Genomic DNA, 144,179 nt, shown 5'->3' on the forward strand with positions numbered 1-144,179 from the left:
TAGTAATCTAGAGCCCAAGTTTAATAATTAGGGGCAATAAATAGTTCAACTTCCACCAAAGAAAGAGTTCCATTCATATATCACCTCTTGCATTCTTTTCAAAGTATCCCAGAGGGCATCACACCCAACAAAGTACCTTCAAACTGTATTCACATGGCAATCCAGAAAATGCAGCAGTCAATTGATATGGCAGCAAACTCCCTCGAGCAGTGGGGTAATAAAGATCAGATATTCTGTTTTAGAGATGCTGGGGTGGAGACAAAGATAGTTTTGGAATTTACTCTTTTTTTAAAATCTGGAAAATGCTGATACCAGTTAAAGACATGATGAAGCTGACAGATCATTATAAAATCCCAGATGGTTCAGTCAAGCAGGTGTAAACCTGCATCCTTCCACAGCTCTACGCTCACATCATTAACCTGATTCTTATGTTATTTGAAATGGGCTGATCGTGAAATCTTTCAGTAGGAGATCCACTTATAGTAAAGGGAATGCCAATAAACACTAAGAATTTTTTAAATCCCATGTCAAATAATAACAAAATAACAGTTTTTAATGTATTTTTGAAAGACCATCTCCTTAAAAGTGAATCAAAATCCAACCATTTTAATGATCTTAGACCCCATTTTTACCATTGGTATATATGTTTTAATCCTATATATGAGTATGTGCTCATACTAATAATAGTTTGGCATTATTACTGGAGGCAAATATATTCCCTATACTAATGGAGCAAAGAAGAATGAGGGGAGATTTGATAGTTTACAAGATGATGAGAGGTATGGACAGAGTGGATCCAAATAGGTTTTTTACTCAGAGTGGGGAGATATAGATGAGGGGTCCATAGTTTTAAGCTGAAAGGGAAAAGGTTTAGGGGGAACATTAGGGGGAAATTTTTCACTCAGAGAGAGGTGGGAGTGTGGAATGAGCTGCCACCTGATGTGGTGAATGCAGGCTCGATCGTGTGTTTTTTAGAGTAAATTGGTGAGGTTCTTGGATGTGAGAGGATTGGAGGGGTATGGTATGGGAGAAGGTCAGTGAGAGTAGGAAGATGATAGTTGGCATAGCCTAGAGGGGTCGAATGGCCTGTGCTGTAGGGTTCTATAGATTCCATGGTTGTATGGTTCGAATGAAAACAATTGTTTTTAGCTTGCATAAGACAATTAGCCACTCTTTTTTAACAATATGCAAATTTCCACACTATAGATGGGTCCTATTGGAAAGCATATATTGCAAAATGTTGAAGTTCTTCCCAACATTTTAATTATACTTTGCATTAACAAATAAGTTCTTCACGAACTAAAATTCATGTCTTTATCTCTTTTGTATTCAGCTTTTACTGACAATTTGATCCTAGTATATTTCCCCTCTGAAAATATATAGGCTGATAATTCAATTCTTCTGTCACTTTAGATTACAGGAAATAAAATTCCATTTGGGCACTTGCATATTTTTCAGTTCTCTACAAGTAAAATTCTCTGCACAGGTTGGGCACCAAATGAAAAATACTGAGTGACATAATCACCAAATTTACACTGTAACAAGGTTGTTTGAAAGAGGAAAAGAAGATTTAAATGTTTCCACACGACCTCAGGGTTTATAACCATTGTGGACTTTTTGAAGTATGATCACTGTTATGGAGGAAAACAGAATTAAGTTTGAGCACAGCTCGGTCTGAAGACAATTTACGCTGACCAAATAATTGGCTTTTAGTAATCTTGCTTGAGAAGTAAATACTGACTGATATAATGAGGACAATTTCCAACTCTTTAAAGTAGATCTTCTAAAACTTCCTGTGAGGACAGCAAGTTGCGGACATAAGAGAAAGTCTAGAATTTATGCAGGGACATTCAAGGCCTCATTTTATCCCAAAGTACTTTAGATAATTGTTACACTCCTGTTCGGCTCTGAATCATGGGTCCTCTACCGGCATCACCTACGGCTCCTAGAATGCTTCCACCAGTGTTGTCTCCGCTCCATCCTCAACATTCATTGGAGCGACTTCATCCCTAACGTCGAAGTACTCGAGATGGCAGAGGCCGACAGCATCGAATCCACGCTGCTGAAGATCAAACTGCGCTGGGTAGGTCAGGTCTCCAGAATGGAGGACCATCGCCTTCCCAAGATCGTGTTATATGGCGAGCTCTCCACTGGCCACTGAGACAGAGTTGCACCAAAGAAGAGGTACAAGGACTGCCTAAAGAAATCTCTTGGTGCCTGCCACATTGACCACCGCCAGTGGGCTGATATCGCCTCAAACCGTGCATCTTGGCGCCTCACAGTTTGGCGGGCAGCAACCTCCTTGGAAGAAGACCGCAGAGCCCACCTCACTGACAAAAGACAAAGGAGGAAAAACCTAACACCCAACCCCAACCAACCAATTTTCCCTTGCAACCGCTGCAACTGTGTCTGCCTGTCCCGCGTCGGACTTGTCAGCCACAAACGAGTCTGCAGCTGACATGGACATTACCCCTCCATTAATCTTCGTCCGCGAAGCCAAGCCAAAGAAAGAAACAACCCCAGAGGACCCCAAAACCCAATAGCAATAGATATTCACCAAGATAAATGGTTAGTTAAACAAAAGTTGCTTTTAATTATCTTTAAACATGAAAATAGAATCAAACTTTAACTTATCACTATTGACTTACTTAACCTAACTTAACCCCCTTCTAAGTTCAGAAAAGTTCTTTGATTCACATCCAATCTCACTTCTCATTCCTCCAAGTTCACTGGTTGCAGGCAATTCTTAGACTGTGCACAGAATTTAACGTTTATAAAAATTCACCAGGCTTTGGTCCTTGAAAGGTAAATGGTTACCGCTCAGGAAGGTTCTTGTCGGTTTTCAGAGAAAGATTTGTTGTTCCACAACTGATGAACTTCTGTCAGTCACCTCAGTGTTTTGATGACAAAACTTGCCCCTTCAGGGTTCTCCAGATGATAACCTCTTTCTTTCAGGTCACCACAGAGTTCCTTTTTGTTTCACTTATTCCAAATGAAACATTATGCAGCTAGTCCTCTCCTCTTGCATGAATCACAAGGGCTTTGACAAGGCCGTCTTCCAAATGGCTTTCCATAAGCTTGCCAGCTTGGCCTATTCCTATCCCAGCTACTTCTGTTGGCTGTAACAGTGTGGAAGTGATCTTTGTGTGTGTGTGTGTGTGTGTGTGTGTGTGTGTGTGTCTTTCTCTCTCTCTCTCTCTCTGAGAGAAAGCCTTGCAAAACCACATGAACATCTCCAGACAGAAGGCAGCTCCGACAAGATCTTTCATCTGTGGCCTTTTGTAAACAACAATCCATTAGTGAAGTCTCCTGAGCACTCTTCAAAGCTCTTGCAAAAGCTGTGGAGCCGATACATCTAGCATGGGGCAGAGCTCCAGTATTTTAAATAAGATCTGTTTTAAAGTGTTTGTATGTAACCTACTCTAACAAATCTTTCCCAATTTATCTCCCAAAAACATATCTATATAGTCTCTCACATAATGAAATGTTGAAATCATTTTTTAAATCCAGGAATGACAGCAGCTAATTTGTATACAGAAAACCTCCATAAAGAGAAATATGACAATAAGCAGTTTATATCTTTTGGCAACATTAAGTGAAGGAAAATATAGGCTTGGACAAGTGGAAGTATCGGCCATCAGTCCCTCTCCTCCCACCAGCCATCAGTAGCCCCCCACCCTCCCCAGCAATGGGCCACTGATACAAACCGGATGGGGATGTGGTTGCTGCCACGACGTGCTGCTCCGGTTCGCGGTGACAGCTCAATGCGGGAGTGTGGGAGCAATGGCTGTCTTCTTTACCCATAATCCCCCATGCCGCTATAACTGCTCTGCGGCGTTCACAGCAATGGCATATCATGGCCCCCACACTCCCTCCGATCATGTCAGTGACCTCTCTTTCCCACCCCCCCCCCAATCATGGACTCTCTCCCACCAATCGTGGCCCCCCTCACTCTTCCTCCAATTGTGGCATCCCTCCCACCAATTGTGGCCCCTCCCCCACTCTCCCCGATCACGGCAGTGACCTTTCTCTCCCCGAACATAGCCTCTCTCCCACTGATCTCCCAATCATGGCAGCGACCTCTCTCTCCCCAATTGCGGCTCCCCCACACTCTTCCCCCCCCCATTGCGACAGTGACCTCTCTCCCCCGATCACCGACCCCCCCCCCCTCGCAGCAGCGGCACTTCAGCCAGGGGCTGACATCCCCAGAGTAACTGGGTTGGCCATTTCCCTATTCAAACCGCTGGAGCCGTGAGTTTTACTGGATTCCCTGACTACCTCCAAGAAAAGTCAGGGACCTGGTTGGGTTCTGACCAGTGTGACCCAGTTTGACCCTTTCAAATCGCCATGTACCTGGTTCGCTAACCATGAATATTGTCTGGTTAACCATATTTTGCATGGCGGTTTAAAAAGGCCTGGTGTATTGATGAGTGTCATTCTACGTGATCTAACATCTGGAACTGGACTTGAATCCTTAGCCTTCTAACCAAGAAGAGGTGTTACCTTTGAGCCAACATTGATATATTCCTGATTTGATTGCTGATTTTATCTTAGTTCATGATTCTTTCAGCTTTTTGAGGAAATTTTGTTAACTGCTAATGCCAGACAAGCAATGGGTTCTGTGATCAATGTACTCACCTAATGTTGTTGAGAACACTGAGACTTGGTTGGCCTCATAAAATAATGATTTCAAGCTGTTGCAACGAACACTGACTGACAACTACAGGGACAGGGTATTGAGTAGGTGCATTCTGTGGTGGATGGGATCTTGATCTTGAAGGAGTCTTCAGTGGGACGAAGTAAATCACAAAAATCTGTAGACACTGTGGTTGAAGTAAAAACACAAAGTGCTGGAGAAGCTCAGCTGGTCAAACAGGGCCTTTATGCAGCGAAGGTGAAGATACAGAACCGGCGTTTCGGGCTTGAACAGTAGGTGGACATTTATTGAAAAAGAGCAACAATTATTTGTTTGGAAAATGTGTTTCTTTACATTTTAATTTTTTAACATTTATACATACAACATGGTACCAGGATCTTTCAGCCCACGAGCCTATGCAGCCCAGTTACACCCGATTAACCTATGACCCTGGTGCGTTTTGAAGTGTGGGAGAAAATCGGAGTACTTGGAGAAAACCCGCAGAAAGAAGGTACAAACTCCTTACAGACAGCGCCAGATTCAAACCTGGGTCACTAGTGCTGTAGCAATGTTGCACTATCTGCTACACTAACCGTGCTGCCCCTCTGTCAAAGTCACCCTTACCCCACGCAGACCCATCCTACCACTCAGCTGTCAATAGATGTGAGGGAACACAAGCTCACAAATTTAAATGCTTTGGGCAACATCTGAGCTTTTTTAGATGGGTTTACTGATTGACTATTTTAAAACCAACTCAAAAATTGCAGCATGGGAGCATTGGCTGAGAAATTTGCAGTCAGTTAATATATATGCCCAAAAGTAAAATCCTTTATAAGATGCAAATCCAATCTTGAACACAAATGTAAACGTGTGGCGGCTCACCACAAGGCAGGTGAAACGGCCCTGCTTGTAAGCCACGTGGTGGGGCAGCCAGCCAAAATGGCGCCGTCAGGGGTTTCCATTCCTTCCAGCACAGGGCTCAGAAACCCGCGCTGGGGGACCACATGACGCCCAGGTGACGTCAGCGCCCTCCAGCACGGTTCTCAGCCAGGTCCGGGCTGGGAGTATAAGTGCAACCCAGCAGCCTGCAATAGATTAGTCTGTTCACTGAGCTCAACCCGTCTGGTTGTGTGTGTTATTGCAGGAGCAGGGTAGCCGCCGCTACACATGCATAATTCAGCAGAATGAAAGGCATTATCCCCAAACAATGACATCATTATCGCTTATGCATTGTTGTAAAGGCCTGCTAATTATTTAAATTATAAGGGAAAGTTTAAATTATGTAATTTATTATTTAATTAATTATGTAAACTATAAGGGAGATGAGCTCATTGACTTCATCCACTTTGCTGCCAACTTATACCCTGACCTCAAATTCACTTGGTCCATCTCTAGCAACACTCTCCCTTTCTCCAGTGAGAAACACTGATGAGAACTCTCGGGGTAGATTGAAGGGTCTGCATTTATTCGAGATTTGACAAGAAATCACAAAAATAGGTTATATCTTAAAAAATAGGAAATTTTGAAATTAAGCACCCCAAAATCCATAAAATACACTCAAAGGTGTTCAGGAAGCAAAATCTCTCTTGTCCAGTGTTGTTTTTTTGTCTGAATTGAGGAACTAATGAAATGATGAAAGGTCCTTGGTCTGAAAGATCAGCTCTACTTCTCTCTGCAGAAGTTCTACTGAGGAATTGTACTATTTACTGTTGAATTTCAAATTTCAGGAATGCCCAGTACTTTGGTTTGGTAGGTGGGAATCAAATGGAAATTCAAATGAATGGCGTTGCTAATTGTGAGCTTTCCCTTGATGCAAACCTTAATCTATTTAAATATGAGCATTCACAAAGCATAATTCAGAGGACTGATATTGTATTGAGCGAATACCTAAGGCCCAGTCAAAACTTTCCTTCTGTCTTTATGAGAGCTCATATGCATGGGTGTAGTGTGGATTGTGCAGGTCATGTGTCCTCTCCCTCTGGAAGCTGACGGGAGTGTGGATTGAGGAGGGTCATGTGACTTCTCCAGCTGGAGCCGAGACAGAAGTCACCTTTCTCTCTCTGTCTCTCACTGGCGGGATGCAGTCCTCCTTCAGAGGGGATGACACCAAGATGACTGCCTATAAAATTTTTGTGTAGTGATTCAGCAGAAATTTATTCTTTATATAGTAATATCCCTGTTGTTAATTATAACAACAAAAACATTTTTTGTGAGTCCACCTTACATGTCTCAACATACCCACAAGGCTAAAACTCGATGGTAATTTACATACCCACAAGGCTAAAACTCGATGGTAATTTCCCTGTTGTTATATAACAACAAAAACAATTTTTGTGAGCCCATCTTACATGTATCAACATACCTACAAGACTAAAACTCGATGTTAATTTACATTTTGAAATTTCTAATGCACTCCGGTTAGAGCAGTCATGATTACCCAACTACAATTATGCTTCAAGTCACGTGGTTTCATCTGCACACACTACAAGCACACATTGTTTTCGTTCCTGCTGGTGGTTTTATAGTCGCTGCTTTTGCCAAATTTTCTGGTGTTTTAGGTACAATATTGTACTAATTAGTATTTGTGAACCTGTATCAATGACATTTTTTGAGAATGAAGTAGTAATTAAAGGAAAAGGAGAAAAACCAATAAAGGCTTCCGCTCAATTACTAATAATGTAATTCAACGTAGAAAGATTTTACAAAACAATGTTGCTGTTAGTATTCATACATTACATTTAAGCAATTGACAACTATGTTTAATCACATATTACCACACTGGGTAATGCTCTCCCTCCCCTTTCTCCTTGTTGCTGCATGGAGACCATCACTCACCTCCAAGCCACAGGCACTCAGGAGGTCTGAATGAAATGGCCCATCCTGAGCCCTGGTCAATGCTGGAGACCAGGTCTATACTTGCTAGCTGTAATTAATTTACTGTTTGTTCGTGTGCTGTGCCTGCTCGAGATAGAGAGAGTTGGTGTGTACCACGTGTTTAACCCTCACGTTCCCATTTGGGAGTTGAGAATATATAGCAGTGATTTATTTGCACCCAATGTGTAGCTATTTTAATTATTTGTGTATTACTGCTGATCTCCAAGCTGCGAGCTACGGGCAGCTCTGGAGGGCTGACTGCAATGGGCCTGTTCTGGATTCTGAGCAGCAGCGACACAGGAGATCAGGTTCATATGTTTATACTTGTTTAATTATGCTACATACTGTGGCTGTAAGTGGTGGGTGCTGAAGAAGCTGTACCCTCCTTCTTTAGTATGCCGTGCCATAGACCCTCATTTTTCAGGATATCATGCCTTTGGGTGGTGAATGCTGAAGAAGTTAAAGCCTTGTTTCTCAGTATCCCATGCCTGTGAGTGTGTGCCCTTTTGGGGATTCCCCTCTGTGTAAATAAAACCACTTTTTGTTCATAACACGTGTCCAGCCTTGATTCTCTTTCAACCCGTCAAACCTATTCTTGAACACAACAATGGACAAATGTACTTTGCTTTCAGAATATAAATTTTGTCTTGACCTCTCTAAGTCTAGGATTGTACATTGTACCATTAACCATTTATACCACCTTTGCCATAAATGTAACCTGGCAAGGATTAGTTCCCCTTCTGTTGTTTCAGGGGCTTCCCACCAATCTTGGCCCCTTGAAGCCCAGTAGCAGAAGGATCCCAGACTGTGGTCCTTCCCACAGAGCCCCTTCATTGACTACGCATTCTGGATTCTATCAAGCTTCTTGACGTTGCTGCACTCACTCAGGCAACTGGAAGATATTTCCTCACATTCCAGACAGTGAGTCAGGAAATGAGTCATTTGCAGTAGGATACCTTTCATATAATGCAAATGATCCAACAGCAAAATGTATCTGTGGCTCCTCCATTTGGATTTCCGGTCAGTGATGACCCATGGTATGTGGGTAGTAGGTAATGGTAATGCCACTGATTGTCAAGGATAGGTTGCTTGACTCACTCTTGTTGGAAATTGTCATTATCTGGAATATTTGTAGAACAAATGTTTCTTCCCACTTGTCAGCAGATATCCGCAAGCTGTCTAAGATTTGCTGCACGGGGAAATGAATTGTTTCAAGTGACTTGGAGTCAGCATCCCCATTTCCTACCCTATGGGGAAGATAGATTATTAATAAAGCCGTTGAGACCAGGACACCAGCTGTGATGCCTTGGGCATGCAATAGTTGATCTCCAAAAATTGCAACCATCTCTCTATGTGCAAGGTATGGCCCCAACCTGAATGAAAGAATAGACAATTGAGATGGAAACGTAAAATATAAAGAAATTTTGAACAATAAAGAAATATTTAACAACTTTATTGATGAAGGCCCCAGACCTGAAACATTGACTGACCATTTCTACCCATGGATATTAAGTTCCTCTCACAATTCTTCAAGTTCAAATTCAAATGTATTGTCAGGCTATATGCTTCTTTTTCCTGTGGGCCAGGCAGAATTCCTATTGATGCTAAATTAGTACGTTCAAATTTATTATCATTTGATTGTACAACCCAACTCAATAACACTTTAAGCTCATGGAAATGGTACATTTATTGATAGTGCAAAGTGAACTCAAGAAAAAGACACATGTACAAGGAGAGAAATGTAACCAAAGAAAAAAATGTAAACAAAATGACTGCAAATACAGAAACAAAAAATCAGTAATAAATAATGTGGAAAGTAAGAGTCCTTAAATGAATCTCTGATTGAATCTGTTTAGGAGTCTGATGGTGGAGGGGTGGCAACTGATCCTGAACCTGGAGGTACAGGTTTTATGGCATCTATGCCTCTTTCCTGATAGCAGTAGTGAGCACAGAGCGTGTCCTAGGTGATTGCTGCTCTCTCCACATAGATTTTCTCAAAGGCAGGGAAAGGTTTGCCTGTAATGAACTGGGCTGTGTCCGTTACCTTTCGCAGAACTTTCTGCTCAGAGGTATTGATATCCTTATGCCAGGCCATGATGCAGCCGGTCAGCACACGTTCCACTCCACATCTCTGGAAGTTTGCCAAGGTTTCTGATGTCATAGTCATCCGCCGCAAACTTCTGAGGAGTCAGAGCCACTGAGGTGCTTTCTTCAAGATGACATTAGTATGTTGGGACCTGGAAAGATCCTCTGAGATCGTGACTCCCAGGAATGTAAATTTGCTCACCCTCCCCATCTCTGAACCTCCAGTGGTGAATTGGATCGAACATCTCTGGTTTTCTGTTACTAGAGTCGACGATCAGCTCCTTGGTTTGGTGACACTGAGTGAGAAGTTAGTACACTGTTCAGCCAAGTTGTCGGTCTCCGTCCTGTATGCTGACTCGTTGCTCCTTTTTATGCAGCCCACTATGGTGGTATCATCAACACATTCGAAAATGGTACCGTTGTCATAATGAGCCACATGATCACAAATGTAAAGTGAGTGGAGAAGGGGCTAAAAGTGTACAGCCTGTGGTGCTCTAATCCTGATGAAGATCATGGTGGAGATGTTCTTGCTAACCCACACTAATTGGAGTCGAAAGGTAAGGAAATTCAGGATCCAATTCCATGGTTAGCATTGAGGCCCAGGCCTTGGAGTTTGCTGATCAGTTTTGAAGGGATGATAAATACAGAACTGTAGTTGATAAAGAGCATCCTGATGTCTGCACCTTTACTGTCATTCTCTTGATATTCAGTTTGTTCCAGAAAAAAGGAGTATCATTAGGATGTTCTGTGCCTGTGTAGAAATTGGTATCATTTTCAGCCCCTGGATCCAGTAGAAGAAGACACTGAGATAAAGCTACACAGGGGATATGTACTTGTTTTTTATAGGGTCAGAAAGGATAAATTTTCAAAAAATAAAACATTTAAGGAGTGTTTCTTTTAAGTTGGGCCAATATGGCGTGTTGCGCTTCGATGCACACAGTGGCCTTGTGTAACTTTGTTTTGGGCAAGATCTTCACATTTGCCTAGATGATTTCCCACCTTAATAGGGAATGAAACATGTAAGTCTGCAGATGCTGTGATTAGAGTAAAATCACACACAAATGCTGGAGGAACTCAACTGGTCTCACATCAGGCATAACGGGTAACATGGATCTCCCAGTGGTCACCCATTTCAATACCCCATCCCATTCCCTTATTGACATGTCTGTCCATGGTCTCATGCAATGCCGGACTGAGACCACCTGCACTTTGGAGGAACAACACCTCCTCTTCTGTCTAACACCGACTTCTCCAGTTCTGTTAAAATCAGCATCCTCCCCTATCTTCAACCTCCTGTCTCCTTTCCTCTAGTCTCTCTGTTTCTCTCTCTTTTCTCTTCCCTTTTCTCTCTGTCTCCTTTCACTGGGCCAAAATCAATAACCTTTCCTTTTATCATGCCAAATTAACACCTCTTGTCTGTTGGTCTGGACTCCTCCCCTGGCCATTCTTCCCCTTTCTATCCCTCATCTTTACTCAGATGCCCTTCTTTTTGCTTATACTTTGTAGAAGGGCTCAGGCCTGAAAGGATGATCATAGTGCTTTACCTCCTATGGATGCTGCGAGACCGGCTGAGTTCTGAATAGGAGGGGAGGTGGATCTGCTGGCCATATGAGGAAAGTCATGGGAATAGGCATCTCACCTCTCATTTATGATTGCACATGATGGCAGTGGGCCAAGAGGCGTATCAGAGCAGTCTCATAGAATACAGAAGTATCAGGTCCATCAGTAAAGATTCCATGTTATCTGTGTCTCAGATAAGAATTATTGTTTTATATTCAACTAAGCAAGTGCACAAAAAAAATGGCAGTGCTGCCAGAACTGTTGTAAGAGCAGCCCTGATGCTGGTGTGGACCTAGGACAGCAGGGAGTGGAGACACAGCCCTGATCTGCAGGGTCCTATTGCCTGGCTGTAACGCTGACAGCCCTGCACAGGCTCTAAACAGCCCGTTGGAAGAGATGATGGTATTTTTATTAACATCCTGCAACCACAGCTGTCTGTGCCCGAGATGGCGATATCTGTGCTGGGCAGTGAACCACAAGGGTTTGCAGACTGCAGGGGAGCAGAGGACTGATGCAGGGGAAGCAGAAACGGGGAGAACACCCACCAATGAAAAGGAGAAGCCTGGGAGACTATCCTCCAGAAAGGTGAACACAGCAGAGTATCAGCAAGGGGGTCAGCGGCTGAGGGACCCAAACAAGCTGCGGGCTGTTGGCAACTTGCGGTCAAAGGCGCCATCAGCAAGCTGCTGGGGACTGACTCATGGAACCAGGTACTGGAGCCGGGATTTGAGAGGGTACAGATGGCAAGAAGGGCTCCTCAAGGGCCTCAGGGGCTGAAAGCTTCCTGATGGTATTGGAGGTTTGGTTCTGAACCTCGTCTTGCCAAAGGATTGAACAAGAATCTATGAGACTGCAGGAGCGTTGGAGGCAATGCCATGGACACTCAGCATCTCTGAAGAAACCCCCTTTTGCTTCTCATTCTCCTATTGCTCGGGGCACCAGACAATGCTAATGGCATCTCTTTGTTTGCCCTTACAGCAATATTTATATCGTGTATATTGTATTTTTATGTTATAACATGATAGTCAAAAATCTTCAAAGTTCCTGCTGCTTCTCTTGTCAAGGCTCACAGTGTGACCGCGATGTCAAGTGTGCATTACCTTATCACTGACATGATTGCAGCATTTGCTGATCTCTGGGCATTTTCCAGGGCTCATACCACAAAATCCAGTTGCTCACTTTCACATTCAATGCTTTGGTTATTTGAAGAAGTTTATTGAGTTTTACCAGTGATTTTACAGTTGCATTCAGTCACAAGGCTCATAGAAAACAAAATCTACGCTATTGAAATAGAGAATAAAATTTCTATCAGGCTACTGAAACCTGAAAAAGAGATTTGCAGTCAAGGAATGTTTTAGAAAGGTGCAGTTTTTTTTTAATTTGGAGATGTAATAGTCCCTTCCAGTCCATGAGTATGCGCTACCCAAATACATCCAATTAAACTTCCAACTCTGGAACATGGGCGAAAACCGGAGAGCATAGGGAAAACCCATTCAGACACGGGGAAAATATACAAACTCCTTAGACAGCACTGAATTCGAACTTGAGTCGCTGGCGCTGGAATAATGTTGCACTAAACCACTATGCCGTGCCTTTCTAAAGAAAGATACAGTGAGCTTTTTGAAGGATGTTACAGGTTTTTGCTTCCTTAACTTGATGCAGACAGTATTCATTTATTCTCAGGTTGGTCCTCGGATATTATTTAAGTTACCGTATCTTATTTGAAGGAATAAGAAGACAGTCATGCAGGACAGGGGTTTGGATGGTTGTGAATTCTTTGTCCTGCCTACTCTGGTCTTGGATCTTCACTGTTTTGGAGAACCTTTTACTGATTCGGTTGGTGAATCTGCAAGCAAACTTTAGTGACATTGCCTGTCTTAACATAAAGCAACCCAATCAGAACTTGGTTTGGGATGAAAGAAGAAAAGGTTCTTGTAAAGGTTAGAAGCTCTGTGACCTGTTTCCCCCACTTCCGTAGCACTTAAACCCTGACAAAAACCAGGCATTTTTCATTGCTGACACTTTATAGGCTGATGAAACAATATCAAACCTGATTCAGTGACAGTTTAGCTTTGTTGGTTTTGCGAAAACTTAAATTAACTTAACTATATTTTTTACCTATTATTTTATCTGATGCAATCATTTCCTTATTACCTTCCTGGAAAAAAAAATTATAGTCTTCTGTGAGTGGCTCCAGTGTTGAATATAATGATCAACTGTTGCAAGAATTACCAAATTATAAAAACATTATTCATCACAGACTGGCAACCACAATTATAAGATTACTGAGTGTAACAAAATTCCCGTCCATCATTAAATATATTTCAGTTGGTAGTAAACTACACCTTAATATGCTGGTTAATATTCCTTACCTTGCGAGGAACCGTCTGGGCTCACCCTATGAATGTTCAGTCAAGACAAATTTTGACCTGCAGAAATTATGATTTTATTGTTTAATAAATTAGTCTCCTGTGCCATCATATCTCACATCAAAAGAAAAGTGAAAATGAAACAGGCCACGTTTACACTTAGTTTAGACACGAGTTTCAAGTTAACTGACCTTCCTGTTCTTTTTCCATAAGGGCTATTTGAAAGCTAGTAAAGAAAATGGTGGCAATAGCCTCTGAATGTTCATTCTAAGGGAGCTAGTGATCTCATTTTGGTTTATTAAAAATAATGATCAGCTTTTATCTTTAATAATTCTTCATATGTCAATAATAATTTAGTATTTGGGCTAATCCTGATTGACCTAGTTCATACTGTTGCAGTGAATTAATGGGAAAGTAACCAGAACATATATCATACACCGTCATGAAACCAACTGGAAAAGGTGCAATTCAAGGTGTAATAAGCTTCAATGATGTACAAGGAAAGGATGCTTCAAAATCCATACTTCTGGATGTGATATTTGAAAGAAGGAAACCTCTGCCCAGGACAATGGGCATCAAACTTTCAAGGGTCAATTATCAGGCATGCTTGACGTGAAATTGTAAAGTTTAAAAGTTCAAAGGGATCATAGCAGACTTTGCAAGGAGGTAAAACAGCAGATATCAGTTATATGGGCAGATATGGAAACATTTGTAACATGAGGATTGTTGCTCTACTGAAATCAAAATACAGGTCATGTTCTAATAACGCCATTCACTGAAGAATAAAACTCAACCTGACTGTTTTATACATTTTGGAAATGAAATATATCCAGACTGACAAATAAGGGAAAACTGTGGTGTCAATTATCGTTGAAGACTTCTATGCCACAAGATGAGCAAGAATTGGTGTGAGAAAGTGGATGAGGGGGTGAGAGGGGAATTAAATTTGAACACTAGTCCAAAGATGATCATATTTCTATGTCATTCCATGATTTTTGAAGGAATGAAATCAGCGACGGCCAGATTTTGGGATGATTGAAGTTCAAGCTGACCTTTCAAGCAAGCTTTGACCTGGTAATATTAAACACAACAAACTGACAGGGTCACATGGTTTCCATCCCAGAGACTTCACAGAAATTTTCAAATAGATTGTGAATGCTCTAACTCGGGGGTGGCCAAACTTTTTTGGTTGTGGGCCACATACAGAAAAATATAAGGAGTCACAGGACAAACAATATTAAGCCTGACAGTTTTCAACTTTATTGTTGGCTTCTGCACAGAATCTACGGCAGTCAAACTGGGCAGCTGGACCCTATCGGGGCGAGAGCTGAGACCACTCTCCGCTGGTCCCCATCAGCGTCAGTGCTGCCATTTTCTTCTTCTAACGGGCCGCTTAAAAATGTGCGACAGGCTGCAGTTGGCCCAGGGACTGTAGTTTGGCCACCCTTGCTCTAACTGTAATCTTTCAAAGTTCTTCTCTATTCAGGAACAATTCCTTTACATTAAAAAATTACCCACATCGTCACATCTTGTATTTAAGAAAGGTGGAAAACAGGAACCAGGGAACTGCACCATAAGATCTGCATTAATGATAGAGTAACTGAAATGTTTTGGTTAATCTGATGAGTCTGGATGAGCCTCAGCAAACCTCTACATATGTGTAGTGGAAATTGTGCTGACTGGTATATCACATGGGGCCCTGCAAAATGTAGTAGACACTGGCCAGTGCATCATAGGCAAAACTCTCCCCACTATAGAGAGCAGCAATATGGAACATTGCCATTAGAGACCAGCAGGAATCATCAAGGATCCAGAGCACCAAGGACATGCTCTATTCTTGCTGCTACCTTCAGGAAGGAGGTAGAAGTGCCGCAATTTAGTAGTTATATTTCTGTATTTGCACAGTCAGTTTGTTTACATTTCTTTCTCTTGTCTTTCATTTATTTTTTCTTGCGTACAGTTAACGATAATTAAAGTTCTGCCTGGACATAGGAAAAAGAATCATAGGGTTGTAGGCAAGGTCATGTATGTATTCTGACGGTAAATCTGAACTTTAGTGAAGATTTTTGATGAGGCTACTATGAACAAATATTCATTGAAACACGAGACGCAGGAATAGGCTTTTTGTACCTCCTATACCACCTGGTAAGGTCACAGTTGATCTTTCACCTCAGCTCTCACCTCCTATCCCTTGGCTCCTATAATATCTACAAGCTACTGAATTCTATCTTGAACAGTAAAAACACACCGAAATGCTAGAGGAACCCAGCTGGTCTTCACAGCGTCGATAAGACTCAACTTTCATAGCCTTCTCAGATAAAGAATAACAAGACTCACTGTCCTCTGAGTAAAGGAATTCCTTCTCAACCCTTTCCTGAATGATTGATCCTTTATTCTGACCTTGTGAGGCCTTGCAGTCGATAGAGCAGCCAGAGGAAAGATTATCTTTCCATCTGCCCCATAAATTCCAAGAATTTTCATATGTTTCAATGTTTTTTTTAAACTTTAAATCTTCACTGCTCTACATCTTTCACTAGAATATTGCTTAGCGAGAAGTCAATGTCATAGATAGTTCTATGTCATAGATCAAATCTACTTGCAATAAAAAACATACTTTCCTACTTGGAGTGAAACACAAAAGTCTGCAGACGCTGTGAATGTAGTAAATAGAAATGCTGGAGGAGCTCAGCAGATCTCACAGGGTGCAAAAGAGATAAAGACATAGAACTGACTTTTCTGGCCTGAGCTCTTCTTCGAGGTTGGAGTAAAAAGCAGACAGGCAGGCACCTAAATTAAAAGCAAGGGCAGGGGGAGAAGTACAGACAAGAGGTATTCAATGGATATGGAGAGGAGGCCAGGAGAGAGGAAAGGTGAGAATTGATAGGTGGGAGTGGCTCTGTGAATGCAGAGTTGGGGTAAAGGAGAGAGGGAAAGGGAGAAGAGAATGACAGAGATACAGGGAAAGATGGAGGGGGAAGGGTTAACAGAAATAGGAGCGCATCAACGTTACTTAATTCTACTTCAAAATACAAATATTATGGGTGCATGGAAAAAGTACAATTCAAAGATTAATGTTTTCTGTGCTAAAATTAGGTAGTGTTGGCAGAATGAACACAACGCTATGAAATTTAAGAATACCTGTACCCATGTTAGGTGGAGAAAATTATTTTGTCTGGATGTATTTTAGCCACAGAGAACCCTAGGTCAGGCAACTCTTATGGTTAGCATATGGCTTGCTTATTAAAAAAAGAAGTCTTCAACATCCTAAAAATAAACAAATATCCTCAACACTGTTTAAGATTGTCAACTATGCAATGTTTATTTGAAAGCTCTACCTTACAACATAGTTAAATGGCATGAAGTCAGATGTCCAATATTAATTAAGAATGAAACTAAACTGAATAAAATGATCCAGGACACAAAATACATGAAAAAAATCTATTTAAAATAAAGTGGTGGGTATAAGATTCTCAACCCAAAAGTGGCAAGAGAATCAGGAAATCTCCTATTTAACTAACAATCTTCTGTTTCCTCCACTTTATCATTTTATTTTGGTATATATGTTACAGGAAGTCAAGAGGTGATTACAAATACAAGTTTTGTTACATACCTGCTGTACTAGTGTAGAGTGAGTTATACAGAAGGACAAAGCTAACATGATGCAGAGTGACCGGATAATGATCTTACAGCACAAATCCACAGTATAGTATTATCCCACATTGTTTTGTTGGCAAGAAACCATCAATTGTCCTGTTTTAGGAACACTGAGCCCCACTGCATTTGATATTTGGCTTTACATTCCTGTTTTGCATTCCCACTTCCCACTAACATTGCACTACTCTTTTGAAGGACTTGGCTTAATATGTTGGCCTATGGCACCAAAAGAGGTGGTGTTACTACATCAACACCTTGGACTACATGCTGAAATGATCACAGGCTGGTGTGCTGGCACCAAATTAAATGATAGACTTAGCAGTAATATGTGCCCCATATTGTAGCGCAGTCAGGAGTCTGTTACTAATGAAGACGTGGACTGGTGCCACACTGCAGACGGATGGATGTCATTTTGATGTACCATGGTACCATGATAGAATGGCATTAAAAGGCAGCATTTATAGAGAATCTTTCACAGCCTGTACCACAAACAGCTAAGAGTTAGTTTTTGAGGTGTTGGAATTGTATTGCAACTAGTGCGTTAATCAATTTACACCAGCATCAAATGACAAAATAGGAACCAGTTCATTGGTTTTGATGCTATAGACAGGTCACCAGCTTTAGCTTCTCATTCTTCAGTTATGTACTTATTTGTTTTAATCCGCGTGAAGTGGGTTAACTTCAACTCCGCCTGCTGCAGTGGAATGTTAAACTGGACTTACTGTGAAGTTGATCATCAACCTTTGAGTTAGAGACCCACTGAGCTATTGCCATAACTTGGATGGAATTGGCTAACCCTTGAATCTAGATAGATAACAGCCTTTGTGCTGGACGACCAATATTGCACGAAAGGACACAAAACCGAGAACAAATGGAGCAACTTTCAGTTCTGAAACTCGCAAGACCAGAATCTAACTCGGTCACGATCCCAGCACTTTATCCAAAGTGGCAGGAACTGGAAGAAATCGGGGGTCCCAACTTGAGGAGTCGCCAGTGGTTAATCAGTCTGTGTTGCTCGATCATGAGTTCAGCCACACACACACACAAAAGCACCAGCAGGGAAGAATGGGTGACATTAAACTCTTGGAAATTGCTAGGAAATATTTAACATCATTCACAGATCATCAATAAAAGTAGCGAGGCAGATATTCGGTATGCACTAAAAATGATTTTAATTCCGTTTTTATTCAATTCTCAAAAAGAAAAATAAATACAATATTGCTTATTTTTTTTAAAAATAATCTGTATCTCTCGGACCCACAATCAACGTTGATTAATGCTGGTAACCCATTTCCTTTGAAAGTTTACAATAGAAATTTTTTTTGCTGTACAGCTATCCCTTGAATATCTTTTGCAGGGTTGTGCCACCAGGGTAACCTGCTTGAATTGGTTTGGAATTGACTAAACTAGTCGGAAAGAAGATACTGCAGCTTTAGTCCACAATCACCATACAATTCTAAAGTGTAAATAACTCTGTACCATTACATGTACCCAATTCAAGTGTGGAACAGAATCAAATGTTCTCCAAAACACTCACACGCTGAGTCACTGTTGAAATGACGCCACTGAAATATTTTCAGCTTTGGACGATTCAAGCAAGCTGTTGAAAACATTTCCTGCCCGCAACAATCTGGAAGATAGAGTTCGTGTGTTACAAAAAGGGGTAAAAGAGCGAGTATAAAATGCGAAAGAGAGTCCAGCCGCAAATGTCTGACAAAGCGGGCACCGACTCGGGGCCAAAACGGCAGTTCAGCTGAGGTCCAAATAATACTTCCTTCCAAACTACAATCTCAGCAGCGATGCTTCCACGGTCTCAGAGGAGGCCTGCACACCAATCAGGAGTAAGAACGAGCTGCTCGTGTTGGGGAAGAAGCCCCCCAGAGACATTTGACATAAGGAACCTCCTGACCTCAGAATCAATCTCATAGTCACACGGGCCTGCTTCATGTGGTTCGACTGAGCGAACCGTTCAACTTGGCATCGTTTTCCACTACGTGTGTGTGTGAGAGAGAGAGAGAGAGAGACCCCCACCCCCCCCACCCACCCACCCACACACACACAGAGAGCTCGCTGCTTGTTTCACCCCCGACAGTTTCATCTAAACGATCTACGGGCTCGGGTTACAGAAAGAGTTGTAAACACCAATCCTTTATCTACAGAGAGTCCTGTGCACGATGTCAGCAGTTGCCCGATGCACTGAGCAAGGCGTGCTCCGGGAGCTGTTTGAACAAGTTCCTCAGGGTCGACAGCTCCCGGCTCAGCTGTTCCACTCTCTTCTGCAGCCGCTCGTTCTCGGCGCTCAGCTCCAGCACCTTGTGCTGCGTCTCCACGTTCCTCAGCTTGGCCTTGTCCCTGCTCTTCCTCACCGCGATGTTGTTCCTCTCCCTCCGCATCCGATACTCGTCGCTCTGCTTGTCCACCGTCTTCTTGCTCTTGCTTCTGCCTCCGCCACCCGCCGCCCCGCGGTGGGACTCGGCCGAGTTGGGAGTGGCGGGCGGCGTGGAGGACAGAGACGAGGTGGTGGACAAGTTACTGTTGCTCCCGACGCCCACGCACTGGTACTGCAGCAGCGACCTGGCGTAGGACGAGGAGGCGGCCGCGGCCCCGTCCTCCTCCCTGGACTCTTGCTTCACGCCGCCTTTGGCATCCAAACTCGGCTCGAACACCGGCTCCAGCCGCGTCTCCAGGAACTGCGGGGTGCAGCTCAGGATGCTGCCCTGGTGCCGGCCGCCGCCAGTCGAGCTGCGCATCAGGGACAAATAAGCGTTGTAGTCGGGCAGCGACTTCTTCTTGTACTCGTCGGACAGCATGATATCCGTCAAAAGGTCTCCGTGGAGCTCAAAGTTGCCCCCTGCTGCCGAGGCTGTGGCCGGGTCGATGTAAGGGCTGAAGTCGATCGCACTCTCGTTGTCTCCGATGCCCAGATCGGTCATGGAACGGTCCCGGTGCAACTTGTTCAGGGAACAGTCCGACTCGTAGAAGTTCGCCACTTCCATCAAATTAGTATAAGTCTGGCCTGTTTGGAAACATGGCGAGTCGCAACGCGCGTCCCAACCGGCCAGACTTTGCATGAAAGCCGTGGTTGCAAAAGCTGAAAGAAGGGGTTTCCAACCCTTCGCTAAAAAATAATAATATTTCAGGCTGAACAACAGGTGACAAAATTCGAGCCTTTCTCCCTTTCGGGCAGCTGAGACACCGTCCCGGACGCTCGCCTGTCACCTATGCGTCCTGAGGTTTTTAATCGGTTCGCAATGCTCGCCTCGCCACATCGGCTATTTATATCGCTGTGCTCCTGCCATTGACGTCAACGGGCGCCCTCCCTTCACCTCCAGCCCTTTTTTTATACTCACTTATCGGCCAGATTCAAGGAGACGTGACTCTGCCCTTTACATGTATCATTGTTCCTGATATCGGCTGAGCACTTTCCTTTAAAATGGGAGAAGAGGGGGTCCAATTGATCAACTCATTCAATCTCCTCAATCACTTGCTGTTTTGCGTGGAAATAAAACGATCAGATCAGATTCTTGGACTGGCATTTTCAACGTGTCATTACAGATTGGGCTTCACTCATGTGCCAATTTCGAGTGTAAACCTGCAGGGCGCCTCTTCCCATCGCCCTGCAGGTTCACAGGGGCAGAATTCACTCAAGGCTGAAACTCTTTTACTACGCGAGGACATATTTGACAGAGTGAAAGGTCTCCAAGGGAAACATAAACTGACAACTCGCCAAAAAAGGCGACCGATGGTTTGGTCCAAAGGATGGTCTTCGGGACCATCTTGAAGACCTAGCCGAGGGCGTCCGATGAAGGAAGTGGGCTAGTTTCCCAAGCGCCACACAGAGCCCTGAGAGAGATGGTTGGACAGGGGGAGAGAGAGAAAGAGAGGTCACGAGATAGCGAAGAGCAAAGTTTCCAAGACATGGACCAGGATGAGACATTTGAAATCAGTTGAAGTCAGTGGATGAGCAAGACCAGAGTGTGGGATGAGGTCAGACTGATGAAGGATTGGATTGCATTGGAAATGAAGATCGTGAACATAAAGACACGAGCAGCAAGTGATCTGGCGCTGGAGGAGAGACGAGATGTGCGCATCCACGCAAGGAAAGAGCTCATTCTCAGAACACAGGGAATGGAGAGTCCAGATAGGTTGAGCCCGTTTTATACAGGGGCCAGGGGGAGAACGGAATGACAGGCTCAGGGAGTGGAGTTGGGAGCAAGAATCGAAGGCAGTGACTTCATCTTCTCAAGATTAAAACAGAACATTTCTGAGTAGCATACTAGCTGTGAAGCAAGTCAGAAATGGCGGTAAGATGGAATTGTCGAGATGAGGTGTTCGGATTGGAGCAACTAACACAAAGGTGATGATGTTCCTCTTTTGGAAGAAATTCGACCATTGAGGGGCCAAAGCTCATGTACGTGCAATCTCAATTGGGCTCTGAAGAGAAGCGGGAGGGAGGTCTTATAAAAGGTGAACTGAGGAAGACCACGAGAGACCTGGAAGAGAATAGTTAGGTCCGCAACCAAGGATGGAGAGCAACGGAAGGATAGTTTCAGTCTTGAACGAGAGGCGTATGGATGAAGATGGAAGGAAGAGGAGTGACCAAGTTTTGGCTGCTCCAACGTGACGCCTGGTCGATTGTGAACACGCAACTGTCGTTTCTTGTCATCCGAGAGCTGCTCCGTTTATGTGATTAAATCTCTCGTCCCCTTGTGTGTTAAAGGGGAAAAAAGTATTTTAAAATATCTATTGAATTTGCCCCTCAGGCGGTTGCTCGTATCTGCTTTCCACAAACGCTTTCACTTACCATGTTTTGCGGCTCTTGAAAGCCTCAATTCACTTGGAAAGCTTTGAAATGAGAAACCGTGTTGTGCAGGAAACGCTTGAGTTCCGTCCCCCTGGTTGGATGGACCTTCCTTTACAGACTCTTTTAGGAACAGGAATGTTTTTTTTAATAATTGTTTCAGGATTTATGGTCGTACGATTTCTTGTGGCCATGCAAATTCATAGGGATTGGAGTTGGGAACAAGAATTGAAGGCAATGGGTTTCCTCGTCCATGCCCTTTAAAAGTGGCCCTGTCCTTTGCAGGGTTTGCAATGGTTTGCAGAGGCTCCATCCAATATTTACCTTTTTGACGGCAACATCATGAGCGAGAAAGTGGCTGGAAAATAACCAAGACAAATTAAGAGGAAGTAAGTGAATTTAAATACTTTTTTTTGGATTAGGATGCTATTTTTCAGTCCGTTTGACGACAAGAAGTAGACATTTGTATTCTCTAAACTTTGAATGACTGGATCATACACTTGGCCGTCTCTAAATGAACGTGTCTGTGAATCGATTCCTCATCCTCACGGAAGGAACCCTGATTTAACACATGCCTCTTCCGATGGGAACAGCTTGTGCGCTTTGTGCCTTGACGTGGGCGGGTGTGCAACAGGTCTGCGCTTGTATTTGGCCTTGGGATCTTGAAGTGAGAAGAGGATGCGCTTTTTAACCTTTCTGAACTGTTTGCACGAGATCAACCAGATTGGCACCCGAATAAAACCTGGATTAAAAGGCGACTTTATCCTTTCGGATTAAGAGGAGGGATTTCTACAAGTGACCCTTAACATGACTCACAACTCTCTGCCTTAACATGTTCCACTGGGTCGGGCGATGAGCGTCTCTGTAACGCTCAAAGGAGGTCAACACACGAATACACCCTGACACGGACACACTGACACCTAGCGCTGATCGTCAGACACTGGAAAATTCCAGGGACGCCGAGACGCGCAATGAATTTGAAGTATTTCAACTATTCTATTGGGGAACGAAGTGGTCACTTTGAACGCAAACCAGTTGCTTTAAGTGGCTTCGTTCCAGAAAGTGATGTTTCGGAAAAGACTTCCACAGATCGTGTGCCACTATCCCATTAAGATGGGAGGGTAGAAAAACATGCGGTTAAGTCAGAAACTGTACATCTGGCTTTGTGAACACCAGACTCACGGACTCAGGAGAAAACGAAGAACCTCTGAGCACCAGTCTCATTATCACAGTCCAATCACTCAAATCCCAGTGTGATTTGAAGCAACAAACATTGCCAAGGGTGAAAGTTGGATTTGGGAATACTGCCGTATTCTCTTTGTAAAAGTAGCTGTCGGGTAGAAAACGGATATAACGTTGGGGAAAAAAAGTAGCTATGACAAGGTGTCACAATATTTTGAATATAAAACTGTACGCCTTTAAAAAATCTAAATACTGGATTAGGAAATAGAAACAGAAGAGACCATTGCGCCCCTCGCATCTGTTCCTTCATTCAATGGCATTTTTTGTTGATTTACCTCAGTGGCAGTACCACTTTCTCCATAAAACCCAATCCTCTGGATTCCCCTAATACTTAAAATAAAATTGTCCTCTTTCTTAACTCAGCATCCAAACTTCTCTGGTCAATGGATGTTCAATTGAAACAAAAGTGCGATCATTTACCTTGGATGCTCTACTCAGTCAAAGCCAATGTATCTTTCCCAAGAAGGAATGCACAGAACTGGACACTTCTCTGGGTTTTACTACCACAACGTAGCATCCAGAGACTCTAGACTTCATATATAAAGGTCCATAATCATTATTTCCTGCACCTCTCCATGTCCCAGTTTTAGAGACTTTTCCAACCACCCAGCTTTTCACCACTTAGCCAGTGTTCTGCTCCATCGACTTTAGTTCCAAAATGAATCACTTCATTGTTTTTTTTAACGTGGAAATTCATTTGCCATTGCTTTTCATTTTGCCCAATGTATCTTCTTTCAAATTCATTGCTCCAATCAACACGACATGTTCCGGGCTCTTTCTGTATTAATGGGTATATTTTATGTCAATATTTTTATACTATTTACATTAAATGGGAGTGCTGCTTCAATAGGGCTCAAAGAATTATTGAGGATCCCTACGATCCATCACACAGAATCTTTGGCCTACTGCCATCAGACAATAAACGTAACTGAATGGTTAGGTCGCTGTAATAGGTGTGCAAAAAATTATACATTTTAAAAAGTTGATTTTTTGATACAATAATAAACTATGTCAAGAAAAACAGGTATCATTTTTAATAGAGAGATCATAATTTTCAAATTGCAAATACTTTAGTACTGAACATTGTAAATAAATACTGAGGGGATGCTCTTTCTTTCAAACACTCTAAAAGAGATCTACATCCACATATGGCTGACAAACTGCCTGAGCTCACCTGTCTTGTAGCATGCTCTTTCTTCTGCTGGAGAAGGCTTCTAGCTGATGGGAGAAGACAAACATAGAAAAGGAACTGTAATCACAACTAGCCACCTTTGCCCTGAGAGCTGGTGAAGTCCCACCCCATCTATCCTCTATCAAAATATTCCAATTTGAATGGTAAATCCATCAAAATGGTGTACAAAACAATTCAATGTATTTAACTTTTAATTGTTCCGTGAAGAGCCTTTTTTTACATTAATTTCACTTACTTGCTAGATGTAAACCAAAAAAAAACAGGAAATTTACACAGTGCATGATCAGAAGGTAGATTTTCTACCACTCCCATCCCACTTTAAGTATTCCCTGTGCCATCAGTGCTCTGTGATTAGAAAGGGATTGCTCAAGGTGGGATGTGGGTGGAAAGAAAAAGTTTGAAAACCACTGTTTTAATTGTACCTAATTGACTCGTTATGTGCAAGGTTTCAGAACTCCAAAGGAAATGGGCCAATGACCATTTTTCCTCGAGCCAAATATTTCAGTAACAATTGGGTCGAGAGAAGTGATTCTCAACCTTCCCTTCCCACTCATATCCCACCTTACTATTCACAGAGCACCAATGGCACAGGGATTGCTTAAGGTGGGATGTGAGTGGGAAGGAAAAGGTTGAGAACTACTGGTCTAGACCAAATGCTTGGAAATGAGAGGAGGTTTGCACAATCCTGATGGACTCCATAAGGAGTGGAATAAAGTAAAGCTTTTCCCTGGTAGATCAGGCGATTGTGCTCTTTTCACTTGAGATGTTAATTGTTTGAAGTCACAGTTGGCTTTCTCTGTACTTTCATTAAAACTTACATACCTACAGCATTTGAAATATTATCAGTATTTTTTGTTACAAATGTGTTATTAGTCCAGCTGGCTTCTTTGGATGCTCCTGGTTAGCTCACTTCATTAATCTACCCAGCAAACATCTATCAGCATCCAGAGTCACACTGATCTGGGTGAAGGCTTGGAAGGGCATATTTTAAATAGTATAACCTAGCAGAATGCTATGGAAACTGTTTTTGAAGTGAACTAAATGGGTCTATTTGCATTGTGCATTATATTACTGAAAATATTGCTAAATTTCAGTAGTTAGTTAGTCGGGGTTGTATAGAAAGTTAGTTCATGGACGAGATATAAAGGATTAATTAAAACAGAGGTGGTCAGATGGGGAAAATAGTTGAAAGTTTAGTAGGGTCCATTCTCGTTCTTGGTATATATGTGTTGGATTTGTGCTCAAAATATGGGATGCAGCTCTAGACAATTTGGAAATATTAAGGAATACTCATCTGTGATGTTGATTGTGAACAATATTTTTATGAAAAAATAGGTATCAAATCACTTAGTGAATTTGAGCAGACAATTCTAGGGTTCCTTTAAGGTTTTAATACTTCATAGGAATTGATTGTACAATCTTTAAGCAGTGGAAAATGACTTGGCTCCTTTATTAAAATTCACAAATGGTAATATCTAAATCAAATTTAGAATTAGTACAAGTTTTAATTACTACTTCGTTGAAAGTTTAAAATCTTAGATTACTAAAAGTTAAGTATGTAATAAAGACTAAAAAAAAGGAATTAATGTAAAAGGCTGAGTAATTTGTGGTGACTTTGTCTCTAGAGGGAAATGAAGAAGTGACACAAATTGGTGATCTTGCTCATTGTTGTTGCTATGCCATGTTCTGTGCCAATACACTGACTGTCATGACAGCTGAGGTTCTAACTTTTTAAGAGTGTACCTTTCATTAAGAATCTGTGAATTACATGGTACAACAACTCACAGGTCAAGCAAAAAGAGAAGGAAGGCAATCACCAACCTACTTCTGTCCATTCTGTTTACTGATTTCAAGGGATCCAAAAGTGTAGAGATGAATCCAACCTGCAGAGCATATTTATACATCAGCAAACAAGTTTATTCACCTGTGGTTTCCAAAATCTTTCTACCAGTGGAATTTTACTCATTTCACATCTGGTCAGTTGTAGATTGGTCAAGACAAGGCAGATTGATCTTACCAATAAGTCTCCTCTCCATGTAAGCCTGAAAGGTCAAGTCAAGGCAAATTTATTGTCATCTGATTGCACAGTACAACCTGATGAAACAGCGTTCTCTGGTCATTGGTGTAAAACACGCAGACACACAGCCAGACATAACACATAGACAGATAAACAATACATATGCGGGACATATGTATTCATATTGTTTCATGATTATGAGAGTCTTGGATGATAAGTGTGAGCAGCTCAGCATTCATCGTTCAGCATCCTCACTGCCGTTGGAAGAAATTATTCCTTATCCTAGTGGAGCTGGCTCTGATACTCCTGTTTTTCTTTCTTGATGGGAGATGCTGTGTGCAGGGTGGAAAGGGTCCTCAGTGATTTTGCGCACCTTCTTCGGACGACAATCATGGTCGATCACGTCGATGGTGGGGGGGGGGGGGGGGGAGGAGGACTCCAGTGATCCTCTCTGCTACTCTTATGGTCCTGTGGATTGACCTCCGATCTATTTCTCCGCAGCAACCGGCCAGGTCACTCTCGATAGAGCTCCTGTAGAAGGTTGACATCATGGTGCCTGGTAGTCTTGCCTGCATCAGAAAGGGAATTGTGCATGTCAATCTACTTAATTGGTGATGCTTTCCAGGTGCTGCTTGGAAGATATCTGAATTGTTCCACTAACAAAGATTAATTGTATATTATATCATAAAATAATGAATGAAGTGTCATTTAAAATCTCAACAAGGAACTTCTAAATCAGACTAATTAATCCAATTTTCATCCATTTTGAATGGAATCCTGAGCTCTGGAACCTATTTTGAGCTCATGGAAAGATAGAGGAAATACATGGAAGAGGTCTGAGACTAGAAATGTTCAGCCAGCTTCTTCCTAATTCTGTGATCTTCTTCTACATGTCACAGGACCACAAGTTTTCTGACCCGTGTTGCTCTGGCTGTAACAGGAGAATATGTGTTCCATGGTATCACATTCCTTTCCATTTTGACTTTGCGGGCCCACATTTGGTCTGAGGTGGTTAATGCCTCTCATCATTTCTCACACAAACTCCCAAAAGTGCTGGCACTTGGCCAGAAGACTAACTTATTTCTTGCCTCAGCTGCTTCATAACATTTTGGAAAAAATGTTAAGCAAGGCAGAGTTCAGGAGCTCTCAACATTTTTTGCTCTAGGCCCCACTTAAAATTTTCAAAAAAACATACAACCCACCATTAGTGGAAAAAAATTATACATTCAAAAGAAGTTTTAATTAAATCATTTACTGCAAGAGTATTTCAATGCAATTAAGGTCGGGAATACACTGTTACACATATTTCACATTCAACTACTACGTCAATATGTCAACCATCTCAAATATACATTCAACTCTTGTCATCACTTAAGTGGGAACCTTTCTCCTGATTCTGGCTGCAGATTCTTTTCATTTGAGGGTCTAATTTTGTTAGTTTCAACCTTATATCTCCATGTTTTGTAATTTCCAGACAGTTTCTCTTAGCTTATAGCAAATCACCAACAGCACTGATGCCATATTCTACTAAATAAAATGATGGAAAATGTATCAATAGCTTCCTTGCTAAAATAGTAGAGTTTGGGTCTTTCTATTCAATCTCGTTAGACGGCCACATTATGGTTCCTTTTACTTTGAACAGAGTTTTCACAGATTCATCATGTTGCAACTCAGATAACCCCTCTTAGTGTTGCACTGGAACTTCAGATAAGTCCACCAGCAATGGCTGAGTTAACCAAAAGGTTGTCTTTAAATCACAAAATCTATAATTGAAATCGGTAACCAACATTTTCAAATGGTCAACAATGCTGTTGTAGCAGCATTTGTTACCTCACACTTATTCAACCAATAGAATTGACTGAAATTTCTTGCAGAATTATTCCTTTGGCATAATTCTAGAAGTGTCATGAATCCAAATATCATTGTTTTTGCATCAACGAGGGTCATATTTGCTACTTGGAGTTGCTTGTTCAATATACTTAGCTTCTCAAAAATGTCCATCAAGTAACTCACCTAAGCTTTGCCCTCTGTTGTCAGCAAGAGCTTAGTTTCAGGTTTGTCCTTCAAAAACTTGCTGAGGTTCCATAAACCTTTTGAAGCTGTTTCCCTTTGACAACCATCTTACTGAATGTTGAAGCAATAATCTCACATGTTCTGCATTTTTATCAACATAAGTGTGTTTATAAATATAATGTTTCCTTTTGTTATTTCATTTTCATCTAAATAATTTTTGAGCTTGCTGTAGATATCAACTGCAGTAGTGGTTGTTTCTAATGACTGACAACACATCTCTTCTTGAAACTCTTCTTGATCAATATATCTCACGTATGCCAATAACGGAGACTCACTGTCCCATAGGGTAGATTCATCCAGTTGTATTGAGAACTTTCATGATTTCAACTTCTCAATAAGCTGTTTTTCAACATCTTGACCCAGGATCTGAATTACAGGTAAGATGTATGGAAGGTGTATGGAACCTTTGGTTTTCAAGAGATATTGAGACCCTTGTTAAGAAGAAGAAGAACGGGACCATTAGAGGGCGCACAAAATCAGTGAACCGGTGCGGACTTGAAAGGCCAACATGACCTGTTTCCGCTCCGTAAATGGTTATATGGTTATATGTCATCTAATCTGTTGCAGACAGTACTGTTACTCAATGGCATTGCTCGGACATCTTTGTCATCCTTTTGCAGAACTGTTTTGAGAAACAATGATATTGCGGGTTTAATCAGTTCCTCCCCAATCCAATGTTTTGCTTTCTGCAGAGAAATTTCATGGCTAGCTTCAATGTTATGATTCAGGGCTGTAGTTTGAGCAGCGAATAATGAAGTGATTTTTGATCTGTTTCCAAACTTCTCTTTCAGTGATTTAAAATATTCCAAATTCGAATTGACATGGTTAGGATGTTTTATCCTCAAATGAGCTTCAAGATGGCCTGCTTTCATTTGTCAAAGTCTGCTGAGATAATAGGCAAAAAGGAGCATGTTCATCAAGTACAGCAGATATAAACCCAAACTTCAAGAATTCCACTGAATATTGATGAACCTATTGCTTGCTTGGTCTGCTCATTTTGAACATAAAACAGCATGAGCTCCCTGAAACATATTAATACAACAGTGCGAACTCCCTGAATCAGATTAATCAATATTTCATTATGTCTTAGAATTGAAAAATGTCATAAAAGTAATGATTGAATCAAAAGAAGAATACTGACACTAAAAAAACATGAAAAAAAAAACACTAGCGCATTTTCTGTCATTTTGTTTTCCCCACAGAGAGTGCATCAAAACTGCACTCGCCTCGTGCTTTACTTTCTGGAGCCTCTATTCTTTTCCGATATTGTTGTCCCCTTCAGGTTGCTGCCGGGGTGGACCCCCCTGTCCTCCGCCTCCCCATCAATATGCTCGTGCACAAAGATGCATACAGATTCAGGTCTCACTCACTACTGAACTGCAAAACTAAAGGGGTATTATTGAGATAATTTGGAATCTTCGTCGCCAATGAGATCATTTGGAATGGATGATAAGAAGACCAGTCAGAAAAAGTATAATTATAATGTTAACCAAAGAAACAATAGTTAAAATAAGAGAAACCATGGAAAAACATCAGAAGAGCAAAAACACGCTATGAAAATAAAAAGAGCAAAGTAATTTTAATTGGAAGTTACCACAATTGTGTTGGACTGACAATGTTGTCAAGTCACATCTCTCACAAGGTAACGAGTTTATTTTTTAAAATCAATTTTTAAATTATTTCCCAAAATATTCCTACGCCCCACTAAAATATTCTTAAGGCCCACGCCCCACCAAAATATTCCCAGGCCTCACCTTGAGAATGTATGGTTTAAAACAAATATATTTTATCCAATTTTATTAAAGGTGTAATTGCGATACCAAAATTTAGCACAAAGACACACGTGATCAATAAATAATTCACAACTGTAGTCGAGAAGAAGATGGTTTTTGGGTTTTGTTCAATTGTTTATTTTCTGCCCTGTGATTTCATTCTGAGGAATTGTTATCATGTCAGAGAGTGAGTGAAAACTTCATCTGGCTACCAACTGCGCCATCTGGTGGCGAAGGTTTGTATTGGAAATGCAATGATTGAGAAACTCAAAAGTTTCAGGCTTGAGCTCTTCAACAAGATACGACATAACCAACATTTTGGGCTTGAGCCCTTCATCAGGGGTATGAGTAACAAGTAAAGTAAAGTACACTGTTTGACCTGCTGAGTTTCTCCCGCATTGTATTTTCACTTCAATCACGGTGTCTACAGACTTTCATGTTTCACAGCAATGTACAAGATTACAAATCTTGCAAGCAGTTCTGGTCACCTCAATATAGGAAGGATGTGGAAGCTACGGAAAGGGTGCAGAGGAGAGTTACCAGGATGTTGCCTGGAATGGGAAACAAGTCTTATGAGGCAAGGTTAGCAGAGCTGGGACTTTGCTCTTTGGAGTGAAGAGGATGAGACGAGACTTGATAGAGGTCTACAAGATGATGAGGTGTAGATAGGGTGGTCAGCCATCATCTGTTTCTTAGGGCAGGATCAGCAAATATCAGAGGACATAAGTACAAAGTTAAGGGAGGGAAGTTTAGAGGAGACATCAGGGGTAAGTTTATTTTACATAGGGTTGTGAAAACCTGGAGTGCCTTGCTGGGGATTGTGGTGGAGACTGAAGCATTGGGGGCATTTAAGAGGCTCACAGACAGACACATGGATGAAAGAAAAATACAGGGTTATGGGATAGGGAGAGCTAAGTACTTTTTTTAAGGAAGGAATATAAACAGGTCAGCACCTCATCGAAAGCCAAAGGGCCTGTACTGTGCTGTATTGTTCTATGTTCTAAGAGTTTGATGGAACAGGCAGGTAGGTTGTTTAGGAGGTCCCATATAGCTTCCACCAATTTTGCTTGGACTCTGTATGTTTTCATTGAACAGACTCATGCTATTACACCTTCCTTTGCTTCCTTTAACTTTGTTTTGTACTTTGAGTCAATGATGGAATTTCCAATCCAAGAACAGCTGTTACTTACATTAATAGCTCATGATTCACTGGCATGGTCATCTTTGTAGTCTCTTGCTTCAACAATGATATGTCCAATAGACACTCTTGGCCAGATTTCGGGTGTGACTATGAGGTCTTGTTCTTGTTTCACTGACAAAACAGAATATTTGTTGTGATCCATTTTGTCAGGAGGAGGACTCCATCCAAATTCACTTTCCCGATTCCTTCCTTGGCAATGTTCCCTTTCCAGAGATCTGTATCCTGGCTAACGTGGTAATGAAAGAGGATCAGTTGGTCTCATAAGTTGCTGAAGGTTGAAGTAGTCCTCTTCCCAGGTCTCACCCATAGTTTCTAGGGTTGAGGCATTGGCACTAATGACAAAGTATTATGCTTCGTATTGGATTAAGCAGAAAGGTCATGGGACTTTTGTCCATCTCACAGGAAGAATTTCTGACATGTCATATCAGCCTATCCTTGACAGCAAAACCTATTCCAAGAATATGGATTCCTCCTCTTCAGGAGGGTTCCACCATCTGACCTCACCTCTTTCTGCCTGTCATATCACAATCAGGTGGTGACAACATCAAATCAGTTGTCTCTCCAGGCTGTTTTAGTGGTAGAATATTCAGGGTTGGGAGAGGTTAGGGAAATCCATGAACATCTGGACATTCCAGAGCCTGAGCTTCACTTTGGGGAGAGGATGATGAATTCTTTACCAGGTATCTGCTTGTCTTCCTCCCCTGATTTCTGTTGGTGAACCACGGCTACAGCTAACCATGATTCCCTCCAAAAGCTGCAGGCAATGCAAATTCCTGTGTGCAGTCCCATAAAATATTGAAGGTAGATTGTTGAATCCCAAGGAATATGTTACTGGGCAATGGAGCAGATTTATCCTCACCCCAGATTATCAACTCATGCATCTGATGTTACGACATAGCACCATCTAATGGCCAAAATCGGTAAAATTTGACATTTTCTTCAATGAACAAAGGTTTTTCTTCCTGAACACTTTTGGGTGTATTTTATGGATTTTGAGCTGATGAGCATGAAAAACACCTTAGAATTTTCTATCATGTATCATTTTTTTAGATGTAGCCTATTTTTGTGATTTGCTGTCATCTTTTGTCTACTAGTCTTTTCTTTGGCTTGGCTTCGCGGACGAAGATTTATGGAGGGGGTAAATGTTTTCCCACAAAGCAAACTGTTTTGGTCAGTACAAGCATGCCTAGACAAGCACTCAGTGTATGTGCTATGTAAATGTTGTCTGATGCCAGGGCATGCTTGAAAGGCATTTAAAGATGGTTTTGAGAATTTTCTTGGCAACTACAGAATATCAAACCACATCCAGTCATTGACAACATGCTTCAAGCATACAATACCATGAAGTGTAACACGCCATTGAGAATTCATTTTCTCCATTCACACTTGGGCGTCTTCCCTGCTGATCTTGATGTGGTCAGTGACGAACATGGTGAAAGGTTTCACCAGGACATTGCGACCATGGTAAAGCAGTATCAGGGTAACTAGAATTCATGAATGTTGGCCCACTGTTGTTGGACACTGACATGAGAGGCATCAGATGCTGAGTACAAACAAAAATCAGCAGCGAAACATTTTAGGTCAGTTGAACAAACGCAACGTGTCAGCGTCAATATGTGATTAAACGTGATAAACTCAATAAAGTTCATTTAATGTTTCTTCCTACGTGATACAGCAAATCTGAAATTATTTTTTGTGTTCATCTTGAAGTTGTTTATCATAATCCCCAATTATTTTTCAGGAAGCAAACCTTTTGATAATAATAATTGTTGTCCAGTATAATCATAAAAACAGGTAATTTTTGGACAATATTTAAAATAAATCTAAGTATGGTTGACATCAAGCAACACTGAATACTGTTGAATAGATTCTCAATTTCTGTTATGTTTTTGCTTCCTATTTTGCTTAAATGTTCAGAAATTCTAAATATTACGAGAATATTGAAATACCCTGAGCTTAAGATTAAAGGTCTGCATTTTACAGTGACAAGGGGAGAATAAGTGCTTCTTAAATCAAATATACACATGATGATGTTTGTCACCATTTGTTCTGTTTATATGAACAAATTCTGGGAATACTGATAAGATTTAAGTAATATTATAATCTTAGTACATTGATGCCCAGAAATGGAACCCATTACGATTACATTTTTATGTGTAAAATACGCATAAAAATTGTGTTGTGCATGTTATAACACAAAGATAAACATTTCTGATTGAAATCTCACCTTTTGGAAACTAATTACAAACTATCCAAGAGCAGGAATAATTTTGACAGCTTTGTTCCTGCATGTGATGATGTTATCATCGACCATGATCCTCATTTCCTTAATAACTGAATTTGGTACAAAAAAACTGGATATCTTTTACTTAAACTAGAGCCAGGAAACTAGCTGAATTTCAAAAGACCCTAGAGCACAATGCAACGTAAATCTTCAGCATCTTACATGAAATAAAGTGTCCCCAGTTCTGCCAATGAGTGGCTCCACCAGTTTTTCTCTCCATTCGGATCCAGTGGCTCACATTCATGGATGCAGTCAGTGTGCTAAGGTAACGTGGAGCGCGTCTTGACACATTGAAGGCATGTTTCTACTCCTGACATGCTTTCCTTCATGGCAGTCTTTAGTGCAGTTAATATGATTGAATATTAGCTCAGTAAACAGTGTCTGCTTAGTGAACCATTTAAGAGTGAAATCCAATTTCTGAACACAAGATCTTCAAAACAAGTGTGTATATTCTATTCTACTATATCAGCATGCCATGAACAACTGCTTGCATATTGCATGCAGATGATGATGTTATCATCTTCTAATTCTAATTAGAATTACCTACTATATTTGTTTGTAAATGCATCACTTGTCCCTTATTAGAGACGTACAACATTAAGCTAAAATTATAGATTTCTGTTTTTGCCAGTTACTCCTGGTGCTATGAACCATGGAAGGTCAAACCTAATGGCGGATTAACTATTAGGCTGAGTAGGCTGAAGCCTGGGGGCCCGGAGGGTGACGGGGCCCGAGCCGCCTGAGATACTTCAGTTCTTTTGTATATATTATTTTCATTACAAATACTATTTTGTGATCTAAATTAGGGTTCAAACATATAAACATTTTGAAGTAAACAAGTAATGCTTTTAGGGACTTACTTTGTACTGCAGACTGCAGCCACGACTCCCCACGAGATTGTGTTTACCATCTCCTTGATGCCATTATTACGTCACACGTCACATGACTTGGCATGAACAATAGAAAAGTGAGTCTGAGGTCTGCTTCCTGTCCTGCAGCTCTGAGCCACCACTGCTACAGCTGCAGCAGCCGAGCATTACTTCGAACCCCAAAACGCACCTGATGTCGCAACCACGGTGTGGTCTCGGCACTCAAGGGTCACAAGCGCTCTGTCACTGGAGGGACTGCATGTGTGCCAAGGGCATGCTGATGGCCAAAAGGCCATCATCCCAGCATCGAGGGCAGTTCGATACCCTACAAAATCTTTGGAGCTGACGACCAGAAGCAAAAGGAAGGTAAGTCAGCAAATGCTATAATCATTTGAAGGATATTCACCTGCTAACACAGTTTGTGGGAAAGCTGCTTTCTTATCTGATTGTTTAGGTTCTTTTTTTTTGAATATTTTATTTATAAATTTTTAAACCACAATAATAATTGCATTACATTTAATTCTAAATTATTTCTAAAGAAATTATACATGTGGTATATATCATCCCACCCTTCCATCTCCCCTACTCCTAAAGAAAAAGAAAGAAAAACTGGAAAATGCCAAGAAAATAAAACATTTGTACAATAAAGTCTATTGGAGGTTACCAAGAAGTGAGGTCGTCAGAGAGACAAACCAAAATTTTGTAAATATGGGCTCCATATTTTCCAGGAAACCTGATATTTATCTGACAGATTATAAGTAATTACCACTACAACGTTCTCCGTGGCCTAAATCTACTTCTGACTTCCATGATGTTGTACATTTCCTACATTCTTGTTCATGATTTCTCAGCATGTTTGGTTTGAATTTGTTTATTAGACTATTTCCAACACCATTCACAACAGACAATTACTATACAAAGGTTACAGACAGGAAATCACTAATCCAATTTGGATTTTGCAGTTACAACTTTTTAATTTTTCTATTGTTGGTTTAACATTTCCAACCTTAACTCTGAAATCAACTCATCAACCAGCATTCTATGCTACTGGTGTCGTTCCACTATCAGTTTAATAATCGTGATACTGGGGTTATTGCCACGTGCATTTTAAGAATGGCTTTTAGCAGGTTTGACTCCTGGAATGAAAGATGGCAGCAAGGTGGTATCTTCAATTCACATGCAAATTTTCATCAAATGTCTAAATCAAAATGATCACCTGGGAAACAGTATGTTCAACCATTTTACACCTTACTAACAGAATATGTATGAACATTTTATCGCATTCTATTTATAATCTGCATGTTTGAGTTATAGTTATCAATGCCTCACAATCATTCCAACAATTACAGGCATATTATCTAAATGTGCAATCAGTGAATCAGACCCAAAAGCTAATAAATGGAACAATTTTATGTTCCAATTCAACGTAGGGTGGTGGCCTACCACCCTATATGGGGCAGGGGGGAAAGGTCGGTGGGGGGGGGGGGGGGGGGCCTTACTAAAGCTCAGCCTAGGGCCCAGTGGTAGTTAATCAGAACAGGAGGATAGCACAGACAAATGAGTGTAGGGAACAGGGTTTAAACTTCTTGGATCATGGCCACATTTTCTGGGGAAGGGGTGACTTGTACACCTTATGTTGAACTTTCTTGGTGTCAAACCGTGAAGGGGTAATAGTTTTAAATATCACTCATATCACTGATGATTTTAAGTTACATCATGTTTTCTGTCACATGAGGAATCTCGCTTTTCTTCTCTAAGATTGCATTGATCTTTCAAAGCATTCTTTCTCACTTCTTTAGTTCTGCAATTCTAAACATGTTTGTCTCAAAAATTTCTTCCAACAATATTACATTAGGTTCACAGCTTCTGATAATTTTCCACAGCACTGTTCTGTACTAGTCATCTGATTCACCAGCTGCTTGCCTTTTCCTGCTGAACTTTTGCAGGACTGTCTCTGTAGTTCGAGATGGTTTATAAGTCATTATTGCAAGTACTGTTCATAGAAATCTTCGGGAGACACCAGAAGCTGCAGAACATTTGATTTCACGATAAACAACTATTAGATATACTAAGATTTTATGGTACCACCAAGCTTGGTATACATGATTGAATTACATATTTGTATACAAATATGCCCATATTGCTTTCCCTTTGAAAGATTTTTCACATATTTATAGATTCAAGTTTAACTGGCTTTCTCCAACACTTTGCCCTTTTTTCAATCATGTTTGACTCCCCAGAATTGATGTTATTTCATGACTCATGGTGTATGTGACATTCTAACTCAAACTACTGTACTCGTGTGGCTTTTTCAGAGGTTTATTTTTCATTTCTGGAATATATTGGTCTTTACCAATGTTTTCAATATGTTATGGTGTGTTTCTTGCTGTAATGGCTTCAGGGTTTTCCTTCAATTCAAACAAAAGATTGCTTAACACTCACCAATATTAATTTTGCATGTCATACTTGTTCTTTAATCTCTACATAGTCACTCTCACATTTACTGCTTCTCTTTGCATCTTCCCAAGAGTCAAATGGCAATGCTTCTTACAGTCCAACAGAAATCTTGATTCTGTCATTTTTCACCTATCCCTGTATTCCACATGTTCTAAAATTAATATTATTTCGCCTTAACCTACAATATAATCCCTTTGTGATAAAGTGGAAACAGCACTGTTAAAAGTAAACACCTCTGCTCAGTCAATCTCTGGTTGGCCTTATGTAGCACATCATGCAGTTAGCTTCCACTACTGGCAGTTTTAGCCACTGGCTATTTTAATGAACAATGATCAAGTATCTTCAGTATTTTGCCAAATATTATATTGGGCCAGCTCATTTTCTGTCAAAGATACTTGGTTGAATTTACCACTGAAGATATTTCTACCTATGATTGAACTCATTGCGATGAGTGATCAGTTCTCTGTCACATCATCTGACCAAGCTTTTGCCATATGGAAAGATAAAGGAATAATAACCTTTCTTGATATGTTTGAAGGAAATTGTTTAATGTCATTTGATCAATTAGCTGAAAAGTTCCATTTGCACATTTGGAAACATTTAAAACACATCTTCTTAGATATTTTCAAATTAAGCGTTTTCTAACTCTTTTCTGCCAAATTTTCTATTTGCCTTTTCAACTAATTTCATTGATACTCTTCTTCAATTAAATCCTTCCTGAAAAGGATAGATCACTAATATAACGACTTATTTAATTTACAACCTATATCCAAGAATAAAATTAAAGGTGCTTGGGGACTGGAATTTGAGCAGCTAATTTCTGGTGATTTATGGGAAAGAATTTTTCCATTTGTCAATACTTCTTCAATTTGTGCCCATCACTCTTTGATTCGGTTCAAGGTAGTGCACAGGGCACATATGTCTAAGGACAGATTGGCCCATATTTTTCATAATATAGGTCCTATTTGCGATAGGTGTAAATCTGAAGAGGCCACTTTGATTCGCATGTTTTGGTCCTGTACAAAGTTAGATCATTTGTGGCAAGGTTGTGGCGGCCTGCAATTGCGGAGATCGGGCTGGCACATCATGCGGCAGTAGAAGTGGACAGAGGTCACTAAAGCGACTCCCAGGACAACTAACCAGTGCGGGTAGAAGCTGGGGCAGCATCAGACCAACAGCCCTAAAATGGCATTGGTCAAGCTGCCCAGCTAACTCAGCAGAAACAGGCTGGGGAAGAAGGGCATTCGTATGCATGGATGTTCCCACCCGCTATTGTTATTCACACGGCTGACTCAGTCAATCAGCAAAAATGGCGGAAACTTGAACAGTATAAAAGCAGCCTTTCCAGCCATAATAAAGAAGTGAGCTTAAGCTGCCACATTGTGTGTGTGTGTGTGTGTGTGTGTGTGTGTGTGTGTTTCTTTGTTGTGGTCAGCTACAAGGTGTTTTTGAAACTTTAGCTAAAGTGTTGGAACTAGATTTACAGCAAAACTTACTCAGCTATTTTTGGGATCACAGTATTGGGATCAGGCTTTCCACATGCTTCAGCCCAAAGGATAGTAACCTTTTCAATGTTGACAGCAAGGAGAGCTCGATTACTCAAATAGAAAGATTCCAATCTGCCTACTTTACTTCAGTGGCTTTCCTCCATTGTGTCTTTAGCTTAGATTTAGAAAAAAATTAAAAGTCGGACATTTAATACTACTTTTAAATTGGAAAAAAACCTGGCAACTATTTATTCAATATTTTCATATGACACAAACTAATAAACAAAATTGAACCACTTCCAGTTTGGTTTTCTCCAAGTGTGTTGTGTTTAATCAGGAAGAATCGCTTTTCTACTTCTTTTGAAATTACTCTAAGAGTGGATTTGATCAGTTGTTTTTGGGGGTTTTTTTTGGGGGGGGGGTTAATCTTTTTTTTCATCAGAGTTAGATTTTTTTTATTTTATTTGTTACGAATCCAGAGGACCCCAAAACCCAGCAGCAATAGAAATTCACCAAGATAAACGGTTAATTAAATAAAAGTCATTTTTAATTTTCTTTAAACATAAAAACAGGATCAAACTTTAACTTATTACTATTAACTTAACCCCCTTCTAATTCTAAGTGCATATATATGTAATGTGTATAAGTTCAGAAAAGTTTTTTGATTCACAGACCAATCTCACTTCTCACTCCTCCAAGTTCACCAGTATCAGGCAATTCTTATATTGTGCTTATACCAAGTTTTGGTGCTTAAAGGTAATTGGTTACCACTCAGGAAGGTTCTTGTCAGTTTTCAGAGAGAGATTTGTTGCTTGTTGGACACACACAAACTGATTTCCTCCAATCAGCCACTTCAGTGTCTTGCTGAAGAAACTTGCCCCATCAGGGTTTTCCCAAATGATAACCTCTTCTTCTGCAGGTCACCACAGAAGAAATTTGTTTCCCTTATTTCAGGTGAAACACTCTAGCCAGCTATTTCCTCTTGTATAGACCACAAGGGTTTTCAACAGGCTGAACTCAGAACTCACAACCTGTCTTCAAGATGGGGTTTCAACAAGCTGCCGATTTGCAATGACTGCAGAAACTAGTTCTCTCACTCTCTCTTAGAGAAAGCCTGTTTGGCCTTCTCTCTCTCTCTCTAAAACTTCTGAGACCGTTCAGCTGTTGCTTTCAAAACAATAATCCATTTACACCTGCTTTTGAAATTCTTTAGCAAAGCAGTCTCCTTGTTTTCTTTGGCTTGGCTTCGCGGACGAAGATTTATGGAGGGGGTAAAAAGTCCACGTCAGCTGCAGGCTCGTTTGTGGCTGACAAGTCCGATGCGGGACAGGCCTTGTTTTATTGTCTTTGCAAAGGCTCTCAGTGCCTGCATGACTCACTTTTAGCAAAGCTCTTGCATTTTGTGAAGTATTTGTGTTTGTTTGTGACCTACACTACTCCCACAATCTATCTCCTTCTAAAACATATCTATATACAATATAAAATATGATATAATCTGTCACATATGTATTATCTTTATTTCCTTATTCAATGTAACTGTCAATATATGGAAATGTTGAATTAATTTGAAAGTACTTGATTGATTGTTGTATTCAAGAAAAATGTATATTATTCTTTCACATTTTCTGTATATTATTTCATGTTTTTTTTTCTTTTTTGTGGAAAATTAATAAAGGATAGAAAAGAAAAAAGTGTGCCAGAGAAGATCACTGGGTTCTTCCTCCCTGCTCCCCCCCCCCCCCCCCCACTCATTGATGTATCTACTGGGATAATTGTCTGAAGAGGATGAGCAAAATCATTGAGAACCCCTTGCACCCTACACACAGCATCTTTCAGCTGCTCCTATCAAGGAAGAGATACAGGAGAATCAGAGCCAATACCACCAGGCTGAGGAACAGCTTCTTCCCATGAGCAGTGAGAATGCTGAACGACCAAAGGAACTGCTCACAGTAACCAACCAAGACACTCATATGTACAAAACAATATTTATTTGTATAGATGAAATAATTGTCCTGCATACTTGTCTATATGTGTGTTATGCTTAGTTGTATGTCTGCGTGTTTTTCACCGAGGACGAGAGAATGCTGTTTCATCAGGTTGTACTTGTACTGTACAATCAGGTGACAATAAACTTGACTATAAAAAGCATTGTTAACTGGATTGTACCAACTTTATGTTGAGTTCCATCACCATGTCTAGCTTCATCACCAAAGTATAGTTTGTTAATTATCAACATTTGGATCATGAATTTCAAGACCCTTGGCAATGCTGGAATATCTCCCAATATAATTAATGACTGAATTTCATTTTTTGAGTCATGTTTAAAAACATATCACACTAGAAAGTTCATGTGAGTTAGCTTACACTATCATTAACCGAAAAATATGTCCACATTTAGCTCATTCCCTGATGAAGGGCTCAAGCCCGAAGCATTGTTTATGTATCTTTAGCTTTGCTATATAAGTATCCTGTTTGACCTGCTGAATTCCTCCAGCATTGTGTTTTTAACATATTTCAATTCATCTTTACAAATCATAAATATGATTGCAATTTTCTATATTGAAAATTGAATATTAACAAAAGAAAGAAATTCACTTTGATGGGCATACCTTCTTTTTTTCCTTGCTTAACATTAGGATCCCTCCAGTGGTTCCATGAACAAGATGTCATCTGACATAATCACCTAACCAATCTGACCAAAGCCATAGTAATGGCTCAGTGATATCACATATTCAGCACTGCTAACCTGTCCAGCTCATGACTAATACACAAACGTTCTGAAAAAAATTCAGCAGGCCATGCAGCATCTATAGGAAGTACAAAGACCCCAGGCTCGAAACGTTGGTCATCCTTTACTTCATCTGGATCCTGCATAGCCTGCTGAGCTTTTACAGCTCATTTATGTATTGCACTCAACTCTCCCATCTGCAGATTTTCTTGTTTAACTCAGCTCATGACCAAAGAACTCTTAGCAATATATGACAGCTTCCAGCTGTGTAAGCGTCTTCTCATCTTCAACAGGTTCAAGACTATACAATCTATCAGATCTACACTCACTTTTCTCTTTTGACATTCAACAGCATTTAATACGTGCAATAATTTTGCATTGTCTAGTCTTTTGGATCATGTTAGAACCACAAAGTCAACCCTGACTGAGCTCAATCTGGGCATACAGTCATGGAGAGAAACTCAACGTGTGAAGTAGCAAGCCAACAGACCTATTGCCCCAATTGTCATTCTGTGCAAGCTTGAGGCCTGAGTCAAATGAGACCTAATAAGAATGGAAATGGTGACGATAATTTTGGCTGCTTAACCACAGTATAATTTTGTGCTATTAAAGGATTTGCCAGTAAAGCTGATGACCTGCTTCTATTTACTGGGTGGTTTACAGAGCTTCCTCAAGTTAAGCAACTGCTTAAAAAATATTAAGGATACAAAAAGTTGATTTCATCAATTTATTTGTCCACTGCCCACAAAAAAATTCAGGTCAATATCATTGTCAATGGGAACCTGATGAAGGTAGAAACATCCTCAAATGTGTTTTTTGCTTGCTGTAAAGGTGAACTTAAAATATGACTCCGATCACTGTTAGATCCAGTCTCATTTTATTTGGAGCTGGCAGCTTTTGGATTATTTAACATCTTCAAAATGTTACTATGAACCTTTCAAATGAGAAAGTGATATTCGGTTACTTAGAAAATAGACTGGCTTCCTTGATTTTTTAATTGACCTGCCCTCTGACAGCTTGTTTCAGATACAGACCACCCTCTCAGACCCCTCTTCAATTTCTCCCATCTCACCTTAAATCTAGACCCTCTATGTCTAGAATCAACTATGCTAGACAAAAAAAACTGTGAGCTTTTATTCTATCCATGGCCCTTATGATTTTATAAATGCTTCTAAGATCACTCCTAGGGAATAACACCCAACTTCTCCCCATACTTCAATACCTTTACTCCCTGCAATTTCTTGATAAATCTCCTCTGCCCCCCCCACCAACATCCAATTTATTTATTGTTCTTCCTGTAATTGGCTGACCAGAACTGCACAATGCATTCTAGGTGTGGTCTTACAATGCCTTATATATCTGAATCATGATGTTCCAATTTTTGTACTCATTACTCCACCCAAAGAAGGCAAGCATGCAATACACATCCTTCATCACCATGTCTACCTGAGTTTCCACTTTCAAGGATCTCTGCATCTATAGCCCAAGATCTTACCACTCAACAACCTTCTCCAAGGCCCTGCCATTCACCATGCAAGCCCTACCCCAATTTGACCAACCAAAATTAAATCTATAACCCATTTAATTTACTTAATGCACTCTGAACAGAAGAATCCCATTTTGAGAATGAAAGGTCTTTATTTTTAAATTGCAACCAATGTTTCTTTGCCTTATGTGCAATTGAATTTTGCAGTGGCAGGTCTTAACAAGACATTAATTGTCCTGTTGCACACATTCCATTTACTGCTGTGAATGTTCTATGTATAACTCTAAGACTTATAACATTGATAAGTATTTTGGCTTGTGCTCTACCTCTTCTCACATAAGCAGACACAATTGTAGAAATTGCATAATCCTTGCTCCACTAAAAACTACAAACACTAATTCCATGCAGATTTTCTTGATATTGAGAGTTTTCCTATGATGTATTAGACTGTGTCTGCTATCTTTTGCAGGGCTTTCTGCTCAGAGGTATTGGTACCCCCATACCATGCCACGATGGAGCTGGTCACCGCACTTTCCACTACACATCTGTAGAAGTTCGTCAAGATTTTTGAGGTCTCAATCAGATATTAAATAAAATAACAGAAAACAATATACCAAAGAATCCAGAGATCTTTCTCCTAAGTAACATAAAAAACAAAGAATTTGGAATTGATTTGGAGGATGCACAAAAAAGATTTGTTAAGATAGCTCTAGCCGTAGCAAAAAAATGTATTATGTCAACCTGGAAATTGGAAGATAATCTGAAAATACAACAATGGTATATAGAAATGAATAAATGTATTCCATTAGAAAAAATTACATATAGTTTAAGAAATAATATTGAAATATTCGAACAAATATGGGAGCCTTACATTAAATACAATAGCGAAAACCTACCGGGGACAATCATTACCTAAGTTGATGGAAGGAGAAGGAAAGAAAAGAATGGACTCAGTAGAATTTCTGGTGTATTTTTGTTGAATGACAACATTGTCTGACTGGCTTAATGTAACCTAGATTGTATACCTTAAATGGATGGGAGGGGGGGGTGGGGGGGGGTGGGGGGGGGTGGGTTGGGAGGGGGGGGGTGGGTTGGGAGGAGGGGGGGGAAGAAAATGTCACTGTATATGTGTGAAAAGGAAAAAGTGTGTATCATGGCTAATGTGATTTATGGTGTGAAAAATAAAAAAATTAAAAAAAAAGATTTTTGAGGTCTGATAAAGTAAAGGGGCTGACACACTGATATTCATGTCTATTACAAGCTTCTGTTTTAGTAAAATGGGATTATCACTGTAAAGGATAGTATAGACAGGAGGGAATGAATGGTCAGAGTTGACATTTAACACAAGCAATATTACCACACAAGTCACAGCCCAGCAACAATTCGATACATTGAGGTAAACTGAGGGATGGTTTGTCTGTTTCAAGATTCCATACATTTGAAAGACATTGTGATTTTGCAAGGGGGGAACCATTATGTGAATGACTGAGCCTATTTGGTGGACTGACCTGTGCCAGGAGGGTCTTTAGGGAAGCAAAATGCTTCATTTTGATTGTGACTTACAGTGAAGGTCCCATGAAGAGACCACTTCATATTGAGTGTGACTAATAGTGAAGGTCACTTGAAGAAACTGGTGCCAGGGTCTTGGAAGCTTTGTGGAGGCCGCCCAGTTCAGTCTTGCCTACAAAAGAACCAGTTCGTGTGGATGGACATTTCTTTAAAGGCAATATAAGAAGAACACGCGAGTCCGTAGCAGCCACAATTCCCGTCTTCCCAGCAGTTCAACATTAATTCTGGGCATAAAATTTCAAAGGCCTACACTTCCACACTGAATTTGAAAGACTGAGCTTTGAAGTACTTTCTAGATTTTGGCCTGGACTGTAATGGTTTGGGCATAAAACACAAACACACACACACAGAGATAGATTTAGTGTTAAGAATAGTTTAAGAGTTAAGTCTATAGTTTAAGAGTATGAAATAAAATGAGTGGTTTAAAATTAAACACTCGGGTTCATTATCTACTGCTGCTCGTTACACATGGTTCATAACAGCACCAGGAAAGGTCCTCTGAGAGAGTGCCTCGCAGGAATTTAAATTTGCTCACCCTCTGCACCTCCAGTGATCACTAAATGGTACACCTCTGGCTTTGCTTCATAAAGTCCACAATTAGTTCCTTGGCTTTGGAGACATTAATTGGGAGGTTGTTGTTAGTACATCATTTAGCCAGGTTTTCAATCTCCCACCTGTATGTGACTCATTGCCCCTTTTTTTACAACCCACTACCGTGGTATTACCAGCCAATTTGTAGATGGTGTTATTGTCGAACCAAGCCACACGATCAAAGGTGTAAAACAAGTAGAACAAGCTGCTAAGAACGTAGCCCTCCGGTGCTGACAAAGATGGTAGAGGAGCTATTCTTACCAATTCTTACTGATTGTGGTCTGGAGAAAATCCAAGATCCAATCACTGAGGCCTTATTTGGTTTTTTTTTCATAAAATGCTGTAATTCTAATGGAGAATGTTTCTCATTGAAATGAATTCGAATTTAGGTTCTTTCAAATGACTCCAACACATATGCACTGAAGCTAAACAGGAACTATTGCGGATTGCTTTAAAGACAGTGAGCAGCTGTTGGAGAGTAAGAGTCCTTCATGAGAGCAGCTGTTTATGAAAGACAGTAGAGAATTAATTAGTTGGAATTGTAACTGTGCAAATCCAATTAAAGTTTAAAAATAAATTATATTTAATCCCTCTGAAAGGTAGAAAAAGCAAAGAACAGACAAGGAAGAGGGTAAAGAATAGAATATGGAAAAGAGTGTAAAGCTGGAGAACAGAATTGTGTTGAAGAAGAGTCGAAGATAAAGGGAAACCAATGGGGAAATAAGAAATAAAGGATCACAGACTTAGGCTGAAGAATTCATCATTCAGAATAGATATCAAGAAAGAAATTCTCAAAGCAACACGAATCATTAGAAAACTTCAGCCCTGAAGCTGTGGACGTTCAATGGGCATACTCCTTCGCCAATCAGACGCGGTTTGTATGCTCATGAACCGTCAACTTACATATTATACAAGGGTCTGTGTGGAGAATCAAAAGTAGTAGGCTTTATATTTTTGGTGAGAGTTCGAGCCAGCCAGGTTGAAGGCACACCACTAACATGATAAATATAATCTGATTTTAGACAAAATATTTTATACGCTGTATTTTGATATGCTGTCCAGATAGATGGATAGAGGTTAAATTTAATTTTTTTTTAAATTATAATCATACTGCACTATAACAGGCCCATCTGGCCCTTAAGCCCATGCCACCCAATTACGCCCAATTAACCTACAATCCTCATATGTTTTGAAGGGTGGGAAAAAAACAAGGGCGCCCAGAGGAAACCCATGCAGAAATAGGGAGAATGTACAAACTCCTTACGGACAGTGCCTGATATAAACCCTTATTCGTTAACATTGCAAAAGCACCAGAGAAAGTGAGGAGAATTGGAGATGTTGATTGAAGCCCTGTAACCTACACCCTGACCCATAATCTCTTGGACCTTCACCACCATAAAAGTAGGTCTGGATTAATTCGAATGCATCCAAAGGAAACAAAAATTCTTTGAATAGAATTCATGTTTTTGAAAACAAACAACATATCATACTGAATGCTTCCAAGTGTACTGTATATATAATTTCTAAAATTACCTGCAGCAATAAATGCCAAGAATGTGAGTCAAGGTGACAATGTACCAGTATTTTTAAATTCCCTCCATTAACATTCCTGTGCCTCCTATATCCTCAGATATCCTGGGGTAAATGTTACATTCAAAATGCGATGCATGCAAAAACAGACTACCAAAATGGAGGTAATTACAGTATCTTGTGAACAAGCAGACAGCTTGCAGATCTCTCCCACTACCTGGTCACTCTGCTCTCACTCACATTGGTCTAAAACAAACATTCTCAATGGGGGCCTTTCAGCCTCCCCTGGGGACCACAGAACTTTTAAGGGGGCCACAGACTGAAATCATAAAATAGTTTTAATGCTTTTTTATGCAGTCGGTAGGAGTAAAGTACGGAAGAAACCACCTAAATTTGATGGTTTCACAGGGAAGGGGGCCTGTAAACGTTGAGTTCTCAGGGGGGCCATGACCAAAGCAAGTTTAAGATTGGCTGGTCTAAAATACTGTCTATGGTTTCTTGATTATCCTGCTTTTAAAGTTTTCCCTGTCACTTTAACCCCTTAGGGATTAGATCAGATAAGCAAACACTTATTTTTAAGTTTGTTGGCTCAGAAATGTGACTGTGTATAGAATGCTATTCAAACATTATGTTAAAAAAAATGATCAAGATTTCAAACATGGCTCTGTATAATTCTTTGGTCATGCACAGATGTAGCCAGGCAATGTACAAATGTCTTAACAATGTTCAAGAGTTGCAGAATGCTATTAAATTACACACAAATGATTGGGTCACCACACACAAAGCAGTCTTTCATAAGAGGTAGATTCTTGTTTTACTGGTTTTCTCAATTATTGCTCCCACCAACATTTCAATAACTACTAACATTGCTTGGATCTCTAGAGTCACCAGAAACCTTCTGATCACCTAATTTTCTGAATCATCTTCAACTAAACCTAACTTCCAATGATCAACCCCACGTGCCCTTTATCTGATGGCCTCAAAGAAGTCACCGATAAACAATCTATATTCCACAAAGTGAATGTAGACCGTAGCATATCATCTATAAGCAAGTGATAGACTGATCAAAAACCCAAATACCATGATTAATGGCTTCCTCTGAGGCATTTTCTCCAGAGAACGTCTGACAGAGGGTGAGTGCATAAACATTGATTAATGATTTTAATGATCATGGGATCTAGCTTGACTTAGTGTGACATCTTTGGAGCAGATGGGACCAAATTAACAATGGCTCCATTCTGGACCTCTGAGTTATTATTACTGTTTATAGTCGTTAAACCCAAAAAACCTCTCAAAAAGTGGGGGACTTACTCTTGAGACCTTAAATTCAGCTTAAAGTCCAATCCGCGCTGATCCGGCGTATGTCGACCCTTGAAAAACCGATTCGGCGTATAAATCGACCCTTGAAAAACCAAAAGAAAACGACTGTGACAGATTTTCATTGAGATTTTTATTGAAACAACAAAATAATTTGCACCCTTCAAAATCGCTATCATTGTCTGAAAACAACATTTAAAACCCTTCAAAATCACTCAGTATCACTGCCTTAAGCAAAGACGGCAGCAAGCACATCCATATTCTCACTGCTTAAACAATCATCATATGGGTCCCAGTCTGTAACTGATAAGGCGGTTTCAGTTTCGTTGACAGTGTCCCACAGTAGGGCCATCAATTGCGCAAGAGACAATGTACTTTTTAAATGAGTTTATCACAGTCTCTACTTTAACTTTGTCCCACGCCTTGAGCACGAAGTTGCACAGCACATCAAGTGATGCACCACACGTTGCCCCACCTTTTGTAAATGCCTTTTCTGCACTTGACATTCATGGATTCCATTCCTCGTGCACATGGTCTTTAAATGGCTTGTTCATTCATGAGGTTGCAATATAGACATCAAACCACCCGGGATAACTGCCATGTAAGTATTATGCAGTGCTAATCTACTTTTAGTGTTCTCAGTTAAGTGGCTACGAAACATATCTCAGACCAACAAACTCTGTTCTTTGTGTAAACTGCCCGGTTGCCTGTTCCACACATCCATCCATCCTTTTTCCTGAAAATGTACAAAAATACCTGCAAGGAATTTCATTTCATTTTAATTTTGCATTTGAGGATCACCATGGGTCTTAACTTTCTCCCGTCGGCCATGCACAATAACACCACGGTAAAGCTGGTCCTTTCATGGCCTGTACTTCTGGTGTGCACAGTTTACACCTTTCCATTCCACTGATTGCCTATCGTGTCGAAATTCATGGGGGTTTCATCCATGTTTCCAATATTTGCCAATGCAAACTGGTGTTTCTGCTGGTTACATATAATAACTGGAGAAAACTTACAACTTTATGATCAAGATCTATTGGTAGCTTCTGTGCAATTTTTATTTTTTGGCATAATACCAGATTTTTCCTGTTCATGAAATGATTCCACCAGCCTACTGTAACCTCAAAATCATTACTGAGGTCTGGGTGCAACTTGGCCCACTGCAGTACAAATGTTCTTACTTTATTTCGGGTGACTATGAATCCTGCCTCTGTTCATGTACCCATTCTGCAACGTGATTTTCCAACTCTGGCCAATGAGTGATTCCTTTTCTCAAAGAAGATTCTTTTTGGTATTTTTTTAAAGTCTCTACTTTCTTCCTCCAACCCCTAACCAACTTCTCATCCACATCAAATTTTCTTGTAGCAGACCAGTTGTTGGTTTTCTTGGGCACTTCTGTCACTTTCAACTTAAAGCTCGCTTCATATTTTCGTCGCGTGCTGTGTTGTGTCGACGGACCCTCCACGTTAGCAATCACCTCTAACCAATGCCCAGCAGATCAATCTGCGTGATCTATGGGGGTCAACGTATACGCCAGTCAACAGCCCATCTCAGGCGACACGAGCTTTGGGGTCGACTTATATTCCGGTCAAGCAGCCAGAAAATTGGGGTCAACATATACACTGGATATACCATAAAACCCTTAAAATGAGGCTGAAAAGGGGGGTTGACATACACCGGTCGTCATATGCTGAAATATACAGTATTTACATATTTACAACAGTATTCTTTAGTTTGAAAGTTTGGAGGTCCTTTCACCAAAACGTACAAAACCCTTAAAAGGCTTGATAGGCTAGATGCAGGTAGGATGCTCCCTCAGACAGGGGTCATAATAATAAAGCATAATCAGAATTCTTTGGCTTGGCTTCGCGAACGAAGATTTATGGAGGGGGTAAAAGTCCACGTCAGCTGCAGGCTCGTTTGTGGCTGACAAGTCCGATGCGGGACAGGCAGACACGGTTGCAGCGGCTGCAGGGGAAAATTGGTTGGTTGGGGTTGGGTGTTTGGTTTTTCCTCCTTTGCCTTTTGTCAGTGAGGTAGGCTCTGCGGTCTTCTTTAAAGGAGGTTGCTGCCCGCCAAACTGTGAGGCGCCAAGATGCACGGTTTGAGGCGATATCAGCCCACTGGAAAACATTTAGGACTGGGATGAGGGGAAATTTCTCACCAGATGATGAGCCTTTAATTTTTTTTATCCTGGAGGTTGGCAGAAATTCAGCCATTATGTTCATTTAAACCAGGAATCAATAGATTTATGAGTATAAATTATGAGGATGTGATAGAAAGAATTAACAAGTTCTGCAGAATTAGTAAGTCCTGGGGGTTGAGATGTGTGAATAAGGACAAAGGCAGATTCATGAATAAGGACAATGACATGATGGGACCCAGACAGGATACCCCATGGTCTTTCAAGTTCACAGAAACAGCATGTAGGCAGACAGAATTACCAAATGCCAAACCAATCCAGGAGGCAGAAGAATGTTAAAGAGGGGAGGGTACCTCTACACTGAAATGAACTGTATAAAAGTTGGGTGAGCCCCAGTATGTGTGTGTATTCCCAGGGTAAGGGGAAGCACCCAACTTTGCATTGTTGTATAATAAATGTTCTTTGTTCTCAATTTTTGTCTGAGTGAAATCTGTGAAGGTACTTCTGTTTCTCACAAAGATGTGGATGAAAGGCTGAGCAGGTCACAAAAGCGGCGCTCGGTTTTCTTCCCTTATACTGTGAAAACTTTAAAATTAGTAATGTTGATTGCATGGGGCCTGCTGCTTCATAATCTTGTGGCTACTAATGACAACCTGATTACAAAATGCTGAAGTTTGAAAACAAACATTAAATTACCAGGTTCCAGAGTCTTTTCAATTGATAGAAAAAAAACCTGCTGGAGGAACTCAAGCAGCATCAGTAAGATTTAAAGAATAGTCGATGTTTTAAGTCAGAACTCCTTATCAAGACCGATGAAGGGTTCTGGTCCAAAATGATGACCACTCTTTTTTCTCCCACTGATACTGATGTCTCTGTCGTGGAGAGAGTGGAGATCACCAAGTTCCTTGGAGTCCACTTAACACACAACCTATCATGGACACACAGCATCTCCTCACTTGATAGGAAGGCACAACAGCAACTGCACTTCCTGAGATAATTGAAGTCGGCAAGGCTACCGGCCACCACCATATCAACCTTCTACAGGATGTCTTGCCGGCTGCATCACAGTGAGGTACAGTTTCTTCAGAGAACTGGATCGGAGGTCAATCCACAGGACCATTAGAGTGACAGAGAGGATCTGGTGTCTCCCTCCCCCCACATCTAGCAGTATCATTGTTTGAAGAGGACAAAATTGTTGAGGACCCATATCACCCCACACATATCTTCCAGGTACATCCACTGGGAAAGAGACACAGGAGTATCAGAGACTGCACTGCTAGGCTGAGAAACACCATCTTCCCAAGGGCAGTGAGAATGCTGAACGAAGGAAGGAATTGCTCACACTAACCAGCCGAGACTGTTAGGTAAGAATCCAGCCATCCTACACTACTAACCTGCTCAACCCTCCCAGAAATAGTCTCATGTTGTGCCAGGTCTGGTAGGGATTGGGAAGAAACAGATAGCAATAGTAAAACTGTGACTGTACCCATTGCCCCCAAGGATAGGGTGTAGGAAGAGAGAATATAAATGTTCACCATTTAAATAATAAATACAAAGTTAAATTTGAGGGGTGTGTGCGGCTGCATTCTTTATCCAAAAAGTAAACATTCAGTCTGAATCTGCCATCTTCTCTGCAAAATACACTATAAATAAAAGGGCACATGCATGTTTTACATTTCCTCAGGAAATGTGATGATCACAGAGTGAGGCAGGTCTTAAGTCTGTTCCAAATTCTTCAGCAGTCTACAAGGCCTAAGTAATGATTGGATGTCTACAGAAAAGATGAGGTGGTCGAGTTCAGGGAACTGGAAGTTGTTGAAGTGATGGCGGGCAAGTGAAGCATCCCAGATGTAGGTGGGGAGGGACTGGACAGAGGGAACAAAATGGAGTTGAGGTAGCCAGATACAAATTTGGTGGGGCAGGAGCATGCAGAAACCATGGGTATGCCGGGATAATTGGGTTTGTTGATCTTGGGTAGGGGGTAGGAGGTAAAACTAGGCTGTGCAGGGCTGGGAAACAATGAGGTTGGATGCTGTGTGAGGGAAATGACCGGAAGTGATGAGTTTAGAGACAGTGCATGAGACAGCAGTTTGATGAAGGAGGACATCTCGGGTGATATGGCATGGATGAGAAACTGTTGGAGGGTTAAGTAAGAGGAGTGGGACCTTTGTTTAACTAATCTCACCTCACTATTTTTGTCCCACTAAAATCAGCTGACATAAACTTTATGTCATTCAGTCTCATATAAATATCACATTCACAATGGTCCTCCTTTCTCTGCTGTTAGCAGAGGCTTTAAGTCAGTGGTTTTCAAACTGCCCCCTAAACTCACATTCCACCTTAAGCAATCCCTATGTCATAAGTGCTCTGTGATTAGTAAGGAATTGCTTAAGGTGGGATGTGAGTGGAAAGGTTGAGAACCACTGCTCTAACCCAATTGTTACTAAAATATTTTGCTTGAGAAAAATGGTCATTGCCCCATTTCCTTTGGAGTTATGAAACTGTGCACATAACGAGTTAATGAGGTACAATTAAAACAGTGGTTTTCAAACTTTTTCTTTCCACTCACATGCCACCTTAAGTAATCCCTTACAGAGCACCTATGGCATAGAATCCTAAAATCTTGTATTGCAAATGTACATGATAGTTTCTTGAACAAATTCAAAACTCATCCTGCTGCTTAGCTCTCACCCTAAATTATCTATTGCTTCAAATGTTATTCATTTTATCTTTAAAATGTTCAATGGTCTCTGCTCAGTCCATTTCTGTTGGTAAAATCTTCATGCTCTACAACTATACAGGAGACATTTCTCACAATCTTTCTCCTCATTTCAATTAATTTTATTAAAATTAATATTTGTCTCTGATTCTCCATCCAGAAATAGTTATTCCATGGTTGTTAACCTTTGGGATTCTCTCAATCTGAGTCCAATGGATGTTCAGAAGTTCTGTTCATTGAAAATGGAAATGGGTCATTTGTGCAGAAAAACGGAGCTGAGCTAGACAATCAACTATGACCTTAATGAATATCTTAGATACCACAATTCTGAGTCTACTTCTTAGGTTCTTATGTTCTAAAATTGAATATGTCCACACTTCTGGGAATGGGGAGAATGTGATTCAGATCTTGGGATGGGGATATCCCATAAATAATAAATCTGCCCTGTCTCACTATCATAACACTGGACAACATTTTTTCAAAAGGTTTGCTTTCTGAAAAGAAATTAGGGATTATAATAGACAACTTCAAGTTGAACACAAAGTTAATTTCAGGTTTGCTGTATCATGCAGGAAGTTGGAGAAACATTAAATTAACTTTGATTGAATTTAGCAGGTTAAATCACATAATGATGCTGAAATATTGCATTAGTTCAACTGACCTAAAAATATTTTGCCACTGATTTTCATTTGTAGTTAGCATCTGATGCCTCGTGTCAATGTTCAACAAAAGTTGGCCGGCTTTGATGGATTCCATTTGGCCTGATACTACTTTTTCATGGTTGCAATGTCCTGGTGAAACCTTTCACCATGTTTATTACTGACTGTATCAGGATCAGCGGGGAAGATGGTCCAAGTGTCAATATAGAAACTGAATTTTCAATGACCTGCTGCGCTTCATGGTTTTCTGTCCTTGAAAGTGGATTAAAAGTTTTTATAATTATATAAAGGCAAAAGGGTGGGTAAAGTGAAGGGTAGTTTCCAGTTCTGGATTAAAGAATTGCAGGACCTGTAGCAAAATTTTAAAGGGGCCCTAAATTGTGCCGGCTGACACATGCACGTTCCTAAATTGTGCCGGCTGACACATGCGCGACCCTAAATTGTGCCGGCTGGCACATGCGTGTTCTTAAATTGTGCCAGCTGGCACATGTGCGTTCCTAAATTGTGCCGGCTGGCACATGTGCGGTGAAGGCGGAAGTGTGTACATTGAAATTACACTTACACTGAAATTGCGCCCCGTCCCTCCCTCCACGTTAAAACTTACTTACACATTCTGTTAAAACAAAACTTACTTAAGGCGGTGGCGGCAGGTGGCACCATGCTGGATCAATGGCCAGCTTGGTCACCCATAATCCCCTACACAGCTGGAACCACTCTGGTTTCCCTGGCACTGACACTGGCATAGCAGTTCCAGTTGCATGGGGGAATCATGGGTAACCAAGACATCTATTGCTCCACCATTGAGCTGTCACCGCGAGCTGACGGAGATAGTCTGTTAATAACCCCAATTAAATTTAAGGTTAGCTATTTTAGCCAAATGATCACCTTTAATCGGGATTATTAACACAGACTTTCAGTGTGGTTTCTCATAGCCACTGGCACTGTACAAATTACCACACACTCATAAACTGTCCACCAACCACACCACTCACTACTTGCGGGCTCTCCACACTTAAAGTCATCCCTCCATCGCTATTCACCAACCTCACACCCAACTGAAAACCCGTTGCCACTAAAAGCAAACAGTACAGTGGTGGGAACAGGGCCTTCATCTGGGTAGAGGAACAGCACTTACTTAAAGAAGGGATTATTGACGCCAGTGACAGCCCTTGGAAAGCACAGGTAGTAATTTAGAAAGGATGCAGAGTTGGGTGGAAAAATGGCAGATGGAGTGAAGAACCATCAATTACTTGAAAGACTATTGTGGAGAAACCAATAGACTTTTATTCATGAGAACTTACCATATCCTTATTGTTCAGTGTCCAGCACTGCAGGAATCTAAGTGGAGGGGCCACAGGTACAACTGGCCAATAGGTGTGCTTGGCCAGATCATTTTAATTTAATTTAATTTAGACACAGCACGGTAACAGTCCCTTTCAGCCCATGAGCCTGTGCCATCCAATTACACCCAACTGACCTACAACCCCTGGTAGGTTTTGAAGAGTGGGAGGAAACCAGGGCCCCTGGGAAAACCCACACAGACATGGAGAGAATGTACAAACTCCTTACAGACAGCTTGGGATTTGAAGCCTTGAGCGGTAACAGATTGCACTAACCAGTACGCTGTGCTGCCCTGGTTTATCTCTGTGTTGCCTTTTTTAATTGTGTCATGATAATCAGTCACTTCTCTGACTTCCACTTAATCATAGATTTTTGATTTCTCCCAAACTGTTGCTTTGTTCTTCTGTATCAGTTGCTCATCTGTGGCATTTGGAGATGGCCAAAATGGAATATTAGCTCAATAGAATTTACAAAAACAAAGCACTAGATATTTTAAATCTTAAATATAAAATGAAAATATGAAAATATTGTGTCTGTCAACCAACAGAGCAACAGAGTAAACATTTTGAGTTGATTGTTAGAAAGTAAAAGATCAAACATGGTTTTAAGATTGAACTAATGGTACACAAGCTGCATTAAAGATATGAGGTTAAATGGCGAAAAGTAAGAAGCTGCGAAATAAAATGGGTGGCAATAGACCAAATAAAGAATTAGACAGGTTATTTTCACTTTCATATTTCAACAAATGTTGCCTGGGCAGTTAACAAAACTCAAACTTAATCAGAATAAAGGAGGAATGTTGTTGAATTCAATCTGTCCTTAAACATTTTCTTTGATTTTCTGCTATTGGCTCTGCATTTGGAACGAATGAAAATGTTGCTGTGAATAAATAATATTGTTGAACTCTCAGAGGACAGAGAACAGAGCTCTGCAGATGTCTGTGAAAAGAGGAATGCAGTGCTACTATTAATAATAGAGCCTAATGTATGATAGAGCACTACCGAGCTTATCAGTGACAGGAATTGTGTACAGTCTCAGACAATGGCTTTGAAGGGTCATTTTTAATCCATTCACTTCAGAGATTTTTAAAAGACACACATATGTGCAACCAAGGACCACAATGGAATGGTGTGTGATAATGACACCACAAGATACAATTTTTAGATATATTTGTACACAGAAAAAGGAGAATTCATCTGAATACAGGACTGATGCAGGATCTTGACCCTCAATCTCAACAATTCCTTTTCCAGCAGAGATGCTGTTCAATCTGTTGAGTTTTTCCAGTAGTTTACTTTTTGAAAACAATATGATTCCTTCTCCATAATAAACATGCTGATTGTGAATATTGGCTTGCAGTGATATCAAAATTAAAATGTCAGGACTTTTCATTGAGGCAGAGCAACCTAGTTTTAGGAATCTCTTCAGATATAGGGAAAATAGACTATGGGTTGTCAATGCAGGGAGGTGGGGTCCATTAACCATGATAGTCATAGGTATCAATTGGACTAAGTCACTTGAGTTGTGGGACTCTGTCCTTCAAACAATTACAGCATTGGGCAATGAAATCTCAGAGTCATTAAATGTACGGCCTCACTCAATTAAACCATTGGTCAGAATGGCTTGGGTGGCCCCAAGTTGTCTAGATTTTACAGATGACACTATAAAAGGCTCACAGCTGCATGGAGCACGGAAAAGTGGCAACTCTTGGTCCACTTTGGCAAGGCATATGAAGATGGCAGCTCAATGCATTTTACAGTAATAAAATTATTTAATCATCAAGAGTGAAGCATCTTTGAGACTATTGCTGGAAACAGATTGGCTAAATAAAATCAGAATGTTATACTATTTGGAGCTAATTTAAAATCTACAGATCCCACACGTGGTTTCCTCATGTTTGAAAATATTACTGTTGGCTCAGTACACTTGAGTTAAATGCAGCAAGGGAATCTGATAGGGAAGGTGGAAATAATGGTTTTGTCACCTGAAAAAGAGCATTCCAAAAGAGCTGAAATAAAAGTTGTGATGGAAAGTAAAGAGTGGGCAAAAAAGCAGGAAAATAGGGAGCTTAAGACCGATTTAAATTAGAAGTTGTTATTACTGTCTTTATTACATTTAGTAACATAGGTACAGGATTGGGAAAATGATTAAAAGATCAAGCATGATTTTACTGAATAGCAGAACAGGTACAAGGGGATGGATGACCCATTCCTACACATAGTCTTACGAGAAGGTGGAAGACAATGATACCAGGACACACTGATGCAATTCAAATCACATTTTAAAGTCACATGTCCTGGAAGCTAAGAGCAAAGTGCTTGGTAACTAAGGAAGGTAGATTTCAGTTAATCAGAATGAGAAATTATTGACATGAACAAGATACGAAATTCAGTGTTAATTCTACAAGAATTAGAGAAATGTTGAGAAATCTTGTTTTAACACAAAGGGATTTTGAATCATGTGCCTGAAAGGAGGTTAAAAAGAAGCTATCATTGGCTTTTGGATGCAAACCTAAAGAGCCATACCAAAAAGGGGGAAAAAGCAGAAGCGGGAAATATTGTTAATTTTGGTTCATAAGGACAAGGTGGGCCAAATGCCCGACTATTCTGTCAAACTCTGATTTTAGAAGCAACCATTTTAGGAGGAACAGGAAATTGGAGTTTATTGAAAATTATTGAGGCTGTTACATTAGTTGCATTCAAAAACGTTATCTATTTGGAAAAGAAGCAACCTGTCGAATCATGGGATGATGTTTGGGAAGTGGGATTTGTGAATGAATCTTAAGCTGATTGTAATCATTCCATGGTTAACGAATTCTGCAAAAAAGGTTTTGGAGTGACCAAACAAAATGTTTTTATTTAATTATGCAGATACAATAGTTAATAGAGATAAAACATTTCTATTTTGCAGAAATAATGTACCAAATCTGAAATGAAGTTTGATCACTACAAAATCCCTCTGGGAATTCAGAACTAGTCTCTATCCCCATGGTGTGGTTAGAACAAGGGGCACACTACCATAGAGAGAAACTGATCGCAGATTGGGAGATGGCTTCACTGAGCACTTCCTCTCCATCTGCAACTACAGCGACCCCCCCCCCCCACACCCCAGTAGCCAACCATTTCAATTCTGAGTCACTCTCCCACACTCACATGTCTATCCATGGCCTTATGTACTATCCCACCCAGACCACATGCAAATTGGAGGAACACCATCTTATTTTCCGTCTGGGCACTCTCCAGCCAGATGGCATGAACAGTAGGCACTTTCAAACTGCAGAGTAAAATGGGGTTAACTGGACAATTTGTGCCCCAGTGAAGTGGCAATTTGAAAGGGTCCAAGTGGGTCCCTGACCTACCTCAGAGGTGGTCATTGACTTTTCTGCTTTCTACTAAACTTGCCTCCCCCACCCCTCCTTCCCCCTCCATCCAGCCACCCCTCCTTCCCCCTCCACCCAGCCACCCCTCCTTCCCCCTCCACCCAGCCACCCCTCCTTCCCCCTCCACCCAGCCACCCCTCCTACCCCCTCCACCCAGCCACCCCTCCTTCCCCCTCCACCCAGCCACCCCTCCTTCCCCCTCCACCCAGCCACCCCTCCTTCCCCCTCCACCCAGCCACCCCTCCTACCCCCTCCACCCAGCCACCCCTCCTTCCCCCTCCACCCAGCCACCCCTCCTTCCCCCTCCACCCAGCCACCCCTCCTTCCCCCTCCACCCAGCCACCCCTCCTTCCCCCTCCACCCAGCCACCCCTCCTTCCCCCTCCACCCAGCCACCCCTCCTTCCCCCTCCACCCAGCCACCCCTCCTTCCCCCTCCACCCAGCCACCCCTCCTTCCCCCTCCACCCAGCCACCCCTCCTACCCCCTCCACCCAGCCACCCCTCCTACCCCCTCCACCCAGCCACCCCTCCTTCCCCCTCCACCCAGCCACCCCTCCTTCCCCCTCCACCCAGCCACCCCTCCTTCCCCCTCCACCCAGCCACCCCTCCTACCCCCTCCACCCAGCCACCCCTCCTACCCCCTCCACCCAGCCACCCCTCCTTCCCCCTCCACCCAGCCACCCCTCCTTCCCCCTCCACCCAGCCACCCCTCCTTCCCCCTCCACCCAGCCACCCCTCCTTCCCCCTCCACCCAGCCACCCCTCCTTCCCCCTCCACCCAGCCACCCCTCCTTCCCCCTCCACCCAGCCACCCCTCCTTCCCCCTCCACCCAGCCACCCCTCCTTCCCCCTCCACCCAGCCACCCCTCCTACCCCCTCCACCCAGCCACCCCTCCTTCCCCCTCCACCCAGCCACCCCTCCTACCCCCTCCACCCAGCCATCCCTCTCCCCCTGATTGCTGCTGACCCCTCTATCATCTCCTGCCTTGGCCACTCTTTTGTTCAGACGCCCGCCGACACCCTGTCAAACTTTGAGGCAGGGCTCAAGCCCCAAAGGTTGGTTCTGTTCCTTTACCTTGGCTACAGAAAGGACACGGTTTGACCTGCTGAGCGTCTCCAGCCCCGGGTGTGAACACGGGTGTGAACACGGGTGTGAACACGCGGGTGTGAACACGGGTGTGAACACGGTGTGTGTCTCCCTATCCCTTCCACCGCCACACACAGAGGTTGGTTTGAAAAGTAATGAGCTGAGATTTAAGGGTGAGGATCTCCGAGGCTTTGGGGGCGATGTTTCGAGGGTCTTCGGGAACATGCGATCAGTTCAGGTGTGAACGGCTCCGCATGAGCATCGGATCCTCCCGGATCCTAACTTTGATTGGCCATAAGGATGAAAGGGACCTGTCGATTGGCTGCAAGATCCACTGGTTTCTGATTGGTTAGGAAGAGCAGCGCTGTCCTCTCATTGGGCAGCAGCTCCGTGCGTGGAAGCGGCGATGCTGATTGGCTCTCGCTCCCCGGGGCTGCGACGGAGGCTGAAGATGGCGAGTGCGGGCTGCGCTGGAGCGGCCGTGGCGACCGAGGGGCTGACTCGCGAAGACAGCGGGCAGGAGGACGGCGAGCTCGCTCTGCTCCGCTGGGGCCCTCAACACCCGGGAGCCAAGGAGCTGGCGCAGTTATACTCGCCCAGTGAGTGAGTGAGTGAGTGGGTGGGCGGCAGGAAATGGGGCGGCTCCCCCCCCCCCCTCACCCCCCTCCCTCCAGCCGGCCGGAGCCGCCACTTGGGCCGGTGCTGGCACATTGAGGGCGGGGCGGCCCAGGCCAGGGGGGGGGTGTAAGGCCGTGTGATGTGGAGCCCCCCAGGCAGCCGGGTGAGGGAATGAGATGGCTGCACAATGAAAGCTTTACCACTCCACCCCCCCCCCACTCCACCCCCCCCACTCCACCCCCCCCCACTCCACCCCCCCCCACTCCACCCCCCCCCACTCCACCCCCCCCACTCCACCCCCCCACTCCACCCCCCCACTCCACCCCCCCCATTCCACCCCCCCCATTCCACCCCCCCCTCACTCCACCCCCCCCTCACTCCACCCCCCCCACTCCACCCCCCCCACTCCACCCCCCCCCACTCCACCCCCCCACTCCACCCCCCCCACTCCACCCCCCCCCACTCCACCCCCCCCACTCCACCCCCCCCACTCCACCCCCCCCCCACTCCACCCCCCCCCCACTCCACCCACTCCACCCCCCCCACTCCACCCCCCCACTCCACCCCCCCACTCCACCCCCCCCCCACTCCACCCCCCCCTCACTCCACCCCCCCCACTCCACCCCCCCCCACTCCACCCCACTTCAACAAGAGCAGCAGAGGGATGCAGGGCCGTGGAGGGAACGGTTCGTTTAGGGGAGAGGTGCTGGCCATCATGACCAGGTTGGGCAGGCAGGGTGTAAGACAGAGCTTAATACTGACCTTTTAAAGAACAGGAAAGGTTAAACACAACTGATGCAGAAAAGGTAAAAGGAACGGGATGGAAAGAAGGGAAAATTAAATGACAAAGGACTGATATCCTTCCAGAAGGAGCAGAGAATGATCCTGAATTAGGAATAAATTGTAACAGCAGAACATTGAGTCAGACATTTGCACTTTACTTAAAAGAAAAAGTGCAGAATACTTCCACCAAGCTTGTATCAGAACGGAAATTACATTTAGGTACCGAGATGAGGAATTAGAATGTGAAATGACTGATATTTTGGAACTGTTTCTGAATACCTTGAGCACACTGCTCTACCATAGGAAACCAGTTATGAGCTGTGAATGTAGTATATATCAATGCAGAGCAGGAAATCTGGTTTGAATCCAGTAATAAATCAATTGTGGCCTATCTGTGAGGACTAATGTTGCCACCCATCACTGAGATGAGGGGCTTGGGGCTACACATGGTGAAAGCAGCCATTGCTTGGAATGAGCACTATTTTCTGGGTTGACTGATTGCTGTGATCCTATGCTCTCTTGTTATAAGCAGGGGTGGCCAACCTTTTTATTTTACAATTTAAATTTAGACCTGCAGCACAGTAACAGGTGATTTTGACCTATGTGTCCTCAGTGCCCAATTAACCTACACTCCTGGTACGAACATTTGGCCTGAAATGCCCTGTTACCGTGCAAAAGGTCTAAATTGAAGATTAAAAATTAAAAGGTTGGCCACCCCTGCCCTAGAGAAATCTCTTGACTGGGGAGAACTGTGAGCACAGAAGGTGAAAGAGACCTTAGTATATGGGCATGTTGTAAATTTATGGTGCAAGCAGTTCTCCCAACACTAGTACAGATCTGAGCACCAAACCATTTGCTCTCTGCCTCACAATCATTTTCTCCTCATGACACTTGGAAGTGATTTGATGACTGGGGAAGTAGAGGAGCATGCAGGGATTCATGCAAGGTTCCTTAGCAGGGCACTAAGCAATGTCAAATTTGTATCTCTTTTTAAATGGATGGAGTATTGAATATGTTTGGATAGGAAGGCTAAGAATGTTCTCACTCATCAGTACCACTATATTTCTTTGGACATTTTTTGAGGCCTCTTATAAAGAAGGTAAATAGCACTAGACAACAGAATATTTCAAAAGGTTTGTTTCCAGAAAGTTGTGGATTGTGATGGACAGCTTCAAGCTGAACACACAGATTTGAAATTGGAGAAACATTAAATGAACTTTTATTGGATTTTATCCTGTTTAATTGCATAATGATGCTGACACACTGCGTTAGTTCAACTGACCTAAAAAGGTTTTTCCACTGATTTTAATTTGTACTCAGCATCTGATTCTTCACGTGCCAGTGCCCAACAATAGTCGGCCAGCATTGATGGATTCCAGTTGTCCTGATTCTGCTTTCCTACAATGTCCTGGTGAAACCTTTTGCCATAGTCATCACTGACTGCACCAAGATCAATCAGCCTGAAGGAGGTCAAAGTGCAAATGCAGAAAATGAATTTTCAATCGCACTACTTTGTCTTAAATGATGACAGGAAATCACAAAAAAGGGTTATATCTAAAATCGGGATGTGATAGGAAAGTTTTAAGATGATCAACTGCCCAAAAATCCATAAAATACACCTAAAAGTATTCAGAAAGCAAATTCTTCATTGCCCAGTGCTATCATTTTTATTGAAGTAGTGATGGCACTTTTATTTCATGATACAGTACAATTAAAAGGTGTCAGATGAGTCACTTGATCAACATGAAACCAATTTTGCAAATGTGTAGATTCATACTGACGGTCTGGCTCACTTGATTGTATTTTTGCAGATGAGCAGACTTTTTTTGGATCGTTTGAATCAATTTCTTGGATTCAATACATTTAATAAGAAATGGTTTTGATAATGAGATTTTGATTATGTTTGGGAATAGTGATCCATTTTGATTTTAACATTTGTGCATTATGAAATGACAATTACAGTTGTAAAGCTTATGAAATGAGGTTGGCATCATCTGTTGTGTAAATTTTCATGATTTTGGGAGGTGGCATGAAGTGACCATTGATCCACTGTTGGGGCTATAATATAACTTCAGCCAAATCTCCTTCTCGCCGATGTGTTGACAAAATTATTTTTTAAACATCCAAGTTCATACTGGTACAGTTAATTTTAGTTAAAAACCATTTTTTAAATTTGTTCACCGCCTTTGAATCAACATAACCTCTAGGTTCAAAGGATGAGGTTACCACATGAAAATGTCTGAATAGATAAGTGGTCTTCTCTGCCCTAGTTGAATAGATAAAATTCAACTTCTGAATACTGAGGTTTTCATTCCTTTAATGCCATGTATGTAATGCACAGTTTGTTTGTCCATGAAGACAAACCAAGAAACACCACTCGTCTGGTGCCCCTATCAAGAAGAGAAATGGAAGTAAGAGTCCCTTCATAAACATTACCTCTAACGCTACTACCTCCACATGGTGAACCTGAGCTCCAACATCCAAGTTACTCTCATGGCCCCTGGTTCTGAATCAAAGCTGTTAATGCCAGAGGTCCTTTGAAAAGCATTGACACCCTCATGAATCCCAGTCCCTGATGCATGGTGCCCGTGAGTCATTTCTCAGCAGCCCACAGCTTGTTGAGTCATTCGGCTGGCAAGTGGCTCGCTGGTCGACTGCTGTGGTCTCTTACGTTTTTTCCCTAGGCTTCTTGGTAGAGTTCCATGAACAGCTGTGATCCTACATGAAGAGAATCAGTTTTGAATAGCCAATAAATTGTGCAGCAATGTTATTGATTTTTGAATTTCAACTGAGCAAAAAGAAAACTGCTGGAGGAACTTAATTGGTTAGATGGCACATTGGTGGAGGGTAGTGATTACTCCACCTGTTGCTGACTCCGAGCTCCTCCAGCAATTTGCTTTTGTTTTGCTGCAGCTTCTACACGCTCTTGTCTCCTGGAATGTCATTTGTTTGGTAATGACTATCAACCTAATTCTCGTGAATTTTAATCATTTCATCCATTTTTTTCGATGTGAATTGTGACAGCTTTATTGTTAAAGGAAACATACCAAGACTGGGCTGAATGATGAATTTTGAAAACTGAGCAGATTGCAAAACACAAGAGCTTGCATTCATTTTAAAATGTGTGGTGACTTCAGGGACTATTTTCTATTTTAACAGAAAGATGTAACCAACTTCCACAGCAATGAAAATAATGTGCTTAATAATGTAGATTTTGGAATTTCTTGGCCAGATCACTGAGATTTATCCTACGCTTCATTAGTATTCCTTCAGAAACGTATTGTGAATTGTAAATGATTCACAACCATCTATAAACTCTAAAGGTTTGCTAGTTTTTGAATAGTAACATTTGTCAATGGTCATGCCAGAAACTGAAAACCTCACCCTTAAACATCCCCATTTTGCTTCTGCATAATTCTTAGAATATTTTAAAGGAGCAAATTTGGTGTAGCGGTTGGTGCAACACCTTTACAGCACCAGCGATTGGATCCAGACCAGGGTTAGAATCCTACGCTGTCAGTAAGGAGTTTGTACATTCTCCCCGTGTCTGCGTGGGTTTTCTCCAGGGGCTCCAGTTTCCTCCCACCTTTCAAAACATACCGGGTGGGGGGTTGGTTTAGGTTAATGGGGTGTAAATTGGGCAGCAAGGACTCGTGGGCTAAAATGGCCTGTTATCGTATTGTATATTTAAATTTAAACTTTTTGATTGTCATTTATTTGACTTTGTTTTGATTTATCTAACGATACAATAATCAAGCTGAGTTGCTTGTTTTTGTATAGATGCAGTGGAAAGGTTAAATACCAGGCCAACAAAATCACAGTGGATGATTGTTTCAGATTGTGTATTAATACTAATGGAATACTTGTTACATGAAAAGTAATCGATCCTTCAAAATTATAGAAAGGTCAAAATTGAATATCCCTTTTAAGAAAATAAAATAAATGTAATTAAAACTCGGAAGGGTATTTTGCATATTTCTTTCCCCATTTTGAGATTGCAACTCATTTCTTAGGATCATTTTAAGATTTTCAGTATTCTATATGGGTACTTCCTGTATGCTAGATCCAGAATTGTGGAATTACTGTAAATATTTTCTTGTCTCCAGAGGCACCAGCAATCTAAATTTGCTCTACCTCAGTGAAAACCTTTAACATAGTAAAACAATTTGTAAAGCTTTCAAGCACACAATACTGCAGCTAATAGAGCTACTGCTCCTTTGTGCCAGAGTCTTGGGTTTTAAACCTGTCCATGTTTGCCTCATTGCTATGGTTCAACATTGTAAAATGCTGATTAGGTTCTACTTGGAATTTGTGTTCAATTCTGGTTGCCACACTATAGAAAGGATGCAATTGCTTTGGAGTGCAGAGGATATTTATAGTGTTACTTGGATCGGTGGGCTTCAGTTAAGGGAGAGATTGGATAGGTTTGTTTTCTCTGGATTGAAAGGGCTGAGAAGTATCAAAGATGGAGAGGCAGAGAAGACTGAGGAATCTCGGAAGAGGGTATTTGATGTGAGCGATTTTTAAAAAAAAAGGATTTGAGTAATGAATGATGGTTGTGGGCTTGAGCCAAAGGGCCTATTTATATGCTGTATCTTGAGATAATCTTTTAACCATTATTCACACATATTGGGCAATTGTGTCAAGAGCTTGCAGTTGAGGAAGCTTTAAATTTAAAGAACTGTTCCCTTATTTTTTTTTTTATTATGGTTGTGATCTGGAGGTCAGAACAAGTCATAATTAAGTAAATGCACAATATGCTGAAGAAACTCAGCAGGTCACACAGTGTCCTTTATGTAGCAAAGGTAAAGATACAGAACTGATCTTTCGGGCTTGAGCCCTTTATCAGGTATGAAAGAGTGTCAGTGGGTGTCTGAACAAAAGGAAGGGGGGGGGTGGCAAAGGTAGGAGATGATAGGTGGAGGAGGGATGGCAAGGTAGGTGGAGGGGGAGAACTGGAAAAATTGGGGAGGGGGGGAAAGAAGGTGAGCTGGTTAGCAGAAAGCAGAGGTCGATGTTAATGCCATCTGGCTGGAGGGTGCTCAGATGGAAAATAAGATGGTGTTTCTCCAATCTGGGTGGTCAGATAAGGCCGTGGACAGATGCGAGCATGGGTGTGTGACTCAGAATTGAAATGGTTGGCTACTGGGAGGTGTTTGTTGATGGGGAGGGAGTGGTGGTGCTAAGTGAAGCAATCTGTGATAGTTCTCCACATCCAACACTTACTACAGGATCCTGCCACCAGATACATTTTCCTTCTCCTGCCCTCTCTGCCTTCTGTAGGGTCCGTTCCCTCTGTGATTCCCTTCTGCACTCACCTGTGGCCACAGTCTGGGGCCCCAAGCAGGCCTTTCAGATGAAGGAACATCTCACTTGTACATCCATAAGACTGATTTGCTGCATCTGGTGCCCCCTTTTTGGCTTTCTTTATATCGGAGAGACTGATCGCAGATCACTTCACTGAGCACTTCCACTCCCTCCACCACAACAAAGACCTCCCAGTAGCCAACCATTTCAATTCTGAGTCACACTCTCATGCTTACGTCGGTCCATGGCCTTGTTTACTGTCCCACCCTGATCACCCGCAGATTAGAGGAACAATACCTTATTTTCTATCTGGGCACCCTCCAGCCAGATGGCATTAACATCGACTTACTGCTTTCTGCTAACCAGCTTGCCTTTTTCTTTCCCCTCCCATTTCCAGTTTTCCCCTCCCTTCCCTTTTCACCCACCTAACCCTCCCTCCCTCTCCCTGATTGCTGCTGTCCCCTTCCTTTCTTCACCACCTATCTTCTCCCGCTCCCCCTTTTTTATCTAAACGTTTTGTTTAGATGCCCACAAACACACTTTCATACCTCGATGAAGGGCTCAAGCCAGAAATGTCAGTTATACATAAAGGGCACCTTCTGAGCTTCTCCAGAATTTTGTGTTTCTACTTCAGCCACAGATTTTTGTGATTTACCACTAGTCATACTTAACAGTGACTTGTGCAAGGTTCAGTACATGTTTAGCACTTTTTAAAACCTTTGTGCTGAACTGAATTGTGATGCTTTTGTGGTATTTTTCTCATAAATTCTTTCTCCCAATTAAACAGTTTATATATAACATGGGTTCCTTACCCCTTCCTCTGCGCATCATTTCACATCCCAAGTGTCATATATCCAATATTTCCTTGTATGATGTCTTCACCATTAATGTTGCTTGGGATTTTTTTTTCAATTTTATTAATGCCCAAATGCCTAGTGATCACTCAATCTTTAAAAAGAAACATTTTTACACCAATACAGAATATCAAGGTTTTTTCAATTTGTCACTTGTGCTTTCAGAATGCCGTACGTTATGCAATTTAATTTGTTTTTGGAAATCTAATGCTTTTTCATTGTGACTAAATGAACTGTGAAGGAAGTTGTGTTACAAACATGCAGATGGCAATGAACACATTTTCAATGTAGAAGTTTTATTACTGATTTGCAATTTATTTTGGAAACTAAATGTTCATTGAGTTATCTTTTTTGTGAACCATCACCACGAAACTAAGGCAAAAAAAATTAAAGGTCAAACCTTAATAACATGTGTAAACCATATAACAATTACAATCCGTACCGATTTAAGCGATCTCCTCTAGTCCCACTTAACTGCACCCTGCCCATAATCCTCCAATCTCCTCACATCCATCCACTTATCTAATTTTTTCTTAAATGACAAAATTGACCTTGCTGTAAACACCTCTTCCGGAAGCTCATTCCACTCAGCCACCACTCTCTGAGTGAAGAAGCTCCCTCTCATGTTACTTTTAAACTTTTGCCACCTAACCCTTAACATGACCCCTTGCTCCAATCTCGCCTACCCTCAAGGGGAAGAGCCTATTCACATCTACTATCTATCCCTCTCATAATTTTAAACACCTCTATCAAATCCCCTCCTCAACCTTCTGTGCTCCAATGAATAAAGACCCAGTCTAGTCAATTTTTCTTTGTATTCTACATACTGCAATCCAGGCAACATTTTAGTAAATCTTCTCTGCTCCCTCTACCTTATTGATATCCTTCCTATAATTTGGAGACCAGAACTACACACATTATTCCAAATTTGGCGTCACCAATGCCTTGAATAGTCTCAACATCACTTCCCAACTCTTTTATTCTATGCTTTGAATTATAAAGGCCAGAATACCAAAAGCCTTCTTCACCACCCTATCCACATGAGATTCCACTTTCAAAGAATGATGAACCATTGTTCCAAGATATCTCTGTTCCTCTGCATTCCTCAGTGCCCCCACCCCCCTCACTGTATACGTCCTGTTTTGGTTATTCTTCCCAAAATGAAGCCCTTCACATTTATCTACATTAATCTCCATCTGCCACCTTTCAGCCCACTCTTCTAAGCCGTCCAAATCCTTCTGCAGTGTCTGAAAGCCAACTTCACTATCCACAACTCCCACTATTTTTGTATTGTCTGCATATTTACTAACCTAATTTACCACACCATCATCCAAATCATTAATGTAAATGACAAACAACAAGAGACCCAACACCGATCCCTGAAGCACACCGCTCTTCACTGGCCTCCATCCTGACAAACAGTTGTCCACCATGACTCTCTGGCATCTACCTTCTATCCACCTTTGAACCCATCTGACTCAACATTAATATCTAGCATCTGGACCTTCCTTACCAACCTTCCATGTGGAACCTTATCAAAAGACTTAACTGAAATCCATATAGAGTACATCTACTGCTCTACCCTCATCAACCTTCCTAGTCATCTCCTCGAAAAATTCAACAAAATTTGTCAAACATGGCCTTCCCCGCACAAATTCATGTTGGGTGTCCCTGATCAGTCCCTGCGTCTCTAGATACTTGTACATATTATCTCTAAGAATACTTTCCATTAGTTTACTGACCACCGACGTCAAACTTACTGGGCTCGTCAAACTTACTGGCCTATAATTGCTGGGCCTACACCTGGAGCCCTTTTTAAACAGAGGAACCATGTTTGCAGCATGCCCACCCCCCACCCCTCTAGTGACTTTTGAAAAATCACTGTCAGAGCGTCCGCTATTTGCTCCCTGACTTCCCTTAAGGTCCTGAGGAAAATCCCATCAAGACCTGGAGATTTAGCCACCTTTATATGCCTCAAAAGTTCCAACACCACCTCTTTCCTAATCCCTACATTTTCCATAATCAACCCTTTTGCTTCTCTTATCCTACACGATTCCATATCCTTTTCCCTTGTGAATACCAAAGAGAAGAACTCATTCAATATCTTCCCCCATCTCATTCGGCTCCACACACAGTTGTCCGCTCTGATTCTCTAAGGGACCAATTTTATCCTTCACTCTCCTTTTGCTATTAACATATTTGTAAAAACCTTTCAGATTTACTTTCACCCTATTCTCTATAGCCACCTCGCACATTCTTTTCGCTTTCCTAATTTCTTTCTTAAGCTTTGAGCAATCCATGTATTTTCCAAGCATCTCATGTCTGCAGATTTGATTATTTTGTATTCTACAGTTTCAAAAAAAATTCAAGTATCTTGGTAGCAGGACTTGGGGTACACATGAAATGGTGTTTAAGGGTTTTTTTGTATTTACATTTGTGGCTAGCATTAAAGTTTTGTCTAAATACAATGGATGACAATTTTTTATCCCAAAAGGCCTGCTTCCTGGAAAAAAAGGATTATGATACACAACTTCAAACTGAACACAAAGATAATTTCAGATTTCCTGTATTAAGCAGGAAGTTGGAGAAACATCAAATTAATAGGATAATGATGTCGACGCAATGTTTTGTTGTTGATTTTCATTTGTACTCAGCATCTAATGCTTCTCGTATCAGTGTCTGACAATAGTCAGCCGGCATTGATGGATTCCAGTTGCCTGGATAATGTTTTTGCATGGTGGCAATGTCCTGGTGAAACCTTTCACCATGTTCATCATTGTCTGCAGCAGGAAGAAGTTCCAAGTGAGAATGCAGAAAATTAATTTTCACCAATTTGTTTTACTTCATGGTTTTTTATGCTTGAAGCATGTTGTCAATCAGCTGGCTGTAGTTTGATGCTCTGTAATTGGCAAGAAAATTCTCACCATTCTGCCCTGGTCTAAGATAGTATTTGCATAACATCTGCACTGAGTGTTAAAGGCCAAACCTTAATAACATGACACTTTTGTGTCTGCAGATTTGCTTATTTTGTTTTAAATCATTTAAAATATACAAAACATGGTTGAACGGACCAAAACCACTTGCTTTGTGGGCAGTGTGATAGTGGACAAAATATGACAGGAAATCACAAAATGAGTTCTATCTTTAAAAAGAAAGTAAGTGATAGGAAAAAATGTAAGGTGAATATCCTGATCAGCAGCCCAAAATCCATCCAAAAGTGTTCCGGAAGCAAAATGTTCCTTGTCCAGTGATATTCGAGAGCCCTTGTGCTCTGAATATGTTTCTGTTGTTGTAATCTGGCAACATTTTGGGCACATAGAGATAGTGCAAATCTGTGAAAGCCACTAAAGCATGTCTGAGGTCTTGAGTTTCTTTGCAGCTTTCCCAAAATTTCCTGGAGCCTACTGAGATGTCAATGTTGGACAGAAATTTGACAGTGCTGTCTGATTCTGTGTGAGCAACATGCTAGACAACTGTTTCTTTACAACATTTGTAGCTTAAACCAATGACAAGTTCTATTATTTTAAAAACAATTTTTCCATCCATGTTCTGTATGTAAATGCGAAGAACTTACCATTATCATATTTCCTTCTGTGGCAATAGATCACATTTTCAAACTAATTGGAGAGTGGTCATGGTAAAAGTTAAATTTGGGAGTATGGGTTCAGTTCTAACGTAGTGTTAAGATTTCATTTGAAACATTTAAAAAATCATTAATACTGTACTTTGCTAATGTTTGCAAACTAATAATGTCCACTTTTTTCCATTTCCACAGTGAAACGATTTCAGGAATGGTTGTGTGTTATTTTAAACATTGCTCTCATGAATTGCAACTTTTATCATCTGATCATAAACTTTGATTGGGACCATGTTCATCTGATTCTTGTTGGAATTAGTAAGTAAAAGTTTAACAAGCATGGTTCACTATTATTCTTCCAGTTAGACCTGAAACTAAATTTCCCATCGGGATAAAAGATGACTATGTGTGTCCCACTCGGCGGGTCCCACTCCCCTCCGCGCACTCATTCTGTAGCTGCACCCACCCCACCCCCACCCACAACTTGAGCTAACTGAAGAGCATTATCTGTGCCTTGGGCCAGTGTAAAATAAAACTAACAGGAGAATCTTTACATTTTTGTACACAATTGTTTATTCACCTTGATTTGCTTGTTATTGGATGCCTCAGTAAATATGTGAAGAGGTTGGTGTCAAAGGAATTGGATTTGTTTCTGTCTCTACTGACTGCAGTTGTTATCCATTCTTTGCAGACATATTATTTTATCTTATCCTGAATGTGAAAACTTTGCTGTAAAGTGCTATTCCTAAGGAATACATGATATGCAAGGTGTCTGGCATATTTGCTTTGGTTTGCCAATCTATACCAGGAGCTAATTTTCTTTTTAAAAATGTCTGGAATATATGCCTATAATAGAAACCATAGAAAACTACAGCACAGTAAACTAACCATTCAGCTCTTCTAGCCTATGCCGAAACATCATTCCTCTAGTCCCACTGACATGCACCCATTCCATAACCCTCCAGTCCACTCCCATCCATGTATTTATCCAGTTTATTCTTAAAACTTAAGAGTGAGCCTGTATTTTACTACGTTAGATGGCAGCTCGTTCCACACTCCCACCCTCTAATGTTCACCCTAAAGCCATGTTCTCTTCTATTTATCGCTCCCAATTTAAGTGGAAAGAGCTTACTCACATTTACTTGTCTTATTCCCTCATAATTTTGTAATGGCCACGGAATATTATTTAATTTAGACATACAGCATGGTACCAGGCCCATGAGTCTGTCCCACCCAATTGACCAACAACCCCGCTACGTTTTGAAGGGTGGGAGGAAACTGGAGCCCCTAGAGAAAACCCTTGCAGACATGGAGAGAACAAACTCCTAACAGACAGCGTGAGATTTGAATCCTGGTCACTGGCACTGTAACAGCATTGTACACTAACTGTGCCGTTCATTTATTTAAAGAACATTCTTAAGATTCTGTTTGTAAATGTGTTGTACCATGTATTTGTACATATTTATGATATGCTAGTGTATTTTAATAACCAAGTCATTGAAGAGATTTGTGCCGTTCATTTAGTTAAAGAACATTCTTAAGATTCTGTTTGTAAATGTGTTGTACCATGTATTTGTACATATTTATAATATGCTAGTGTATTTTAATAACCAAGTCATTGAAGAGATTTGTTCTAATTGCAACTTTTTAAAAACTAGTTGCAGGGATGGTTACTGCCGACTTTGCTTCAGGATTGGTCCACTGGGGAGCAGACACTTGGGGTTCAGTTGATTTTCCTATACTTGGCAAGGTACATAATGTGATACCTTTCTCAATTTTCTCATTCATGAAAATTCTAGCATGCAAATCAAAGGATTGATTTAATAATGCATGTACATGTTTTGTTCCCTTTATGGATTTGTATTTTGATTGGGGTGAAAAGTGTAATGGATAGAGCAAGTTTTGAATTTAAAGTTATCTTTCAGAATTTTAGTGGCCTATGTGGGTATACTTACATTTGCTGCCAGACATGCATTGTAATAATTTTAATGTGGGGAAATGTATATTCTTAAATATTTTAATTTTTGGAGGGGGGGGTGAGAGTTGTCTTATTTTTTGTTCTGATTTATTTTTCCTCGAACTCGAACGTGCCCGTATATCTCTCTCTCTCTATCTATATATATATATATATATATATATATATCGTTATATATATTCAGGAGTGGCTTTATTCAATTATTAATAATGGCATGGTCAATCCTTTGACTGCTGGGCTACCTTGAACCTTTCATCCACTTCTAAGAATTCTATTTGATGGGTTACATTTATTTCCATTGTTGGCATTTATTTCTAGCTAGGGCAAATGAATTAATAGATGGAGCAAAAATTAGAGGTATCAGTAGATCAAAATACTGAGCTCCTGTTGCTGAATCATAACTGTGGAAACTGAATGGCAAGTAGAAAATATTATACAAGCTCTTAACTCTTTTCAACATTGGATAAGCTGAAATTTAATTTTACTTTCCATTTAACTACGATGAGCAAGGTTGTTCTGCTAAAAGTCCATTGATGTAGAACGTTGACTCTTTCTCTCCATAACTAATGACTAGGCCTTCTGAATTGGCTAAGAACAGATGCTGTATTCAGTTCCTGGCTGAAACGATGTTCTCTCATTCTTACATTATCCCTTCTGAAATTGAAACCTTTTTAAATGTTTTTTCTTACCTCCAATTGGAGTGGCATCCAAGTCAATTTTTATCACTTATTTTAAACTTCCATGGCAGTCACCTTGTTTTGGTCTCTGCTCTTACTAACTTTCCTTGCACATTAACTTTGCCTTTCGATCTCAAATTCTACACTTTCAATATGTGACCTAAACTCTTTTTATCCCAATCTGTGCCCAAATATCCTCCAAACCTGCGCCCTTGTACATTGCGCCCTTGTACATTGCGCCCTTGTACATTGCGCCCTTGTACATTGCGCCCTTGTACATTGCGCCCTTGTACATTGCGCCCTTGTACATTGCGCCCTTGTACATTGCGCCCTTGTACATTGCGCCCTTGTACATTGCGCCCTTGTACATTGCGCCCTTGTACATTGCGCCCTTGTACATTGCGCCCTTGTACATTGCGCCCTTGTACATTGCGCCCTTGTACATTGCGCCCTTGTACATTGCGCCCTTGTACATTGCGCCCTTGTACATTGCGCCCTTGTACATTGCGCCCTTGTACATTGCGCCCTTGTACATTGCGCCCTTGTACATTGCGCCCTTGTACATTGCGCCCTTGTACATTGCGCCCTTGTACATTGCGCCCTTGTACATTGCGCCCTTGTACATTGCGCCCTTGTACATTGCGCCCTTGTACATTGCGCCCTTGTACATTGCGCCCTTGTACATTGCGCCCTTGTACATTGCGCCCTTGTACATTGCGCCCTTGTACATTGCGCCCTTGTACATTGCGCCCTTGTACATTGCGCCCTTGTACATTGCGCCCTTGTACATTGCGCCCTTGTACATTGCGCCCTTGTACATTGCGCCCTTGTACATTGCGCCCTTGTACATTGCGCCCTTGTACATTGCGCCCTTGTACATTGCGCCCTTGTACATTGCGCCCTTGTACATTGCGCCCTTGTACATTGCGCCCTTGTACATTGCGCCCTTGTACATTGCGCCCTTGTACATTGCGCCCTTGTACATTGCGCCCTTGTACATTGCGCCCTTGTACATTGCGCCCTTGTACATTGCGCCCTTGTACATTGCGCCCTTGTACATTGCGCCCTTGTACATTGCGCCCTTGTACATTGCGCCCTTGTACATTGCGCCCTTGTACATTGCGCCCTTGTACATTGCGCCCTTGTACATTGCGCCCTTGTACATTGCGCCCTTGTACATTGCGCCCTTGTACATTGCGCCCTTGTACATTGCGCCCTTGTACATTGCGCCCTTGTACATTGCGCCCTTGTACATTGCGCCCTTGTACATTGCGCCCTTGTACATTGCGCCCTTGTACATTGCGCCCTTGTACATTGCGCCCTTGTACATTGCGCCCTTGTACATTGCGCCCTTGTACATTGCGCCCTTGTACATTGCGCCCTTGTACATTGCGCCCTTGTACATTGCGCCCTTGTACATTGCGCCCTTGTACATTGCGCCCTTGTACATTGCGCCCTTGTACATTGCGCCCTTGTACATTGCGCCCTTGTACATTGCGCCCTTGTACATTGCGCCCTTGTACATTGCGCCCTTGTACATTGCGCCCTTGTACATTGCGCCCTTGTACATTGCGCCCTTGTACATTGCGCCCTTGTACATTGCGCCCTTGTACATTGCGCCCTTGTACATTGCGCCCTTGTACATTGCGCCCTTGTACATTGCGCCCTTGTACATTGCGCCCTTGTACATTGCGCCCTTGTACATTGCGCCCTTGTACATTGCGCCCTTGTACATTGCGCCCTTGTACATTGCGCCCTTGTACATTGCGCCCTTGTACATTGCGCCCTTGTACATTGCGCCCTTGTACATTGCGCCCTTGTACATTGCGCCCTTGTACATTGCGCCCTTGTACATTGCGCCCTTGTACATTGCGCCCTTGTACATTGCGCCCTTGTACATTGCGCCCTTGTACATTGCGCCCTTGTACATTGCGCCCGTTTGATATTCAGGTCTGGCTCGCTGCTGTCTCATGTACAGTTTGGACATAAGGACCTCCCAAATACTGTCTGTGTCCAAAGTTGCATTCAATGACTATATTTCTAACTTTTTTTCTTGGCTTTTTAATAGATAAGTAATATAACTTGACACCCTTTTAATGTTGATCTCTCTGCAGGGAAGAATAATGCAGTTTGTGGCAATGCAGGTCTTCTTGAAGAACAATTTAAAAAAAAAAAAAAATTCTGCACCTTTTAAATGCAGCAATAGTCTGAGATTACAGTAAGAAAAAAGTGGGAGAAAAAGAATGGTTGACGTTTCCGATTGGAACCCTTCATCTGCAGTCTTTCGTGTGTTCCTGAAATTGTGGTGCAGCTTACTCTATTAAAAGTAAATTAAGACCTTGGTAGTATTCCTGTCTAAGATGTGGACCGATCTGACCTTTTGTATGCATCTTTAATGATGTGACGAGCATTTTAAAACAAATGTAGGTCTGTCTTGGGTTCCAAAAGGATTTGCGTGATGCTCATTGCTTTGTCTGTAATAATGTTTCTTTCTGTTTAAGGCCTTCATTAGACCATTTAGAGAGCATCATATTGATCCCACTGCTATAACAAGACATGATTTCATAGAAACAAATGGTGATAATTGCATGCTTACTGTGATTCCTCTGGCTGACATGGCGTACAAGTTTCTTACTCTGCCCCCAGGTATGTTGTTCTGATGCTCTGACTTTGTAGTTTGAGGAAATTGATGAGTAGAGTTGGGATGATGCTATTAATATTGAATGGAAACCCAAGGATGGTAGACGTGTGGACCAACAATGGCAGATTAGTTGCTCATTTGACTCAGATGTATTTTTGATAGTTAACTTATTGATTTGGATGATGAGTAAGAAACTAGTGTAGGAGGAGTTTGGATTGTGAATGAAACATGAGCTTATTCCAACCTTTTAACAGAATTGAGTAGCTAAATAGCCTTGACCTATTCTCTTGTTTTTTGGCAAAGGCAAACACTTTTAAAACTGGGCCAACATGATACCCGTGAAGTAATATATTTTTTGAAAAAAAGTTTATTTTTCAGCAAATCTACAGGAAGTTTTAGTTAAAGCAATTGTGATTCATTGCAAATGAAATTTTTGCTCTCGAGTGAAATTTTAAGATCATGATGAATGTTCAGATTTTGAACATATAGGAAAAAAAAATTGAGAGGGAGTAAGGAGATGTGGAACATCAGAGCCCTTGTACATTAATGTGGTTTTGTATTCTGTTGGTCAGATAAGAGAATAAATGGCCTTGTATTATCAACCAAATCTAATCTGTTACTATTAAATCAGCTTCTAAGTGGGGGGGGGGGGGGATGTACCTGCTCATCCTGGGGCAACACTTTTTTAATGGTGTGAACAAGGTTTGGAATATACCGAGATTTGAACATGACTGCTATGCTACAGCAAGTGAAAATTGTGATCATGGAAAGTTTAGGATATTCTATTAGGTAAGATTCTATTAAGCATTAGTTTTTTTTTTAAAGTACCATGGATATGCTTTTGAGGGTTCCCTTTTTACTCCTTTTGCACTGAGCAGAAAGCACTCCCTATAGGTTTTTTGATATTTCAAGTTGAAATAAGTCTACAATTTTTACAACGAGTAAAGATTCATAACATGGAATTTTAAAGTTTATTGGAATATCTTTTGGGAGAATGAACAAAAATGTAAACACATTTTGAAAAGCTGATGATTAAATGGGTGTCGTCTACAACGATTAGAGAATGATTAGTGTTTTTCTATCAGTTGTATTTTGTCCATACAAGAAATTTTGAGGCTAGTAGTCAAATTTCCACTGTGGTATCATGTTTTATTAACTGGAATGCCTTCATATTTCTGAGCAGTGGAAGGTTTACTATATTTGTGAACTAATATCATGAAAATAATTCAAATTAAATAATTATAGGTCATGGCTCTCTTTAGTTGGTTTAATATTAGGGTTCTATTGGAAATTTTTTCCAACCAATCTTGATGGTTGAGAAGATTAATCGTAATACACACCCTTTGGGGGTCCTCCTTAGTTTGACTCTGAACAGAACAACTTTGTTTTAAGATGTTATCTTTTTGAATGTGCAATAAAATCCCTAGTGTCTGGTACCTACAGGGATTGTGGATGCTGGATATGTGAATTTTCCGGTTGACTGAGAGACACTCTTGCAATGCCTAATACACCTACATCAAGAATACAGTTTAAAAGAGAAAAGGGTGCAAAATGTAAAGTAATTTGAAAAAAATCTATTGTAGACTTTAATTATGTGAAGTTCGCTAACAAAATTTAAATTCTAACCCCAGTCACTGGTGCTGTAACAGCAACACCCCCTCCCCAAATTTTACAGATAAAGCCTTACTAATATATTTAATACTAACAATGATAAAGACGATTGGTAGACAGGGATGGGGAGTCATCCAGTGGCGAGCAGAATCGGCTGGCATTTCAACCTGCGCACTGCCATTTTATTCAAACACAGCTTTATTGAAACTATTCAACCAGCTGCTCTGGGCAGGGCAAAACCGGGTGCTACACTGGCTGAATGTTTGGGGAAACGTCTTCATCAATGGCATTTACTATTTTAGCATTTAATATTATAATTTAAAGTTCTTACTCGTTATTTATTTATTTGTTGGTTTGTTTGTTTTCTCAGGGTTTTTTTTTTGCCAGTTGCTTGAATTCCAGATATTGGGGATTTTGCTGTCTTTCAAAAAGAATGCCTGACAATGCCACCCAGTAGGTAGCAAAATAAGTTTGTAGACTTGAGTGAGACTGGTATGTGGGTTGTGGAGCAGAGTCTAAAAGAATTTGTACATGAGGATAATTTTGATTTTAGGGCGATTTGCTAAAAGCTTTGCAGTGGATTTGTAGGACCATGTGTGGAATGAAAGTAAACTGATTTCCTAGATGCACTGTATTTTGATAGCCTTTAAGGAAGTTGTTAAGCAAAACCTTGCTAATTGATTCTTTAGAGAATGCAGTTACTCCAGCATTAAAGGGAGGAAATGTATAAAAGTAGTGGCTACGATAATGAAATTCAGTTTATGTTTGGATTATCAAGTAGGTCATAGTTGACAATGGAGCTTCATGGAATAGGAAACCAATGATGCACAATAGGGGAAAGGTTAATTAAAATGGTTAAAGTCGCATTTGTTAAAGATTGAAAGCTTTATCTGAATAATGCCATTATACAGCATAGTAAAAAATGGTAGGAATAATGGTGGCTATCGATGAGGACTGCATAGAGGTCGAGAATAAAAATGTGTGTGGCATGATGCCAATTACTATATGTATTGAAGATATTATGATGACAAGGTGTGAATAGTAGTGGAAATTTAAAAAAAAAACTGCATTAGGTTGTACCCATCATGGCAGACAAGTCAGCATTTTTAAGACCATTCATCTTTCTGTGAAGAATTTCTAAGGAAAGGCATGTTTATTCTTTCCATATCTTTAATCAGAAGCTTTTAATTTTGACTAGCTTGCTTAAGTGCTGCATTGTGTAATAGTGCTATGGATGGATATGAATGGGATGTCAGGTTGGTGAATAACTCTCATTAAATGCTCCCTGTGTTGTATTTGCAGTTTGTCATTGTTGCTAGACTTCTACCTCATCTTAGCATCCTTCGACTATTCTAAATGATAACTAAACTTCACCTGACATATTCAGTCAAAAAGCTGATTTTTTTTTAAACCAAGATATCTTGATTCCAATTTTATCATTCTATTTCTGAAATCTTCAAATTCTGAACAAGATAAAAATCCTCTGTGTGCCTCAAACACATAATTCTGCAAAGGTTTTGAAAGTGGTTAAAAAGTCAAGAACAAACAGATTAGTGTTCATTTACTAGAATTTGTAGTTAACTCGAAATCATTTGTGTAAGGTACAATGTGGCTTGTAGGGGAAGGATATCTGTCAAATATGGAATATTGGTATTGCTTGCATCAATGTTGTTGTCTTGATTCTTCTGCTCAAATGATTCTAATTGAAATGTATTTACTTTTTGCAGAGGTCATCAATGGGATTTATCCTTGGGAGTGCTATATCTTTTCTCTAGGATTATTTGTGACACTGACAAACCAGATACACAAATGGTCTCATACGTATTATGGACTTCCTTCATGGGTTTGCTTTTTGCAGGATTGGCATATCATTCTACCACGAAAACACCATCGTATTCATCATGTATCTCCGCATGAAACCTATTTCTGTATTACCACGGGTTAGTATTTGCAGTTGGAGAGTTGAGCATAAACTTGGAAAACTGTATTTGTTATTTTAATGTTATTAATACATTTGTGACCAGTTTTCATTTAATTCTTTAGCCTAACAATCTGACTTTAATAAGGAAAATAAATTCTAGTCAAATTGCAGACTACTCTTTTAATATAGGATTTAATGAATCCAGGTCATGAGCTTTTTTTTAAAAGAAAAAACAATGACCACTGGCTTAGTCGTACCTTCCAAGCTCTACGGCTCTATGTAAATGTTTGAAAACAAATCGAAATGATCTGAAATTTGGTGCTCTCCTTGCTGCCATTTTTCTCCATTCAGATGAATTGAGTCATTGGTTTCAGCTAAGACTACAAGTCATCAGATAGATTTTTGAGGTCTAACTGTTGGTGAGCAGAAGTAAGCTAGCATTCTTTAATTAACTCCACGAAGTTTTCAATGTCAGCTTGCGCTCAATAACAGCGAGGGCCTTGCTTCAATTGGGATGTTACATTTGCACTAGTTTTGAATACATTAATTGCAAAGGGAAAGGGTACAGTAACTTCTCTCCAAAACTGCCACTATTTCTTCAAAGAAGTCTGTTAACAGTGTACTGCCATGGGGGGGGGGGGGGGGGGGGAGAATGTAGTTCATTTATTTCTGCAGTATTTCCACTCTCAACCAAATGTTTTGAAATGTGGAGATTTATTTTTAAGCCTTGTGTGGGGATATTGGTTTTTGTATAATCCTTTACAGACACTGCTGGCAAGGTCAGCCTTTTGAGAAGGTGGAGCTTTGCAACCACCTTGAATTATTACAGATGTAATGATCTTTATTCCTGTTATAACCATATAACCATTTACGGTGCGGAAACAGGCCATGTTGGCCTTTCGAGTCCGCACCGGTTCGCTGATTTTGTGCGCCCTCTTCAGGCGTTGGTCCCGGTAGATCTTCATTCAATAACGATGGATGAATTCAATGCAGATGGAATACACATTTTTAAAAAAAAATTACATTGTCTTCCTGATGCAGCTATCTATTGCTATCTCCAGTAGTAGCCAGGATATAATTTGTTATCTTTGCTGAATCTAGTGTTTTCAATCAGTTTCTCATACTGCAAATTGAATTGACTGAAGATCACATCTGTGGGGCCCTTATGAAAGTGCCTGTGAAATGAGGCTGTACAAAGTTTTTGTATGTGGCCAGGTTCCAGTAATGCAAATTGTAATTTGAAAAGTGATTTTTTTTTTTCTAATTTAAATTTAACTGCATTTTTTTAAAAATTCAAGCGTAGTAATATTTCTTATCTTTTTAAGGGTGGCTGAACCAGCCCCTGGAGAAGATAGGATTCTGGAAGACTCTAGAGGATATTATCCAGCGATTAACTGGAAATAGACCAAGGGCAGATGATCTCAAGTGGACTCAAAAAACAAAGTAACCTATGCCAATGCTTTGACTGAACTTTTTGCCAACTAATTGCACCAGCCAAATCCACAAATGCATTCTTAAGATGCACAACGCTCCAAAAAGAGAGTTTGTTTTATGAGCATATTTGAAGGAACGTCAATGTATTTTGATAGCAGTCCCTCAATGTAAACATATTGTGGTTCAAATTGACATTCACATGAGTGTGCTATACACTTTAATTCAAAACAAAGTCATTAGAAGTTATGCTTGGGACTCTGTCGTAGTTGTGGAAATAATGGGAGCTTGGGGGTTAATAAATGCAGGCATTAAGAATGGACATGCTCAAACTTGGTGTCCATTGGGTGCTTGCTTGTTTTGTAAACTGAAATACTGACAAAGCCTTAAATTTTTGTTTGCCAGATATTTAACTATTATTTTGAATGTATATTATATAAATGTCAGAACTGAATATTATTAAAAAAAATGACCATGCAAGAGCTTTGATATAGTTATGAACAATTGAACTGAAATTTAATTGTGGCTGTTTAAAGCAAGAATGTTAACTCTGTTTCAAAGAATGGCTCAATATTGATGGTTCTTGAGTCTCCCATTGACTAATTGGTATTTTCTAAGCACTTAAAACAAAAATGGAAATCTTAAGGTTCTGCACCATAACTTTTCAGAGCCTTTGTGTATCTAAAAATGCATTGCACTTCCTACATCAGGAATTGAAATTCTGCTTTCCAAGGACCATTTGTTGAAATGGCTTGCTATATTTGCCAAATAACAAATTTGAGCCATTTGTAAACATCGCTTGTGAATCCAATATGTAGAATTCAATATTATCAACATTTTATTGGGAATTCTTTATTGAATACTAGTGCAGCCAATTTAAATGAAGTCAGAAGCTAAATATTTGACTTGAACTCAACATCATTAGAAATGTTGCCATTGTCTTAGTAAAAGATCATTACTTCTTGGTTTGGTGGTATTGTACAGTTCAATTAACTTGTTTTAACTAATTTTGAGAAACTTCTTGCCACTCTATCTTCAATGTATCCCAGCTTTGTGTATGTCATAATTTCAGCTGCTATTCTAAATGACAGTACATTACTTGTATTTTTCCCTTGTCTTGTCCCATCCATGGTTTTCTCAAATGTCACTTTACAATTTTTTTCTGCCTCTGGTTTGCTTTATCTGCCTTTAATGGATGCACTGGGTATAAAAGAGATCGCAGCTGCTGTTTAACTGCTTTCATTTTTGCAAAGCAATCTAATTTTTCAGTGTTCTGGGTCTCTTTAATGTATCAAAGATATTTTGCCAATTCTCCCAGGTTGAGTAAAATTTGTATAACTGTTCAATTTCTCGCCCTCCAAATCTGGTCACTGATTGTGGTTATTGTTTTTAAATTTACATTCCCTGTGGGGTCAATGTTGCTTTTTTTTCATACTGGTAACTACGATTTATTACAGTGTGTAAGTTGAAATTGCCTAAGACATGAATTCCTAAATTTTCAATTTTATGCTTTGTAATGTGGTTAAATGAGTTGAGTCGGTCTGAATTTGTTACGAAGCGTTTTTAAAGTGATGCAAAAGGATGAGACATTCTTAGGCAAATTAGTAAGGGTCAATGGCTGGCTATTTTCAATTGGTTTGAGAATAAACTTCAAGATGAACAAGTTCTAAAATGTATGATTGCGAGTCCAATAGACCAGTCACGTAACTTTGGTCAAAGGGGTAAAGCCTTGTTAAATCTGGTTTTGAGTTTCATTTAAGATTTGTACTTTCCTAATCCTGATAGGATTCACTGAATGTCACAACTCTTGTTTTTTGCAATATCTTTTAAAATGGGGAGATTTGAGGTGGCTTTATCAAACAAAATATTCCTGAAAGGTTGCACATAGAGGATGATCGGGATTTGGGGTAGCAATCTTGAACAAAAGTAAACCAATTAGCACAGAAGTGAGAAATTTTATCACTCGAGTTTGAAATTCTTTACTCCAGTCTGAGACTTGGTCATTGCATTCAATACTGAAGTTGACAGATTTCTGGATTTTGGTGGAATTTGGGGATAGGGGTTGGTACAGAAAAATAGCATTATGGTAGAAAGACAAAGCAGGGTGGAATATTTTCTGTTCTTCCACTAGCTTCCCCCACACAAAAAAACTTGTTTGAACCATATTGTGAAATTCTTTGTAGCTCAATCCATTTTGCTTGTTATTATTTTCTACGTATTCTATATGTGATCGAGCTCTTGAACAATGGTACAAAAAGTATTATAATTTTTATAACTTGCCCACATTTAATTGTAAAAATAAACCTTGAGATTAAAGTAACAATGTGTCCAGCAATTTTTGATACTGTGAACTCCTTCAGAATATAGAAAAATATATAATTATGCATCCAGATAAAACTGTACCATATGATTTGACCTTTTTTTAATAAACCCCTCTATATGATTTTCTTTTAGTGAAACCAGAACATGACCAATTTATGGTTCAAATCCAAAACAGTGCAGATACTTCAAATTTGAAAAACAATGCTGGAACTACAGAGGGCAGACAGCAGCTGTGGTGAGGAAAAAGTTGAATTAATGGTGATCAAGACTAGGGGAAAAGATGCAGAAAATGTATAGAAAGGGTGGGAGGAGGGGGAAAAATAAATACTACAACCCCAGAAACTGAGAATTTCCTATTTAACTCAAAAGGACAGGTTATTTTACAGATCTGTTGGGCAAAGTGTGCTGACGGTTGCATCATGGCCTGGTGTGGGGGGACCAATTCCTTTTTGAGCAGAAAGCCCTGCAAAAGGTAGTGGACACAGTGCAGTGCATCACACAAAACTCTCACCATCAAGAAAATCTACATAGAATGCTCCTGTCAGAGATCAACAGCAATCAACGATTCACTCAACACAGGACATGCTCTGTTCTCGCTACTGCCATCAGAAAAGGAGTTAAATTGCCACAAGACTCATAGCACTAGCTTCAGAAACAGATGCTTCCCCTCCACCATCAGACTCCAACAGCAGACTGAATTAGAGACTCCTTTAAGGACTCTGTGCATTATTAATTACTATATATTTATTATATTACTGCATTGCACGGTCAATTTGTTTATATTTATCTTTTGTATACGTATCTTGAATAAAGATGTAGAAATTTTGCCTGGCCCGCAGGAAAAAGTATCTCAGGGTTGTATGTGATGTCATGCATATACTCTGACAATAAGTTTGAAACTTTGAAAGATGATGATAAAAATGATTGGGAAAAATGAAAATGATGCTTGGAAGACTTTTGTAGAACATGAATGAAATTTTAAAGCAGAGGAGCAAAATGGTATAAATATGTATACCAGATATATTGGAGTTTTAGGAAGTCAACAATGAATTCAAGTCAGAAGATGAGTTGCTGCTCCACAGATTAAATTGTTGGGAAAATTCTAGAAGACCAAAGTTATAGTGGGTGGGATGAAGAATCTGAGTGATGGGCAATTGGAAATTCAGAATCATTGTATAATGCCCTTGAGGTCAGGGTGCTATACACTCAATTGAAAGAAGTGCAAGTTATTGTGTGTCCAAAAGGGGTGTGGGAAAATAAGGCATGCAGGCTAATTTTGCATCATCAGTAAATAGCTGTGTTGGTAGGAAGGTCCCATGGGGGGTGGGGAAGGATGGGGGGTTGGTTTTGTTGATATCAAACAATCAGGAAGGGAAAAGACCCCTTAGTCATGATGGGAAGGGGATGGAAAATGTGTTTGCTTGTAGCATGGCGTTGGTGTTAGAAATTATGAAAAATCCATTGCATATGGCAGAGTAAGAGGGAGTGGACTGAAAACAAGTGGGAAATAGAACAGGTGCAATTAAAAGCTCTACTGCTTCCAGTAGAGGGGAGAATGTGATTTCGGAAAAGAAGATGCTGTAAGCCAGGGGTGTCCAACTCAAATTCACGGAGGGCCAAAATTAAAAACTTGGACCAAGTCGAGGGCCGAACTAAATATTTATTGAAATTTTTCAACAACATCTGCAGGTTTTCTCTTCTTTCAACATATGTAATGTTAAACTTTTTCTTATTAAAATAAATGTTTCATAATAGTTTTGGATAAACTCTTTCCAGAAGCATTAACAAATGAGAAATAAAATATTCAATCAATAATATTTCTCTATAGAGGATTTGTCAAATGTTGCTAGTGTGCTGTCGAATAGTAAAATCTGAGGGCTATTGAGATGTGGGAGAATAACATGATTCCTGAAACAATCCAATGGGTGACTGATTGTGGGCATGAACTCTAGCAGGGTTATTTGCCATGCCCTTTTTCCATTGGTACAGAAATCCTTTGATTTACACACTTTTCAAGTTTTATGCCTAATGAGCTTGTATCCAGGTGCAGGACCATTTTTAACCAGGAATATATTTATCACTGTGACATGAAACTATTGGAAGATCGATTTATCCTGAGATTAAAGTTCATAATCCTTACTCAGGCCTGTGTGCGGGAGGGCGGGGTTTGCGGGCGATCGGGTTGGACGACAGTACAGGGGCGTCAGCTCTCGCTGCAGGGCGACATCTCGGCGGATCAGCGGCCCCGTCACCGTGAGTCGCGGGTCGGCCTGCGGCAGGGAGGGGGAGTGGGCAACGGTTCTGGTGAGGTCAAGCCCGAGGCCTCCAGTTCCGGGCGCTGGGAAGCGGCCTTAGTTTCCCCTGACACCGGCCAGGCCCCAAAACCAGAGTCCACAGTGAGACCCTGCAACGTAAACAGAGGAGGTGGGGGCGATTAGCAGGCTGACGCCAATGCATTCTGGGATTTGTTGTATTACTGTGCATGCGCTATACTGGCGCGGCGGCCAGCAGGCCACCTCTAATACATTTTTGAAATGTACTTGCGGGCCAAATATAATTATATCGCGGGCCAAAGTTTGACATGTGTGCTGTAAGCAGTGTGCCCAAAGGACAAAATGGTTCAAGTTGTATATCATACAAACTTGATAATTTATCACTTTTTCTTCATTGGATCTATATCCTGAACCACACTCCCCTACAGTTCAGCAGGATTACCTTCTCCAGAAAATCTACAATGGTTCAAGGTGTCTCATCATTATCTTCTCAAGGGCAATTATGGATGTGCAATAAATGTAGGCCTTGCCTGTAATGATCACATCTTGAAAAATTCTACCTCTTTTCCCCTTTATAGAAGCCAAGTTTCATTTCATCTTTTTTTCCAGTGACGCATGTTAATCTTTTGCTGTTTAACCCCTCTTCAATTTTAGAATACAGGTACTCTTTGTTATATTTTGTAGGAATGTTCAATAATAATTTCTTCAGCTGAGCAATTATTAAAAAAACATACAAATATAGGAGTGATAAGAGTCTTGGAGAAGTGTGAAATAAACAGTTAATTTGTCTGCTTGGTGAGCAATGTTATAAACTGAGCCCTTAAGCTGACATTTATGTTTACTGTGGCTGAAAAAGCAGTTGTTAAAAATTGGTATTTCCATTGCTTTTCTTTATAACCACTCACTTAACATTGAAGACAATTGTTTCTCTGGATTCTGAGGTAACTAATGAGGTCACTGTGAAATTGGAAACTTGTCCATCAATGGTGCAGGAGGTGCCTGGCAGGATTTGTGGGTAATTTGTGTGGTGATGGGCTCCTTTCACTCTATTCAGGGCTTGTTTGTGCTTTTAATGTGCGGTTTTGACGCGTCATGAGCCAAGGATCCATGTGTTCAGATAGGTCCTTGATTCTTTTTCCCCTGCCTGCCTGGCAATCACCGTCCTAGACAGGGTTCCGAACAGTGTCTGTTTTGAGAGTCTGGTATCTGAATTGTGAGTGACATAAGACAGCCCAACAGTGTATGATAAAAGAAACTAGGGTGTCAATTAAAGCTGAACTGGCTAATAAGGGGCATTAGCACTGGTTTGCTCATCTTTCCAGAGAATGTGGAAAAACAGATAGTATAGTGCTGCCAACTGTTGGTATTTAGACTTCAGAAGCATATGAAGGGGAACCATCACCACTGAGGTTTGTGACTGATCTGAGGTCTTGATTTTCAAAGATAATTTTCCTTAATCAACTGAAGGCTATACTGACACATTTTGGACGAGGTATATTTCATCATCCGTGTTTCCCTTTGGCAAGACGTGCCTCCTGAGGTATGGGAAGCAATCCACATTTTCCCAGGTCTTGCCATGAAGCTACAGCAGCAGTGCTGTGGACCCGTGGAGAGCAAGGAGCAGAGACCGAGCTGCCCTGCGAGATCCAACTGACCCATCTGACAACCATTGGTTCCATCCAGGCTATAAAAGTCCTTTTAAAGAAGCTGATGGTGGTGGTGCCCATCTTCGTCAGCTGCCATGAGGGGTTACAGACTCCAGGGAAGCAGAGGACTGGCGCAGAGCCCCAGAATATGGGGAGACGATCCCCTACTTAAGAAGGAGCAGAGAAGCCCCATTGGGACAGTGACCACAGCAGTCAACCAGGCTTTGAAGCTGAAGAACACACAGGCTGTGGGTGAATCGAGGTGAGGAACCCACGCAGGATGCTGGCGACTGCAGTCAGGAGTCTCACATCAAGTTGCGGACCACTGGCGAGTGGCCGAAGGGGTGCAAAGTATCGGAGCCAAGATGTGAAAGGGAGCCGAGGTTTGGGTGCTGGAGCTCACGTTGCCAATGGTTTGGACGAGTCTGTGGCTGCAGAGGCGGATGCATAGATACTCCACCGGGCCATTTCGGCTGATGGCGAATCTTTGCCTTGCAGTCGTCTGAAGAACATTCCTTGTAAGATTACATTTCCTGCATGACAATTAAAAAAAAATCTTGAATAAGAAAAGAGGCAGCTTGGACGAGGACTTCCTGACGTCGAGTGTCAGATTCAAGATTCCTCGTGGAGAACATGACACGGAGTCGCCTTCTGTCTTAAGGCAAAGAATCGACATTAATATGCAGAGAAACCCTGTCCAACATTGATACATCTCAAACTGGCACCCAGCGAGGACGGGCGGTGCCGGGCCGGGCTCCTTGGGTGGGGGGGGAGAGACCGCGCCTTGGGTGGGGGGGGAGAGAGACCGCGCCTTGGGTGGGGGGGGAGAGAGACCGCGCCTTGGGTGGGGGGGAGAGAGACCGCGCCTTGGGTGGGGGGGAGAGAGACCGCGCCTTGGGTGGGGGGGAGAGAGACCGCGCCTTGGGTGGGGGGGAGAGAGACCGCGCCTTGGGTGGGGGGGGAGAGAGACCGCGCCTTGGGTGGGGGGGGAGAGACCGCGCCTTTGGCTTTGGCCCCGGGCCCCGCCCCTCCCGGGCCCCGCCCCTCCCGGGCCCCGCCCCTCCCGGGCCCCGCCCCTCCCGGGCCCCGCCCCTCCCGGGCCCCGCCCCTCCCGGGCCCCGCCCCTCCCGGGCCCCGCCCCTCCCGGGCCCCGCCCCCCCCGGCCCCCCCGGCCCCTCCCGGCGCCCCCGGCCCCTCCCGGCGCCCCCGGCCCCTCCCGGCGCGCCCCCCCCCCGGCCCCCCTCCCGGCGCCCCCCCCGGCCCCCCTCTCGGCGCCCCCCCCGGCCCCCCTCCCGCCGCCCCCCCCGGCCCCTCCCGCCGCCCCCCCCGGCCCCTCCCGCCGCCCCCCCCGGCCCCTCCCGCCGCCCCCCCCGGCCCCTCCCGCCGCCCCCCCCGGCCCCTCCCGCCGCCGCCCCCTTTGCGACTCGGCCAGTTCACGGGGCAGAAAGAAGCTGCAACCTTCTGCTTGCAGAACGACCCCTCCCCGCCGCTTCCGGCCCGGCAGAGCGCGCCTGACTCGGCGGCCAGTCGCGTGCACGCGCCGCGCGCCGCCGCCGCCCGTCCCCGCGGTTCGTGACGTCACGGCCCGCGGAGGTCAGCAGCGACCGGTAGCGGCACAAGATGGCGACCACCGGGTGCAAGAGTGAGTTGGGGGTAGAGGTTGCGGGCGCTTCCCCCCCCCCCGCTCCGAGCGGACTCGACCCCCCACCCCCCGCCCCGACTGAGAGCCGCTGGCTGTTGGGGAAGGGCCGAGGAGCCTGCGTCGACGGGGAGTCCAGCCGGGCGCCCCTTCCCCCGAGCAGATCGGAGGCCGCGATCTGCCCGGCGCGGCCCTCCGGGGCGGGAGGGGGGGAGAGCGGGTTGGGGGGGGGGCGGGTTGGGGGGGGGGGCGGGTGGGGGGGGAGTGGGTTGGGGGGGGCGGGGGGGGGAAGCTATATATTATTGTCCGGCGGCGGATTTCTTTCACTTTGCAGTCCGGCTGTTCGCTGGTCGCCTGCGTTCTCTCCACAAAGGCCGCCCGGCCGCCGCCTCCCCTCCCCTCCCCAGGCCAGACTCAGCCTCCCCTCCCCTCCCCAGGCCAGACTCAGCCTCCCCTCCCCTCCCCAGGCCAGACTCAGCCTCCCCTCCCCTCCCCAGGCCAGACTCAGCCTCCCCTCCCCAGGCCTGACTCGGCCTCCCCTCCCCTCCCCAGGCCTGACTCGGCCTCCCCTCCCCTCCCCAGGCCTGACTCGGTCTCCCCTCCCCTCCCCAGGCCTGACTCTGCCTCCCCTCCCCTCCCCAGGCCTGACTCGGCCTCCCCTCCCCTCCCCAGGCCTGACTCGGCCTCCCCTCCCCTCCCCAGGCCTGACTCGGCCTCCCCTCCCCTCCCCAGGTCTGACTCGGCCTCCCCTCCCCTCACCAGGCCTGACTCGGCCTCCCCTCCCCTCCCCAGGCCTGACTCGGCCTCCCCTCCCCTCCCCAGGCCTGACTCGGCCTCCCCTCCCCTCCCCAGGCCTGACTCGGCCTCCCCTCCCCTCCCCAGGCCTGACTCGGCCTCCCCTCCCCTCCCCAGGCCTGACTCGGCCTCCCCTCCCCTCCCCAGGCCTGACTCGGCCTCCCCTCCCCTCCCCAGGCCTGACGGCCTCCCCTCCCCTCCCCAGGCCTGACTCGGCCTCCCCTCCCCTCCCCAGGCCTGACTCGGCCTCCCCTCCCCTCCCCAGGCCTGACTCGGCCTCCCCTCCCCTCCCCAGGCCTGACTCGGCCTCCCCTCCCCTCCCCAGGCCTGACTCGGCCTCCCCTCCCCTCCCCAGGCCTGACTCGGCCTCCCCTCCCCTCCACAGGCCTGACTCGGCCTCCCCTGGCCTGGCCTCCCCTCCCCTGGCCTGGCCTCCCCTCCCCAGGCCTGGCCTCCCCTCCCCTGGCCTGGCCTCCCCTCCCCTGGCCTGGCCTGGCCTCCCCTCCCCTGGCCTGGCCTGGCCTCCCCTCCCCTGGCCTGGCCTCCCCTCCCCTGGCCTGGCCTCCCCTCCCCTGGCCTGGCCTGGCCTCCCCTCCCCTGGCCTGGCCTGGCCTCCCCTCCCCTGACCTGGCCTGGCCTCCCCTCCCCTGGCCTGGCCTCCCCTCCCCTGGCCTGGCCTCCCCTCCCCTGGCCTGGCCTCCCCTCCCCTGGCCTGGCCTCCCCTCCGCTGGCCTGGCCTCCCCTCCGCTGGCCTGGCCTCCCCTCCGCTGGCCTGGCCTCCCCTCCGCTGGCCTGGCCTCCCCTCCGCTGGCCTGGCCTCCCCTCCCCTGGCCTGGCCTCCCCTCCCCTGGCCTGGCCTCCCCTCCCCTGGCCTGGCCTCCCCTCCCCTGGCCTGGCCTCCCCTCCCCTGGCCTGGCCTCCCCTCCCCTGGCCTGGCCTCCCCTCCCCTGGCCTGGCCTCCCCTCCCCTGGCCTGGCCTCCCCTCCCCTGGCCTGGCCTCCCCTCCCCTGGCCTGGCCTCCCCTCCCCTGGCCTGGCCTCCCCTCCCCTGGCCTGGCCTCCCCTCCCCTGGCCTGGCCTCCCCTGGCCTGGCCTCCCCTCCCCTGGCCTGGCCTCCCCTCCCCTGGCCTCCCCTCCCCTGGCCTGGCCTGGCCTCCCCTCCCCTCCCCTGGGTGAGGCCCTGGCCCCGGCCGCCTTTTCTTCGCCCATTTCTGGGGTTCACACTTTTGCTTGGATGTACTCGACGCAGACCTGCTTCCTCCGCCGCCCTGTTCTCGTCTCGCCCTCCCCGCTCCTTCAAAACATCTGCTTCAAGAGTTCAGATGATATTGAGACGTGAGCGGTTTCCCCTCAGCCGCGTTTCTTAAATGGTAATAAGGGTCTTTCTTCTTTTCTGCAAAATTAAAGTTTTGCAGTTTGCAAGTTACTCATTTAGATTTTGGATATTTAACATTGACTTTTTAATTGTCAGTATTTAATAGATGCTGACAAATTGTGAGTTTTATAAGTTTCAATTTTCACCCGTGGAAGTGATTTGCTTTAGAATTCAGGCTTTTGGGATCCTACACCTGACTTTTGGTCCTTTTATTTATTCTGAGAGCTTTGTTGGCTTGGAATTGAAGTCGAAGAAGAATGATTTGGTTAATTTGGAATATGGGGATACAGAAATGAGAGTACAGTTCATGCAGTTTGAAATACTGGCGCTGCTGATGTACATTGCAGAATCCTTAAAAATATTAAAGAACCTAAACTTAGACCTAATTTTTTAAACATTGGAGATGTGATTTATATGCCTGTGGAGTTGCCAATTGAACGCCCGTTCAAGAAAAAAAAAAAGTTTATCTTAATTCTAAGCGATTTCTGTACAAAGTTCAGGCCTCTTAATTCAATGTGATTACACTTTGTGAGTAAATGCTTCTGCTGATAAGTGTAGGGGTGATGTTTACAAATAAAAATTCTGGGACATGAATGTGAAACTCGTGGATAATTTGGCCAGAGAATGTAAAATGGTTTCCTCCCATGTCTAATAGAGAAAAAAAATGATGGAGCAACTCAGCAGGTCAGACAGCAATCGCAAACATTCAAATGGTAAGTAAGTGCTTTGGGTCTTAACCTTGTATCACAGCTTAAGGTGAAATTACATGTATAAAGTTGGAAAGAAGCTAGTGGAGGGGCCCAGAGGTAAGGGTAAAGGACAGATTGCATGGGACATGAAGGGATCAGTAAAGGACCAATGCATAATGGTAGGGGTGAAAGAAAAGTTCAGGTGTTGGTAAAGAGATAAAAACATAAAAATATGACAAATCATTGTTTATGGCTCAACAACAGGAAGAATAGGTGTCGTTCCTCAAGTTTATGTTTAGCATCACCCCAATAATAAATGATACCAAGGACAGACTTCACTGTCGGAATGGTTGGGGAGTTCAAATAGTTGGTTAGAGGAATCTCAAATTTAGACCCACAAACACTGGACCCAAAATTTTGACTGACCATTTGTACCCATGAATGCGACCTGACCTGCTGAATTTCTCCAACAATTCTTTGTCTACCCAAGATTTCACTGCCTACAGGTTTTGATTCTTGTATGAGATGTTTGCTTTAGTCCATGAGAAATGGTTATCCAACAAGGAGTCTAAATAACTTCGGAAATTCGTTTAGCCACATACATAGCTCTTGATCGGGATGTGAATAGCAAAACGTCAAGCAGGTCTAGCTTTTAAAGTGGAAGCAACAACAGAAAATGGGAAAGGAAGTTAAAGCACTGGAATTCTAAATTTAATTCAGGAGTGAGTCCTGAAGCAGAAGTAATGTTCAACTTCTATAAACAATGGTCTAGGTTGTGAGTAGAGCATTTTTATCAAATTTTAAGTTTTGGAGTTCTTTAGGAAGGTTGTCTAGGATTTGTGGACATTTTGAAGTTTTGTAAGGTACATATGTGGGAAGCAAAACTATGAAGGAGAGGTGTTCTTAATTACCACAAGAGGAGCAGCTCCCATAGCCATTTCGTTTTCTGCCTAATTTTTCAGAGAGTGCTTTTGTTTTTGGGTCACTTTCCTCTCACAGTAACTTTCTATCAAAACCAGCTAAGGAGAAAGATTTTGGTTATTCTCTGTAGAAGTCTCTTCACACTAGAGATTTTGATTTTTTTCACATCACTTGCAATTTAAAAAAAAAAATTATTTAGTGTGGTGTTTCTCAGTTAGAATATTTAAGTACATGTATTTGGAAATTTCTAAGAACTGTGTACTGAAACTGAACAGGTGTGCTGTTCTCTATGTGGGAAATTGATCGTTCCCACTCCGAAGTAGTGTTATGCTATTTTGTCTAAGGGGATGTAAATGGTGCCAATTCATTGCATCTTCTGCTTTATTGCATCATTTGAAAATGTGAAGTGGGCTGACCAGATTAAATTTACTCTTTTTAATTTCTCGAAGTTTGGTTACATATCTCAGTATTTGCATTGTTAATAATGCTGTCTGTTTAAAAATCCAGACTTTTCAGCTTCAACCTTTCCTATTTCTGCTCTCATGCATGCATTCTTTTGGAATGTTTTGTGGTCTTAGGGATTTTTTACTGCATTATCTTTGGAATGCTTTGTATTCATAGTAATAACGTGTATCGAGGTGCTTTTGTTAATACTATTGTCGGTTATGTACTTTGTCTGCATGTAGTTCAGTCACTTTGTTCATATCCTGTATATCTGGGATCCGGGTGATTCTTTATGCTGGTGCACTCCAGTGGCCACGTTGTTATTTTGCAAAAGATATAGTTAATAAACTAGGTTTGAAGTTAATCCACTTGCTTTCATTTATCTAAACACGCAGGTGAAAAAGAACCTGAAGGGACTCAGCAGATTAGGCAGTATCCATGGTCAGTCAGTGTTTTGGATCAGGGCTATTTTACCTAATTTTGTAGGCTATTAGTTATCTTTTAAAAAAATTACTTGAAATATGTTTGGCTTTAATTATTTTACTAAGATTTTTGAATTTAATGTGAATTATATTGGACAAATGCTGTTTAAAGAGGTAATTTTGGGGCTGTTGGGAAGCAAAAGTTGAGTAAACTAGAAATAGATTTGGATTATTTTCAAAAATCTATCCTGATGTTAAATTTCAGATACAATATTACATACAGGATGCAACAGGAACATTGTAAATATGCAAATGTATTTGTGGTGGGGTGTTTTGAAGATAAACTCTAATGGGAGAAATGAAACAGCAGAAGATGGAAGTTTGTGTTTGATTTTCAGTGTGATAAAGGTAATGGTGGATGACAAAATCACTCGGAGCTAAACTCAATAGTTCCTATATATCGAAAAGGAAAATAATGGGTATTTTTTAAAGACAATGCAGACAGCTGTTTTAAGGTACTCATTGTTTTAGTGTTACCAGCACCAGCCTCACCAGCAGAATTGAGAGACACATAAACAGGTGAGTTGTTTAACACAAAATTTATAAATAAATTAACAATAATAGAATTACCTCAATAAAACTTAACCCCTGAACATAAGACTTTATGGCAACTCTACATTAACAATAGATATTTAGAAGGTGTTTGTGGGCAGGGAAAAAACCCAGGCCGTTACAGTCCAAGCTCAAAGTGCTCAAAAAGAAAGCTCCCAAAACAACCTCAAGTCCGTCACGACGAGTCCGTCAAAAGTGAACAGCTCGCAGATTCTGGTCTCCAAGCTTGGGATTCTGAGTTTGGTTGCATGCTGGTCTTTTAGTTGAGCTTGGAGACAGATGGCCATGATCACTGTAGACTTGCGACCCTCCTGAGTTTCAAATGTGGCAATGACCACCTTTGATTTCTTCATATGTCAATCTTCACCCAGTGACCTCCTCGTCACTGCACGAGGTTCATGTCTCCGAAGCCCACTTTAGGGTTAACAAGTGACCTTCTGTCATTTGTCTTCCCCTCTAAACACCCTGTCTTAGGTCATCAAGTGACTCTTGACACACGAAGTCCTTCTCTTGGAAGGGGACTGGGGAAGTCCACGCACACGCACACACACACACATCAGAGTGGTGCAAACTGCTGTCAGGACAATAGTGCTGGCACCCACGGACAACGTAGCTCAGTCTTTCTCCCACTGAAACTACTGGGTGAGCACACTGACAGTTTGTTTGCCCGCCAACCAACCAACTGACAAACTTGTTCAAAAACTTGCTCTTCAACTTCAGATCCCCCTTTTGGTGGAGAGATGTTGACAGCAGCGGCTGCGCTCTCCGTGAGCCCATCGGTTTCCAGCGCATGTCTCTCATGCTTCTAACATGCTGTCAGCTTCACAGCAGTGCACGATCCTTTCTTTCCCCAGTAGATTCAGTCCTGTCCCAAATAAAATTGTCCAGGGTCCATAACATTAGCTAATTAATTGAATTTAGCTGTGGGGGTCCTGAATTGGGATTCTGCCATTGGCAAAGAAAATATTCAATGTTTTGAGAGAGTATACTTTATTTGCATTATAGTTTATTTTGCAAATCTAAGTTGCATCATAGCTTAATTTTTTATGGCTACCTGAGGTGAGTTCAGTTCTATAGTTCCTTTATCTGGAAAGCTTGATAACTGTTAAATATTTCACCACAAATGCTGAATCCTACGTTAGTATTTAGAACCATAGAGGACTACAGACAGAAAACAGGCTGTTCGGCCCTTTTAGTCAGTGCCAACAACTAGTTTGTTAGTCCAACTGACCTGTTCCCACTCCATAACCCTCCAGACTTCTCCCATCCATGTATCCAATCTATTTTTAAAACTCAAGATTGAGCCTGCATTCACCACACTTCCACCACTCTCGGAGTAAAGAACAATTGGCCATATTATCATCCAGATCATTGATAGAGACAACAAACAATCATGGTCCCAACGCAGATCCCTGAGGCACACCACTAGTCACAGGCCTCCAGTGTAAGAAGCAACCATCAACTACCACTTTTTTCCCCCACATAGCCAATTTTGAATCCAGTTTACAACCTCTTCGAGGATATTTAGTGTCTTAACCTTTTGAATTAGCCTCCCATGTGGGACCTTGTCAAAGGTTTTACTAAAGTCCATGTATGCCTTTCCTTCATCTATCTTCTTGGTAACCTCCTCGGAAAACTATAAGATTTGTTAAACTGTGCACAAAGTCATGCTGGCTATTCTTAATCAGCCCATGGCTATCTATCTATTTATTTATTTATATATATATTTATCTATTTTTATATATATATATATATATATTTTTTTATATATATATATATATATATATATATATTCACTAGCCTATAGTTACCTGGTTTACTTTTGGAGCCTTTTTTAAACAATACCCTCCAATCCTCTGGCACCTCACCCTTTGCTATATCTGCAATTTTTGCACTAGTCTCCCTCAAGGTCTGAGGGAATATCATCTGGCCCTGTATTTGATTACACTACAAGTAGATTGTTAGAGTACTGCATTTTCACTCCTTGCATTTTAAATGTTGGTTGCTCTTTATAAATCAGACTTAGCATTGTAGTAATGCATCATTTACTGAATAAGGCTATTGGTTTATGGAGACACAAGTGCATATTGCAGATTCATGCTTTGCACTATTGAGGGCTGTGGTTTTGGAGGGACTGAGCTATTTATTGCCTGCCTGCTCACTCATCTCAGTTTGTGTTTATCCTGTAACAAGTATTAGAGAGATGTTCAGTCATTGACATTGTTGCTTGTTTGTTGGACAGGTTAATAAAAAATCAATTGACAACTACTTTTCAGTTCTTCTTCTATGGGAATGAAGTACTTTGAGTATCCTGAGGTTATGAAAGATTCTGGATAAATTTACTTCCTTTCTATAATCTTCTGATGTATTGCTCATATACCTGAAACCAGGTATATGCGAGGATGATGAAAAGCTGGAGGGACTTTGTATTTCACCAAGAAGTATGAATCAAGATGAAATGATGAATGAAGCTTTAGAATATTCGAAGCAATGAATCATGTTCAGGTGCTCTAGCCTTAAGGTCGTGGTATTTCTGGCTGAACTTTGCATAAGCATGTTTTTCCACCTTTTTAACCATTGGAAAGCACTGGCCTTAGATGATGACTAATTACAAATTTCAGGATGAGCTGAAAAGTAATTTTTGAATTTCCCAGCATTAGTCCAATGACAAATGTTGAGAGTGGTTTAGTATTGCAAAGTGTTGTTCCACTTTCAAACAAATGTAACTCCAATTTGAGCACCAACTGTTACGAGCCCAGAGGACCCCAAAACCCAGCAGCAATAGCTATTCACCAAGACAAATGGTTACGTAAACAAATGTTGCTTTTAATTATCTTTAAACATGAAAACAAAATCACACTTTAACTTATCACTATTGACTTAACTAATCTAACTTAGCCCCCTTCTAATTCGAAGGGCACGTGTGTGTAAGTTTAGAAAAGTTCTTTGATTCACAGTCCAATCTCACTTCTCATTCCTCCAATTTCACTGGTTGCAGGCAATTATACTGTGCACAGAATTTACATTTATAAAGTTCACCAGGCTTTGTGCTTGAAAGGGACTTCAAAGGGACTACTGGGTGACAGTTAAGTAAAATGCTTTATCCTTTTCCAATTTGCTAAGTTTTGAGAGCACTAAGGTTGTAGTCATCTGAGCTTGTCTTTCAGCGCCCTAAGAATCAAATAAAGGCTTAAAAAACTTGAGCTTTAGGTCCACTTAGATAATGGGCTGGTGGTTCTATTTTGCAACTTGATTGGGAAATGCATGTTAACCAAGGCCCTGAATCATTTGTTCAGTGTTACCCTGAACTTGCTGTGTGGACTTCGCATAGTAATTCAGTTTTACCTCCTGAAGTAAGATTTTCGTGCTGTTTTGCTGGGTCATGTCTTCATTCAGAAGGGAAGTTCTCAGTAATACTAATGATGCCCTAAGGATTAATGCTTGTTATTCTTGAACCAGCTTAACATTTCAAGGTCTTGAAAGGCTAACACATTTCATGTTTGCATTATTGTATTTTGACAACTGTCTTTTTGCAATGATACCAATAGTAAATGTGTAACACTGCATATTTGAGGATGGTATTGATACCTTTCTAGTGAAGTGTCTGTGAAGGATTTGAAATAAATCCTAGTGCTGATAAATAGTTTATGATAAATAGTTAAATAGAAAAACTAAAACTTTAAATACCTTGGAGCACCAAGTAGGAGAAAGGAATATTTGTCAAACTTTTGGTTATTTTAATATTAGAAATGTTGACATTTATAGCATTGCATCAGCTAATAAATATCAATGATTCAAGGGTGGGGATACAGTACATCACTTGCGTTAAACTGTGTTCCAGCATAGTCTTTGTACCATTAGTTTTCCAGCTTGTGGCCTGTAGCCTTCTATGTCTAGTGTTCATCTGGACACTTAAATGCTTTTAGGTTCTTGGGTTTCACCACTGGGTGAAAAAGATACACCTTGGGTCCCCTCTAAACCTCTTTCCCCTTGCCGTAAATATTTCATCAGATTTATTGTAAGAGTACATTCATGACATCACATACGGCGCTGAGCTTTTTCCTGCAGGTGAGGCAGAATAACCACTTATTGGTAGTGCAAAAAAAAACTGGACTGGATGTACACGTAAACAAATAAAGAAATGTAAACAAACTGAAATACAGAGAAAAAAAATCAAAGTGCAGAAGTCCAAGTCCTTTAAATGAGTCCCTGATTGAGTTTGTTGTTGAGGAGTTTGGTGGTAGTGTAGCAGCTGTTCCTGAACCTGGTGATACGAGTCTTGTGGCACCTACACCTCTTCCCTAATGGTAGCAGCAAGAACAGAGCATGTGCTGGGTGATGTGGATCTTTGATGATTGCCGCTGTTCTCTGATGGCGGCATTTCCTGTAAATGTTCTTATTGGTGGGGAGGGTTTTTTCTGTGATGTCAAGAGCTGTGTCCACTACCTTTTGCAGGGATTTTTGCTCATGGGTATTGGTGTCCCCATGCCAAACTGTAATGCATTCAAGTCAGCACACTTTCTACCACATCCGTAAAAATCATACCAAACTTCTGAGGAAGGAGAGGTGCTGACACGCTTTCTTCACAACGCCATTAGTATGTTGGGTCCAGGAAAGATCCTCCAATATAGTGACTCCCAAGAACTTAATTTTCTCCACCTCTGATCCCCCAATGATCTGCTTTGGTTTTCGTGACATTCAGTGTGCAGTTGCTGGTGTGCCATTCAACCAAGTTTTCAGATCTCTTTTTCTCACTGCCCCCACCGCACAAGCTGACTCACGACCCCTTCTTATACAACCCACTATCATGGTAATTGCCAGCGAATTTTTAGATGGTTGTTGTCATACTGAACCACACAGTCAGGTGCATAGTGAGTAGAACAGGGAGCTAAGAACAGGCCTTGGTGCTCTGGTACCGAAGAAGATTATGGAGGAGATCATCTGTTTATTCCAGAATCTTCTAACTGATTTCTTTCACTCCAATATTGAACACTGATAACTTTTTTAAAAACCACCTTGGACCATAGGGATATAGGCACGCTAATGATCTAGAGGTGAGGAAATCCAGGATCCAATTATAAAGTGGGATTCCCAGTCTTGGAGTTTGTTAATCATTTTTGAGGGGATGATGTTGTTAAATTCTGAACTGTAGTCGATAAAGAGCATTCTGATAGTGTCCATGTGTTCCGTGGCTTTGTGTCGAGCTAGTGAGATGGCATCTGCTGTAGATATGTCGTTAAGGTAGGTGAATTGGAATGGATCCATGTCGCCACTCAGTCAGGAACTGATCTGCTTCAATGCCAACTTTCAAAACACTTCATCACCGATGTGAGTGCCACTGGTCATTTAGGCAGGTTACCACGTTACTTGTACAATTGAGGTTGGTTTGAAATAGGTGGATACCAAAACCTGCAGGAGTGAGATGTTGAAGATATCTGTGACTACATTGGTCCGGATGCTTTCCTTGGATTCACTTTACTCCAAACGAGAGTGAAAATTACTGTGAGTACTTTTGTTCAGATTCTGTGTACCTCCATCAGAGGGGAAATAAAATACAGTGACCTCCTGTGACTGCAGGATATATTCTTCAGAGAATATAGTGAATAGGGATCTAAATTGTATATATGTAAATTCAACATGGATTGAGTAATGTTGCCACAAGCCTTGCTGCTAGGGGATTTTCCTTATCTTCTCCACTGGTATTTTAATTGAAAATAGCTTAAAAATATGGAAATGGGAAAGAGTGACCCTACTTGTCCATTGATTTTTTTTTCCCCCCTCCAGGTTTGTTTTTGAGCAACAATTACAGTTTGGCACACAATTTTTGTTTTGCAAACCTGGAATCTTGTGTAACATCCAGGTTAATTCACATACTCATCTGTGAAACTGGAAGAGCAAAAGATGTGAGCACATTCATTGACATTTGCTGCACATGAATTGATAATAACAAAAGATTGTCACCTAGGCCGAGAACCTTACCAGAAATTGTGGTCAAAAACTGCTTGAAGAATTGAGTGCAACCCTTTCCGATTGTAGTGGGCTCGAGCATCTTTCGGGGTGGGGTGGTGGGGGGTGGTGATGATGGGAATGTGTGCCATCGATGGCACCAGTGCATATTGGATACACCCCCGTTCTGCAAATCTGTCCATCGTCCGAAGACGTGTGCCACTCGGTGATTGGACATAACGTTTGGCTAGGGCTGCCCTCATTGCTCTGGTAACCTGGCATACCAGCACATGCACAGTGGAGACATCCACTCCAAAAATACAACTGATGGATCGATATTTGCTTAAGGTGGAATACCTCCACAAAACAACAGCAAGTCTAAACCGAGGTCCCAGAGGCTGTTGCCAGTTTGTTGCCTTAGGCCTCAGGTGGGGCTCAATGAGCCTCAATACAGAGTCAAAATTGTCCTGAGACGTAGGGAAATGAGTCCACCACTCCTCTTCATCAAAATTGTTGAGGACATTAGATCAGAGCACAGATCCGTGTGGTCTCTCTCTCTCATAAATGTTTCCATCTATGGTGTCTATATGCCTCAAACTGCTCCATGTTTCTCTTTAAATTCTTCAACCCATTTCTGATCACACGAGCACATTGTTCACATGGATGCAACATCGCATGCATCAAAAGGCCACAATCGATGTAGAGAAGATTTGACTGCGTCTAAAGACTGGACAAAATGTACAGGACTAGCATTAGATAGTGCTGTTTGTTTGCCATTTTTAATGTCACCGCTCAGCGAGCATGTTATACATCACACTATGCGCCGACGTTGATGTGCTTAGTACCCTACCTCTTTTGCTCTGGTAAGTGGGCCTGCTATGTGAACAGACACAGTGACCGACCGGGCTTTTCTTCTGGTTTATGTGAGCAGCCATTTGGGCTTCCAGAGGGGTTTTTTTTTGTGTGAAAGTGCCTTCTAGATTGAGTTCTGCTTGATATAAAACAAAAATTTAAATGGACTACAGTTAATTCAAACATGGCCTGAAGACACAATATTTTCCATGTTTGACTTGATGTATGTGTTGCTGTAGTCCATTTAAATTTTTGTTTCATATCAAGCAGAACTCAATCTAGAAGGCACTTTCACACAAAAAAAAACCCCTCTGGAAGCCCAAATGGCTGCTCACATAAAGCAGAAGAAAAGCCCGGTCGGTCACTGTGTCTGTTCACGGAAACAACCCAAAAATGCATGATTGCGACTTGGTGGGTAACTTGAAGAGCCCAGTCTAATAACTGGTGCATTTTCTAAGTGGTGTATACTGCAGCCATTGATGGTGCAAGGATCAATTGCTTGATACTAGTAAACAAGCAGGCTGCTCATTCCTAAAGGATGTTGAGCAGATTTAGTGTTGTCAGAACTATGTACATTAGACAAGAGTATCTTATTATACTCCAAATGTTTCTTCCAGATAGTGGAGAAATTGTCCTGTGGATCCAGTTCTTGATTAGTTCACTTTTTGATGATTGAGGCAATATATTCGTAGTATAGGATGACAAGAGTTGTCCTCAAATTTCAATAAATGCAAGTTTGGAGATAATTCAGAAAGTTGAGTGCAAATTCAGACGGTGGAAATTTATGTCTTCACCCAAAATTAATACTTTGGTAATTTATTGAAATCAGCATGATGCTGAACCAAGCCATGAAAGACCTCAACAATGAAGACGCTGTTTACATCCGGTACCGCACGGATGGCAGTCTCTTCAATCTGAGGTGCCTGCAAGCTCACACCAAGACACAAGAGCAACTTGTCCGTGAACTACTCTTTGCAGACGATGCCGCTTTAGTTGCCCATTCAGAGCCAGCTCTTCAGCGCTTGACGTCCTGTTTTGCGGAAACTGCCAAAATGTTTGGCCTGGAAGTCAGCCTGAAGAAAACTGAGGTCCTCCATCAGCCAGCTCCCCACCATAACTACCAGCCCCCCCACATCTCCATCGGGCACACAAAACTCAAAACGGTCAACCAGTTTACCTATCTCGGCTGCACCATTTCATCAGATGCAAGGATCGACAATGAGATAGACAACAGACTTGCCAAGGCAAATAGCACCTTTGGAAGACTACACAAAAGAGTCTGGAAAAACAACCAACTGAAAAACCTCACAATACAGAGCCGTTGTCATACCCACACTCCTGTTCGGCTCTGAATCATGGGTTCTGCATCACCTACGGCTCCTAGAACGCTTCCACCAGCGTTGTCTCCGCTCCATCCTCAACATCCATTCGAGCGCTTTCATCCCTAACGTCGAAGTACTCGAGATGGCAGAGGTCGACAGCATCGAGTCCACGCTGCTGAAGATCCAGCTGCGCTGGGTGGGTCACGTCTCCAGAATGGAGGACCATCACCTTCCCAAGATCGTGTTATATGGTGAGGTCTCCACTGGCCACCGTGACAGAGGTGCACCAAAGAAAAGGTACAAGGACTGCCTAAAGAAATCTCTTGGTGCCTGCCACATTGACCATCGCCAGTGGGCTGATCTTGCCTCAAACCGTGCATCTTGGCGCCTCACAGTTTGGCGGGCAGCAACCTCCTTTGAAGAAGACCGCAGAGCCCACCTCACTGACAAAAGGCAAAGGAGGAAAAACCCAACACCCAACCCCAACCAACCAATTTTCCGCTGCAACCGTGTCTGCCTGTCCCGCATCGGACTTGTCAGCCACAAACGAGCCTGCAGCTGACGTGGACATTTACCCCCTCCTTAAATCTTCGTCCGCGAAGCCAAGCCAAAGAGAAAAAGAGATGTATACTATGAGAAACATGGGATCATTTAAATTAATTTTTGTGTTGTGTTACTGGCAAAGTCAATATTTATTATCCATTTCAGATTGTCCTTGAGTGTGGTAATGAGCTACCTTGAACTGCTGCATTTCCTCAGGGAAATGGAATGCAAGATGTTGAGCTCTGGACCAATCTTTTGGCCTGTTTTGCTCATGGGACAATCGAGCAAACAGGTCCTTGATTGCTGGGAACTCTAAGGCTAGTGCAGGCAAATGCCAGATTGAGTGTTATCTAACCTAGTCACATTTTCCTTTTAGGGCTTATTTTGGACGCATCAACCTCATTACTACACTTTTCCGAACTTGTGATTGGAATTAGATACAGGAATTGTGTGGCTAGTAGGTATTAATACTGTACAAATAAGAACCAGTCTTATGATAAATCCTGTTTAAATGCAAGCGAGAAGTCAGTTTTGAAATTAAAAGGATGGTGTAATCATTTAATGGCAAATTAAACTCGCCAGTCGCTGTGGTTGAGACTAAGTGCATTACTCAATGCTGATGTGCTTTTTTAAAACACCCTCTCTCCCGATGGCTTTCGTGATGCTTGGCTCGGAAATGATGTCATCCCTGACGATTGGAAGCGAGCCCAGTACTTCCAAGGCTTTCTGTTCTTGCTGACTCAAACCTCCATGAGCTGGTTTGTTGTATAACGTGGCTCAACCCGCTATAGGAAACTGCTCCCCCGCCCCCCCCCCCCAAAGAACTGGTGTTAGGAGGTATTGATCCCATTACTTATATACCCCCGTCTGCCTTTTTAGGTGGGTCACCAGTTGCTGCAAGTCTATATGTACTGGCTTGAGATGGTTAATCAGTGATCATCTCTTGCCTGCCTCTAATGTCCAATACATGTATACTCTTGTCATCCTATACTATGAATATATTGCCTCAATCGTCAAAAAGTGAACTAATCAAGAACTGGATCCAGAGGACAATTTCTCACTATCTGCAAGAAACATTTGGAGTATAATAAGATACTCTTTACTTGTCTAATGTACATAGTTCTGACAACACTAAATCTGTCATAATGAATCACTTTTGAACAGGCCCTTGAATGGGTGCTGGAGGGGTACGATGCATCCCTCATTGTTTGGATACTTATTCACAGTCCTTGAGGTCCTTTGGGATATACAAAGTGGTTGAGCCATGCCTTGAGGTAGGAACAGGTGCCAATGTGCCACTATTCGCAGCCGTGTTCCGTTGGTGAATCCTCTTCTGTCCTCTTACTGCTGGCATGAACTCCCCTGCAACAGTGAGCAGAAGATGTGGCCATATCCTCTTTTGGTGTCGTATCAATGCCCAGCATCACCCAAGGCAACTTATCTATCCAATCAGGACCGTTGAGACGCACCATGAGGACTGACTTCAAATGGCAGTGGAATCTCTCCACAAGGTTGTTGGATTGTGGATGGTACGCCGTGGTGTGGTGCAACTGCTTGCGGAGTAGCTGGGCTAGTCCCATCCATAATGTTGATGTGAATTGTGCCCCCATCTGAGGTCATGTCCACTGGCATCCTGAAACAAGCCACCCACTTCGCAATAAGCACTCTAGCGCATGATATGGTGGACATGTCTGAGAGTGGGTCAGCTTCCGGCCACTTGGTGAACCTGTCATCCATTGTCAGAAAGAACCTGGCACCTCGCGGTGGTGGCAGTGGTCCCACGACATCTATATGTACGTGGTCAAAACACTTGCTTGCTAGGGGAAAAGATTGGAGTGATACTTTTACATGCCACTGTGGTTTTGAGGTCTGACAATGTACACAAGTTCTGGTCCAATCTGTTTCCTTAGGCTGTGCCATACAAATTTTCCCGCTACTAGCTGCATGGTGGCTCAAATGGAAGGATGCGCCAGGCCGTGAATTGCATCAAATATTTGGCGTCTCCAAGTATAATTGGTCAAGGATGCCCTGCAGACATGTTGCATAGGATTGTAGCTGCTGAAGGTCCAAATCTCAGATCCTCCAGCTTAAGACTGGATCCTGCAGTGCAGTTGGCCGCTATGTTGTGTCCTCCTGTGGTGCTGCCACGAGAGCTGCGTCGTCTATACCCGGAGACCATGCTTGAACTGAATGGACTAATGTGCAGGATAGCGCATCCACTATGTGATTGTTTTTTTTCCTGCAACGTGCCAAATGGATGTGGTATATTCTGAAATAAAAGATGCCTCTGTTGCCTTGGCGACCATTGGTCTGAAACTTAGTTTTGGTTGTTAAAGTTCTCATTCCTCAGAATCTTGGACCATACGTGTGAATAATTTTGACCCAGATGCTTGAACATTCGGAGGCATTTTGTCAGTTTACGTGCTCCCGTTGTAAATGTAATTCATTGGAACCATTTGTCGAACATAATGCATTTCAGTAAATTGTCATTGTGTCTTGTGTATTTGAAATGAATCACCTTTTCTCTGTGTTTCTGTATACAAAAATGTTGATATCCTGGGTTCGCTGGGAGACTTTCAGTGGAATCTCTGAGAATGCCTTCTTGTAATGACGAAAGACCTTCTGCATCCACCAACTTCAATTTCTTGTGGTTTAGTCACAGTCACAACAGGTAGATTTACCTCATTGTGGCTCTGCTATTGTATTATTGTCTGGAAGATGTATCTTTCAAGAGGTTCTTTTCCTGATGTAGTGCATTACTGTTGGTACCTCTAAGAAAGGAAGGCTGAGGGACCATACACCCGTTTCATTGGCGGCAGAGATCCACCATCTTTGCTGCTTTCCTTACCACTGCATTAGTTCCATCTTCTAATCAATAAAATTCTGTCCAGTTATTGAACATCCAGCCTTGTGGAACTTGATCATGAAACATTCATAAAGGAAGACCAACATAGTTTCTGAAAAGCTTAAAGACAAATAAGATTTGTAGTACTATTGGATATGCCACAGGTTGTTCAGAGTATGGAGCAGACTAGCATTGATCATTACCCCCTGAAGTTTTTCAGCGTATTTTTGGTAAATCACGACAGGCCATATTACCTGGATATCTACCATGGCAATAGAAACAATAACTAAATGTACAAGGTGCTTGAAACTTTGCATTCATTTTATGGTAAATTCACACTTTATACTAGTTTGAAATGCTAAAATTGAATTGCTATGAATAACTTTATCAAAGTGTATGTTGCTTATTGTAGGTTCAGGCCAAAATTACAAATACAGGAGATAAACTATGTTGAATGTTAATATTTTGCAGGCCAGTAGTGAGTTTTGGATTTTTGCTTTTCCATAAATTCATTGCATTGCATTATATTATGCATTTTTAAATTTTTACTCTTTGGCTAGAAACGCTTGAATGGAATTCAATGCAATATTCTGGTAATGTATAGTAGTCACGTCTTTCTGACTTTTGGCCTTTTTAAATGGCATAAGTAATTAGAGGCTGAGTGGCAAATTCCAAGACTTTCCTGCTTAAGTCAGGTTGGAGGATATATTGGGCAAACAAATCTTGTGACAATTTTTAGTGAGATTTGAAAATACAGGTACACGATCCTTTATCCGGACACCTAAAATCCGGAAAGCTCCAAAATCCGGCAAGTGGGAACCAGCGGTTGGGGGAGGCGGATGAGGGACCACGGTCAGGGGAGGCGGCCGGGCGGTTGGGGGAGGTGGCTGACGGTCCGGTGGTCAGGAGAGGCGTCTGGGTGGCCGAGGGACCGCGGTCGGCGGAGGCGTCTGGGTGGCCGAGGGACCGCGGTCGGCGGAGGCGTCCGGGCGGCCGAGGGACTGGCGGTCAGGGGAGACAGCAGTTGGGGGAGACTGCCGGGCGACTGGAAGCGAGTGGGGTTGGATAGGCAGCACAATTCGGGTGGGCTTTCCGAAATCTTGAAAAATCCAAAATTCAGAACACGCTATCCCCCAAGGGTTCCAGATAAAGGATCGTGTACCTGTACCTGTATAGATAATCAATTTTTTAAAAATCTTCAGAGATGGTGCATACAAAAAACTTTGGTATTTCTTTACTTGGTGTGGGAGCTGAATCAAAGGTGTGGTTGAAGGTAATATCACATTGTAATGCCATACATCACAATATTTCTGTAGTCCCACAGACTTGCCATTATCAGTTATTCTTTTATACTGATATTTATATGTTGTATAAAAAGGAGCACTTCAAGATTTTCCCAGACATCAACCTTATAGAATGCTAAGCAAAACTTGAGTAATTTCACAAAATATCTCAAACTGTAGAATTGTCAATAGGTAATTAAATGCATGAAGATGTCTTCTATATTTTTGGTGTATGGAGTCAGAGTTCCTTAGTTTAACTGAAAAGCAAACATCTGTTGAATTGAATAAAAAGCAGAGAAATATTCAAAGCAGGTTTTAGTAATTGGGAGGTCCAGCTTTTTGTGGTATCCTTTTGGCCATTATGTATTGACCACTAATCCTGTAAATTTCTCCGGTTTTTTTTTGGTCAAACCTTTTCTAAATTTATTGTAATTTCATTACATAGAAATTAACAATATAAGTTTAATTTTAAAACTAATGAAAGCAAAAAAAAAATTGTATAAGTCTGCAATAAAAGCAATGCTGAAAATACTTGGCAGATTAGAGGATATGTGGAAGGCAAAGCCATTAATGTTTTAAGTTTGTTTCTCCTTCCACCTGACGTTTTTGTGTAGTTTAAACTGTACTGTCAGTTGCAGCTGTAACAGTTCCACGTAATTTTCGCCTTCTGGAAGAACTAGAAGATGGTCAGAAGGGAGCAAGTGATGGGACAGTAAGTTGGGGACTTGAAGATGATGAAGATATGACACTTACAAGGTGGACAGGAATGATTGTTGGACCTACCAGAGTAAGTATGATTTTAAAAAGCTTTGATTGCAGTGATCATTATCTGGAGATATTTGATCATCCAGAATTTGCATGATTTTGCGTCTAATGTTTTGATCATTAAGAAAATGAAAAATCTGAGTCCAGGAAAGACACACAAAATTCTTTTGGGTTCTGTAAGAAAACTGAAGTCCTCAATTTCTCGATTCATTTAGACTAACTCACATCGTTCAATTGTATTATTTGCATTTGTTCCAACTTTGTTGAAGTTCTTGCCTCATAAATTTATCAAGTTGCAAATTCAAATCAAGTTGATTTGGCATTTTCATAATTGAAAAGCATGTCCAACTGTGTTATGAAAAGTTACCTTTTTATAATCCATGCGATAAATTGTAACATTTTGGTAGCATTTTTTAATCAACTTTTCTTGAGGCTTGGTCATAGTTTTTATATAGAGTTATAGCTTGCAGGATGGAAACAAGCCCTTCCACTCAGCTACCTCCTGCTGACTTAAATTGTCTCTAGCAGCTCCTCCATTTACTGTATTTCACCCATATGCATATAAAAGGTTGCTATGCTTCTACCTGTCTCAATGTCTTTTCAACATTGAGGCACCACCACATCCTCTGGCAGCTCCTTCCACATGTGCAACCCCCACTCTGTGGTAAATGGCATCTCTTTTTAATCTCCTCTCACCTTTCAAGTATGTTCTTTAGTTTTCGATTCAGCCTGGAAAAAGGCTGACTACTCGTGCTATTTGTCAAATCGGAGTTTTACAATTTTGTGAATGTAAATGTTGTGAAAAGGATTTCAGTAGCAATTGCATGGTCAAATTTTTGTATTTCCTACTTGTAAATCAAAGTTTATGCCTATTGACTCCATTCTAGTTCTCCATTCAATCCCATTACCCATTCAGTTTACTGTAACATTTTTTCCTAATCCACCATGACTTGCTTATCTCCACCTACACAGGATGCCAAATGTTGGAGACCTATTGCAGAGTCTTGGTTTTTTTTTGACTATTCCTCTATCTCCAGACGAGCTATCCTGTTTTTCAGCAGGTTTTTTTTGTTGCTACTAATACATTTGTCTCTGATTTATTCCAGAACCATGTGAAGTCGTATATTTTTTCTTTTTACAGACAATTTATGAACAACGAATATACAGCCTTAAAATAGACTGTGGGCCTAGATATCCAGAAGTAGCTCCGCATGTTAGATTTGTAACAAAAATAAATATGAATGGAGTAAATAGTTCCAATGGAACGGTGAGTCCGTTGCTCTTCGAGCATTTTTGACTGTTATGATGTTGTTGTCACGATAATACAGGTTCCACACCTGCTTATCAAAGATGAGTTTGGCACCAAACATGACCCAACACAACCCTTGCTCAACGCCTGCGTATCCCGTTGCGTTCCGCGTCGCTAATTAGAGGTGACATTATTTGATGAGTACCCTTCCGTTAAGCATGACCCTCACTCAACTCAAGTTGGAATATCCCATGTCGATCCGCTACTTTATAAGCATCTCAAAATCGTCGTATACTCACGCCCGTCCAGCATTGCTGCGCTTTCAGTCAGCCTGGCAGCGCCTCAGTGTCCATTATTGCTACCCATAATCCCCCACACGGCTGAAACCGCTGTACAACGCCAGTGCAGGGGAACTGAGAAGGAGGCGGTTCCCCTGGTGCTGGTACGGCAGTTGGGGGGGTGGGGGGGAGGAGAAATGGCAGCACGACCCGGGTGGGGGTGAGGAGAGATGGCAACGCGACTCGGGCGGGGATGGGTGGAGGGAAAGTCAGCAGCACAACTCGGGCAGACGGGCTTAAAGGGACCAAAATCAAAATGATTCCAAAACCAGGAAGATTCTGAACAACAGCAGGTGTTCAGTCAAAGCAATTCTGTATAAAAGGTTAGGCACCTGTAAGTGAAAATCCTTGGTTGTAAATTTTCAATAGGAATGATTTAATCGTTTGATTTGACATCTTTACTCAATTAAGAGTGAGAAATTAAACTTCCCAAAAGTTCAGTTTTTTGAATATTTTATTTAAAAGGTTTTCCATACATGTAATTCCTAAATTATTATACAATACAATAGATGTTTGTATTACATGATGGTTATAACCCCTCCCCTTCCCTTCCTCTCTCCATCCTTCACCCCCCTCCCCCTCATAAAGAATAATATGTGTAAAGAATTATATAGGAATAAAAAGTAAGAAAAAAAAAAGTATAGTATCTAGAACTGCCTGGAGTATCGCTTTCCAACACAATGGAATTCAGCAGATTTTATTGGTCATTTTCATTTTAATAAAGAGGGTTAACACAGGTCTCAAGAGGCTGGAAGAACATTTCTACATATTTATACCTAAGGTTTGCATATGTGGGCTCCAAATTTGCAAAAATAAAGTATATATTTTTCAAATTATTTGTAGTTTTCTCTAAAGGAATACAGCTTAGATTTTCTGCATTTCACCTTCCCATGCCAAGATGCGAGTCGGATTTCCAATTCACTGCAGTACATTTCCTTGCTAATGCTATTTTAACAAATTTAACTTGATATATGGAAGTTCAGTTAGTAAACAAAAGCAAATTATTTAAAATGCTAAGCTTCTGGATCGGTCATTGCAGAGCCCAGATGGAACAAGAGTTTTGTTTTATTTCTGATATAATGCTGATTATTGATCAATTTAGAACATATCCTTCTTTTATCTATTAATTGAAAATTATACTGAGATCTATGAGAAAGAGATAAACTGTCAAATACCATATTTATTATATATTTAATGTGTAATATGTATATGACATGACCTGTTATTATTGGATGACTTTGTCAGATTTGTATATTAAACTCCATAAAAATATTTTAAAAATAATAAAAGTATCCTTTGACATCTGGCCCACCAAAAAAAATTTTTTAAAGTAATTTATCTTCATCCCTTCCAATTGATCTTTGGAGGAGAGAGTTGCTTTCTTGAATGGCTTGGCTAAAATTTGCAATTTGACACAATTATAAACTGGTCACCAAGAAAAAGATGTGGAAAACATTGAGACAAACTGGGAGTAAATGGCTTTTAACAAGTTGTCAGTGCAGTTACATTTTAATAATAGCCAATCTTTTATTTGTGCCCAATTTACTCTCTTCCGTGAATTGAATGGATTCACAATATAGCAGAATTGCAGCATCTTAAGAAGTGATGCTGGATTCCATTTCTAATGCAACTTGTTTAAAAGGACTAGCATGAATCAATTTAATTTAGGTTATTCCACAAGATGGAGCATTTGTTAATTATGGAGCACTAGTTTGAAGGTTCCATGCTCCAGCCTACAGCAAGGATGGAGCACGAGCTTGAAGGTTCCATGCTCCAGCCTACAGCAAGGATGGAGCACGAGCTTGAAGGTTCCATGCTCCAGCCTACAGCAAGGATGTGGAATATTTTAATATTGTGCTCACAATTCTACGCTTGAATCTGCCTTTTGTTTAAGGCAGTATTTAATGTGACATTCACTGACAGCATATTTATCTTTTGTCTCCGAGTCCCTTGGAGACGAGCAGCAAAAGTAAATGTTGAAGTTAAAACTTGAGTATTAAATTTAAGTTGAATTTGCACATTGTATATTGTCACATTTTGACTTGTCATTGGGAAGTGTTTGTTGTCTCATGCTTGCTATGTGTAGGATCACATCATTTGTAATACGTGAATTTAATGAAGAGTGACTTTGCACAATTTCCCTCTTGTATTTAAATGTAAAGTGAAAGTTGTTTGTTGTTCCTTCTCTTAATCTTGCTCTTGCATCTTTTCCAGGTGGATCCAAAAAGCATATCAGTTCTAGCTAAATGGCAGAATACGTATAGTATCAGAATTCTTCTGACGGAGCTGCGACGTCAAATGATGTGTAAAGAAAATGGGAAACTTGCTCAGCCCCCAGAAGGACAATGTTACAGCAATTAGCCTGAAATCGTTCCTCCCTCAATTCAAGCTTACTTCATTTTCCACCGTACCGTAGTACTTTCCTTTCCTAGGCGCATCTTGTAGATCTCAAAGTACTGGAAAAAGAATAATTCCCATTAAAGCAATTAATCTTAATACTGTAAATGTACGCCAATACTAATTGTTTTTGTTGGACAAAAATTGTATGATAACACAAATAATCTTGCGCGTAACCACTGTCTACACAGTAGAATTTTTGTTGTCAGGAATTATCTATTGAAATTAGTACTATTGAGACCAGTGTGGCACATTTAGCTAAAGCTGTGAATATGCACATCACAAAGACACTTGCTGCAGGTTTGCCCTTTTAAATTATTGTCCCTTTGCAATAGTATTAAAGCTCAGGGCTATTTATTAGAGTCCAAACACAAAGGTTGGAATGATCAGTACAGTATTGTTTTCTGGTCTCCATCTGCCAATGGGATTTATCTTACTTTCAGAGCCAACTTTTCCTTTGTGCTGTCTCTAGTAAATGCTGAACACAGCTGATGTATTTTGGACCACTAACCTTAGTTTGCTGTATTGTGGATGCAAGCTACATGTATAACTATTTGGTGCGTCCAAAATTTTTTTGACCATTGTACAAAGCCACATTTTAAAGCAGCGGATATCACCACAACTCTTTAACAGCCATTGTTTCCGTTAAAAGCATATTTTGTTGAAAAATGTTTAAGATATTAGATGTATGGATATAACTGTCTCAGAAATTAAAGAATTTAACATAATGGTATTCTATTGATAGCCTTTTATTGTGTCATCCTAATTATGAAATATTGAATTGTGCATTGTGGGTAATACATGGATTATATTTAAACTAAATTGTAAATGCAGTAATTTTGAAGCAGTACAAAGGTGCATAAAATGAACGACAAACATCTTAAGTTTGTCATTAAGCATTTTCATGTACTTTTTCTTTCATGGACAATACTAGTGTCTTGTACTGCACTAAGACAATTGTAATAGAAATAAGGCATTGAAAATATATATTTGGATATGTTTGGGCTATTTGTATCTTTTTGAAGTTTTTCTGCAATAGCTGCAGAATTTGAATTGTTTTTAATTCCTGATGAACATCAGTTCAGTAACGGAGCAACTAATTGGTTCTGGGGCTTCAGCTTGTAAGATAGAACACATTGTACAATGTGACTTGATTTATATAAAAGCACAATTTGGTTCTCTGAGCTTGAATCCACAAACTGAATTGTTTTTGCTTATGTTAATTCATAATCGAGAGTAGGCCGAGAAAATGTTGCAGAAATTCATCTAATCCACCTGCAATTTGTCCATTTATTATTTGAGATATTCTGAAGAAACCTTTTTGGTTCATTATACTATCTGCATCTGCTTGCCACCCTCATCTCCACAACCAATTTGGTGTAGATCTAAACTTTCCAGATCAAATTGCAAGGTTATTCTGGTGGTTGACATGTACTGTATGACCAACTTAGTGTGCAGAAATTTCTCATTTTTTGTTCTTACAGAAGCTATAGCTTTTAAATCTTCCCATATTCCAAATGGAGTTTTTTTTTAAAAAAGCTATATTGATAACATCTTTTTCAATCGTGGATAAGAATTTGGAGCTACTGTTGACCATCTAGCCCTTTGATCCCCATTTGTAATTTAGTGAATACTGAATTAGTCCCCTAAGATAGCTTTTTGTATCTAAAATCTCTTAATCTCACTTTATATACATTAATTTCCTTTTGGGATAATGAATCCCAACCTTCTGAATGAAAATATTCTTCTGAACCTTAGTCCGATATAGGCAAGTGCTTATTTCTAGTATCATTTTTTTTGTGTCCCCAGTCAATAAATCAGCTTCTCAGCATTTACTTTGTCAAGCCTTAAAATCATAAAGTTGGCTGATATTAGGTGAGGGAAAAAGCTAATTTTGTGTGTATTTTTAAAGAGCTTTCACATTGGGAATTTCTCCCTATAGCCCTTCTATTCACTGGGATGCGGTTTTCTGCCCAGTAAGTTAGTAAATAAAGAAATCTGAAGGTGAAACAGAATTTTTAATGTGTACTCCAACTACTGAATTGTTATACCTTCCAAAAGTCTGAAGAAGTGGATTGATATGTTATCCTACAAGGCAGACTTAAGTTTTGGACCAGCAAGTGTTTTATTTACATGGGGCAAAAGAATGAGCAATAAATAAAGTGACAGGTGAAAAACAGACTTGCCTGTCTTTAATATTAAATGCAACTATTGTTTAAACATTAAGATAAAATGTGAACTTGTCAGTAACCTAGAGAATATTTCTCAGCTGTACTTTCTTCTTGGCTCATCATTTTAATATTCATTTGACTATAAGATTGGAAGTAATTGTATTGAATAACTCCAGGTGAAAAGGGTTCCCACTTTAAAAAAAACTGATCTTTGAAAAATATAAATGAAAGATATAGCTGCAGTTTTCATTATGACACACTCTAATAATCACTGCATAATATTTGCATTAAAAATGGCAAAAGATATTTGTATACATTGTCCCTGGTTGATTATGCAATTAAATGTTTTGTACCACTGTGTGGGCTACAGCAACCAGCACCTTTTTGGAGTCCTTTCCAAGAAACATAACTAGTAATGCAAAATGCAATTTAAATTTCAGTGAATTTTTTTTTAATTATGTGATGTGGTTCGGTGTATTTTATGCCAGGACTGGTAAACAGAATGTTCTATTATGTAACATACAATGTTCAGCAGAAATTCCACTCTTGTTTTACTGAAACTCTGTTACTCCTTTGAAATATCCAGGTCTGATTTTTGAATCTAGGCCATTTATCCCTGTTGTATATCTTGCCAAGCAGTTTGTCTTGGCTGATTTGTGACTTAACCCTCAACATTGAAGAACAGAAATTATTAATGGTTTGAAGTTTTCCATCTATTTGATATACTTCTGGATTTCTAGTCCAGTAACCTTGAAACCACACACAATAAATGAGAAAGTATAGTTTGAGATTATTTTCGTTTCTGTATAACATGCTCCATTCTGACAATTGGCCCTGGTCTTTGAATCTCTCCTCTTGATGGTCCTGCACCATCAACATGTGTTTACACTGTCATATTGCTACTGACAAGTCTTTGATTGATATTTGAAGTTTAGAAGGAAATTATTTTGCTTCCTCTTCCTTTTTCATTGATTACTGAAAAACATTAAAAGAATAAAATTTGAGTATGAAGAAAATTGCAAATAAAATATCAAATCAATGTACACAAAAAATGGAAATTCAAAAATCCAAGAAAACTAATGAGCAGTTTTCTACAACTAGAGTAATACATATGAAGGCGAAGGAGTGAAATTAGAGTAAATGAAAAGTAAATGTGGATTTCAAAAGACTTCATTTCCTCCTGTAACAGCATATCAAAGTTGCTTGGTACTTCGAGGAGGCAGAGATCAAAATTCATGGATTTGATTATATTTCTGTCATTTGGGTGAGGACAACATTAAACTAAACACTACCTAGCCTTCATGTAATTGATTGTTCTTTACACAGTTCTAATTGCTCTTTGACTATTGCACATGCTTAATCAAAGTGTGACAAAGGAATTTGCAAAGTTCAGGCAGGATGGCAAATTTTAACTTGGTGAAATGTGACATGATTTCGGTGGGAAGTGAACGCTGTGTTGTTTAAAATATCAACTTGGTAAGATGGAGATCATGCAGTTTTAAAGATGGACTTGAGGGCAAAATAAAAATCTCACTGGGGCTACTGGTTAATGGCTACAAAAGTCAAATAATTATCACCCGAGGTTCAGAATAATTTTCAGATTGTGATTCAATTTTTCTGTATTAAGTTTTCAAATGCTCTTTTGCATGAAAAAATACATAATCACATGTCTTGCACATTGTATATCCAATGCAGTGGCAAGAAATGCTAATGGTAGTTATTCCTTTTCCTTTGAACACTTGTGCTAGGTAAATAACAATGCTGTGGCTAATTCCAAGTTTTTTGTATAACTTTTAAATAGCAATGCTTCTTTGCATACTGATATCTATATAATTGAATGCCTTGCATGTAGTATGTGGAATGTATCACACTTCAAACTGTCAAACCATATTGAGTACATGTGATACTTCTGATAACTTGCAAAATTAAGTGACGCTCATTAACAAATAAATATGATTTGAAGGTGTGGTTCAAATTTTAGTTGACGGTAGTTATTTTAAAATTTGCATTATATAACATTGCATTATATTTCATGCCTTACTTGGTGTAAGGTACAGAGGCATCTCCATTTATATTAAGTACTTTAGCAGAAACAACTTTCCTTCTTGGGGGTCTCTTCAAGGCTTTCAAATGACCAGTAAGGTCATTGCACCTTCCAGGTCTGATTTGCTTTTTCAAGCTGATTCTTGGGGATGACTGGCATTACCTCTGTATTTTTCCATTGGTGTGCACTAAAGTCTGCCACGTTCTTATTTCATCGTGAGCAATTTCCTATTGAGGTGGTTTGAATACTTGAGACAAGTAGCATGAGTCAAGCACTGATTTGGCACTCGAGTATACTTAAAATTTAAGCAAGTTAATTGCTTGATGAATGAAGTGTACAAAAGCATCTATTAAAATATAACATTTCAAGTTGCCATGCGGTCTTGGGCTTAAACAGAATAATTGAAAGGCGGAAATTTTGTGTGCTGAAAGCTTTCACAATGAATTTGAAAGAATGGGTGATATAATTTGATTGATTTGCACAAAATTAATGGAAATGCCCAGCCCAAATGTGTAAATGAATTCTGCCTTTTATTCTGTCTCAACAAGGAAAAGTTGACAGCATTTCTTTACTAATTTCTGGCACCATATTTGGTGAAGCTGTTTAATTTTGGCATACCATGATATAGTATAGAAAGGCAGAAACTTCGGTTTCCAAAAGGGAATGAGGAACCAATGCAAGGAGTGGGCAAAGCCTTTGATAGCTGATAGATTTTACAAACCTGTAGAAATGTTGCCGTTGGCACAATTCGAATCACCTGGGTTGTATTAAGAAAGAGTTTTATTCTGTGGAAGTGGTGTGAGAGATCAGAAGCAGAATATTGCACATTGCATGCAATGTTCCAGCAGCGATGTTATTTGAAGGATCTCGTGAATTGGAGTGCATAATGAAACTTAACCTCCAATCCAAATTATAGAGGATACATCACTGCTCTGCAGAAATATTTTGATATATTACAAATCACAAATACTGAGCTGCTATCCTATTGTGTACTCACTAAATTAGTGGGTCAATGGTATTGCTCTGTGAACCATCATAGAATAGACTCAATGTGCCAATTGGTTCTCTTGATTAAGGAAGAGAGCAAATGATGGCGAGGAATACACATATGTGCTGGAAGGAGAAAGGTGGTTGATTGTAAAATTTAGCCAGTGTGATGGGTTAAGATTTTTGTTAGCTCATTAAATGTGATGAATTGTTTTACACTGTTTGTCTGCCTGCATGGTAAGTTTTGATTCTGAGTTGGAATATTCAAGGCTTAGGTTGCAGTCTCGATATTTGAGAGTAAAAATCTGACATTATGTTAATGCAAGAGTGTTGTGTGATTACAGAAGCTGGCTTTCAGGTGAGACCTTAATCCAAAGCCTCATCTGTACTCTTGCGTGGATGTAAGCAATTGTCATCTTGGGGTTATCCTGAGTGATTTGGCTAATATTTGCCTTGAGGAATATTTTTAAAGCATTATGTACAGCTGTTGATTGTATTTCTCAAATTACCAAGTGACTGCCTTCAAAAAACACTTATTTGCCAATAGTAATATGGAATATTTTGTGAAAGGAACTTTAATGCAAATTTTTAATGAAATGTATTGCTACAGTTGACTCACCCTTATAACACTCTAACACCATATGTCGACCTATTACTTGTGATACAATCTTCCAAAGATGGTCCAATTTTGTTTTCCTACTAACAAAACTAAATCAAATTGATTTCTAGGTGCTTGCCTTTGGCCCTGAATTTATTATTGGATGGATTATAATCATGTTTTGTCCTTTTGAATTATGCTTGTATGTCTTTGGCAATATTTATTTATTCATTGCAACTGAAATAATTCTAAAAATGAAACATTGAGAATGTAGAAACTCATCACTTCTGGCATCATTTAGGTGTAATTACTGATAACGGTAGAAGGTAAAGGTTCCATTGTTGTCACATAATACTACATTTAAAATGTAGCAAACATGAAATTCTCTGATTTGACCTGAGTTCTTATGGATCTGAGCTCACCACAACAAATTGAAACCCATAAAGATATCTACTGTGGTACACAAAGAAACATTATTTTATAATTCTATAATGAATCTTTTTAACTTTTATATTTAGATACATAATGAGACAAAATTGAGAATTATTGCATGGGCAGATGTAATAAGATTCCATCCACAAATTGTGCTGAGTTGGCAGGCTCACTTGAGGACAAGTATTAGTATGTAAATACTTTAGCATACTTGTTTGAACAGAGACAAAAAGCATCTGTTGTTTCTTGATCTAAATAAAAAGAGGGCTTTGAGTGGGATTTTTTTGCTTCTTCAAAAAAAAAGAAAATCTGGATTAAAATTTGTACTTTTCTGATTCGAAAAACAACAAATGTTTAAATATCAAAATGTTTAAAATTTAGACAAACAGCATGGTAATTGGCCATTTTGAACCGCGAGTTAGTGCCACCCAGTTTACGCCAAATTAACCTACCCCCCTCCCCCTCACGTACATTTTGAAAGATGGGAGACAACCCACACAGACACAGAAAATGTACAAACTCCTTACAGAAAGCACGGGGTTCGAACCATGGTCCTGATCACTGGTGCTGTAAAGGCCAACCATTTTTAAATAGGCATGTAACAGATCTTCAATGTTAAACTATATTTCTCATATATAAAAATGTCTTGGAAAAGTAAATTGTAGAGTTAAAGTGGATGTATTCTTACTAAGTTTTTAGATGGTTACAGATGCACAAAGACAACACATTAACATTTTAAACACACGGTTTTTTGAGATGGAAGAAGCCAGTTTGAGATGAAAATGATGCTGGTTGAAGTTAGTCAAGAAGATGAAAGGAAGGGTTTTATGATGGTTCTTGAGACATTGGAAATAATAGGTGTTAGTTCAGAAATGCCTCTATATACACATGGCTACTTTGGTTCTGAGGAAAGCCGACTTCTTAGAGACATGAGTGGACTTAAATGCTTTAAACACATTCGTGTCAAAATACCTTATGAACTTCAAAGACAGATGATGTCATGTACCATGTGACATGAGAAATAGCAAAATGAGAGGCAAAGTTCAGTTTGGAGAGTACAGAAGTTAAAAGCCTGCGACATGGGTTGAAACCTTGTGAAAGACAGGGTTGAGTTGCAGTAACCAGAATTGGTGCTGGGTGTTACTCCTGGGAAAAGGGGAACACAAAATCGGTGGCTTTTGAAAAAAGGAAGACTATGTCACTCTCTGGAAAAGAGGAAAGATTTCTACTGGACTTCTTTTTGTGTTTGGCCACTTTGTTTAACCCTTGTCTGGGTTTGTCTCTTCATCGCAGAAGAAGACAGCCACATTGTGGGTAAACAGGCCTGGAAATGTAATGTTTAAAAGTGCTTTACAAGCATTTCTGAACTGAAAATTTAAGACCTTCAAGGAATTCTAAAATGATGCTGAACTCTAAAAGATTTACTTTTCATGCTGGGTCTTTAATTATACACAAATACACATTTATATTTGCACATAGTGGGGAGAGGATTAAGTTTGCAGGTAATTTTAGAGATGAGTAAGAAATGTTATGTTGTTAATAGTTTAAAAACTGTTATTTTGAATTTACTATTGTCTTGTGAATTTTCCACTGCTGTTCCTATGTTAATGCAAACAAAGTCCCTTTTGTCCCAAAAATACATACTACTTTGCTGTCCCTCAGTTTCTTCATCTCCCCTCTCTTCTGTTTGGAATGTACTTCAAAATACCTCAGAGCCCATGCAGACAACCTCCTCCCATTTTCAGGTGGTCCCTGACATTCTCAACTATGACCTATGCAATTCACTGTTTTATTGGAGAATGCACAGATATGAGTGAACAAGCAGGCAGTATATTAACTTTTATGGAAGATGGGAAGCTCGCAGTCTTCAACAACTGGCACTTTTGAGAGAGTGGAAACTTTGCTATTCATCAAAAGATATTGGTTAGTCAGTGTATCAGAATTTATTGCCATGAAATTTGTTGTTTTTGTGGCAGCATTACAGCCCAAATATAGCAATAAAATACATTTAAAATAAATTAGTGCAAAAGAAAGTGAGGTAGTGTATGTTTCATTGTCCAATCAGAAATCTGATGGCAGAGGGGAAGAAGCTACTGGGTGCTCATCTAAAGGCTCCTGTGCCTTCCTCTGAAAGGTAACAGAGTGAAGAGGGCATGGCCTGAATGAAGATCCTTGAGGATATAGGCTGTTTTAAGGAACCACCTCCTGTAGATGTCCTCAAGGGAGTGGATGAGTTGGGTGTGGCAAGATGGCGTAGAAGAAAGACGTGTGTTCCACCTTTCCCTAGCTGGATTATTAAATACCCGACTTTAAAAAGTGTAAAAGTGGTTACAAATAGTATTTATAGTTTTTTTGAATAACAGTGATTCATCATGGCTACTAATGTGGAGAAATCTAAAACTCAACTTCAGAAGAAATTACCACATAAACATAGATGATCTGAGGCCTACCTGCACAGCTGAATCCATGGAGTCATTGGGAGTCTCCAAACCCCGGAGGATTCCTGCCCATTCAAGTTTGACTTTGGCACCGAACCTGCAGACACAAGATGGCGTTGGCACTTTGGTGAGTTCGGTTGTAGCCGAGCCGTGTGCATGTGAAGCCATGTGCGCGGGCGGCCTGACCGACATTGCTGGGTGGCCCGGGGATGCGCAGTGTAGCGTCGGAGGATGCCCCTGTGTGTCCGGCAGTTCTGCTGGGCAAGCACAGAGGATCCTGGGTCCTGGACCTTTTCAAAAAAGTGGGGGCTGCGGGGGAGCCCGAGCGCCGGCATCGGGTGTCCAGACCCACAGCCGCACAGTCAGAGGACCTATGGTGACTGAAGGTGAAGAGGAACTTATCTTAGAATTTGCCCATGAGGAGGAGCCTATACTTATAGAAGGTAGACCTCAAAAAGTGGCTATGGAACCTGGATTGGACTCAGTGTTCACTGTTTTTGAAGGGATTGCTTTTCAAATGGATAATATGTCAAAACAAATGTCAACTCAAATAACCCAAGGATTTATGGAGGTGAAAATAAAAAGGAATACTTTGTATGAAGAAATGTCAACTATGAAACAAGAAATGCCTGTAGTTGAGAGTGATATTAACAGATGTATAAAATCTGTCGATATTGTACAAGATAATTTTAAAAAAAATTGAAACAGCTTTTTCTGAATGTCAAAATCAAGTGGAATGCAATAAAGAAAAAATGGAAAAGATGGAAGGTTCTTTTGTAGATTGGGGGATTCAAAGAAGGGATTTATTGAAGAAGATTGATTCTTTGGAAAATCAAAGCTGGAGAGATAATGTGAAAATAGTTGGTCTTCCAAAGGACTTCAAAGGTTCTCACCAAATTTAAAAAAAATTAAATATTGGATCCCAGAGGTATTGGGTAAAGAGTTTTTTTCCTGCAGGTTTGGAACTGGATTGGGCCCATAGAGCGTTGAGGAAAAAAAACACTTCCTGGACAAACACCAAGGGCGGTCTTGATTCGTTGTTTGAAGTATCAAGATAGAGAAATGATTTTACGAATGGCGGTACAGAAGGCATGGCAGTCATTCCCCAACAATAGAGTTTTTTTTCTATGCCGATTTGAGTCAAGAGACTATTAGAAGATTATGGGAATTTAATTCGGCTTAAGATGCTTTATGGCGAAAGGGCTACAAGTTTGCTTTTCCTTATCCTGCAATTTTGAAGGTTTTTTATGGAAACTTTTAATCTCAATTTTTTGAGAACGATCACATTGCCTTGGTTTTTGCTAATTCATTACCAGAATTGCAAAGAAATGGGTGGTATTCACCATTGTCTCCTAAGAGGAGGGTAAATGGGAATCGAAATGGGAATGGGTTTGGAAAGAATGGAAAGAAAGAAGAGCTGACACAAAGTCTTCTTGACAATGAAGATCTGGAACAATCATTAGGCTTGGAATCATTGGGTTGAATATATTTACTATATTTGATTGTTTTTAATTACATAATGAATGACACTGAAAGCTTTGACTGTCATCTACCACTAGTGGGGTTTCCACACACAGAGTTTTAGGGTGTTACAACCTTTTGGGTGGTTTTTATTGTTTTGGGTTTTTAATTTTTTTATTGAGGGTTGGGTTTTGTGTTCTTTTTTGGTGTTTTTGAAGAATTATAAAGGGGAGCATTATATAGTGTGTGAATATATTAGTAGTTAGTAAAAATGTCAACTTTGAATTTTGCAACTTTTAATGTTCAGGGATTAAATAATCCAATTAAGCGAAAGAGGGTATTGGCTTATATTTTAAATAAATGAAAATTGATATTGCCTTTTTACAAGAAACACATTTGACCGAAAAGGAACATTTGAAATTGAAAAGAGATTGGGTTGGACATGTTATTTTTTCTTATTTTAATTCTAAGGCAAGAGGGGTGGTGATTTTGATTGATAAAAAAATTATCATTTGAATTGGAATCTTTAGAGGGAAATGTAGGCAGAGTTTTGTGGGTGAATTGTAAAATCTTTGCTGAATCCTGGACTTTGCTTAATCTTTATGCACCTAATGTAGATGATGAGTAGTTTATTTCAGAAGCTTTTTTATTGTTAACTCAAGCTAATGAAAATATTTTAGTTGGGCGAGATTTTAATTGTGTTTTGGAACCTTTATTGGATAGAAACCCAAAGAGTATAAGGAAATCAAAGACAGCAATACAGATCAAAGCATTGATGAAGGATTTAAATCTGGTAGATATTTGGAGAAAGGATAATCCTACAGAGAAAGATTTTTCTTTTTATTGAACCATCAGCTCAGACTATTAGGCAAAATTATGAAATTGGAGGGATGAAGGCTATGAATGAAGAATTTAAGATTAATTTATTTGCAGATGATGTATTGATATATTTGATGGAACCAGAATGGTCATTGAAGCAGTTACAAGAGTGTTTGTTGAAATTTGGACAATTGTCAGGATATAAAGTTAATTGCGATAAAATGAAATTTTACCAGTTGGGATAAGAGATTATTCAGAATTTTAAATTATTACAAAATTAAAGTGGACAAATAAAATTAAATATTTAGGTGTGTTTGTAGATGTTAATTATTAGTCATTATATCAGTTAAATTATGTGCCTATTTTAAAATGGATTAAAGCAGATTTGATTAAGTAGAAAGATCTTCCATTAACTTTGATTGGAAGGGTCAATTGTATTAAAATGAATATTTTTCCTTGAATTCATAATTCATTTCAGTCAATACCTTGTTTACTTTCAAAAGGTTTTTTTTTCAGAATTTACATAAGGTAGTGTGGGAATTTTTATGGAAAGGTAAATTAGCTCGAGTGGCATTATATAAACTTACATGGAAATATGCATTAGGTGGACTTCAGTTACCACATTTTCAAAATTATTATAAAGCATCCCAATTGGAGTTTATTAGCAGGTTGATGGATTTAGATTATCCTTCTAGCTGGGCTAAGGTGGAAATGGCATGTATTTCTGAGGTTAAGGTAAATGAATTTATATTTTGTTTGAATTTGCTACAGGAATATAATATGCCAGTATTGAAACATTTGTTAAAGGTCTGGATTTTTAAAAATAGGGTTTTGGGATCAAAGGATAAATTATCAATTTTAACTCCATTGTATAATAATCAGCTTATTCCTTTTTCAATGTTTAATAATTATTTAAAGAGTTGGAATTTTAAGGGTATAAAGACAACACAGGATTGTTTTGAAGATGTACAATTTCTTTATCAGTTGTGAGAAAGATTTGATATATCTGTAAATTCTTTGTGTATTACCAACTTAGAGCTTTGGTAAAGGATAATTATGGTAGTGAGATAAATTTACCCACTTTGTTGAGATTTGAGTCTTTGATTTCCTCTGTACCAAAGAAGGGTTATATTTCGGTTATGTATAATTTGTTACAAGATAATATGGATAAACCAGACTGGGAAAAATCTAAACTTAAATGGGAGAGTGATTTAGTGTTTATTTTTCCTGAAGATGATTGGGCAGGTATGTGTCAAGACAATGTGATTAAATTGACAAATGTAAGATATGGAATGGTTAATTATAATTTTTTACATCAATTATATTTGACTCTGGAGAAATTGAAAAAATATGGGTTTAGTAATTCAGATTTATGTTTTAGATGGGATTCATGTATTGGAACTTTTCTACATGCTCTTTGGACTTGTGTTAAAGTTCAACCATTTTGGCAAGGAATTAAAGTAGTTTTGGAAAAATTGTATAACTTTATATTACCATTAGATCCAATTATTTTTTTGTTGAGTAATTTGATTTCGTTGAGGGGATTAGATTTGGATAAAATTCAAATTGCTTTTGTATGCTTGGTGTTAACAGTAGCGCGTAAATGTGTTGCGAGTACTTGGAAAGATAATACAGAGATTAATATACTACGTTGGCATAATGAATTGAAAGCTTGTATTGTTATGGAAATTTACATGACAATTATTTCCTTTTTGTTAGCAAATGGACTCCGTATTTGAAATATATGCACTTACATATACTTGGAATTGTTTTCAAGATTTATAATTTTTTTATTATATATATCATTTATATTTTTGGCTCCCCTTAAGAGAGTTGGCTGAAGGGGTGGGAGGGTGGGTTTGGGATTTATCTTGTAAAATCAATTTTTGATTATTGGATTGTATGTAATGTTTTTTATAATCTTTAAACAAAGTTCGGGGGAAAAAAAGGGAGTGGATGAGTTCACAACTGAAGGATGATGTGAATGAAGGAGGGGACACTAAAGGATAAAAAAGGAAGCATGTGCTTGGGGGCAGAGGAGGTTAGGGAAATCCTAAATGAATACTTTGTGTCAGTATTCACTAGAGAAAAGGACCTTGACCAGGGTGAGGTCAAAATTGAACAGGCCTGTGTGCTGGACAATGTGGTGATTAAGTAAGTCGATCTTCTTAAAAGGTTTGGATGTGATATACCCCAGGCTGCTGTGGGAAATGAGAAGAGATAGCTGGGGCAGTTGCTATGATCTTTGAATCCTCTGACGCAGGGGAGGTTTCAGAGGATTGGAGAATGGAAAATGTAGACCCCTTGTTTAAAAAAGGTAATAGAGAGAAGCCCGTGAATCATAGACTGGTGAGTCTTACATCAGTGATGTGTAAACTATTGGAGAGGATTCTTAAGGATAGGATCTATGAGCATTTGGAGAAGGGCTTTGTGAAGGGAAGGTCGTGCCTCATGAGTTAATTGAGAGTTTTATGAGGAGGTAATAAAATAAATTGATGAGGGTAGGGTAGTAGATGTGGTCCACATGGATTTTAGCAAGGCTCTTGAAAAGGTTCTCCACAAGAAAGTTATCCAGAAAGTCATGAGGAATGGGATCAGTGGAACCTTGTGGATAAAAAAAATTGGCTCATAGGAAGAAAGCATAGAGTAGTAGTGGAAGGAAAGTATTCTACCTGGTGGTCAGTGACTAGTGGAGTGTCACAAGGATCTGTTCTGGGACCCCAGCTCTTTGTGATTTTTATAAATGACCTGGATGAAGATGGGGATGGATGGGTCAGTAAGATTTGCAGATAGCACGAAGGTTGGAGGAGTTGTGGATGGAGCTGAAGGTTGTTAAAGGTTACAAGAGGATATAGACAGGATCCAGAGTTGGACAGAAAAGTGGCAGAAGAATTTCAATCTGGCTAAGTAGGAGGTGTTGTATTTTGGAAGGACAAACCAGAAGGCTGAATATGGAGTTACTTAATACTTCAGTTACTTAAGAGTGTGGATGAACAGAGGGACCTTGGGGGTTTAAATCCCTCAAGGTCACTGCGCATGTTGAGAGGATAGTTAAGAATGCCTGTGGGATGCTGGGCTTCATTAATAGGGGTATTGAGTTCAGGAGTGTTAAGGTTATGTTGCAACTTTACAAATCTCTGGTAAGACCACATAGAGTATTGTGTTCAGTTCTGGTCATCTCATAGGAAGGATGTGGAAGCTATGGAGAGGGTGCAGAGGAGATTTACCTGGATGTCACCTGGATTGGGAAACCAGTCTTACAAGGCAAGGTTAACAGAGCTGGGGCTTTTTTCTTTGGAGCAAAGAAGGATGAGAGGAGACTTGATTGAGTTCAATAAGATTGAGAGGCATAGATAGGGTGGACAGCTACCACTTGTTTCTCAGGACAGGATCAGCAAACAGCAGAAGACATGTGTACAAAGTGAAGGGAAAGAAGTTTAGGGGAGACATCAGGAGTAAGGTTTTTTACACAGAGAGTTGTGAGTGCCTGGAATGCCTTGCCAAGGATGGTGGTGGAAGCTGAAGCACTGGGGGCATTTAAGAGACTCTTAGACACATGGATGGAGAAAAAAATAGAGGATTATGGGGTAGGGAGGGTTTAGTATGTTTTTTTTTCTTTTTGGAGGACTTTACACTCAGGGGTATTGGTGTTTCCATCTCAGACCATGATGCAGGTCGTCAGCAAACTTTCCACCACACCTCTAGAAATTTACCAGGGTTCCTGGTGTCATACCAAACCTCTGCCATCTCCTGAGGAAGTAGGTGCATTGACGTGATTTCTTCATGATTCCATTGGTGTTTTGGGTCCAGGAAAGATCTTCTGAGATAATAACTCCCAAGAACCTAAATTTTCTCACTCTCTCCACCTCTGATTTCCCCAATGATCACTGGATTTTACAACCTCTGGTTTTCCTTTCCTGAAGTCAACAAACAGCTCCTTAGTTTTGGTGACATTGAGTGCAAGGTTTTTGTTGCACCATTCAGCCAAGTTTTCAATCTCCATCCTGTATGCTGACTCATCCCCTTCCTTTATACAACCCACTACCATGGTATTATCGGTACCAAGTCTGTTTGTGGAAGTTGTCTTGGAGTTCAATCCAGTATATGTTTCAGGAAGTGCTTATCTCATCAAGTATGACAAGGAAACAAAATCTTCAAATTCAGAACCAAACAAACCCAAAATAGATTTGGCACCAAAACCTGCAAAGAAATCAGGAAAACCCCCAAAACCACTTATTGCATCAAATTGATTGTTATTGTAGTGACCACTTTCCTTTATAGTCATTTGGAGGATCAGAGAATGTTGTTATTTTCTATGACTCATTCAAACAAATTCATACTAAAGCTGAGTTGAGTTTTCCAAAGTTTATTAAACATTATTAATGTTATTATCAGTTGCTATATTGATATATGCCATTAAAACATTGTTAAATGGTCAATAGAAATTGCTGGATCCTCTTCTGATCCTTCCATTTTGTAGTACAAAAGAACTTTAAAAAAAAATACTCTATCTTGGCTGAGAATCAAACTGTAACCTTGGCTCTACGATGTTGCTGGGAGACAGCATCAAAATATGTTAAACCAAATCTCGAAAACTACATACAGAATTGCTTGTAAATTTGCAATCTATGTTAACCCTTACAATACCACCCCCTAATTATTGTTTATAAAAATATAATTACAATACATAGAAAAAAATCAAACAAAGTGGTATATACTCCATCGGGCACACAAAACTCAAAACGGTCAACCAGTTTACCTATCTCGGCTGCACCATTTCATCAGATGCAAGGATCGACAATGAGATAGACAACAGACTCGCCAAGGCAAATAGCGCCTTTGGAAGACTACACAAAAGAGTCTGGAAAAACAACCAACTGAAAAACCTCACAAAGATAAGCGTATACAGAGCCGTTGTCATACCCACACTCCTGTTCGGCTCCGAATCATGGGTCCTCTACCGGCACCACCTACGGCTCCTAGAACGCTTCCACCAGCGTTGTCTCCGCTCCATCCTCAACATCCATTGGAGCGCTTTCATCCCTAACGTCGAAGTACTCGAGATGGCAGAGGTCGACAGCATCGAGTCCACGCTGCTGAAGATCCAGCTGAGCTGGATGGGTCATGTCTCCAGAATGGAGGACCATCGCCTTCCCAAGATCGTGTTATATGGCGAGCTCTCCACTGGCCACCGTGACAGAGGTGCACCAAAGAAAAGGTACAAGGACTGCCTAAAGAAATCTCTTGGTGCCTGCCACATTGACCACCGCCAGTGGGCTGATAACGCCTCAAACCGTGCATCTTGGCGCCTCACAGTTTGGCGGGCAGCAACCTCCTTTGAAGAAGACTGCAGAGCCCACCTCACTGACAAAAGGCAAAGGAGGAAAAACCCAACACCCAACCCCAACCAACCAATTTTCCCCTGCAACCGCTGCAACCGTGTCTGCCTGTCCCGCATCGGACTTGTCAGCCACAAACGAGCCTGCAGCTGACGTGGACTTTTTACCCCCTCCATAAATCTTCGTCCGCGAAGCCAAGCCAAAGAAAGAAGTTTAATTTCAAAACAAAATAAAAATAAATTATCAAAGTTTTCTGCCTCTTATAAAAGACAAATTTAGTCTTCAGAAAGCCAGTTTTAGTCTTGATCTGAACTTGACGCACAAGTCTTCCTTTGTCCTGGGTGGTTTCAACAATCTTCCAAATCAACCAGGAATTTCAAGGCACTGAATTGTCCACAAAAATTAAAACATGAAATCGCGCCTGATCTTCGACCAATTCTGTTGCTCCTGCAACAGTGGAAGATACCCTTTCACCCATCTTTTCCAGAACAAATCCGTTACAAATTGTACCTGCTTCCAACTGTGGCAAGCATCTAGGTCTTCCTCCTGAAACTGGCCCAGTGGCATTGAAGGCGTAGCCTTAAGAAGCAAAACATTTTTTGAGGTAACTGCCTCTAGATCATTTGGATCTGTAGAAGTCTTGGTGATTGGACAACTATTGATGACAGCTTTAATTTCACATAGAACTTCCTGAAGACCATCCTCATTAAGATTTTGTCAATCTAGTATGGAATTAAGAGCCTTTCTCACTGATTTAATCAATTTTTCCCATACACCTTCATGGTGTGAGCCAGAAGTGGGATGGAAGATCCAATTAATTTCTTTCTGGACTAGACCATCATGAATTTGATCTTGATTCCAGTCCATAAGTGCTTTCTTCAATTCGTGTTGAGCCTCCACAAAGTTAGTACTATTAGACACTTTCAGGTGGCCAGTTGCCCTGCATGTAAAGCTGCATGTTTAGGCAATATGCAGCTGTTTTGAGGCCACCTGAACGTGCAGGAGGCGCTCTTGAGGCGAGCTACGTAACCCTCCTCTGAGAGAGATGCTCAGCTCAGGGGTTCTCCAGCCACCTGAATGCAGTTGGCTGAAAGCAGATGTTAAAGGGTCAGGCTGCTGATCACAGCTGACACTGGGCAGGAGCCGGAGTGGGCTCAGAGCCGCATCCTGTGCAGCTGTGTCCTTCAGGTGGCCAGCGTTGCGTTTAAACGCTGCCACCTGAACGGCAATTTAAAGGGCTGCTTCTGCTTCTTCAGGCGCATTCTTAGCGGAGAACGCACCTGAAAAAGTCTATTGTCAGGTCGTACTTCTTTTACCTGACCACGCCTGGCAATAAACCACCAAAGGAGCCTGCGTCAAGTGATGACATCACTTCGATGTGAATTGCTTTTATGGTTAAATGTGAAAATAACACGATAGCATTTCATTACACTCCTTCCATGCTTTACTCCAAAGGGTCCAAAACAATCAATGCCAACATATGTGAACGGAGGTTCATCAGGAGAGACTCTGTCTGGGAGAACATCTGCTGTGGTCCGGAGTAGCATTTACACACTGACAAACACATTTCAACATAATTTTTCTGATTGACCCAGTGGCACCAGGAATCCAATATTTTTGGCGTAGATTGGATAGCATGTGGTGGCAACCACTGTGGCCCACCTCTTTGTGAATATGCCAAAGTATCAAATCAGAGATGGAAAGGTCCTTGGCCAGTGTGACAGGATGTTTCCTCTCTTCTGCCACTGTTCCTCTGCTAAGTCATCCCCCAACTCTTAATGCACCATTCTCCAGAATGGGGTTGAGTTTATGAATGTGGCTTGTCCTTTTAATATTCATTCCCTTTCTCAGAGTTGACATTTCATCTGCAAATCTCTTCTGGAAAAAGCAGATGATCTCCTTCTCAGCATTAACCAGTTCTTACTCTGTGAGACCACAATTTTCATGAGTCTCAAAATCTCTTGACTCTTGTGTTAAATCTCTTTGATGGATGATATCCAATGGAAATTGAACAGGAGCATCACTTGTTTGCTTCTGTACCATAGGAGAAAGGAAAAACAGTTTTTTAAGTCTGAGTATCCAAGCTGTTGCTTTTTTCAAATGATTCTTGGATGAGAAGTAATGGATTAAGTGGGTAACCAGGTCCACTTGTTCAGACAATATCTGAACAGCATTTGCAGTCTAACTCCTGATTTCAAGGTCTTCTGATAAAATTTTCTTTTAATTTATCAGAATTTTGAGGCCACTCCTTCTGAGGCTGTAGAGAAAATCGAGGCTGAGACATTCATTTATTTCTTTAGAAAATTCTTGACTTTCAAACCTCGGGATGCCAGTTCACCAGGATTGTTAACTGCATTAACATATCTCCACTGTATCGGATGTGAGACTTTATTAGTTTCAGTGATTCTGTTAGCCATGGAAGTTTGAAACCTTGTAGTTTTATTATTGATGTATTTGAGCACAGAGGTGCTGTTAGTCCAAAAAATGGAGCCTGTTAGTTCCATCTGCAATTCTTTTTTCAACATGGTGTTCATTCAGATCACCATCATAGCAGCCATTGACTCCATTCAAGGGATAGTGACTGATTTCAATAGAGCTACACTGGCCTTTCCCATTGCATATCCACAATGTACCTGATCCTGGTTATTATGCAGTAACAGGTAACTAACAGTTCTGCAACCATCTACACATGTATCAACAAAATGATGCAATTGAGCAGATGTTACAGTTCCAAAATTTGTGGGTTTGAAGCATCCGTCAATCTTGAGTCTTCCAACTTGCAAAGATCCTGAATGGATTCACATCCATTCCTGTACAATGGATTCTGGCATGTCATCATCCCAACCAATCCTCTTCCTACACAAAGCTTGCAGGATCTTCTTGGCAGTCAGGACCACTGGTGCCAATATTCCTAGAGGATCATATATCGACTGACTGTGGAAATAATCCCCCTGCTTCTGAGATCTCGGTCCTTCAAAATGATTTTGAACTGAACACATGATTGTTCGTCTAATACCTTCTCCACAGGAAGGTTGTCATTATGGAAGTTCAAATTCCTCATTTCCTTTGCCCTCTCTCTTTCAATTATGGTCAATAATACCTGACAATTGTTACTTTTCCATTTGGGAAGTAGAAAACCTCCTTTGAAACAAATTGCTTTTAATTCCTGATAAAGTTATTGCTGTTGTTTCTGCAGCTACAGAAGTGAGACAATCATCCATATAGAAGTTATTCCTGATGGTGCTTAAAGATTGAGAGCTAATTTGTTCCATATTGTCCTCAGCACACTTCCTAAGGGCAAAATTTGCACAATTTGGTGATGAAGTCACTCCAAAGAGATGCCCTGTCATTCTGTATTCCACCAGGTTCTGACTGTAGCCTCCATCAGGCCACCAAAGGAATTGTAACAAATCACGGTCTTTTGGTACTTTCACCTGATGGAACATTACTTCTATATCTGTATGATGATGACAGGTTCTTTATGGAATCTAGTTAAGATTCCCATCAATGAACTGGCCAAATCAGGATCCTGTAGGAGTTGAGAGTTTGCTCCACAATCAAAGTTTTTGTTTTGTCCATGGATGCAAAACCCCATGGTGTGTTAAGTACCATTTTTTGCCAACACTATGTTCCAAGGTATCATCTGGTGCTTTCTCTGCGTAACGTTTAAATATCACATGACATCCAAATGAAAGGAAGAATCTTTCTTGAATCTTCTCTTTAAATTCAGTGTATGTTGTTCGACAATGTTTCTATTATCAGGCATATTAAAGGTAATTAATGCAATAGCAATCAACTAGCTTGGGAGTTTTTGACACCAAATCCTAGAACTGCTGATCTTCTCTTGAAGTTTCTTGGCACTCAGGAAAGTCAATCTTGAACTGTCGCTCCCACAGCTCAAGTTTAATAATCGATATCTTGTTGACACATAGCCAACTGGTCCTGAACCTCATTAATCGTCCAACCAAGCACAGTTCTGACAGTGTGAGGTCCTTCTCCCACACTCCTTATCATATTGAGGGGTTCCAGAGCTTTTGGTACATCTGAATCAATCAGCTACTCTATCTCAGAGATGATTTCACGTAAACAAACTTTTTTGAAAAGTAAGCATAACAATGATGTGATACAAACTTAATAAACCTTCATGGACATGTACTCTCTTTAATACAAGAGGTCCTAACACAAACTATCCGATTGCTTTAACTCACAGGATTTCTTGAGAGGCAAATATTAAAAAGTAGAACCTGAATTTAAAAAAAAACAAAGTTCCAGTGTATTTAATTAATATTATAGAAAGGGGCAGATTTTACATAGTCAATACTAAATAAATTCATGGGATTTCCAGGCTATATTTACCAATTTGGCTGTTATAATCTTGGAGTGAGAGATGAATATGAAATATAGTCAGAGAGACAGCATGGAAACAAACTCTTGCTTACTGAATGCTTGCTGCCAATCAACCACCCATTTAGACTAATCCTATCTCAATCCCACTTTGATTCTCCCCACTTTTTAATCAACTCATCCGAGATTCTTGCACTCTGCTTCTCACTAAGGACAATTTATAGTTGTCAATTAACTTCTCAATCTACACATCTTTGGGATGTGGGAGGGAACCGGAGCACTGGGACAATAGTTGAGATCCGAACTGAACTTGGCATTCTGGGGCTGAGGCTATTATCTGTGACACTATTATATTTAGTAAGATTGCTAGAAAATGATCAATATTCAGGCAATGGTGAATTTCCATTTGACCTTATACAAGCAGGACAGCCAAATAAAATATCTATGTTTCTACCTGGACTGAAATTGGGTAATTCTACACTGAACAGGCATAAATCTTCATCCATTTTTGTTTTGCAGGATTCAGAAACTATCTGAGCTTGTTAAGGAATTATATTTTTTAAACTTCTGCTTTTATAAAAATGCCCTTTTTAATCTTAACATCCCTCCTCTTTGACAAAAAACAAGGCACAACTAAAACAATATGTGAATTTTACTGTGTCCTAAAAATAGGAAGCACTTTGACTTAAATGGTTATTATTTCAAAAAGTAAAGATAATTGCCCTTCAAATAACCATAGCTCTGGAATGAGCATTTTCATTAGTTCTGCTTCATGCTTCTGATTAGACTTTGAAAAATTCTGAGTATATATTGCATTTTCAAAAATATCTAAATTCGCACAAAACCATTGTTGATTACAAATAATTCAAGGCTCCATAAATGAGCAGGAAATGAAATGAATAATTTACCAAAACATGTCATACAGTTTGTACTGATAACAACCACACCAGCAGTGCGAGTAGAAGACAGCTTTAATAAACTAATCTGTACACTAAGAGGTCTTGCCTCTCTGCAAGAGGAACCTGGAAGGCTTGACTGTAGTTCTTCACTGCTTTATATACAAGGTCACTGGGGTGACCCCTAGTGACCTAGTGGTGTAATTACAGATCACCACACAGTTTATGTCCCTCTTTAATCCAGAAAACTCATTCATAGAAATTCTGATTAGCTACAATGAAGTAAATGGACAAAAACATATGAGCCACATGGTTCAAATGTGCAATGATCTGTGGCAGGGACATTTCATTACTGGAAATGACTAGTTTTAGGTAATGTTGGTTGAAGACAGCAGAGGGAGCTGATGCCTTTGAACATGCTTTGCAGCAAAATCTGAGAACAAATTGCTTGGTCTGTCAGAAATATTAGCCCAGGTACCTGTACTGTGGTAAGTTTTGTTGCTCACGGTCTAGGTCTTTCACAAATGAAGGTAGTGGATGTTCTGAATTGATTCCAAAGTCAGAAATATTAGCAATGTTAGAAAATGATTTTTTATCAATTTTTTTGGACTTTTGTAACATGATGAAAACATTGTGCAAGAACAGAATTTTAAGAATTAAATGCACTGGAAAGTTTACTGGGAGCATGATCAAAACAATGCAGGTCTCGTAATGCTTGAAGGAAGAAAACCATGCATATGATTTAAAAATTAAAATTCATATAACTATGATGGGATCTTGGTGTTCTTTAAAACAGTTAATGATTTTGTGATTTAACTGTCTAGATTTGGCATGTTAAATATGGAAAAGAAATGAGTACATAGTTCTTTCCATTTTAATGTCAGTGTTGATGTTAGAGTTGCATTCTAATGAGCAATACTCTCATTGCTCCTTAACATGCAAGTATCTACAAAGGAGATAAATGCGGGGAATGGGACTGATCAGATTGTTCATCTGGGCCGAAAGGGCTAAATGGCCTTCCCTGCTGCAATAAGTAGGAAAGAAAGACAGTTTTGGCATGGTACAGCACTTGGGGAATGTAATGGGGCCTTGATATTAAATCTGAAGTTTTAGAATATGTGACTATTGTTACATCACAGACCAGCAGCAATAGAAAATCGCCAAGACCCTCTCCCCTTTTCCACTGGCATCCCAGTTAATTAGCTGTGGAGTGTTCTGGGATAGGAAGCCCTTTGTGCCATTCCCACTGGGCCACCCTTAACTAGGACACTAATTGCTTTTCCACTGAACACACTCATCCCTGGAAATCGGAGTGTTCTTCCTCCAACCGGAAACAGATGACTTTCTGCTGTCCTTTTTCCACTGGCTTTATCAGCAAACGCCGGGAATGTGAATAAGGGTAGAGGCAGTTAATCCCAGGTGTGAAACGGTGTCATTTGATGCTGACGTTCGGACAGTGTTCTTTTTCCACTGGACCCTGTCCCATTAAATTCCCTGTTAATTCCTGGGACAGGGTGCTACTGGAAAAGAGGATACTGTTATTTTTAAAAATAATATTTTTATTATTAATTACCAATAATATAACTTATCCAAACTTAATCCCCACTTTCACGAATCTGCCTGTGTGTGAGAGAGAGAGAGAGATACCCAAGCCCATTACAGCTTTGGAATACTTCAGGAAAGTTATTCCAAAGTCATTCTCAGAAATTCCAGTGTTGTCTCGAAGACTCTTAAACTGAGCAAAGAAATGATTATGAATGAGGTGGGAGAATCTGAGAGACAGACTGCCACAAACTCATGAAACCTTGATGAGTTACATCCAGTGTGAATGTCCTTGCAGATGAGTGGTGGTTACGACTCCCATTTTCCTTTTCTAGGGGAACCAAAATGAGTGACTTTCACAATACTTCCGGAACCCAGATGCTGGTCAGTCCAAAGTGACCTTCACAATGGTCACGATTCGAATGCAGTACATGAGTCAATCAAAATGACCTTCCCTTTAATTCAATAATGACTCTTTCTTTTGGTCACAGTGTGGTACACTAATTCCCCTTCAAAATTACCCTTCCTTTGGTCACAGTGGGGATCAAAACTTCACCTGACAGGAAGAAACAAACAAATTGTCTGTTACCACATGAAGCCACTCCATCCAACACAGTCTCTTCATTTGCTCAAAGTGCTGCTTCTTTAAAATAGCTACAGTTAATAAAGTGTGCTGTTCCTCTCACATAACTCTCCACACCTGTGCCTGGATAAAAGCAACAAATGTCCTTCTCTTCAAAAGTAGCAAAGTGAGTGCATGCTGCACTAGTTTCTACCAAACTCGGTTCTCTCCACAGCTTATACCCTTAATGTGACGATCCCACTAAAATGAAATGCCTCATAATACTATCATTTCAAGTATAACATTTAATAGAAGTAATTTTTCTAATTCTTTGTTCCTTGCTTCCATCCATGAACTAAGTTATTTTTGCATATCTTATGTAAACAATATGGTTGAGTGTAACTCCTTGTCAAATTCTCCTTTGTCACAAACCGCTGCTTGTATTTCCCTCTTTATTCCATGTTTTGGTTTGTGATATGGCTGGCATGGCCACTTCATGGATTGCCCTTAAGAAAATGATAATAAACTAACTTTCTGAAACTTTGCTGACCATCTCAGGCACACCAATTCTATAAATTCAAATCAAACTGGAAGTTAAAGAAACATTTTTGAAATTGAGATTTGCCACTCTTCTGAGAAAAAGATATTCAGATCATTCTCCCATTCAGTTTTAATTCCACTTAAAGAAATTTCTTTCATATTCAATAGTTTATAATATGAAGCGGATTATTATGCCTTTATGAGTAAAGTAACTCGAAGAGTTCATCTATTTGGGTCAGTGTAGGAAATGTTAAAAGCTTGGAGCAAACAAAATGGTGAATTTGAGAGTATCTGAAATAATGTCTATTTGATAGGTTAAATATTGCCCCCCCCCCCAAATGATGAAGAGATATAAAATGTTGTTGTATAAAAAGATATTTAAAACAATTAATACCTAAAAATGTCCATTTTTAAAAATTAGCATCTAAAAGAGCTGACTGAAATAAATAGTTAGATATTATAGGATTGATAACTATAAATCCCATGTCCAAAACATTTTCTGAATTGATTCCAGATCTTCAATCTGTGTCATTAGTAAGTTCTTTGTCAATTTTTGAATAGAGATAGGTAAAGATGACCCCAATACTGCCCATAGGGGCATACTTCTGAGAGACTTCAACTCCATCTCAATCCAATTAGGATCATTGTTTCACAATGCAACAAAAGTAACATATTTCTTATGTTTATAGCCCAATAGTAAAAATGGAAATGAGGAAGGGCTAATCCCCCATTATTTCTAGTGTTCTAAAGATACCTTTTATTCAATCTAGATTTCTAGTTTTGCCATATATATGACAAAATAATTGAATCAAAATTGTCAAAAAAGGACTTGGGAATAAATATCGGCAGTGAATATCTTTCTCAGAAGAAGAATGGACTTCAATTTTAGGCCTAATTTATGATTCAACATGTGCTAGGCTTATTCAATTCAAAGTGCTACATCATGTACATTTCTCTAGAGTCAAAGGTGCTCCAATTTATTCTGATATTCATCATTTGTTTCAAATGTAAAATATTTGATGGCTCTTTGTTCCATATGTTTTGGACTTGCCCTAATTTGCAAAAATATTGACTGGCATTTTTAGAACTTTTTCAACCATATTTAGGATCACTTCAGGTCCATGTCTAGTAATTACACTCTTTGTTTTTTCTAAAGATATAAATATCTTCTAATCAAAGACAGGTTATAGCATTCTCCACTTTATTAGCAATTCTGTTAAAATGGAAAGATGAGTTCCCACCTACACATTATCAATGACGATAAGATATTATCTCCTTTTTAAATCTGGAGAAAATTAGGCATCACGTCACAAAAAACAAGATTTCTTTTGATAAGACTTGGAGACCATTTATAGCTCACTTCCATCATTGGGTGCGAAGATGAATGTCGCTGGGCGTGCTGGTTTGAATCCCCTGAGGGCACTTGTTCAGATTTAACATGACACAGAATGTGAATTTTAACCTTGATCACTGTGGGTTTGAATTTTTTTACTTATCTCTTACAATATTGTATGTATCATCATTTATTGGATTTGGAATTGAGTAGTATTGCTACTGAACCATACATTATTAGTTGTGAATCTGCAAAGGTTTCATTACAATTGATTAACTGCTTTTTAGTTTGTTTTTCTGATAAAACTCAATAAAAATAATTTTAAGAGATTTGCCACACTCATTTCAAATTAATTTTGAGGCAAGTTAGCCTTGTACCTGTGAATTAGTTGAGTTCATAAACTCAATAACCCATTACTGAGCAAGGTTCTTTCTATTCATTCATTGAGTGTTGTTAAAGATTGTTCTTTCTTTAGAGGTTGATGGACAATGACCAAATATTACACATCCACAATTCCTTTGAAAAATGGTCACATTTTTTAAAAAGAAAGGTACACATTGCATTATTATCAAGTACAAGGACCAAGTGTATTGCTTTCCACAGATGCAGCTTGTCTGCTGAGTTCCTCCAGCTGCTACGTACATCCTGAACCATGCTTCTCACAGGCAGCTGCCCAGCATGTGATTAAGGTTTTTTTTAATATATATAATTTACTCTACTTTAAAATAAAATAAATATTCTCTACTGAGTACTTCTGGCTAAAATATATTACCATGCTCATTGTTGCCTCTCAGGAAAACTGAAACCCTCCTAATTGTACATAACAGTATTTTATTGATAGATAAAGGCTTGCTATTTACTGTTCATTCTGACTTTATTACATTCTGGGTAAAAAAATATAAAAGTCTGTTGTTATAAAATGGTGTAAACGGTGATGAGCAGGTTACTGCAATAATGCTTGCTATCTTTTTACTACATTTATCCAAGAGAATAATTATTGTTTTACAGCAATGGAGACGGATCATCACTAAACTAAAGCTTTGACAGATAGACAGGCATGGTAATCCATGTAATCCTCTTCACATTTTACAGCCTTTAAAAAGGCTTAATGAAGACCTTAATGAACAATGATGGCTGTTTGGGAAGAGAACTGAAAAAAGTTCTGGGCACCAGATTAAGTCAAATTTATAATTGTTGTTTCAGGTTGTTTGCCAGATGTTCTTCAGATGCTTTTCAGGTTGTTTGATCAACAGCAAGCAAGGTTTATTCAAAGATTGATTTTTTTCTCTCTTAAAATGGACTTTGTCAGCATCAAACTTTCAATTCTAACATGCAGCAGTCTCTTCAAATGAAACACAATCACTGGCAACTGTGTTATTTTTCTTTTTTAAAAGAGGGGATCATTGATGTTTTCGGTAGAAGATTTCCATATCCTGCGTGGGCCAGTGTTGGATTGCCACCTGCTATTGCAGTGTACGACTGGTCCTCCCCCTCATTTCTCTGGCGCCAGAGCAGTGTGGTCCCTGCAATGTGATTATTTGTGTTAGCAGATAATTTAACCCAGCAGACACATGTGCCAAAGATGCCTTTACCTCATAATGGTCTTCAACAAAAGCCACTTTTATGGCTCCCTCCTCTCCATTTCTTTCCAAATTGCATTCAGATTTTGTGTGAGGAGATTATTTTTGTCTGTTGCTATGAGAAACTGTAATGTTTATGTTGTCTTTAAGGGCATACCAGATTGATTCAATCATTTCAATAGACTTCTGACATAGAGATTACACTTCCTGTTTAGTTACAATTAGGTGGAAAATAATTTAATGTTGATTCTACTGTATTGCTTTATAGAAAGATATATTACCAGGTAAAGACCAGGGAGTATTTTATAATGGAAGCCAATGTACATAACTCTAAGGGGGGAAAATTACAGCGTTCACTTAATATTATTTCAGTAACTTTATATGAAAGGTCTGCATTTAAAACCATTACGAGTTCATTGTGAAAAGCTAAATTGGAAAAACATTTAGAATGGAAAGAAAATAAGTATTTAGAGTAACATAGGCTCATTCAACTGTATTTATTTTTTATGTCCAAGCCTTATTTGGTATTCAGAAATATTCCAAGGCTCTATTCCTTAGATATTTATAATTTTTAATTTACCAGCAAATTATTTTTTCTTTCCTCTTGCCAATTTTATCCTACATTCTTCTGATAACATTTGCTTAGAAATTGAAAGGCATTTTGTTTTAGGTGTATTAAGCAGGAAGTTGCGATGAGATAATAAGCCATTTGGTTAAAGGCCTCCTGCTGGGAAATTCGGCAGAACATGGGGCCCAGGATGTGGTTCATTACTGGTCAGGATTTGGACAATTCAAGGCTCTTCCCAGATGTGGCTTATCATTGCGGAGTTCGCAAGGAAATCAAGTGAGTCCTGTGCAGAGTTGAATCAGGGTTCAAGAGGTCACAAGGAAGAAAGAGCCCAGAGAGAGAAAAAGTGTTGGGTGGAGGGCAAAAAGTTTGAGGCCAATTAGTAAGTTGAAAAGTCAGATCAATGATGGTGTGGGTTGGTTGGGGTAATCAGTGTGGGAGTTTGTCTAGTTTTATTCAGTGTTGGAGAGGCTAGGTTAATAATTGGATTGGGGCTAATGGTCAAGGGGTTGGGTAATTGACAGTGGTTAGAGTCAGCAGATTGATGTGTGCTTGGCTGTTATGTTAGGTCGAAGATCAGTGGGTGGGGTTAGGTTGAGTCAATAAATGGCTGGCTGGTGGTTCAGGCAAGGATCGCAATCTTGGGGGTGGTGGGAGCTGCCAGGGAAGTGGGGTTCATGTCTGAGAATTGAGCGAGTACATTACTTAAAGGAGTGCTCCCTGAGTCATTTTCCGGCAGCAGAATGGGGTTTGCACAAGCAGCTCCCCTTAAGCAAAACTAAAACAGACCTTACAACTTTTATCAAGTTTGTTTCTGAATGAGTGCCCTGCCGACAATGCAGGCCATTCACATGTTTAAAATAAATTCCAGAGCTGCATCTGGCATGCATTGGAAACTTTTGCAGTTGTCCAAGCTTTGCTGAATGTTCACGTCAGGTTTACACCGGCATCTATCCAAAATAAACCAGGTCAAATGTAATGAAGCTGAAAATCATCCAATTATAATCAAAGTGACTGAAGGTGTCATTGATAATATTGTCAAATCATTGTTCCTCACAAATAAACTGGCTACCAAAGCCCAGATATGGGGTTTAACCAAGGAGTATTAGACTCCCAGAGTAATTTATTGTCAAGAACAAATCACGAAATGTGTTGTTTTGCAGCAGGATCACAGTGCAAACATTCATATTATAACCATCTTACAAACATAGTGCACAATAAAGCGAAATAAGGCAGTATCTTTGTTCATTCAGGAATCTGATGGCAGTGGAGAAGACGCTGCCCTTGTGCCGCTGAGTGCTCGTCTTTAAGCTCCTGTACCTTTCTCCCAACGTTAGTGAGTGAAGAGGAAATGGCTTGGGTTGTGGGGTCCTTGAGAATAGAGGCTGCTTTCTTAAGACACTGCCTCATGTAAATGTCCTCAATGGAGTGAAGTCTGGTGCCTGTGATGTCACAGGTCGAGTTAACAACTCTTTGGAGCTTTTTCTTGTCCTGAGCATTGGCACCTCTGTACCTGACAGTGATGCCACCAGACAAAATACTCTCCATGGTCCATCTGTAGAAGGTTTTGAGAGTTTTGGGTGACATACCAATCTCATCAAACACCTCACAAAGTATAGCTGCTGGCGAGCCGCCTTTGTGATTGCATCGACATGGAGAGTGAAAGTCTCCAAGCAGGGCAAAATTCGAGAATTAAATTCAAAGGGATACCTATCCTGAAGAAGTTCTCCTTTCTTTCTTCTATGGATGCTGTAAGACTGGATGAGTTCCTCCAGCATTTCTGTGTGTTTTTAGCTAAATTCTGAGGTTAACTGTCCTGGTAAATTTGAAGTCTGTCCTTCAAAGGAGAAACAAGCCAGAGGCTGGAGTAGGACCTTGCACAAGAAGTTCTGTTGCAGTTTTGACATCAATCATGCCATTCCAGGGATGGAAAGAGTTTCTCAAAGTGTGTCCACGCTCTGACCAGCATCAGCTGCTTCATCAATGTCCTGACATTGTTCATCTGGTTGGAAGGTAGATTACATAATGCTTCTCCTCCTCTGAAAGTGAAGCAGTCCATGCCTTCGACTTTAAAGCTTTGAAGATACTTGCTGATAAATGGCAAGTAATATTCACACTATTCAACTGTCAGGAAATGGTCATCGCTAACAAGTGTATAATCACTCACCAGACATTCATTGCTTAGTATCTCAATAGGAATGTAACTGGACCAACCACAAATATTATGTTTGCAAGAGCAAGTTAGAAGCTGAATGTCCTGTGGCAATAGATTCAACTCTGCAAGGCTCATGTCCGATGTGTGATGGAATACAGTTCAGCTCAAACACTAAAGAGGCTTACACCATCAAGGTCAAAGCAGCCCATTTGATTGGTGCCCCATTCACCATAAAAGTCATTCCTTCCTCCACTGACACACTGTGGCTGTATTGTGTGTCACATTCTGCATGATTTGTCCTGGCTCTTCTACGAGCAGCTTTCAAACCTTTGACTTCTGCCCCATCAAGAAATAATCGAGGACTGTCAGCACAAAGATCCCCTCCTAGTTGCCCATCATTCCATTGCCCGTTGCTTCAACATTCCTAGGTCTTAATCTTTAAACCCTCTACCCAGCAATTTTGTATGTCTGCCTCACCACAGGGACTGCAGTAGTTGAAGAAGATAGCTCATCACCACCATCTCCAGAGCGGTCTGAGGTGCTTCAATAAGTGATTGCCTTGCCAAAAAAAGTCCAGATACTAAAACATAGAACGATAAAACATTACAGCACTGAAAACAGGCCTTTCAGCCCATCTAGTCTGTGCCAAACTATTATTCTGCCTCTCCACTGTCCTCCATACCTCTCCAATCCATGTACCTCTCCAAATTTTTTTTTAATGTTAAAATTGAGCCTGCATTCACCATCTCAGCTGGCAGCTCGTTTCATACTCCCTTTACTCTGTGTGAAGTTCCCCATAAATTTTTCCCCTTTCACCCTTGACCCATGACCTCTGGTTTGTCTCTCACATAACCTTAGTGGAAAAAGTCTACTTGCATTACTCTATCCATACCCTTCATAATTTTGAATGCCTCTATCAAATCTCCCTTCATTATTCTATGCTCCACGGAATAAAGTCCTAACCTGCATTGCACCCCCCCCCCCCCAGCGAGATGCTGTGCCCCACCCTCATACGGTTGTGGCCATCTCTGGCTGTCAGACCCACTCCACTCCCTCCCGAGTCAGAAGGAACTAGATGGTGCACGCTAGCAACTCTCCACCTGGCCCCGGCCTTGTCACTAGCATACGTCAAGCGTCAGTACCATCTAAATTCAATACTCAATAGCAAATCATGAAAATCTGTGGACACCAAGATTGAGGTAAAAAACACACGGTGCTGGAGAAGCTCAGCAGGTCAAACCATGTCCTTTATGTGGCAAAGGCAAAGATACTGAACCAACATTTCAAGCTTGAGCCCTGCATCAAAGTATGAGAAAATGTTGGCAGGCATCCAAACAAATGAATAGAGGTGGGGAGGAAGGGGTGGTGGCAAAGGCAGGAGGTGATAGGTGGAGAAAGAAGAGAGGGGACAGCAGCAATGGGGGAGGGGGAGGTGAAAGGAGGAGAAAAACTGGAAAGGGGGAAGGGAAAAGAAAGCTGGTTGGCAGAAAGCAGAGAAGTCGATGTTGATGCCATGTAGCTGGAGGGGGCCCAGATGGAAAATAAGGTGTTGTTCCTCCAATCTGTGGGTGGTCAGGGTGGGACAGAGCACAAGGCCATGGAAAGACATGTGAGCATGGGAGTGTGACTCAGAATTGAAATAGTTGGCTACTGGGAGTTCTTTGTTGTGCTGGAGGGAGCGGAAGTGCTCAGTGAAGCAACCTGTGATGAGTCTCCAAAGGGGGCACCTGATGCAGCAAATCAGTCCTGTGGATGTACAAGTGAGGTATTGCTTCACCTGAAAGGCCTGTTTGGGGCTTAAGACCATGGTGTGGGTGCAAGTGTTGCACCTCCTGCGGCCACAGGGGGAGGAGCTGTGGGGGGGGGGGTGCAATGGGTGGGGAGGGATGAGTACATGAGGGAATCATGGAGGGTGTGGTCCTTATGGAAAGCTGAGAGGGGAGGAGGGGGGAAAAATGTCTAGTGGCAGGATCCTGTAGTAAATGTCAGAAATTCTGGCAGATAATATGTTGGATGTGGAGGCTGATGGGGTGGTAGGTGAGGATGAGGGAGACTCTATGTTTGTTACATCTGGGGGCAAAGGGGGACACAGGGCTGATGAGCAAGAAATGGGGGAGATGGAGGTGAGGGCTGAGTTGATAGTAGTGGAGGGGAAACAGAAGGTTTGGACTGGAGACGGAGAAATAGAGAGAAGGGGTTGGAATCCTTGCAGGCGACAGGGTGTGAGGAAGTTGTAGGAGTTAGAGGGTTTATAATATGCTGGTGAAAAGCTTGTCTCCCGAGATGGAGATGGAGAGATCCAGGAAAGGGAGAATGCTGTTCGAGATGAACCAGGTGAGTATGAGATCGGGTGGAAATTGGCCACAAAATGGATGAAGTTGACAAGCCCATTGTGGGTGCATGAGGCAGCCCCGATGTGGTCATCAATATACTGGAGGAAGAGAAGAGTGGTCTTGCCTGTGTAGCTGGCAGCATGGATTACTCCACAAAGCCTGCAAACAGGCAGGTGTAGCTGGGACCCATGTGGGTAACCATGGCTACTCCTTTGATTTGAAGGAAATAGGATGAGTTGAAGAAGTGTGTTTAGAGTGAGGACAAATTCTGCCAGGTGTAGGAGGGTGGTGGTAGAGGATGACTGGTCAGGTATTTGGTTCAAGAAGAAGCAAAGTGCTTGATGTGTTATTTGTGATTCTGCCGACAACTGTGGTGTTATCGGGAAACTTATAGATGGCATTGGAATTGTGCCTGGCCACACAGTCATGGGTGTATAATGAGTAGAGCAGTGGGCTAAGCACACATCCTTGGGGTGTGTCTGTGTTGATGATCAGTGAAAAAAGATATTGTTACCAATTCGTACTGACTAGTTTTCCAATGAGAAAGTCAAGGATCCAGTTGCAGAGTGGGGCACAGAGGCCGAGAGTTTGTAGCTTCTTGACCAGCACTGAGGGAATAACGGTATTGAAGGCCGAGCTGTAGTTGATGAAGAGCAACCTTATGTATGAATTGCTGTTTTCGAGGTGATCCAGAGCTGAGTGAAGAGACAGTGATATTGCATCTGCTGTGGAGTGATTGTGACGAGAGGTGAATTGCAGTTGGTCCAGATCTTTGCCTAGGCCCATGTTAATTCTGGCCATGACTAGCCTCTCGAAGCATTTCATCACAGTAGAAGTTAGT

At 41.0% G+C, this 144,179-nt stretch overlaps 2 protein-coding genes and 3 long non-coding RNA genes across 10 annotated transcripts; 2 read left to right on the forward strand and 3 right to left on the reverse strand.

The window, feature by feature from the left end:
- Positions 1-18,326: 18,326 nt before the first annotated feature.
- LOC138735604 (CCAAT/enhancer-binding protein beta-like) lies at positions 18,327-20,437 on the reverse strand. Its single transcript, XM_069883665.1, has one exon. The coding sequence runs from the start codon at positions 20,247-20,249 to the stop codon at positions 19,356-19,358; it is 894 nt and encodes a 297-aa protein (XP_069739766.1). The 5' UTR covers positions 20,250-20,437; the 3' UTR covers positions 18,327-19,355.
- Positions 20,438-21,913: 1,476 nt separating this feature from the next.
- LOC138735606 (uncharacterized) lies at positions 21,914-40,718 on the forward strand. The gene is made up of 3 exons (XR_011339819.1): positions 21,914-22,368; positions 34,759-34,995; positions 40,249-40,718. It is a non-coding gene; the product is annotated as an uncharacterized lncRNA (long non-coding RNA).
- LOC138735605 (uncharacterized) lies at positions 22,104-34,680 on the reverse strand. 2 transcript variants are annotated; one of them, XR_011339818.1, is made up of 4 exons: positions 34,621-34,680; positions 26,239-26,296; positions 24,396-24,439; positions 22,104-22,337 (listed from the first exon to the last, which is right to left on the reverse strand). It is a non-coding gene; the product is annotated as an uncharacterized lncRNA (long non-coding RNA). The 2 variants fall into 2 exon arrangements; XR_011339817.1 differs by having other exon boundaries at positions 26,235-26,296.
- An 18,818-nt stretch (positions 40,719-59,536) lies between the features above and the next one.
- On the forward strand, positions 59,537-113,373 carry LOC138735607 (ubiquitin-conjugating enzyme E2 variant 1-like). Of its 5 annotated transcripts, XM_069883671.1 has the most exons (8): positions 59,537-59,723; positions 70,462-70,581; positions 71,922-72,013; positions 75,417-75,561; positions 78,895-79,107; positions 107,086-107,234; positions 108,354-108,479; positions 111,014-113,373. In XM_069883671.1, exons 1-8 carry the CDS (start codon positions 59,576-59,578, stop codon positions 111,158-111,160), a joined length of 1,140 nt encoding a protein of 379 aa, XP_069739772.1. In that variant the 5' UTR covers positions 59,537-59,575; the 3' UTR covers positions 111,161-113,373. The 5 variants fall into 5 exon arrangements, with proteins under 5 accessions (XP_069739772.1, XP_069739771.1, XP_069739770.1 ...); XM_069883667.1 differs by lacking the exons at positions 59,537-59,723; positions 70,462-70,581; positions 71,922-72,013; positions 75,417-75,561; positions 78,895-79,107 and adding exons at positions 88,318-88,402; positions 91,224-91,281 and having other exon boundaries at positions 107,080-107,234; XM_069883668.1 differs by lacking the exons at positions 59,537-59,723; positions 70,462-70,581; positions 71,922-72,013; positions 75,417-75,561; positions 78,895-79,107 and adding exons at positions 88,318-88,402; positions 91,224-91,281.
- On the reverse strand, positions 82,735-88,324 carry LOC138735608 (uncharacterized). The gene is made up of 2 exons (XR_011339820.1): positions 88,219-88,324; positions 82,735-87,293 (listed from the first exon to the last, which is right to left on the reverse strand). It is a non-coding gene; the product is annotated as an uncharacterized lncRNA (long non-coding RNA).
- Positions 113,374-144,179: the final 30,806 nt, after the last annotated feature.

The sequence above is a fragment of the Narcine bancroftii genome, chromosome 6 (genome assembly GCF_036971445.1).
Source record: "Narcine bancroftii isolate sNarBan1 chromosome 6, sNarBan1.hap1, whole genome shotgun sequence".
Classification (NCBI taxonomy): domain Eukaryota; kingdom Metazoa; phylum Chordata; class Chondrichthyes; order Torpediniformes; family Narcinidae; genus Narcine; species Narcine bancroftii.

What these genes read in the sequence shown, in the direction of transcription:
- LOC138735604 (XM_069883665.1), bottom strand. Translation starts at nt 20,249, where the DNA reads ATGCAAAGTCTGGCCGGTTGGGACGCGCGTTGCGACTCGCCATGTTTC.
- LOC138735607 (XM_069883671.1), top strand. Translation starts at nt 59,576, where the DNA reads ATGGCGAGTGCGGGCTGCGCTGGAGCGGCCGTGGCGACCGAGGGGCTG. An exon ending in ATTTTCCTATACTTGGCAAG is followed by an intron (nt 72,014 to 75,416) that starts GTACATAATGTG and finishes TTTCTGTTTAAG; the next exon opens with GCCTTCATTAGACCATTTAG. An exon ending in CTATTTCTGTATTACCACGG is followed by an intron (nt 79,108 to 107,085) that starts GTTAGTATTTGC and finishes TGTCAGTTGCAG; the next exon opens with CTGTAACAGTTCCACGTAAT.